The sequence below is a fragment of the Falco peregrinus genome, chromosome Z (assembly GCF_023634155.1).
Source record: "Falco peregrinus isolate bFalPer1 chromosome Z, bFalPer1.pri, whole genome shotgun sequence".
Lineage (NCBI taxonomy): Eukaryota > Metazoa > Chordata > Aves > Falconiformes > Falconidae > Falco > Falco peregrinus.
Window position 1 is genome coordinate 29,233,326 of NC_073739.1, and position 104,134 is coordinate 29,337,459.

At 39.7% G+C, this 104,134-nt stretch overlaps 1 protein-coding gene across 3 annotated transcripts; it reads right to left on the reverse strand.

Moving 5' to 3' along the window:
* Nucleotides 1-14,413: 14,413 nt before the first annotated feature.
* LNPEP (leucyl and cystinyl aminopeptidase) lies at nucleotides 14,414-81,408 on the reverse strand. Of its 3 annotated transcripts, XM_055790865.1 has the most exons (19): nucleotides 81,134-81,247; nucleotides 55,154-55,260; nucleotides 51,471-52,311; nucleotides 47,182-47,320; nucleotides 39,744-39,875; nucleotides 38,066-38,186; nucleotides 37,220-37,374; nucleotides 36,751-36,864; nucleotides 34,518-34,649; nucleotides 31,548-31,679; nucleotides 28,031-28,191; nucleotides 25,404-25,492; nucleotides 23,336-23,516; nucleotides 22,433-22,589; nucleotides 20,848-21,032; nucleotides 19,980-20,141; nucleotides 18,999-19,139; nucleotides 17,914-17,995; nucleotides 14,414-16,947 (listed from the first exon to the last, which is right to left on the reverse strand). In XM_055790865.1, the coding sequence occupies exons 3-19, from the start codon at nucleotides 52,286-52,288 to the stop codon at nucleotides 16,816-16,818; spliced, it is 3,033 nt and encodes a 1,010-aa protein (XP_055646840.1). In that variant the 5' UTR covers nucleotides 52,289-52,311; nucleotides 55,154-55,260; nucleotides 81,134-81,247; the 3' UTR covers nucleotides 14,414-16,815. The 3 variants fall into 3 exon arrangements, with proteins under 3 accessions (XP_055646840.1, XP_055646838.1, XP_055646839.1); XM_055790863.1 differs by lacking the exon at nucleotides 55,154-55,260 and having other exon boundaries at nucleotides 81,134-81,408; XM_055790864.1 differs by lacking the exons at nucleotides 55,154-55,260; nucleotides 81,134-81,247 and adding an exon at nucleotides 78,817-78,947.
* Between the last annotated feature and the right edge of the window lie 22,726 nt (nucleotides 81,409-104,134).

Genomic DNA, 104,134 nt, shown 5'->3' on the forward strand with positions numbered 1-104,134 from the left:
GTTCTGCACAAAGACGCTACATTTTCTTTGTTAAAGATGTAAAAATTATGGTCTGAACCTATAGACTGTTAGCAATAGAAGACAAAGAAATGGCCTACTGGAGCATCTCTAATTTCAGACTCCCTCACAGCAACTGTGTTTCCTCCTGGCAGTACTAGAAATTGCAATTGCTGAAGTTCATTTAGTCTGTTATTCAAGGGTGGCAAGAGTCTCCCAAGCAAAAAAGCTGCGACATACAACTAGTACTCCAACTAGTACTTCTTTCAATCTCTGTTCAAGTCAACAAGACATTATCAATTTGTAAGGACATAAAGACTAGCTAAAATTATTAGATTGACCATGCTTTGCAGAAATTAGATACTTGAGCTTAGTTTGCTTGAAAAGTAAATAATTAAGAGTTTGTCACTTTTAATTCTTCATAAATTATTTCATATGCTATATAGTCATCAACAGCAGCATTTATAGCAATATGCAGATAACAATCTCCTACCTTAATTTTGTCAAACATTTGTTTACAGTAAAGTTTCATTCAGGCTCCTGTTACAATTTTCCTGTTCTTAACATCTGCTGCTGAAGCAGTTAATATTACACATTTGTGCTCTTTCAGTGTAACTACTAGCAGATATTCCCTCTACACTTATTAACCTTCCCTGTTGAATATTAATCAACTCCACTCCACCACATTATGTTCCTGCCAGGAAGTGTGTCAGTCTTCCGATACGTAAGTGCGTAGGATTAAGAAACACCTGCAGAAGATAGCTGGTGTCCTGAGATCTATAGCGAGAAAGCTGCCCACAGCAAAAATGGAAAGGTTTTCTGCCTGGAAACAGCCAGCAACATGGAGGAAGCTTCTACTGGAACGCTGTGGCATAATTAAGCAGAAAAGGAACATTGTCTATCTTATGATACCCTGTTATCAAGTCTGGATGAGCAGCATGTATGGTGCTGTGTTTCAGATTTGTGATTAAAACAATGCTAACAATACACTGTTTCAGCTACTGCTGAACAGTTTGCACACCATCAGGGCCTCTTCTCTTTCTCCTTCTGCCCAGGCAGTGAATAGATTGTGGGTACACAAGAGGGAATGAACACAATCAGGCAGATGACCTGAACAGACTAAAGAGATATGCCTTGTCCGGTAAAGTCATGCTCAGCAATAAAACAGAGAGGATGAGTGTTCAGGTGGCTTAGGTATCTTTTATTCAGGAGCTAACTGGGCATCAGTGAATGTGTGAAGGTGGTGGGTGATTGCCTTTGTATCACTTGTTTAGTTTTGTTTACTTTATTTTCTGTTCACTTCTCCTTCACTTACTAAACTATTTTTATCTTTACCCATGAGATTTCTTATTTTGTCTTCCTTTCCTTTTGCCCTGCCATGCTGGAGAGGTGCAGATGGGGGTGGTGTGAGTGACCAGCCATGTGGTGCTGAGCTGCCTAATGGGTTAACACATAACATGTTCTGAAAATGTGATTTTCTAAAAAACACACAAATCAATATAGATGTTGTCCCACTTTCTAAGCGGTCAAGACTACATGTGACTGATCAACAAACCCCTAAAACAGAAGACGACACAGAGGTGATGGGCCCAGACAATGTCATCGTGAGGCTTAAGGAAGAATACCAGGAGTGATCACAGCTGTTGTAAAGGAAGTTGAACCTAACACCAAGGGGACTGGAGGGTGGCCTTTCTTTTAGATAAACATCTGCTGCACTTGTGTGGATCAACCGGTTGTATAAATGGTCTTCCCTCAATGAATAAAAAAAATGTGAATATCTTCCTAAGGCAGCCAGGCCAGCATGGCAGAAAAGTATTCATTGCTCAGCCCAACACGGAGTATAAACACCAAGCAATCAACAAATACAATTGACTTGACTTAGCTTTGACCTACATATTTCTTCCTGGTGACTGTGAACTGGTGCCACGATGGCAAGCATATAGACAACAGCAATGGGAATCACGTTTATGTTGTGATCCAGCAGTACATTACTATATTGTGCTTAAATTATCACTTCATGATGTATCATTCTGCTAAATCAAATTCCCATGTAAAAGCAAATATAATAATAATAAAAAATTGTATTAAAACACAAGCCAAATTTGTGCAGAATAACTAAAAGAACCAGGTTAGAGAAATTGGACTCTGACAGTACAGCAAAATTTGTATTATCCAGGGTGACAATACATTGGGGTATTGTATAACTCATGATGTCCTGGAGGTTTTTAACAGACCTGCAGGGAGGTGACCAACAGTCTTTGAATCATACTGACAATTTCACTGGCAAAGACTCTAGAACTCAGTGTCCTGCACATTGTTCTCATTAGGAGAAGCAGTCTACATAGCTGTCAGCTTTTCTTCAGTGCCGTTTTGGTTCTTCACAAACAACATCCATAATCCTGAATCCATTAGTAACACCAAGAAAATTCCAGGATATTCTTATACTTCCTTTTATTCAAGTGTCCATTCAAAATGCTTGCTTTCCTTAGCTTTCTGTCCGGAACAGATCTGTAAATGTCCCTGTCCAGACAGTTTTTTAGTATCTCCAGGGAGGGAAACTACACAAAAACCCTGGGCAATCTGTGCCAGCACTCAGTCACCCTCACAGTAAAGAAGTGTTTCCTGATGGCCCTTCTTGGCAAAGCTGCTTTCTGGCCACCTGGCCCCCAGCATGTACTGATGCCCAGAGTTATTTCTTGACAGAAGCAGGAGTCTGCATTTCCCCTTGTTGAACTTACTGAGATTCCTCGCTTCCCAGTTCAGAGCCTGTTGAAGTCCCTCTGAGTTGGAGCACAACCCTGTGGTTTGTCAGCCACATTTCTCAGCTTTTTTTTATGTCTAAAGGATTATACATGTACAATCAGTCACTTAGCTAAGGTTACAAAGTTTAGCATGCTATTAATTACTTTCTGAGGATCTGTTGTGGCAAGGAATGTCTCAGCCTTGAAGAGTAACCCTGAGAGGTGTCCCTACTCAAGGGGAGATCCTGGCAGCCTGCTGCCATGCTCAGCAGGCCCTGGGCTGTCCACTATTTATAAAGTAAGATCATAACCTTATAGTAATATTTGTATATTGTTATCGTGCAGGCAGGCTTGTTATCTGGTGCACAGTGCCAATTCACACACTGAGCTGAGATATTCCTTATTTCTTCATTCTTATTTGCACAAAGCAGGGAGCTAGGTGGTAACCCACAAATGCTTAGCTCCCTGATTCTCAAAATTTTACACTATTTATACAGTTCATCATACAAGGATACCAGCCTTTAATGGTTACAAGTTACTTAACTCCTTCATTACTTAGTGCTCGGTGTCCTATTTGTCAAATAGTTTTCTTGCTTCTCATGTTTGGTTTGCATGCTCAATCTCAACTACTTTTTGGGGCTGGGGGATTTCTTGAATCAGTGAACAATGAGTCGATGGCCGCGATCTCCCCCTGCCAGAATTACCTTTCCCCTAGTTTTTGCTGAACTCATTCCTCATGGTGAACTTCCAGTCAGCTCATCTGTCTTGTGGGGGTGCTTTCTTTTGAAGTTGTTCTTCTGGACAAAGGATTTATTGGTGCTTAACAAAATGCTTAGCAGGATTCGAATTAACTATTAAAAACTCCTTTGTTTAAAATACACAAAATTATTTATATCTTGAATTAACTGTTAACAACTCCTTTGTTTCAATTGTCCTAAAGTCAAACTTCTAACAATACATTTGTTCTTATCAAACATTCCCCTAATCATTTGATGTCAGTACCAGCAAGTCATCTGGTTTACCGCTGTTCCAGAGCCCTTGGTTATCACGTTGCCATCCATCCCCCAAAATCCACAGCAAGTTGGATGCAACCACCAAAAACCCCACGGGTTTTTATGGCATAAGCAGGGGGTCAGAGGGACCACACTACCCCAGAGGGCTAGGCTGTAGAGCAAAAGCACAGCCCTAGTGTTGGTGGGGCTGTGATGGGGTAGCTGAAAGAATATGAGGACAAGCAACAACTTTCACTTCTAGCCAGATCCCAGTGGGAGAAACAGCTTGCAGCTGTCTACTCAAACTACTCTTTGGATAAGAGTAAGCATGGCAGAGCGTGTGCATATGTCATAGAGGAAGTGCAGAGCATTGATCTTGCTGGAGCTCTTAAGCAGATGCCAAGGAAAGCTTAAGGCCACCTGTAGCTTTCAGCCCTGGCACTGTCAGTGCGACGTCCCTTCTGGTGCCTCTCCATTTAGAAGCAGGTCTCTTACAAGGGCAAGGGCTGGGCAGTACAGCAAAAGCATAGTCCCAGTGTTGGTGGGGCTGTGAAAGGTCTACAAAGGGAATATCAGGGCCAGCAACAGGTTTCAGTCCTGGCTACTTCTGTGTGAGAGCCTTCATATGGAAGTTTTTCTCTTTTTGACCTAGCCCTTGGTTAGAGTGAGAGAGTACTTGAGCCTGTAGGAAAAGCACAGAATGCCAGTGTTAGAGAGGTTGTGAAGGGGCTGCAAAGGAAAGATGTGAGCTACCAATAGCTTTCAGTCCTCCTGTACTGGTTTTCAGTGGGTTATAGCTAAATTTCTTCATAGTAGCTTGTACAGGGCTACGTTTGGATTTGTGTTGAAAATAGCGTTGATAACACTCTGATGTTTTGTTTACTTTTGAGCAATGCTTACATAGTGTCAAGGCCTTTTCTACTCCTCACACTGCCCCACCAGCAAGCAGGTTGCAAATGCAAAAAAATGTTGTGAGGGACAGCTGATCCCAAATTGCCATGACTATGTTATGTTATATTCAGCAATAAAACTGTGGGAGGTTGGGTGGGCTAGCTGGGCTTCATTCAGTTGGTGGTGAGCCACTGTTTTCATTTGCATCACTTGTCTTTCTTGGGTTTTATCTTCCTCTCTCTCTGTTATATTTATTCTTTTCTCCTTATAATTTTGTAAAATTATTATTTCTTTTTAGTTATTAAACTGTTTTTATTTCAACCCATGAGTTTCTTTCTTGCTTTTACCATTCCTGTTCTTCCCCATCCCACAAGTGGGGAGTGAGTGAGCAGCTGTGTTGTCCGTAGTTTCCAGGTAGGGTTAAACCATGACAGTCTTTCAAAGCTTAACTTGTGTCTTGAAGAGTTTGAGATTAGAACAGATATGACCAGCTCATATCAGAAGGGATTGATATCTATTAACAGTTGTTGCTCATGATAATTCATCTGTTCATAATTCATCTGTTCTCAATATTAATTTACCTGTTATGTGCTATGCTCCATTTTTTACAGTACATGTTAAAAACTGGCTTTTGCTTTTGCAGTTTACTGTGCTCTGTAGCACTCAGTGATGTTTTCCCTGGGAGATTTATTATTAAAACACTGGCATTGAGCTTAATCTGATATTTGGGCTTTGTACTGAAGCCATTACTGTACTTCGGGTGCCATGTCATGGAGCCAATTAACACTTACGTTTCTTCCTCTGAGAGGTTTGGTGGTTTTTTTTAAGAGGAAATACAAAGTGGCATCTTCACTACCTGCTTCTGTGATGTTCTCTCCCTCCTTGTAATAACACTTCAATATCTTGAACATCCCTGTGTAGTTAAAATACTTTTATTGGTATTTCTTAGCATTATTGCTTTGTTTTTTTCTAAAGTTAACAAGCTATTCAGAAATATGACTCAGCCCCGGTGGCAGTGTGATGATGGGTGGCATGGCATGTGGGAGAACAAGGGCAGGTGTCTAGAAAGCTTCTTACCTCCAGTGGTCTGAAACTTCACTCCTGAACCAGTGCAGGTTCTTGATGAAGTGCTAGACTGTTTGGAAAAAAGATGCCCTGGCCATGCCAAGGAGACACAACTTATTGCACTGTGCTGGGGCTGGCCTGCAGCTATCAAATTCTGCTGAATGCTATTCAGCACCCTCAAGGCAAAGAGAAGTTCTCTGGCTCTGAAGACATACCAAGAGACACCATGGCTAAACCAGAGACCCAGCCCTCCACTATATCAGTTGCCCCTGTAATTGAAACAATGCAAATGGAAGTCAACTTTTTTAGTAAGGTATGAAGAAGCTTTTCCTAAGAAGGAGCAGAGGAATCAAAAAAGGCAGTCTGTTCTGCAGCAGAGCAGTCACAAGAACATGAGGAGGAAGACATTGAAATGGTAAATGAGACAGAAACTACACAAACCCTATCCCTAAGTGATCTGCGAGAGAAGCAAAAAGATTTCAGTTATCAACCAGGTAAGACAATTCTCATCTGATTACTCCAGTGCTTGGATACTGGGGCCAATAGTCAGGAACGAGAGGGAAAGGAAACCCAGCAGCTGTGATCCCTTGCCAAGGCTAAGGCAATTGATAAAAGTATTGGAAAAGAGGCAGGAGTCCATAGTCTTTGGTGGTAACTCCTGTTGAGTGTGAAGGACAGTTAAAGACCACCATTGAGGGAGATAAGCCAATATCTGAGGGAATTAGCTATGGTGGAGGTGATCTATAACATTATGGATGGTGATCAGGTATCCGAAGACCCAAAGGAAATCCAGTGCATGCAGTCTATGTGACAAAAGTTTATGTTGATACCATATACCAACCCCCTGGCAGTGGCCTGGACAGACATGGACACACCACCTATGGGTGGATTAGCCAGACTATACCAAGAATATAAAGATAATCTCACTTCCTCCCTATAGGCCTGCATCTTGGCTGTGAGGAAACTGTCCCAGAAATTGTCCCAGCAATCCAAAGACAGGCCTTCCTCACCCACACCAACCAATGTCTCAGCTACTGAACAGTCAGCCTTTTTGTGTTCAAGGGAAAGGGTACCAGTGGCACACACCTCTTGCAATCCCATGTTTTTACCTGGGTGACCAGGCAGAGGACATGAGGAAGTAGGATGGTGAACCTACCTGGAAAACAGAAGCTCAAGTGCAGGAACTGCAAGGCAAAAGAAAAAAAGAAAAAAAAAAAAAAAAAAAAACCAGCCAGAAAGAAAAATTACTGCTCCAGTGTCTGGCAGAGGAAAAGGGATGATCATACTTTACTTTTGACCCTAATGAAGGGACTTCTATATTGCAGTTACAAAAAATCAAGTAATGAATACTTGGACCGGGAAGAGAGGGGTCCTGTCTTTGGCCAGGCAGTGTAAAAGGATAACAGGTTTTACTGGACTGTGTGGATTCACTGCTCTGGCACATCAGCCCCATGGGAGTATAGAGTTCTAGTGGACACTGGTGCAGAGTGTACTTTAACGCCATCAGACATAAGGGGGCAGCATCCATCTGTACTTCTGGAGTGATGGGGGGATCCCAAAACTGTCTTGTGTTGGAGACTGGGTTATGCCTGGGTGGCAAAAGCATCCTATTTTGACTGGCCCAGAAGCTTCATATATCCTTAGCACAGGCTGCCTCAGGAGGGGGTACTTCAGGGATCTAACAGGGTACTGGTGGGCTTTTGGTATAGCTGCCTTGAGTATGGAGAAGAGTAAATAGCTGCCTAGCTTGCCTGATCTCTCAGAGGATCCTTCTGTTGTGGGATTGCCATGTGTTATAGAACAGCAGGTGCCAGTTGCTACCATGACAATGCATTGGCAATGATATCCCATGAATCAAGACTTTCTGGTTCCCCTCCATAAACTGATTTGGTGACTGGAGAGTCAGGGCGTGATCAGTAGGGCTCATTCACCTTTTAACAGTCCCATATGGCTGGTGCAAAAACCTAACAGAGTGGAGGCTAACAGTGGACTGTCATGGCCTCAGTGGTCACACTGCTGCTGAGTGCTGTCACACCAGTCATGCTAGAACTCCAACAGAAATTGGAGTCAAAGGTCACCAAATGGTATGCAACAATTGATACCATCAATGCATTTTTCTTGATCCCTCTGGCAGCAGAGTGCAGGTCACAGTTTGCTTTCACATGGAGCGGTGTCCAGTACACCTAGGATCCACTGCCCCAGGGGATGAAACACAGCCCTACCGTTTGTCACGGATCAATACAGACTGCACTGGAACAAGGTGAAGCTCCTGAATACCTGCAATGTATTGACAATATCATTATGTGGAGCAACACAGTGGAGGAAGTGTTTGAGAAAAGTAGAATAATCCAGATTGTTTTGAAAGCTGGTTTTGCCGTAAAAGTGAAAGGACCTGCAAAGGAGATCCAGTTTTTAGGAAAAAAATGACAAGATGAGTGTCATCCATATCCTAATGGATGTGATCAACAAAATAACAGCTAGGTCTCCACCAACTAGCAGAAAAGAAACACAAGCTTTTTTTAAGTGTCATTTTTTTTGGAGAATGCATATTCCAAGTTACAGTCTGACTGTAAGCCCTCTCTGTCAAGCAACCTGGAAGAAGAATGATTTTGAACTTGCTTGCTGAACAGCAGCAAGTCTTTGGACAAATTCAATGGGAGGTAGTTCATGCAGTAGCCCTTGGACCAGTCTGCACAGGACAAGACGTGAAAAATGTGCTTTAGACTGCAGTCATGGATCACAGCCGCACTTGGAGCCTCTGGCAGAAAGCACCTGGAGACACTTGAGGGTGACCTGTGGGGTTTGGAGCTGGGGGTATACAGGAGCTGAAATCCGTTGCACTCCAACAGGAAAAGGAATATTAGCAGCATATGAAGGAGTTTGAACTGCTTCAGCAGTTCAGTAGTTGGTACTGAAGCACAGCTCCTTTTGGCATCCAGACTGCCAGCGTTGGGCTAGATGTTGAACGAGAGGATCCCCTTTAAGCACCTGCAACTGAAGCTACACAGACTAAGTGGTCACACTGGTAACACAACAGGCTTGCATGAGGAATCTCAAACACTCAGGAATCCTGGAATTGATCATGAACAGGCTGGAGGGCCAAATCTTTGATGTGTCACACCCAGAGAAGGTGACTCTTGCTGAAGAGGGCCCTCTGTATAATAAATCACCAGAAAATAAAGAGCAATATGCCCTGTTTACATGTGGATCCTGTTGTGTTGTATAACACTGAAGGTGGAAAGATGGTGTATGGAATTCTATGTGGTAAGTCACAGAAACTGCTGAAGGAAAAGGTGAATTGAGTTAGTCTGCAGATGTGAAAGTCATCCAGCTGGCTTTAGGTAGTCCTGAATGAGAAAAATGGCCAGTACTTTACACTGATTCTTAAATGACAGCAAATGCTCTGTGGGGCTGGCTACAGCAATGGAAGCAGATCGGCTGGCAGTGCAGAGGCAAACCCATATGGGCTGCTGAATTGTGGCAAGATATGGCTGTCCAGGCAGAGAACCTGGTTGTAAAATTATGTCATGAGATGCTCACATACTCGAGAGTCAGGCTACTGAAGAATATCAAAAAAACCAGCAGTTGGACCAGGCTGCTACAATTGAAATGGCCTAGGTGGATTTGGACTGGGAACCTAAGGGTGGGCTGTTTATAGTTCAATGGGCCCATGACACATCAGGACATCTAGGAAGGGCTACACCATACAAATGGGATCATGACCAAGGGGTGGACTTGACCATTGATGCCATTGCACACATTACCGATGAATGTCAAACGTGTGCCACAATCAAACAAGTCAGCCCTATAACCTTTTTGGTATAGGGGACAATGAGCTATCAATACAGGGAAGCCTGGCAGACTGATTATATCACAGTATCACAAACCCACCATGCCAAGCACCATGTGCTTACAATGGTGGAACTGACTACTGGATTGTTGGAAACATACTCTGTAAGCCATGCCACTGCTGGGAATATATCTTGGGCTTTAGAAAGCAAGTTTTATGGCAACATGGCACCCCTGAAGGAATGGAGTCAGACAATGCGACTCATTTCCAAAACAATCTCATGAACACCTAGGCCAAGGACAAACACCATGGCACTGACCAGGTGTATCACTTACCTTATCATGCACCAGCCTCTGGGAAGACCAAATGGTACAGTCGGCTGTTAAAAACAGCATTGAGAGCAACGGGTGCTGGGACGTTCAAGCTTTGGGATACAAATTTAGCAGAAGCCACTTAGCTAGTTAACACTAGAGGATCTGCCAGTCCACCTGGCTGTGCCAGATCAAAACTCCCTGGGCACTGTGGAAGGAGAGAAGATCCCCATAGAGCATATAAGGACCTTGCTGGGAAAAACAGTCCCGCGTTATTCCTTCATCAGGAAAGGGCAAACTTATTAACAGGACTGTTTTTGCTCAAGGACCTGGTTGCACTTGGTGGGTACTGCACAAGGATGAGGAAGTCCAACGTGTACCTGAAGATGATTCAGTCCTGGGTGAAAATAATACATGATGTGAGTTGTATATTACTAGTGTTACATGATGCTTCACGTCACCACTGCTGTGGTCACTCTATGTTAAAGGTATTATACCAGGAACCTCTTGCTGCTAGCCAAGCTAGAGGCAAGAGAAGGAATTCATTACAATATTAAACCTTATGGCTTAGTCCAAAGGGACCAGTGGTGCAAAGTGTAATGGACATACCTTTAAGTTGTTGTAATCCATTATTTGAGTTGAATGTTATAGGAAGTACTACTGCAGTAACCATCTGAATGAAGAACAAACCTCACAAGAGTCAATGATAGTGCAGCAATGACCCAACTTGAGCTGGTTTTGTTGCCCAGTAACTCCATGCATTCCACCAGCTCTCCTGTCCTGCGTGAATACCATAACAGAGGAAGCCAAAGTCATAAACTGAAAGATCTCTGTGCACATTTTATGGATATGTATGGACATCTTACAAACATTTTATGGGAGAAGGGGTGGTTAATGAGGATGTATTGTGGTAGTGTGGGACCTGACCATGATATAAATTATATGGAATAAGGGGTAGAGAATGAACTGGCTTCAGGTCAGATAGAGTTAAATTTCTTCATAGTAGCTTGTACAGGGCTACATTTGAGTTTGTGCTGGAAAATAGTGTTGATAACACTCTGATGTTTTAGTGACTGCTGAGCAGTGCTTACACAGTGTCAAGGCCTTTTCTACTACTCACACTGCCCCTCCAGCGAGTAGGCTGCAGGTGCAAAAATAACTGGGAGGGGACACTGTTGGGACAGCTGACCCCAACTGGCCAAAGGGATATTCCATGGCATCATACTCAGTAATAAAACCAGAGGGGGAGGTTGGGGGCGGGGGGGGTGGTTAGGGACTGGCTGGGCTTCATTTGGTTGGTGGTGAGCAACTGTTTTCATTTGCATCACTTGTCTTTCTTGGATTTTAATTTTCCTTTTTCTCTTTGTTATGTTTTTCTCTTCCTTTTACAATTAATTAAAAAAATATTATTTATTTTTAATTCTTAAACTGTTTTTATGTCAATCCATGAGTTTCTTTCTCACTTTTACCCTTGCTATTCACCCCACATCCTACCCAGGGCAGGGGCAGGGAGGGGGGAGTAGAGTGAACTAGAGGTTGTGTGGTGCTTAGTTGCCAGCCAGGACTAAACCATGACACCTGGCCACAACTGTGTGGGAACTTCAGGTGCTGGGTGTCTGTTTTGGAGCTGGGCTTTGGGCGAAACTGGGGAGGTAGGTGGGGGTTATGTGGTAGAACAAGCACAGAGCCACACTGTCAGTGGGCCTGTGAAGTTCCTGACAAGGGTAGGTAAGGGCCACCAACAGCTTTCAGTCCTGACCACCTCTGTGTGGGAGCCCTAAGTGGTGATTGTAGCAAGGCTCTGAGGAGGGTGAGCAGGTAGATGAGGATTAAGTGGTAAAGTGCAGATCTCCAGGGTTCATGGGGCTGCGAAGAGGCTGCCAAGGGAAGGTAAGAGCTGCCAACAGCTTCCAGTCCTGCCTGTTTCGGTGCTGGATCCACACCTGATGAGTGTTTGGAACCTGGGCTCTGGTTATGGGGCTGAGATGGGGCTGCCAGAGGAAGGTTTTGGCTACCAAAAGCTTTCAGTGCATCCTTTTCTGTACAGGAGACATCACTGTTAGCTGCCAGTTTTCATTGGTTCTTGCTAGGATGTAGGTGAGGGTAAGGTGGTAGGGCATGTTCAGAGCTGCAGTGTTTCTGGGATGCAAAGAGGCTAACACGTGATGCTGAGGGCTGCAGACAGCTTTATGTCTGCGAGGCATGACTGCTGGGTGCCTGTCTGGGCACTCAAGCCTGAGACGAGGTCCCAAACAGGCACAGGTGAGTGGAAGGCACAGGTGAGGTTCAGGCAGTCGAGTGAGCACAAAGCCTGTGTCTCTGGGGCTTTGAACTGGCTGCCAAAGGAAGATGACGGCTGTCAAAAGCTTTCAGTCCTGGCCACTTCTGTGTGGGAGTCATAGCTGGTGTGTGTCTGTTTTGCCCTTTGCCTATTGTGAGAGTTCAGGTGAGGGTTTGGTTGCAGAGGAGTTGTAAAGACCCATTGTTCGTGGGGCTGCGAAGGTGCTTCCAACGGAAGGTGAGGGCTACAACAGTTCTCTGTCCTTGCCCCTTTTTGCCTAGGACCCATTGCTGATAAGGCTCTGTTCTGGATGTGAGTTTAAAAGAGGGTGAGGAAAAGAGTTAGGGTTAAGTGCAAGACCAAGTGCAGAGTGGGGAACGAAAAAAACGCTGCTAAGATAAGGTGAGGGCTGCCAAAAGCTTTCAATCGTGGCCACTTCTGTGTGGGAGCCCTGGTCGGCAGGTGTCCATTTTGGGCCTAGGCTACAGCTAGGGTGAGGAGCCCATTATGTTTCTGGTGATTGAGACTGTGCAGAGCCCAAGTGTTTTGGGGCCGCGAGAGGAAGACCATTGGAAGGTACTGGATTCAAAAATCCTCAGTTTTTCCTGGGCGCCATAGCTGTCAGAACTGCATGTTTGACCTGTGCTCCGGCAAGGGTGAGGATCAGGAGAATTAATGTTAGAGTCAGGCAGAGGACAAATATTGGAGCCTCATTGTTTGAGACGATTTGAAGTGGCTGCCAAATGCTTTCATTCCTGGGGACTTTTTCTTGGGCATCATTGCTGGCAAGGCTCCATTTTGGACGTGGGCTTAGGGTAGATTTGGGTATGGAGGCTATAGCAGTGGTCAAGAATGAAAGCTTTTGGCAGCTCTCTGCTTCTCTTGGCAGCCTGTTTGCAGCCCCATCAGCACTAGGGCTCTGTGCTTGCTTTAGCACTTAATCCTACCCCACACCATGACCATAAAACCAGCCAGAGCTGAGCTTCAAAATGGACACCCACCAGCTAGGGCTTTCACACAGAAATGGCCAGGACTGAAAGCTTTTGGCAGCCCTAAAATCCTTTGTTAGCCCCTTCACCACCTCACTAACACTGGGGTTCTGCAGTTACTCTGCTGCCTAACCCCCCCACAACCCCCTCAGCCTCACTCAGAGCCTATCTTCAGAACTGACACCCACCACCTAGGAATGTGAACAGAAGCAGCCGGGACTGAAAGGTATTGGTAGCCCTCACTCTCCCCTGGTAGCCCCTTCACATTCAAACAAACACTGAGGCTCTGCATTTGCACTCGCACGTAACCATCACCTTCACCATGATTACAACCCTAGGCAGAGCACAGGTCCATCACAAGCTCTGCCAGCGATGGCTCCCTAGAAAAGTGGCCAGGTCTGAAAGCCTGGGCAGCCCTCACCTTCCTTTGGCAGCAATGTTGCATCCCCACAAATGCTGGGGCTGTGCTCTCTCTCTTGCACCTGTGGCTAATTCTCGCCCTTGCCCTAACCCTTAACAGATCCCAGCTCCAACAGAGATGCTGCCAGCTACAGTATCCATGAACAAAAAAATGCCCTAGACTAAAAGCTTTGGACTTCCCTCCTGCTCCCTTGGCTGTTCTTTCACAGCCCCACAAACTCTGGGTCTCTGCTTTGTCCTGCACCAATGGGTAAGCTTTGCCATCACACTAACCTGAACCAAAACCTGGGTATAACGGCATACCACACTCTACAGCTCTTAGGCAAAATTAGCCTGAACTGAAAAAGCTTTTGGCAGCCCTCACCTCGGCAGCTTCTTTACAGCCTCGCTAACACCGGGGCTCTGCTCCTTGGCTTCCACCTAACCCCTTTTCCTGATCCTCACCCCACCCTAAGCCCATGCCCAAAACAGAACCTTGCCAGCAACAGCCCCCAGGAAAAAGCAGCCAGGAGTGAAATCTCTGGCAGCCCACCCCTTCCCTCGGCAGCCTTCACAGCCCTACAGACAACGGGGCTCTGCTCTTTGTCTTGCTCCTATGTCTAAGCCTCACCCCAACGCTAACCCTAGCCAGACCCCAGGGACAACAGGGATGCTGTGACCTGTGGCTCCCTGGGAAAAGTGCCCAGGACTGAAAGCTTTTAGTAGCCCTCACCTTCCCTTGGCAGCCAGACTTTTCATGGTTCCGCTAGCACTGGAGCTATACACTTTGTCTTGCACCAAATGCTAACCCTTTTCCTGACCCTCACCCTCCTCTCAGCCCATACCCCAAACGTAGCCTTGTCAGCAATGGCTGGCTGTCCCGCACCAGTTCTCGTCTTCATTAGTTCCCAGCACACAAAAAAAGGGAGGAGTATATTTAAGCATTTCTCACGGAAGAAGGATTCCAGCACAATTTTTAATAGGGTCAGAGACTCCATTACAGAAAAATAATTTTAAAAACTCTACAACTAATATAGCAAAAGTACGTATATGTAACAAATAGTAAAACAAAAATTATTCAATAATCCCTCCTCAACCTCCCCAGCTTTTCAGATTTTCTTGGTACAGTCTGTTGTCTAAAACTCAGCTCCATGCTATTTCCTCATAATAATCATTAAAGCATTTGAATAAAATAGTAAATTTTTTAAATTCCACAGAGGAAATCAGAAGGAAGATGGGATCTTCCTCTATAGCTTCCATTTTGAATTTTATATACCTCAATACTGCAGTCAGGGATGAGTTCAAACACATGTGAGGGGACAGAAGGGATAGAAAAGTGAAAGTTTACTACTGACTTCTCATTTAATATGAAGTGGCTAGAAAGAAAAAGAGATGATATGAATATATACACACACATAAATATGCAAAGATGGAACTAATATTTCTGTAGATTCCAAAAAGGAGGGAAATGAAGTCATAACACACGGCAGTACAAAAATTCCAAGAACATACTTAATTACAATTCTAATTCCATAAACTTTAAGGGGGGATGATTTATTTTCAATGCTTATACTGCCAGTTCCTTCTTCAGTGCAGGTAAAAATTATTCATTTCTGGGCCTTCTGGGCAAACAAATGTTTGCACACTCTTAAGGTATAACATTCTTTTTTGGTAATTTCAAGGTTAAAAATAACAGCTGCAATACTAATGTGAGCTGGAAAATAAGGAATTTCTTTTTGAGGAGTTTTCACAGATATTCTGAAAATGTGGTACGGCTTAAGCAATCATAGCTTACAATTTCTGCTAACCAAATAAAAAGCCAGTGTTGCAGTTTCATAAATTAAAGCATTCAATTTGAATTACTCTGTGACAAATATTTAAGTCCATTAATTTAACTCTGATTCAAACTATTATCTTTTTCAGAATTTACTGTAGCTAAAATTAAATCAGCTTAATTAAAATAGTACAAATTTTAATTGTTAGTGCTTTCATTGTAGTTTATAACTAATCACATAACTCAACGATAAGACAACAGGTCTGAATCTGCTTTCATACATGTACAAAAGGCGCATCGGTAGTGAAGAAAATAAAACAGATGTCAGGTAAAAAGGTACATTTACTCTTTCATGTGTTGTATTTACATTTTATCCCTCAAAAATGGCCTTTTTCACTGCTTTTGAAAGAGATGCAGATTGCACAGTAGGTATTTCAACTTTCTAATGTAGCACATTGGGGTTTTACATCCTCTTCTTTAAAAGACTTTGAAGATCTGTCTCACTAGGTTTTCACAATGGTAGAAGAACTCATCATCAAAGTCTAAATGAGAAGGTGTCCTAAAGCTTACATCATAAAGAGCCAGCAACGTTCCCAAATTATACTGTGATATGCAAGTCATCAGGCAAGGAAAGAACCCAGAACTTTACCCAAATGAAGTAGCTGCAGTATCTATTCATTGCAGACCCTCTGCAACAGGTGCTGAAATAAAAATCAGTAGTCAAGAGGGCACAAATCAGTAGTCAGTCTAACAGGTGAACGAACCTGGAAAAGTGCAATTTTATGCAGTTGCTCAGAGATCAATACAGAAATATCAGTTAAAGTTCCATGACTAATGATGAGATTCTCAAAAATGCCTAAAAAATTCAGAGTAAAAGTTCCAAGGTCACATCAGTGTTTATGGAAATCCCATCTCTAAAACACTTGTGTTTGCTACCTGGTTTTACTTTTCTATACTACTACATATCCCCTTTATTCATTGAAGTATACATTAACATAAGATATCATTCCTAAACAATACTGTGAAAATAAAAAATTCAAACTTAAAACAAAATTGGAATCTTATTTATTTCACATCAAACTGGTGTATTTTATAAGATCCACTACTAGTAATGTACCTGAAGTATGATTCTGTTTCACAACAGCTTCTGTGTCTACAAATGTGGAAACCATCTACAGTTTTGCATTAAAAAATCTACTGCCCAAGGAGCAGTCTGCAAAGAACTAACAGTTCGTTCTGGGTCTTTCTGACCGTAACTGTCAATATTAACCCACTGCTAAGAAACTGCAATACAGCTCCAAATGAAAGGGCATAATTTTCAAATACAAAATTATATTTAATCATTTGTGCAGATGTTTGGTCTATAGATGAAAACAGTTTCAGAATAAATACTTACATCTTGCTCATAAATGCTCCAAGGAAAATAAAATATTATCTGAGACATGCCCTGAGCTATCTAGACTCCTTAAAAATAGTGCAAACAATGTTGCAGTGATGCCTGGTTTCACTCTGGCTTTTGCAAAAGAAACACAGCAACTGCCCACAGAGCTCCTAAATGGCTGACACACCGCAGCATTTACGCACACTACAGCAGATGTTGTAGCTTTGCCAAGTTCCTCTCCATCCACTGGATATTGAGCTGAATTGTGTCAATTGCCTCTTTTACACAACGCAGTTGAGAACTCTCCTCCGATTTTGACTCAAAAAATGACTTTACCTGCATAGCAAGAGAAAAGAAAGAAAAAGATTTAATTAAAATAAACACTGGCCACACAAATAGGTTCAGAAGCAAAGGCTACACATATGTTGCAGGAAACCCATTCCTGAGAATCATTTGCATCTATGCAGTAAGCAAACCTCTCAAAGGAGTTCCCAAAATGCAAGAAAAGCATTTTTCATGGGAACTGCAGTAAAACCTCATCCAGTTTCAATAAATTATTTCACTAATAAACAGACATTCACTTATCATACTCATCCCAGAGCAATCACAGAGCACTCAAAGTTCTGGAAAAGGAGTCTCCTTCTATGACAAGGAACTGATTGTTATAAGCAATCCTCTTCAGCACTCTGGAATGACACCCACTTAGCATTATAACTGTCCATGCTAACACTTAAAATACTCTAAATCAAACCATAAACAACTATCTCTACCAAATTACTGGAATGAAAATGTTAGATTAAACCATAAACATTCTTGACACATTAACTTCCAGGCCTGGTTAGGGAAGACAACAGAGATTTCTAGTGGCTATTAACTGGCTCTTAACTGATACTCAACTTTCACAACAGCTCCTTGGGATGACCAACAGCAAAAAAAACATAAAGCAATTTTTATGGCACTCCATCACATTCCAGAGTCACAGAAAGTATAGCTTGTTTGCAAAATCTACACCAAAATTCTATCTAGAACAAATCATTATTTTGGGAGACAGTGTGTTTCAGAGAACAGGAAAACAGATAACTGGGTTCAACTCTATATGTTACTCTGCCACAGACTCAGTATGTAATCTTCCAAATGTTTATGAATCTGTCTGCCATGTGAGAAATAGGGAAAGCAATAGATGTATATCCTTGCAAAACGGCCTTAAGGACAGAAATAACTTGTGTTTTTCTTGTCCCTTAATTACATGAAGACAGCATTGGCACTAGAAAATATCCCTCTCTGGTACATTAAGACACCAACCTCAAGGAGATGTGCCTTTGTTGCAAACTGAGAAGTTGACCAGCTAATGATATTCTGGATAGTATATGAGCCTAGGTGAAACCTGAAATACAAACAAAAAAGTTATTTTTAACTAGGAGCGACTTTAAGATGCAGGTTCAGTGTACGTACACAACCTTTATTTGTTTTAGTAGCTGGGTTTTTGGGTTTTGTTTTAGTAGTTGGAAATGGTTAAAAGCACTTAAGTTCAAGATTATAAATCTTATTTTTCAAAAGAGATAAAAGATTTTAGAAGTCCAAGCCTCTAGTTCCCTACTACTCTAAAAATTGAACTTCAGAGCAAAAGAAATGGAAAATTTTCAAACTTCTATCACAGCTGAAATAGTAAAGAACTGAGGACCCCCCATACTGAATACTAAGACCTGTATCTGTGCTATGTATTCCAAAATGCTACAGTAATTGAATTTGCAACCAGGTTTCATTTCAAGCAAAGAAATTTTGTAGTTCTGGTTATTGAGAGCTTGTTAGAGCAGAAAGTTTCATCCAGAAGAAGGTTTTTAGCAATGTGAAACAGTTCCAAATCAAAACTGGGATTTAGAAATACAGTTTTCCACGTATTGTTAGCTTCCTGAAGACTTGCAGGCTAGTTCTCCTGTTGGGTACCCTTCAAAGCCACATAAGGAGAACATGTATATCTGAAGCAAGTGAGATTTTTTGGTTATTTTAGTTTGGGATTGCTGTAAAAAGGCAGAACAAATAAATGCTAAATGAATTCCCTGGGTCTACTTTTGAATGCATTTGATCCACATAAATATCCTGCATCCGCAGCAATCATCCTAGAGACAGGATGCTTTCAACAGAAATTCAAATCTAGATTTTTTAGAATTGCTGTGAATCTCTAGGAGACTCCAATGTCCCATCAGCAGTTGGAGACTTCAAAGTTTATGATCCAAGTTATTTTGTAAAATAAGATTTTAAAACAGGCTTTACAATTTAGTACACATCTTCTTACAGTAATCCAACTATTTATTATCTTGTGTTTGAAAGAAACAAACAGGTGCTTTGCCACTGTGAGTGTGAAGTTTCAGCTACATCAAAAGACTTACTTTCGTGTAAGTTTTTCCCAGTTCTCTTTGACAAAGTCCCAGGCCAGCAAATACCCAGGCAAACTCTGGCTAACAGTTGCTATGATATGTGAAAACTCCTGTGTCCTGATGATTTCTCCTTCAAGGCTGTTCTGCATTAACCTAAAATAGTTATGAAAAAAAAGCATATGAAGAGAGACAGGAAAAAGCTTCTGTTCATATCTTCACATGATTCTTCTGATACTCCTGAATTAGATGGAAAAGTTTCTATAATAGGTCAAATAGCAAGCAGCTTCTGACATCTGGAACACACTGATGCTCCATTTTACAGCCACTGTGCTTATCTACCTTCAGTTTCCAAGTACCACAGTGACCTTAGCTCTAAACCAAGTACCTGAATTTTCATTGTCATTGGAAAAGAGGAAGCAAATTCTAAGGACTTGTAAAAGAAAACATTATACATTGAAATGTTTAGAAAGGAAAGCTGTAACAAGAATCACACATAGCCAGACAACCTTGGTGTCCTTCATGCAGTACTGCGGTTTGGTCTATGGAGAGGTGTTGGAGCATAATGTAAGGTCAGAATTTCACAGAGAAAGAAGAGAGGAAAAGAGGGAGAAAGACAGAACTCAAAACAAATCAAAACCTAACTAGTTATCTTGGTTATAAAGATATACCAATCTTTTAAGACTCCATAGAACAACCTGCAATTTTGTTACTTTTACCAAAAATCTCTAATTTTGCATTCCCAAACTTTTTCAATTTTTTCCTCTTTATGCATATTCAGAATTTGGCCTTTTGAGCTACTCTGTTCTGCAAATTATTTTAAAGTGAAAAATACCAGGTTCTATATTTGTATGGAAGCTTATACAAAACATGTGGATAGATTTTCTTTAGCAATCAGAAATTTTTTCAATAATATAAAAAAGGAAATACATTTTTCCAAAGAAGATTTTAACACTTTTCATTTACAGAGCATACAGCTTTCTGGCTCCTTCATACCAGATTAGCTTTCTGACATCTTCTGTGCTGGCCAAGGCTTCAATCATTTTGCTCTTCTCTGCTTCAGAAAGTGTAGAGGAGTACAACTTCAGAAGGAATTCCCAGCCATCACTAGATTTGGCTCCAGCTGTAAATATGGCTTTCATAACATCACTAGGCAGACTACAGGGGAAAACAAAATCAACAATGAAACAAAACAACAAATAAAAACCAACAACAACAAAAAAAAACACCCACAAAAAACCAAAAGAGAGGCATGAAAATGCTCATCTGAGAAAATAAGTAAGTCACAAAATTAAAGATTAGCTCGAAAGAAATGGCTGTCTTTTGAGCAATTTAATTCTGTAGCAATTGTAAGTTTGTGCTGGATTGAATTAATGCCAATCTAGTACTTCAAGTTTCTGGGAAAAAACAAATCATATTAGTCACGTGAAAGCAGGGTAAATTATACAAAAATCTAAGTAATTTTCTGTGGCTCAAAATGCAAGGAATCCAGAACAGAATGAGTTCTGCAAGATAAAAAAAGTATGCTTTGACATTGCTAAGTAATCCTCCTTGAGCATGCACCTTAGGAAATGCAGATGGAAGCAATCTGTGGCTGGTTTCGCAGTCACACTTAATGAAACTGCAGATAAAGTCTTAAATTCTAGGACAGTTCTCCCTTTCATCTGAAAACAGCAATTACTTCTACATGAGGAACAGTCGAAGACAGAATGAAGTGGTTTATCAATATTCAGTTGGTGGTGGTGGTGTGGGGGTTGTTTTGTTTGATTGTTTTGTTTGTTGGGTTTTTTTCTCCCAAACTATGGTGGCAAGGTAACAGGGAAACAGGTAAATAAAAGAAGTGAAAGCCCAGTTTTTGTGGTACCTCATTGTTCCATTAGACTTCATCCACTTCTCAAACATCTCAGTGGCAGTAGTTCTACACTTCCTAATATTGTGGGTGCAGGCAAAAGTTAGCAGTGTCGACCGGAGCTCTCGTTCAGACAGGGTCCCATCATCTGTCCAACGCTGTTGATCAATTTTATCTCCAAGCAGATGCTCTATTCTATACTATAGGAGGGAAAATTATTAGTAATAGCTAATTTTCTCTAAGAGGATTTTTTATATGCAAAACTGGTCTTAAAAAAAGAAAACAAAAGTAAAGTTTTAAAACCATGGAAGTTAAAACATAGTAGTTCTCCATCTACCTATCCCAATTTACATAAACCATTTCTTATCTGGATGAATAAGTATCAGATACCACACAGCTCTGAAAGATGGGCCAAGTGTACATCTGAAATTGCACATGCAAACAGAAGACTACTCCAAGTTACAGTTCAGACTTGCACGCAGTCAGCTTACTGTCTCAACTAACTACATCTCCTGTATGTTTAACTACTTTTAACTCCATCAAGTAACAGTTACTACATTTCACTTGAGCACAAACAAACTGACTTTTACCTGTAGACTGAACACCCTTACATGTTGGTAGTTTTGTCATGGTCCAAAACCACAGTTAGGTAGGTGCCTGACCAGCTCCCACACCCCAGCTGAAACACTTGAACTTAAACATAGACACTCCATTGCAAACTGTAGTTTGGACTGTGTATCACATCAGATCTGTAAAACCTTTGAATAAATACTAAATAAGGAAATTTCTTATGGTAGTGGGGGTTTTTGTTTCTTATAAATTTCCTTAAGCACTGACTAATTACCCTTACCTAGTATGAAGAAAAAACCTGCTATTTTATCTATCGTTTAATAATTTTCTTTCTAAATTAAATCCCTTTGCTGACATTCTATAAGGTAAAGCAGCAAGGGTAATTTTAAACCCATAGATGAACATGGAGAGGAGGCTTCATACTAAGAAGGTAAACAGAGAAATGAAAGACATTTCCTCAGCAAGAACTAAGGCTACATTGTGGATTTCATTGCTAAGTCTATAGCACTGTATGTTGTTAATCTATCGCACAGCTGGATGGGACAATGACAACCATTCATGTGTTCCTGTTTTTACAGAAAATATTTTTCCCACTACCTTTAGACAAAGTAATTAGATCTATGATCTCCAGCCACTCCAATAATTTTGGGAATAAATTTTCTGTACTAGAAAAATGTCATGGACTCTGTTTAATTACATACCTGTACTACATTGACCTTTACAGCCAGTATAGCAAATCCCCAGACACCACTGTGTTCCCACTGCATTACACTCCCTATAAAACATTGAGGGACTGGGGAGGGGGCAGGGCACAAGAGGAAGTAGATCCCAAAAATTTTGCATTTCAGTAAGAGGTCATTGCTACTTCACAAAAGCAGGCAAGGCTGGCAACTGTCTAGAATCCTCATCCAATGTAAGTACTGAAATTACTGAATATGTTCAACAGTCAACACTTAAAAATTATAAAGAACATTAAGGCTAATTATTTCAAATTAAAATTTACAGAAAACTACATAAAACTAAACCATACCATGACTCGTGCTGCCAGTAGTTGTTCACCCTTTTTCTCTAAAAGGCTGTATATAAGGCTCAGCTGAAACAGAGCTTGAGTGAGTGGTGCAGTGCTGTTCTCCTTGTTAAGGTAATCAATCAGTTCAAAGGCCTTTTCCAGAGACACTTTTCCTAGACTATAGGTCAATGAATACAAACATTAAAATGGCTTCCAAAACAAAAACACTCTCTGAAACAAGATCAGAAGTGATGTTCTCCATTACATTAACAGAGGGATAGGTGAATAGAGGGAGGAACTAAGAAACACTTTAGATGTAGAGATTTTTATATTATTAGTAAGACAGTAACAAACCAACAATGGCCACTACCATGCCTTCAATTCATAAAAATGAAGATAGATAAGGAAGTGTGACAATGATGTCTGCAAATATTTATCATAACTAAGGGTACTCAGATAGGAAGCAGCTGTCAAAGAGGCCATCCAGACCGCTCAGCCTCACCTGCTCTGATGGCTGTGGTGAAAGGAAAGAGGGAGCCAGTAAAACTTTGAGAAGAAAATAGCTTCTTCTTTAAAGTGAGGCATACTCATCAACAGAGTACAGGAAAATAGTCTGCTAGGCAGACTATCAGACACTAAAGAAAACAGTATTTTCCAGAAATGGAAGCTGTCATGTGGCTCTTTGTGATGAAAATAAATGGATGTTGCTATAAAGAACAGAGAAACAACATATAGCAACAATATGGAAGAATCAGTGAAATAACTTTAAAAAAAAAAGTGAATGCTGAAGAGTTTCAATAGGCTAATAGACTGAATTAAAACTTCTCTGAAGCAGCCTCCTCTAGAATTCAAGTCTGATCTTCTTTTACTTGGAAAAAAACTTTAAACACATATAAACTATGTTTTCCAATACAAAAGTCTTACCCTGCAAGGTTGAAGATATTGTTGATCAAATTGGCTCTGTCTTTAGGACTCAAAGCTGTGTGGTTTTTTTTCAGCAAATCAATCAGTGTTTTCCAGTCTTCAGTATAGTGTACCATGTAATAGCCATTCATGTCCACATTGAATTTTATCCATTCCACCTCTTCTGGAAGTTCAATGACAGCTAATGGAAGACAAACAGTTAGCAGTAGAAACAAACATTTAGCAACATTTCATTCAAATCCAAACCTATAAAGCAGACCAGTTCCAGAGAGTCAATAAATCCTTTTCCACCCACTAGATCCCCCTGCTGTGAAGAAGGAATAGCCAGTACAAAGGTTCCATGAGAACGCTCCAAAATTCCAGGTTGTACTTCCTCCTTCCTCCTATATCTGATTGAATGAATAGTATCACAATCTGCCTTGAGTTGTATCCATACGTACGTTACTTAGTGCAGTTATTTTTCTCTTCTGTCCAGTTCTCCTCTCAAACAACCCCATCTCCTCTCTGCCCACTTTCATATATATAAAAAAAGCAGTTACACACTTCATATAAAGAAATAGAGAAATGGAGACAGCATTAAAGAGGTAGGAGGCCACACTCTAGTTTCAAAGTCAACTAGATACAAGAAGAGAGGTTTGGGGGAAAAGTTCTTCCTTTCAACTGATTCTATAACTACTGCCAAAAATGTCAATTTACTTAGCTTCTACAATGCCTTTGAAATTTAGTAACTATACTACTAGAAATTCTCTTGTACATCTCTCCTACTCCTATCTTCCACATCCAAGTTTCTACAGTCAGTGAGGAATTGGTTTGATCAACATAAGACCACTAACAAGGCGATTTAAGATGAAATAAAAATGATACAATCAGGCTACTTACCTATTAGTTTTAGTAAGATCAAGAACACATTCAATTAAACAGCTTTGTTCTTCCATTCTGATAAGTCATAATATTTTTTTTTTAACTCTATCTCAAATGAAAAAGGCCAGGAATACCATGAAGGCTTTGTAAAACCAATGTCAGAATGACATAAACCAAAATTATCTCCTTTAATTACAGTACTTCAAAAGTCACTTTAGAGGGGTGGCAGTTCACAAAAATCAGTGAACAGTAAAATTTCAAGATCAGCTCTAAGAACTCGATTTAAAATTTGTACAGCTTTATTTCCAAAAGCAGAGGTGCAAGATAAGTTTATGAATTAAAAATAATTGCCAGTTAAATGCTCTTTAACAGGGGTGAAAAAAAAATTCATCAGCAGACATAAGATGATGAGTCAGACCTGCTTCAATAAAATGCAAAAACCTATTCAAGTCAGTGGAGAGGTAGCCAAAGTGATTGTAGCACAATACAACATAAGAGTGGAGCCCAGGGGTCCTCACACTTTAACCAGGGGCCGGCGCGGATGCAGTGGCAGGCAGCCATCTGCGGCTGCTTGGTTTCACCCCCCAAGCCCCGGCAGGGGGGGGCAGGGGGTCTGTAAATACCGGGGGCCGGATTGAGGACCCTGGGGGGCCGTATCCAGCCCACGGGCCATAGCTTGAAGACCCCTGGTGTATAGTAACTATCCACCTGGCAAGGAAAAAAACAGAGCTGAATAAACAAAACCCCATAGACTAGCAATTTAAGATTCAAACTAGCCGCTGCAGCAAAACCAAAAGAGTTTATGTGAAAAGATCTAAGCATTTCAAGTTCTACAACAGCATTCTCAAAAACTTAATCATTTCAGTTGCAATAAATCATATTTCCGTGGAAAGTGACCTTCTCACATTTCAGTACACTGGCAAAGCAACTCTCCCATTACTCACTCTCTAAAGGACGTGTACTGGGATGAAGAGAGTATGGGGTTTTACAAATTCCAGGCCTGTGCTTCTGCCCCAGTTGCTGCCATTTATTTGTACATATAATGCTATAGGGAACCAACCTCTTAATGATTGCTTGTCTCCATATCTCTGTAATTTTTTTGTATTATGTATGCCTTCATCATCACGTCTTACACAAGTGTGCACTCAGAAACATCAGTAAACTGTAACACATAAGTAACTTGCTACTAAAGTTTTGAGTCACATACCTGACTTTTGGTCCAGTAAATATGCATTAGTACAATGGGTAAAGTTGCAGCTACTAGTTATGTAGGTGAGAGGGATATGCCACAGATAACTGCAAAGGAAACAAATATTTACTGACACACTACACACACATTTTTTGTCTTGATGGGTTTGTTTCTTTGTTTTGGGTGGGTTTTTTTAACTTTTAAGTATTTTGATATATTATTAGTATTAGAACCACTGCACAATGTGTAAAATGATAAAGTATAAATCTGACACATATCATCAGAATAGATAAAATAATACATATACAGCATATACAGTAATTATTTTTTTATTCCCACTGTGTTGAGAAGTGGGAAAATTTCACAGAATCATGGAATGGTTTGGGTTGGAAGGAACATTTAAATGTTATCTACTCTACCCCGCCTGCAGTGAGCAGGGAGATTTTCAACTCGATCAGGTTGCTCAGAGCCTCGTCAACCTGACCTTGAATGCTGCCAGTGATGGGGTATCTACCACCTCTCTGGACAGCCTGTTGCAGCGTTTCACCACTCCCATCATAAACAATCCCTTCCTTATATCTAGTCTGAATCTATCCTTCTTTAGCTTAAAACCATTTCCCCTCATCCTATCACTACGGGTCCTATTAAAATGTCTGCCCAGGCTAAACAATGCCAACTCTCAGCCTTTCCTCATACAGGAGAGGTGTTCCATCCCTCTGACCACTTTTGTGGCATTCCTTTGGACCCACTCCAACAGGTCCATGTCTTTCTGGTGCTGAGGATTTCAGAGCTGGATGCAGTACTCCAGGTGAGGTCTCACCAGAGTGGAATAGAAGGGCAGAATCACCTACCTTGACCTGCTGGCCACACTTCTTTTGATGCAGCCTAGGAAACTGTTGGCTTTCTGGGTTGCCAGTGCACATTGCCATCTCATGTCTAGTTTTTCACCCACCAGCACCCTCAAGTCCTTCCCCGCAGGGCTGCTCTCAATCTCTTCATCCCCCAGCCTGTATTGATACTGAGGGTTACCCTGACCCAGGAGCAGGACATTGCACTTGGCCTTGTTGAACCTCATGAGGTTCACATGGGTCCACTTCTTGAGCTTCTCCAAGTCCCTCTGAAGGGCAACCTGTCCCTCAGGCATGTCAACCACACCACACAGCTTGGTGTCTATGTCACTGATGAAGACATTAAACAGGGCCAGTCCCAATATGGAACTCTGAGGGACACCACATTTCCTAGTACTTCTTCCTCAGTTTCATCAAGCTAAGTAGCTTGTCCAAAGTCATATGGACAGGAAATCTCTGGCTGCATCAGACATTCAGCCAGTATTATTTTCACCTCAGTCCAATGTTCTGTCTTCATGAAATTTTACAAGTTGATTGTTTTTTTTAAAAAAAACAATTTATGTTAATTCACATACAAGACTCAAAATCCAAATCATAGTAATAAAAACCATAATTGTTTGCATACCACAAAGACTGTCTCAAGTGAACTGCAAGCTGGAAGAATAAATGCTAAGGTGGCTCATCATGATGATAAGGACTTGACTATTTAGAGAAAATACAACTTTGAATGAGGTGGAACAAGCTGCACATACGCATTCCAGTTTTGACAGGGACCCCTTCTGCACATGACTCACACAGAGCACCCTTCTTCAAGAGCTTTTAATGCACTCCTCAAATTGACATTGACTAGAAAAAAAAGAATAATTAAGCCTAACAATCCTTCCTTTCTTCTTTACCTTTCAACGACACATTGTTTTCCTTCATCCACATAATAAATATAAAACAAAGCCCTGTAAATCCCAACATTTCAAGAGATAAATTCTTTTCACAGGCCTGATTCTGCAAGATGATGTAAAGGACTCAGTTCCTGTTAAGGCTTCAAATAACTGAAAAAACTACCAAAAGCTCAAAAGGATTCAAACATGTATTTGGTTTGTTACAAAATACAGTAAGGTTTATAATATAAGACATATTTGCATTAAATTAATTTTTACAATTAGCAACTGCTACAACTTTGCTTCTTCGGTAATTGCATAGGTACTTTGTTTTAGTTTTTGGTACAATGGATATTGCCTCTCTTATATTTTCAGCCATTAGCTGTCATGCATCAGTGTCATCTTAAAATTTTTACCCAAGAAAGCTTCTCTAATTTTCTCTAACAAAGCCCAAAATGTACACTGAATTTCGGCAGTAAAGAGCAGAGGTTCTAAAGCAAGACACCTGTAACTTCTGCAGCCCACCTTTTTTCAGCTTCTTATTAACCACACAAAACTTTCTGAAATAAAAGAAAACTTCACCTGTGAGATCTGCCTTTTGGTATTAAAAAAATGGAAGAATTCATTCTACTATTTACCGCAACTCATCATCTTAAGCACAAAAGCTTCAGGAAAGGATGCAAATAAGAAACTCAGCTTACAAAGGATGCCACAAATTTTTACCAGTTGCTTGGCTGGAAATAGACATGGATCTTCAGGCAGATACTAGATGTACAAATTTCTGTGCCAAATTCTCTACTACTATCTGCTTTCAAAGAAAATACTAGAACCCCTGAATACAAGTGAGAAAGATGTACAAGATACAAAAAAGACATCTGCAGGTAAATTTTAATGGATTAAAAAGTATTAAGAAGGGAATAACCTTGCATCTGATGTCCAGTTTTCTGGTTCCACACGATACAAATATTTCTCTTGTTGTACAGAAATAATCTTTCCCTTTCGGACAACAGTGACTAAAGGGAATCCTTTTTGCAGAATCCAAGTTTTCATCAACTTTTTTACATCTAGTGTCCCATTGGTAATCTGTAATAAAAAAATCATAATGGAACAAGCAAAAAGCAAATTAAGAACATTTTTAAACCTTCATCCTTAATTTACCAAGTAAGTAGTAGCACGATTCTGCATCTGTAAACAATCACTTTGACATTGAGCTTGTAAATTTTATAAGCAACAACTCAGGGGAGCAAGCAGGTTTTGTTTTCTTAAGCTGAGGGAGTCCTAGCCAAGCAGTGGAAAGACAAACTGGAAACATCAGGTAGATTGAACTGGTACATCATGAAACTGGAGAAAAGAATGTTACAGAAAAGAAGGTTACAGTAAGATCCCAGGCTCCCCTCTACCCTTTCTCCTTCCTTATTGGTATTCTGATGTTAAGTGGGTGTTTCGGGTTAAAGACCTACTTTACTTCTGAAATTAATACTAGGAATTGGATTAAAGCCAAGGTGTTTGTACAACAAAACCAACATATACCTCATCTCTTCTTTTTTTTTTTTTTTTTTTTTCTTTTTTTTCAGTTCTTCCCACTTACCAGCTATTGCATAGCTTAAACTCCAACTTCTAATCTTTCAGGAACTGTTTGTACTATAACATCCCACCAAGGGACAAGTACTTTACAATGCCTATATATGACTGTCTCTTTATTAGCAGAGATGATCATCCAACCTGAAAAAAACAGTATGTCACCTAACTTGAAAAAATATGTTTTAGGAGCTATCAGGAACATAAGGAAATTAATACATCATTACTCAAGTTACAGTTACCTTTGAGCAATCCATACCATTGTCTTTCTCTAGTTTACCTCATCAGCATCTTACTGCACTCTGTTCGTTGTTCAAGCCAACAATAACATATCCAGTTTAACCTCATGGGAAAATACTACATTATTTATGTAGAGAACTAGCATAAACTTTAAGTAGAAATTTCAATTCCAGGGAAGAAATTCTCTATCACAGGCTTGAAATTTATAGAAATTGGAGTCTACATGGGTTTTAATTTTTTACATACTCCCAAACCCCACTATTAAATCCTCTTCTTCCATCTTGCTATCATAAGCTATCATTGTTACTACAATGTTACATTATGAAATCTCTTCATAAATTGCCCAAGATCGGACAAATTCATGCTCTCGCTCTCTTTTGCCACTATCTATTATTTCCTTCCTGTCACACTTTGAAATCATCAAGAAATTTGTAAGACCAATGCCAGCCAGCCAAAAAAATCCAAACAAAAAAACCCCAAACCCAAGATGAGAGGAATGTGAAGAGATCAGAAAACCAATTAAGTCCATTACTTGCACCTTGTCAGCTTGCCTGTTTTGCATCTAAGTCTTTCTCTGCTAACATTGTGAGCCACCTAAGGACTGGCAGAAAGATTTGTGTCAATCTGTACAGAGACAGGAGTACATTTTAAATTTGCTCCACTGGAATACTTTTATTCCAAAATAGAACTCTCCCCAATAACCTGAAATTAAAACCAATTTATTAGAAGTTATAGGTTCATTGTTTCATAATAGCAAAAAATTATTGACATTAATTGATTTTATTGACATATCTTCTTTGAACAGGAGCTCCTAACTCCAATGAAAGTGAAACATGAAAATTACTTTATCCTTCCTCCTTCTTGGCAAGCTATACAACAAGTTTGCTTGCTGTGTTACAGATTTTTCTTTTACTTCACATGCAGTTTTCTCATCTTCACTCTGATTGTCAGTTTCCACAGTGAAGGTTAAGACTTAAGAAATGATTGTGCATTTTGCTGTGTGGACAGCAAAAATTCATGATCAAAGAAAAGGCCACTTTTACAGTTGGAATTTTCAAACACATTCAGCCTAGGCATAATTAATGTGAGCAAAACAAAAAAAAGCCAGTCAATTTCTTGAATATAACAGATTTGCTTTTACTATTACTAGAAATATGGGAAACAACCAAAAAGGATATCAAAGATCTCAATACATGATAATACTAATGGTTTAATTGTCATAAGGAAGACAGTGAAATAATTTGCATCTAAAATGGAGAAGAATCAGCAAGTCAGACAGAGACATGGCTTTTTGTATTATGAAGCAAAACTCTGAAAGAAACTTTTAACAGATCTGGTATCTCACTGGCTAAAGTCCAAGGGCCCTAATAATGGTATCAGTCAACTCAAAGATCAGATAGGTACACAATATTTTGTATAAGCTCAGATTCATCTAGTTCAATAATTTTAATTATTCAGACACCTACTGCATGAAGATATTATTGATCAAAGACTTTCCATCAAGTCCCTAGAATGGATGAAGTTTTGATACCAAGGGCAGAGAAAATAATCAGAGATGCAGCCTGTCTAGATTTGACTGTTAAACAACAGAGTCTGGCTAAGAATCTGAATGTGAAAGACTATCAGAAAGCAAGAGAAACTAAGAATTCAAGACATAAAAAGAAAATTATGACAGAAAGAATACTAAAACAAAGGGACAGTAGATTTCAGTAAATTCTGAGAGACAACAGGTGAAAATCAGAAAAAGAAAGTACTGCAGAAAATTTGATACCTTCTCAGAGAAGTAAAATAATAAAAGCACAAATGTAAACTAAATAATTGTAATTCCAGTCCGGTCCTGCTAGACCATGAGTCTTTGGAAAAAGAGACTATGAAAGCATGCAAAAGTGTAGGCTATGTGAAAACACAAAATTAACAGCAATAACGCTTACGTGCAAGAAAATCTCAAAACAAACCAAACACTCAGGCACAAAATGAGATGCAGCCAGCAATGCCCGCTGCTGCCTTCCCCAGCTTCCACAGCTTGTTGACTTTCCCCCTTGCTCTCCCTACTCTCTCACAAAGTGCCCTTGCTTTTTTCGCTCCCTAACTCTCTCCTGCCAGCTCACTTTAATCAGAACCAGCCCTATGCTTGCCTTACCATTGGAGAGCTGTTGAACCAAATTGTCCCCTACAATCTGTTTTTTCTGCAATTCCAGCACCACTTGTTGAAACAGAAGCTATCACTGAAACAGTTACACTACTAGAGAGTATCCCAAGACCTCTACAGAGGCTGGATTCAGCTATTCATGGAAAGTAAAGTTTTGTCCTGCATTTAAGATGACTATTTTTATTCTGGTCTTAAACACTAACAATGCAACTCCAGAGAGGCTACATATACACTGACATGTCCACATGTGTAGATACGCATAGTAGGGCATACCCACTTCCAGTGCTTTTTTGGGATGATACTCAGTGCAGTCCCAGAAGCTACAGGAATCTCCATATCTATATGACAGAACTTTGGATTATGATGAGCAAGAACTTCAGAGTACTTAACTTAAGCCTATTATCAAGGAAATAAATCAAAATTGACAACACAGAGAAGTCAAAAAACAAGAACAACGTATCAAAGATGATACCTCATTCATGCTGTCCCACAAGTCATCACTCTGGGCAGATCCATAGTTGTGATTATGCAAATATACCTCAATGCCAGCTTGGAAAACATCCTTAGTGAGGAAGTGTTTCAGCATCATAAGAAGTGAAGCCCCCTTTAGGAAAAAAAAAAAAAAAAAAAGAAAAAGGATTGGTAAATTAAAGTTACAGAACTTGTTGAAGCATAGGCATGTTACAGCTCTTTCACACTACAAGAATAGCTCATAACCTGGCAGATTTTATCCCAAATGATCTCATCTGGATAATTACCTTAACACTCAGCTGCCTTGGAAAAATATTTCTTTCAGTATTTCATAAACTTCAAATAAAGTTACAAAAAAGGCTAGTACAGCTTGAAAGTTTTTCCCAGATGATTTGGGAAAAAAAAATTTTAATATTTCAAAGGCTCAGAATAGCTAAAAAACAGGCTAAGAGAGCTTGACATTTTTTCCAATTAACATCTTCTCAAAAAATATTGCCTTCTTACAGATAAGTGTCTGCTGGTTGCTGTATTTCATCAGCAATACTCTTCTGTATAGCACAGGACTATATTTGTGAGACAGTATTTAACACTCATGGTTTGCAGCTGTATCAAAAAACTAAAAACATAGGAAAAAGATGAGATGCACTTAGTAGGCTGCAATTGACTGTAGAAGGCCAAGTGTATTTTGACACTGTTTAAATATAGCCATGCTTTGTTAAGAAAAGCAGTAAATGAGTAGTTCTATTATCAAAGTGGCCACAAATGTGTAAACATAAAGGTGGTGGGTTTTGTTTTTTTTAAACACAACTGAAAGCCATTTTCTTTCCATAGAAATAATTCTGTAACACCCACTAATAAATAAATTGCCTGAGGACTTGCATATTGTACAAGTGAATGCAGACAAGCAGCCACAGCTTATGAAATGTTTAAAGGTGCGCTTTATATTTTTGGTACTACTTCTGAGAAAGGATCAAGAAAAAATTAAAAGGCAGATTTAATGAAAGCATGTATGGTTCTTACACATTCCAAATTCAAGTTTTGGAATTTAAGTAATATCTTGCCTGAAACTGAAGGCTGCCTGGTTAATCTAATTATTCATGAAACTGCAGGAATACCCTTTACTATAGTTTTTAATAATGTCATAATTTCCTCTCTGCCATGTATCTGTACTTAACCTATAGCTCTATTAGTTTCTTCTTCTTACGTCATATCCTCCCAAACACTGTTATTGCAGGTGGATTGTTGTCCCACCTTTAAGTGTTAAGTTTACAGATAGTCTGCAAAACAACCAGGCTAAAAATAATTTTGTACAATAATTCCTATTCCAGACAGTAAAATGTAGAGGCCACCTACTAATCTGTGTCAGTTGGTAGTATAGTAAAATAAAGCAAGCTGTACAATTCAGTAACAGACCACCCTTACCTGCTTAGGGACTGTGTTGCAAGTGTCTTCCCACACAAATTGCCATGAATGCTAGCTAAGATAAAGGGCCAAGAGTAGCGGAATACAAAGACTGCATGCATGAATAAAGAGCTAGGCAATGAAAGCCTCTGAAACATAGAAAGCATCCATGAAAAACCTTGTTTCTGGACAATGCAAGGGCAAAACATCTGTTCGTTAACTGCTAAACTCAAAGATGTAGGTTGCTATCTTTTTATTCAGAAGATGCAAATACTTATTATTAGCAATAAAGTAACACTCCAAATGTAATGCTTTACTAATTGACTGAAACTCCAGCCCAATCGCTTATGGAGTATTTCCATTAAAATTATGAGGAGTGTTGATCAGGCAAACAGTGACAGAATTATTACCTCTAAAGTTAATTGCCTACAGAGATGATCATGCATCATGCATAGCTTCCAGAAGCTCACCAAAAAGGGAATTACTTGAGACAGCAACTCTGAAGCATGAAACAACAGCCATGCCTTTTGAGATACTGCTTAGGGGGAGAAACCAAATCCATCTCACAGCCAAGGGAAGCTGAAAATTACACATCTCTGTTCTTGTAGTTCAGAAAACAAGAGACCAAAATAAATGGAAGCACATCATTATTGTAGGTCCGTTTGGCACCTCAGACTACTGAAGGATGCCAGACAACATGTGTTGAACAGTTGAGACTTGCAAAAGAAATCACAGGGACAAGCCAAGACAGCTGTGGGAAATGCATTCCACTGAGCAGAGAAAGATGTAGTATTTGACTATCTTCTAGTAAGCACTAGCTGTTCCCATGGTTTCTAATTAGATGAAAGTACAAGCATACACAGACAGTGGGAGGAAAAATTACAGCTAATCCAAAAGATATAAAAGGCTTTCCTTCAATTCTGCCAAAATCACAGGACAAACTACCTAATCTCAAGACATCAGTGAAAATGTGTCAAATAGAGATACTCGCTCTCATGCATTTTCCAGTGAGGCACTGTGAAGTTTTTAAGAAAAACATAAACCTCATACACAACCCTCACTAGACATCATAATTAAGTTACAGACAACCAGAATATGCAGTGAAATGATTTTACATTCCAGGTGCAAGCCACTAGTTCAGGAAGTCTAAAATACTGGGGTTTTGAAGTAGAGAGAATATAAAAAGGAGGGCTTGCTTCAGTAAGTGCCTTGCTGTTACTCTTTTCTTAAGCAGTTGTTACAGTCTGCTATCAGAAAAAGAATGTATGTCTAACTGGTTATTTTGTTTCACCTACTAGTCCCCTCTTAACATCTTCACAAGTATTTTACTTCACCCTGAAAGTGTGCACCAAGCAGAAGGGTATTATGTAAGGACACAAATACACATACATATTGTTTTCCTAATTAAAAGCTATGTAGATGCTCAGAAACACTATTGAGAGATCGTGCATTGTATGTGCTAGGTGTAAGCTACCCCCAAACAACTGTCAGTACATGCTTACTTACCCAGGATTCCACATTCATGTTTTCAATGGCTAATATATAATTTTCCAAATATTTTTAAAGTTACCTTGATATAAGAAAGTGCATCAAACATTTCTTCAATTTGCTCTGAAGACTGAACAGCAGAAGAAACTGGATGTGAAGAATTCAATGAATCCTTCATCATAGCCTTGAAAATTAAATTAAGGAAATCTTCATCCTAAAAGAGAAACATCTATAAGTGTCTAAGACACTAAAACATACACGGTAAGCAGAATAATAAAAGTTGTCTCTGCTTTCCTCTTCCATTGGTCTAACACGCCATTGCTTGCCTTCCTGCCAATGGAGGCAGCAAAAACGTTGTCAGGGTAGCATTTGTAAAATCTACTTTTTCCCTGCCGCATTTTAGCAGTGGAACTTCACTCCTGAGTTTCCATCACTGTCCAGATCCCTAAGGTCCTCTCTCAGGAAACTTCATCATTAGCACTAGGGTAAATAAATGTACCTACTAAATAAGTATGTACCAAATTTCAGATTTTGCTCATCAATGTTTTCAGATAATTTACAGGAGGCAGGGAATACAAAAGCATGGCTTCTTTCATATGCTTTAATATTAAAGCATGAAGTCCTGGGAAATTACTCACTATAGTGATGTTTGTATGAATGTAAACACCACCTTATCTAGTGATCCTAGTACCAAAGTATCTTCGTTGTTTTCTTCTAGAATGAAGATACATGAATTTAATACATTGTTACCAGAACAAGACAACACCAAACACTGAAAAGCAGCTGATTGTACTGGTATTTATCCGTTTCATTTCATGAAGACTTGAGCAAACAATTCTGCGTACAGTTTCCTCTATACAGCACAGTTCAAAAAGAAAATAAAAAGGTAAGATCTGTGTATGGTACAACGAAGACACCCTTTAAAACTAAAAATTTTAAAGCTATTCTTCTTGAATGCAGAAGTCCTGAGTGATTTTTTTTTTTTTTTTTTTTTTTTTAACCAAAACACATTTTGGCATCACCACGTGGTGAAATGAGATGCTGGTGAAGGCACCTTGACAGGCACCTTTCAGAATTAAGTATACAGGTGTTAGATATGTCCTTGTCAAAACACTAGACTAGTTTTGTGTCCTCCCTTCACTACATACACACTCAACAAGCAGAATAGCTATACAAATACACTTTCAGTGGCCATCAAACCCAACAACCAAGCTAGGCCAAATTAAAAACTTTTTAAACACCCATCTCCAAGAAAGAATTCTACCGAACAAAGTTAGCAACCCAAGTTTCTTAATGCAGTAACAAGGGTGAATGAAGAACTCAAAACCTGCTGTCACAATGCTGAGAAAAACGCAATCCAGCAAGCAGGAAACAGTCAGTATATGTCAGGTTTTTAATTCCACGACTGATGCAAATCACAAACACTCCTCGAAGGTGGTTCCAGAGCCCAGGTATCTCCTCTCCTAGGAAATACCCTTACCCAGGATGCAAAATTAGTCTGTTCACTGCCCCCTCCATTTAGTTCCACCTTTCTTTGTTTCATTGCCTGTATTCAGTGACAGGGATGCTTTACAGCAGTAGCTCCTATCCCTTTCTTGGAAAGATCAAGCTTGAATCCTTCATGTTTTCCAGAGTTTGAAAAACTAGGTCACTCAGTACCTCAGTGAACTTTAAATGACCACTAGCTTATTATACCAAATATATTCCATCCTTCAGCCATATGTGTAAAGAGAAGTACGGAGCTGCGGTTTGTACTATCAGAGTAACTCAGTGCTATCAGAGTCCATTGGGTGCAACCATATGATACTTATATATCAGGTCCCCTGATTTGTGAATCCCAAACAGATCCAAGCACAAGCAAATACCACGATAATGGAAAGAATGGAGTTACTCCAGGCATATTTAGTAGCCTAAAGCTCTGATGATTCCTAAGTCTACTAGAAGCACACAAACTTGGTCAATGTGCCTGGACTTTCTGTATAAAGATTTTAAGTTATTTGATATATAGACATCTACACCTTTTAACAACTGCTGTTTTGCACAGAATGCTTTAACCTACACAAACCACAAAGACTGCATGTAGACTACTAGAAAATAAAAATAAAAGATCCACAAAAGCAAGCACCCTCCCCAAAGCCCCCCCCAAAACCACTTCCAGCATAATGGAAGTCCCAAAGTAGAGGAGATACAGTATAATCCTAATGGTGCCCAAAGTGAATTTCAATGTAAGTTTATAAGTATCAGTCCTTTATGGGCAGTATTAAAAATTAGAACTTAGCAAAGGTACAGTAAGTGTAGTTACATAAAATACTTACCGAATGTAGTTCTGGAAAAATCTCCTCCATAGCAAAGTACTCCATGAAAGTGGCAAATCCCTCATTCAGCCAGAGATCATTCCACCATTCCATAGTTACTAGATTGCCAAACCACTACAAAAGGCCAAAACCATCATTCTTTTTCAGATATAAAATCAAATTAGTACAGTAACACTCCATCCATCTTCAGCTTTATCACATGACAAGATCAAGTTCAGTCCAAACCAGGGTAATGCTATTGCATGAACAATTCCCTAAGTACATCAATGACAGAGTTGCACTCTGCCTGTCGTACTGGAGAAAATATACCTGCAGGTATTCTGAACAGATACAATGCACTACCCAGTCATAGTGAGAGCACAGGTGAATTTAAAGACAGAATTACGTTTAAAAAAAACCCAAAGACAACTAACCCCAAACAAACAAAAACCCCCACCACATTTAAACAATGACCTCCCCGGTGTAGTACCTGATGGGCAAGCTCATGTGCTATCACTGCAGTTATTGACCTTTTATCCCTTGCTGAAGAAGTATTACTGTCAAACAAGAGTGCTGTTTCTCGAAAGGTGATCAAACCCCAGTTTTCCATTGCACCGGACTGAAAATCAGGAATTGCTACCAGATCTGGAAAAAATTCCAAAGAAGCTTTTGAAAACTAGTTAAAGCAATTCTGTATTTCAAATCTACTTATTCTATTATATATAATCCCTAAACCCCCCATTATTTAAATCCTGTGGTGTGAACACATGCTCACATCTCGGGCACAGAAGCTCCATAGATTTATAGCCATGTTTCTCTAGCAGCACTGTTACACAAACAACTTAAATCACTACACAGACACTGCACGTATATCTTGCATGCACAAAAGTGACAAGCAAATGGGGCTGCCTCTACAAGAAATAGTGTCTTAGAAGACTGCATTTCATTGTATTTCCATACTAATACATGCAGAGAACTCAGACTGCAGATTCTGCACTGGTGAACATGGCTTACAGACTGAGAATTCTGTATCTCTCTACCAAGGCCCATCATGTTAAATTTATACTAACCATGTCTTTAATATTATGTACAAGTACAAGCAATCTGGTGTCAAAAGCTCAGAAAAGCTTTCCAGCTTGGGAATCACTTAATTCTCATACCCAGTCAAACATTTAATGATTATTTTTTCAATAATTTTTGCAGAACATTATTTCACATGGTTTATGCTGTCTTTTTTTTTTTTTAAGCACATCTTTTCAGAATGAAAGTTCCTCTGCATTTCTCAGAATTGAATAGGGCTTCTTCTTCTGTTTAAAAAAAGATCAATAGAACTTACCTAATTTTTCCAGAGGGTAGTTTATTAAAAAGTATCTTTGATAAAATTCCAGAAGTTTCACAGCTGTGTTTAAGGCATACCCAGCTTGGTTTAGATGCTCTGGTACGGCATACACAGACACCTAGTCCAAAGAGAGAAAAAAAAAATTTAAAACATCTAGCTACAAAAGCTTTAGAAGTGAAAGAGGAGCTGGCAGAAGTTTCTGAAACAGATAGGGCATGGTTTTGGTATTAGCTGCAAATTTTAAGCTCAAAACCAAAACATAAAAGCACCACAGGATCTTCTGGCATTGAGAAAAATCTCATTGCATTATGAACCCAAAGCAATTTTACTTCAACTGTAAACTATTTTATAACATTAATGACAATAAACTTACTATGTGTGAACTCAGCTCAAATTCTTTGAATCTTCCAGTCACTAATTGCCAGAAGCATTCTGAGAATGTATTTTGTGGAAAATGTCATTATATGCCTCCTTCTTACAGTCTCCCTTGGCCTACCAGACACTGTTGGCAACAGAAAGCCCACTAGCTGGACTCTGGCCTTACTTGGTATGGCCGTTCTTATGGTTTCTCTCTTTAAGCTGGCAATTACTCATACATTGCTAGATCCCTTGTGCGTGGTGCTTTCTAAAGGTCTGCTGGACTTCCCTAGCTTAGCCAAATCTTGCTTGGTGGTCAGAATAAAGGGGAAGCACAGTAAGAACAACTTCCCTTAGAATATGTCACTTGGACTTTTCCTCCTCTCTTACATGCCTCTGCTATGAAGTACTTCTGAAGTACTGACAACCCATGCAAGTTAGTTTCACTGTTACAAACAAAGCGAAGCACACCACATAGATAGTTGCTTCCATCTCTCTGCAAACATGAAACATTTAGTATACTGATCAGGTTTCAACCTGGTAAAGACCTTGCCACATGTTTTTACCAGAATACAGTTCAAATATAGATGTGAATAGTAGCCACAGGGGAAAAAATAAAAAAAGGAAGTAGTGGTCTGTCCTTGTTTTGGCTGGGACAGAGTTAATTTTCTTCCTAGTAGCTGGTATAGTGTTGTGGTTTGGATTTAGTTGTTGCTAAGCAGTGATCATACTAAGTCAAAGACTTTTTGCCAGCGAGGAGGCTGGAGAAGCACAAGAAGTTGGGAGGGGACAAGGCCAGGACAGCTGATCCAAACCGGCCAAAGGGATATTCCACACCATATAACATCATGCTCTGTCTACAAACTGTCGGAAAGCTGGTCAAGGGCTGCTGATTGGGAACTGGCTGGGCATCAGTTAGCTAGTGGTGAGCAATTGCATTGTGCATCACTTTTTTTATATATTCTTATTCTTATCATAATCATTATTATTGTTGTTGTTGTTGTTATTGTTGTTGTTATTATTATTATTATTATCATCCTTTTCTGTCCCATTAAAATGTCCTTACCTCAGCCCACAAGTTTTCTCACTTTTACTCTTCCAGTTCTCTCACCCACCCCACTGGGGGTGGGGGGAGTAAGCAAGTGACTGTATGATGTGTGATGCTTAGTTGCTGGCGGGGCTTAAACCATGCCGTGGTCTAACTTTTCAGGTTAGACCAAACAGTCTGTCCTATTCAGCTATAACTAGTAATACTTGTCCACATCAAGCTGGTTGGCTTGGGAGGGGTGAAGAAAAACTTAAAATGGAACAAACATACCAGACTCCCAGTAGTTTCCTTACTGATGTTTTTCAAGTCTGCAACAACAAAGGCTACTAGGTAGGTGCTCATCTTCAAACTCACAAAAAACTCATCCTGAACAATTCCTTTTGTTACAGGAGTAGTGGCTTTCTGCAGGTAAAAGGAAAACATTGTTATTAATGCAGACAAAAGAACACTAAGACATGCAAGGAATCAATGTTAAATCAAAGAATCACTTCACACTAAGAACAGTTTATAAGCAAGCTTGCAGAACATCTTTATATTTTGGTTATGTTTCAGTGGTATAGAAGATATTCACAAGCTGCTCATGGTGTAACAAAACTTAAGGAGACACGGGTCATTTATGCCTACATACCTAAAAGCTATTTATCAAGATTTAATTTACCAGACAACTGCATTGTTGGAGAAACCATCAATCTAATATAGTTCACACTTAAACCTCCAGTATAATCCAAAGTCAACATACAGATTAGCATTAATTCAAGACAGCTTTAGGCTATTTCAGAGACACAGTTCAGCATAACCTACTAAAAATACTGGTATTGCATAAGCTAAACATTTGCGTCTTCCCAGAAGGCTCCTCAAAACTAGGTGTCCAGGCATACTCATTATTTTAGAAGAACAGAACGAAAAACTCCTTACACCCTTATAAAACAAAAGAGATTGCATTTCAAAAAGCAAAGAGAACCTAAGGTTTCAGTTAGTTCAAAGTAAAAACCTGCCCAGCTCACACAGACTGCCAAAGTAACTGTCTGCTCAGTCTTCTGACATGAGATACCATGGTGTATCTTAAATTAGTTTTAGTGCGCAAGTTTTTACTTAGTATAGTCCTGGAAAAGGCATGTGTATAGTCTTTCACAAACATAAATTATACAAAGAACACAGCAAAATGGTTAAAAGCGCTCTAGTACAGAATAGTAAAGGTCTGAAGACAGGGATTGCAGTTCATGTGCCTTGCAAAACTTCATTAAATACATTTGTTTCCAGAAACCATTAACACTTAAAGAACAACAATAACTCCAGTTTTAGACAAGATCATTTCAAAACAAAAAATGCTTTAACATTTAACTGCCACTGAAAATTTAACTGTCAGTGTTAAAGAGGAATACAGTTTTAAGCCTGAAGAGATAATCAATATAACCATCTGATCTGACCACTGTATATGAACAGAATGCCATCACTGAATTTCCCTTTAATATGAGCTTCATCTTCATAAAGAGGTGACGTATTTCAGAAAACCTACTGTGGCTGCAGATAAAACGGTTCAAAAATCAGTTATCCTAAATTAAAAAAACAAAAACAAAAAACAACAAACAAAACTACAAAAGAAAACACCACAGGCCTAACACACACACAGTTTATTTCTAGCCTTCTGTGTCAGCTACTATATATTGGCATATTAGCAATGTACATGCTAGTTGAGAAGGCCTGTTTCTGAGACCTCTTGCTCATGTAGGTATTTATAGAAAATGACGACGTTCAGATTTAACCTTCTGATATATAAACTGAAAAGTCTCTCTATTCAACACAGCTTGTTTCCAAGACCTAGTTATTACAGAAGAATCTGCTCTGCTTGCTTTCCTAACAGGGATTTAAGTGTTTATTTTCAGAAGCAAGTGTACCCTAGTAATGAACTCACCAATGCAAATACACTTCTATACAACATGATCCCCTTACTCATTTTTCATCTTTCTTTCTTTAGGTGTATAAGAATCAACGCACTGGCCTGTACGTACTGCACTGGGGACTCACACCACCTAACAGAATACCTAACCCAGGCTAAGTCTAAAGTGTAACAACTCAGCATGTGCGAGAACACTTGTAAGATTAAGGACAATAAATCTTAAATAAATCCCAAAAACATGCCAATTAAAAGAAGCTTTGCATATAAAAATGGGTACCATTACAAAAGAACTCACTGATACAAAAAATGCTGTTAAAGTAGAATATTTTTTCACCGAAACTCTTGTGTGTATTTGTACAGTCACAAAAATAAGGATTTTATTGTAATTCATATGTGCAATTTATATTGACAAACTACAAAACCCAAAGGAACTGCTGCTAAGCCCATTAACAGACTGCATGTTCGAATCTCCTACAACAACAAAAGAGGAATTACACAGTATCAGATTATCAGGGTATAACATTGGAGGACAAAACAAAAGAAAATTATATTATTTGCAGTATAAACACATATAAATAACTATCTTGGAAGTACTTCCCATTAGCAAAACTTGCTTTGTATGTTCTTATGCCTTCTTAATAAATTCTAAATAAACCTGACCTGTTGTTTTGACACAAGAACATGCATTTGATCCCAAGCACTAAACATACGACCTCAATGCTTTCAATGTCTTTTTTTGTATTATCTTTATTCCACATATGGAAGTTTTCTCAAATCTGTATCAATCATACAGATGAAGTAACAGCCAATTTTTAAAAGAGAGATGGAAACAACAAAAAATGCAGATGAAATTAAAATGCTTTTAGACACATTGTCACTATAACAAGCTCAGTAAGCGTTACAAAGAGAAAAAGAGTGGACAAACAGTAAGTTCAGTGAAAAGGGTCAGATACCAAGAATAAACGCAGCAAGACAGAGAAGGTGGGTTAAAAAGCAGAGAACCAGGTGATGGAAAAGCCTGAGCAGATAGGGAGGAAGGAAAATTCTCAGCCTGAAGGAAGCAGGACCTTCTTCTGTCTATGGCATCTATAGGTAACTGAGCAGAAGACATGTAGTATGCAAGGCAGCAGTGGAAGAAGCAGATCTGCAAGTAATTCAAGTGGTATGACAAGCAGCAGGAATTTAAACACCAAAAATAGATACAAGAGAGGCATCACATCATTTTAAAGGGAATTCACTATGCTGGAGTGTATGAGTCATTAGAAGAACAATTCTGTGTAGAGAAAGATGGGTAGGAGAAAGATGTTTTTTTCTATGCAGTACAGGAGCAGCCAAACAGTATATCTCTAATGTGACAATCAGGGAAAATTCATAGCACCGATGTTTAAGGTGATACCAATGTGCAATACCAACTCATTTTTCACTGCAAATAGAATGGGTACAAGGTCACATCTCACAAATGTTCATTTCTCAAATGGCTTCCTATCTCCTTGGAAAATGAGCAATACAGCAAATGCTGCTCTGCAGCAAGAAAGGCTAGAAACTTAAATGTAAATGGGTCCTAAAGTAATGAGGAAGAAAGAGATGCATTAATGACCTTATAGTAAAGGCAGCTCATCACTGTTTTCTCCATGTGGATGATTCCTCATTGTGCATACACGTCAAGTACACAACATTAGTGTCCACAGAGCACCAAAAGATCTACCAGATGCTTTGCAACATCACTTGGAGCTGAGCAGGGCCAGATGGGATGGGGAGCAGCTCCTTCCTAAGCACAGAACCCCACACGCTCTGAAGGTCTGCCAATGCAAGGCAGAAGTTAGGGGAAGATCCAAGACTAAGGCAAGTAACAATCTGCCTTTTGCAGATTTAATTTACACGTCCTGAGGTGTGAGTGTCAGCTATTTCCAGACTAATTACAGGAAGATTGTCTAGCAACAAATAATAAGTTGTTAAACAAGAAATACAGAGTTGCCCGTTCAGGCATGTTGGCTGGACCAGTTAAGTCACAATTCTTGACAACACAGAGCTTGAGCTCTAGCTAGTTTCTCTACAGATTCTCTCAGGAAAGCTGAAAAGCCTGCTCTTACCTACCGACACTCACTGTCCACTGCATCAAGTGAACCACTTGCATAATTTGCCAGAAGACACAATGTGAAATCTCAGTCTTGCCCAATGACACAAACACGTGGCAGTTTCCCAAATGTCTCCTTCCTGTCCATGCAAAGTTGCATAAACATCTTGCACAAAAGACATGAAATCTGAGTGAAATCACAGAAAAAAGTAAGGAAGGTGATGGAGGAGCTAGATTAAATGGCTCAACAAAGCAGTTACTGAAGAAGGCAGCTTGGAGATGCTGTACAACCACATATGGCAGGGGAAAACAAAGGAAGTAGATATGCCTGCCTGCTACTGTGAGGGCTCTAGCTTATTCTTCTGGAGAAGTCTATCACCACAATGGTAATAATAAAGACATAATAAAGGAAAGTAGGCAGGTATTGCTACCAAAATAGTAGCACCTAGCACCCAGGAAACACCCTTCTTGCTCTTGAATTGTCCTTACCATTTTCCTTCAATAGCCAGCCACAAATGACAGTGAAAAAGCGTTGATCATTATTTTGCCGTCACTCTGCCAATTGTTATCTGCCAAGCTGGCAACCAAGATGCTAGATACCAGAGGTATACCAGTTAATTCTTTCTCAACTAACACAGATGAAAATTATCAAAGAAAATCCTTTCTCATCTTCTTTATAATGATGTCATCAGAGATGAGCAAAAGAACATACAGGCTACATCAGCATTACAGTAGCAGTAAACAGTCTATAGTAGTGTGTGCAAGAGGAAGAGCTGAAAACAAAAATACTCTTAGTCTCTCTGAGAACCAACCAGCGTCCTTCAGAGTACCCATCATCTATGGAAGGTACATGGAAGAACAGAATAGACTTCTAGCAACTATGTGCTATTAGTTCAGCAATGTCTGCTGTACATATGCAGCAATGGTAAACCATAGTTTACTTTTTCTACTTGAAGAACTATGGAAGCTGTTGAAAGTTGCCTTAGCCACTTGTCTAACTCCTATCAGAGGAAAGTGAGTGAGCACTATTTCTTGTTTACATAAAACAGGAGAGTTGTCCAGCAGTCTGTTTCTTAATTCAGTGAAGAAAAGAGCAGCAAATAAAGTGCTCTTAGGCCTGGACATAAACTAAAGTGCTGCAACCCTGTTAAAAGTAATGGTTGAGAATTACCACAAATACAGGAACATAAACACTCATGCACTGTGAAAAAGATATTTCACAAGGTTGCAGTTATGAGCCTGGTTTTGAAAAACAAGGTAGCTACATCAGTACCTGAGCTTTTGACAACACCTGGAACCCAAACTGCACAGTTTACATGTGTCCCCCCTTTTTTCATTATTAGTTAAATCAATGTCAGTATTAATAAGTTTCTGTTGGGTGACAAATGGTGGTAATGTTTTGATGAAAGAGGACCTAGTTCAGACAGACTAGGCAGTAAATTAGTCTTGCTGGTCTGCCTAAATGAATTAGGCTTCTATAAAGGTTTCTCCAAAGGCTTACTGACATAAAGCATCACCACAAAATTCAGATATGCTCTTACAAGATTTTGTCTGAAAAGATCCATGTGAAGGAACTTCAGATTCCTCATTCATATTCTGGGGTTGCCTCTGTATTCATAGAATCATAAAATCACTTAGGTTGGAAAAGACCTTTAATATCATCAAGTCCAACCATTAACCCAGGACTGCCAAGTCCATCACTAAACTATGTCCCTAAGCATTCCACCACCTCCTTCAGCAGCCTGTTCCAATGATTGACCACCCTTTCAGTGAGGAAATTTTTCCTAATATCTGATCTAAAGCTCCTCTGGCATAACTTGAGGCTGCTTCCTCTTGTCCTGTTGTTTGTTGCCTGGGAGAAGAGACCTAACCCCACCTGCCTGCAGCCTCCTCTCAGGCAGCTGTAGAGAGCAGTAAGGTCCCCCCTCAGCCTCCTTTTCTCCAAACTAAATAGCCTCAGTTCCCTCAGTTGCTCCTCACAAGACTTGTGCTCCAGACCCTTCACCAGCTTCATTGCCCTTCTCAGGACACACTCCAGCACCTCTACATCCCTCTTGAACTGAGGGGCCCAAATGTGAACACAGCATTCGAGGTGCAGCCTCACCAGTGCCAAGTACAGGGGGACAATCACTTCCCCTGTCCTGCTGGCCACACCATTTCTGATACAAGCCAGGATGCTGTTGGCCTTCTTGGCCACCTGGGCACACTGCTGGCTCATGTTCAGCTGGCTGCCAACCAGCACCCCCAGGCCCTTTTCTGCCAGGCACTTTCCAGCCGCTCTGCCCCAGACTGTAGCGCTGTGTGGGGCTGGTGTGACCCAGGCGGAGGACCCAGCACTGAGCCTGATTGAACCTCAGCCCATTGGTCTAACCTGTCCAGCTCCCTCTGCAGAGCCTTCCTGCCCTCCAGCAGATGAATACTCCCCACCAACTTGGTGCTGTCTGCAAACTGACTGAGGGTGCGCTAGATCCCCTTGTTCAGATCATCAGTAAAGATATTAAATAAGACCGGCCCCAGTACTGAGCCCTGGGGAACACTGTTTATGAGCGGTCACCAGCTGGATGTAACCCCATTACTACCACTCTTTAGGCTCCACCATCCAGTTAGCTTTTTATCCACTGTAAAGCAGGTGTCCAAACCATGAGCAGTCAGTTTATGCAGGAGGATGCTGTGGGAGGTGCTGCCAAAACTTTACTAAGGTCCGGGTAGACAACATACACAGTCCTTCCCTCATCCACTAGGTGGGTCATCTTGTCATAGAAGGAGATCAGATTCATCAAGCGGAACCTGCTTTTCATAAACCCATGCTGGCTGGCCCTTGGTTGCCCTGTATGTCCTGCATGATGACACTCAGAATGATCTGCTCCATAACCCTCAGGATGATCTGCTCCAAAATACTCCCTGGCACCGAGTCCGACTGACAGGCCTGTAGTTCCCCAGATCCTCCTTCCTGCCCTCCTTGTAGACGGGTGTCACACTGGGTAACCTCCAGTCTTCTGGGACCTCCCCAGTTAGCCAGGACCATTGATAAATGATGGACAGTGGCCTGGTGAGGTCCTCCACCAGCTCCCTCAGTACCCTCAGGTGGATCACACCTGCTCCCATAGATTTGTGCATGTCTAAGTGGAGCAGCAGGTCACTGACGGCTTCCTCCTGGACTGTGGGGACTTCATTCTGCTCCTTCTCATCCCCATCTTCCAGCTCAGAGGGCTGAGTACCCAGAGGGAAGGTGCTCTTACTATTAAAGACTGAGACAAAGAAACAGCCTAAAAATTCACACACCTTTGTTTAGGCTCAAAAGGACATCCTTCAAGATCAGGCATATCTTTCACAGAGACTGCTGCTAGTTACACAAGACTAATGATAAAGATATTCCAGTAGCCCACACGTGTGCAGTATCAACAAACAGAAAAGAAAAAGTAAATCTTATGCCAACAACAAAACTCCTGCAAAATAATGCTTCATTTACATTCAACAGGAACCCCTCCCACAGCCATTCAACTGGCCCTACAATAATATACTACACTGTGTAGTGCATTGGACAGGTGTTTTCTCTATGAAGTTACATAGTTCAAGTCTTTGAGGAAGAGACAGTTATGTTATAAAGTCATACAGTTCATAGCTTATGTGCTCAAGTCAATTCCCTGGACATTAATGCAACAAAAACACAATGCAAAGCACTGAAGCAGATTACCTAGGCAGCAGCTCTACTAAAATTCCTCTACAAAAGCAGGTACCTTTGGCATATTTGACAGAGTGGAAAGTTTCTCATCTCTTTTGATCTTGATTAAAAAAGTAGCTTTAAATGCTGGTTCATCAAAGCATGGAAAAGCAGACCTTGCTGCCAGAGGTTCAAACTGAGTTGCTGCAAACCACCTAATGGGAAGAGTAGAAAAAAGCAAATTAAGAATTACGAAAAAGATAAACCTCAGTTTATTTATAATAGAACAGTTATTCTACCCCCAAACCTTGTCACAGCCTGTTATGGGACTAGCTTTCTGCATGGTAGATGACAGCATTTGTGCAGTTAGAATAAATGTGTACAGGATTGAAGCTGAGTTAATTAACATCGATAATATTCAGCTGTGGGCTGGTTTCAGGGGCGGCAGGTTGGCTGACGTGGATAAGGTGCAGCTGTGGCTGGTTCCTGCTGAGTGGTTAAATAGCTCTAAGGGGCATGGAAGGGGAGCAGCCAATGAAGAGAGACCTGGAAGAAGCAAAGGGGGAGAGGAAGAGAGACCTGGATGAGGAGAGACAAAGAGAAGGCAGTAAAGGGACTGACATGAAGAGTATGAAGAAACAGCATGAAGAGTAGATGGACCTTTGAGACCTTGTGGGGGATTGGTGGCTGTGCCAGGGCAAGGTGTGCTAGCTACTTATTGAAGTTAACCTGGTACGTGATGGTAAAAGACCTTGTTACAGCTGGCTAGTTTTGAGAGTGCTGTGACATAAATGTTTCATTAACTAAAGGGGGTTTTAACCCCCCAAAAATGTATGTATTTGAGGACTAATCTGCTTGACTGGTTTTTGTCTTCTTAACAAAGAAGAATACACCTGGAATAATACAGATAGAGAACAACCACCAAAATATAAGCCAGCAAGAGGGAAAACAAAAACAAGATTAAATTACATTTGTCAGCATGACCACTGAATAAGAGTTTTGAAACCTCTGCAGCAAATGGAAAAAAGCTTCCTTGTAGTCCTATCTCATTGACATGCCTCCTCCTGCAGATGCTCCCACAGTTCATCTAACCGCACACTTCTCCCTTTGCCTGCTAGTAGATGGATTCTGTGGAAGTTCATGCACCATCTTGTCTCTAATTCAACAGCTAGGACTTCTCAGAGATGTATGCTTCTTCTCCAGTATTCTGATACTAGCTAGCCACAGAAATTACATCTTTTTCTAGAGGGCACCTCTGACTTATATTCTGCTCCTGCAAGACAACCCTGGGAGCTCAACAAGAAGTCTGCCAATTTAAGTCTTATATTTACTGGAGCTAATCAGTGGAGAGAACAGTGGTTCACAGTTTTGTTTGTTTTGGATTTTGGGGTTTATTTTTGTTAACCTACTGCCAAGCTTTCCACTAGTTTTGGGGATTTTTCTTTTCTTTTGTACTTTTTTTGGTCCTACAACTTTTCTAAGGAGGCACAGTGCTGACAATTTATAAGATTAACCTCCATGCCTGCTTTCATCTTATTATTCTTCTCTTCCCCCTGACGGACAATCTTGAAGATGGTGCAGTAAGTTTCTTTTTCTTTTTTTCTTCACTCCAAGATTTTACAGAAGAAAAACAAAGAACAATTCTGCATAAAAATACAAAAAAGGCCCACGGTTTTTTGTTGGGGTTTTTTTTGTTTGTTTTTTAAATTTGCACCTGGCAACAGTGAGTTATTTTGCTGTTTGGTGATTTTTATGTTTTTGTGGCAATATAAAACATTTTCAAAAGAAAATAAATTTTCTTGCAAAAGCAGCTTGATAGTTTGAGTGTTATACAGAAAATGCAATAACAACAGAGGTTGTTGAAGTAGCCCGCATTTGTAAAACGGCTGACATTAAGCATACAGAGGCAAAGCCCCTGGACATAGAAGAGTCAGGGAAGGCAATGGAAATGATGATATCAGCATGGAGTTATCTGAAAAAGATTTACTGAAAAGCATACATGTTAAGGCATGTGCTACATCCTGTTCCTGAACAAAATCAGGTAACACTGGACTGAAGGGGGACGAAAACTCAAGAACTTACTGACAGATCATCTCTTTCCTCTTTGAATACTTATACGTTCTCTTTCTACTACAGTAAATAGAAGAAGAAAACAAAGCTTCAGCTACATAAGGAGAGGAAAAAACATGGAAATTCAAAAAGGGGCTGATCATTCAAGTGATTTTTGCCTTCTAAATTTACTACATTCTTATTCCCATTTATTAGATGGTAAAGCATGTCTTTAATGTCTGTGATAAGCTACTTAGCTCTATTTCATCTTGTGGTCATGTTCTTCTGATGTAATCTACAACCTTTGTGATTCTTCATTATCCAAAGCATTCCACAACAGAGACAAATTACAGGGTTTTTGCTATGACGATTGAATTCTGAAGCTTATCAGCAGTTTCCCAAGTGGCAATAGATTCTCTCCAATGATAATGCAAACACTGAAACATTTTAGTATAAGCTCAGGAACAACCCTTTCAAAAAAGGTTTATCAACAGCACTTTACCTGGGTGATCTGAACAGTCATCTATCTACATTTGCACCCTAGTAAAATACACACACCTTCATCAGAGATGCAGGCCAACTGAAACAGATCAGCAATCCTTTAACCCAAATTTATTTCTTAGAATTCTTGATCACTTTAAGAAAGCCCCTTGGACTACTTCACATGAAGACCAACAGGAACACATGGGAGTAAAGAGGAGAAAGGTCAGTTGCTGACCAATTCATGAACACACTAAGTGTTCTGCAGTTCATCTGAATGTGCCAGGTTTTGCATATATTTGAAAACAACTATTGCAGCTAACTTGTTTTCTTGTACACTTCAGCACTACATCATAGACCCACTGGGATCTAGATAAAGAGAGCTTCAAAGCCAAATTGTGAGCAAACTTTAGAAAAATAAACGAGTTTTGGTTTAGTTGTCTGTTGTTAACACTTAGAGAGGCCTGCTAAATCTGAAACAAAATATTCTAAGTTTTTGTTTAAAGAATAGAACAGAAATACATCTTTCTTATGGTACACAGCTCTCTGTCTATGAAATCATCTTTACACTAAGCATCTTGTTTTGTTTAATTTTTTTTAAAGATGAGCAATAATTGAGGAACTTAATATTAGCAGTGTGTAGATACCATAGCTCACTGCAGAGAGAAAAATTATGACCAAGTTTGCCACGCTTCTGTTTTATTCTTCAAGGAGTCTCACTGAAAAAGTTTGCAACAGCTCAATGAAGGGTCTGGTTTTAAGTAACTGAAATTAAATACCATCTCAGCATGATCCTCTTCTCAGAGAATACTTTCAAGTCTATGTTGTCTATTTTGGTGGTGCAAATTCTAAGTCCTGCCGTCCCCTTTCAGGAAACAAAATCTGCTTATTAATATTTTGGGAATTTATATAAAAACTCTCTGTTGCAAAGATTTGTAACACTGATAACACTGATTTTTCTTGCTTTTTCCTTTACATCTCATTTCAGGGTTTTTTTTTTCAATCTTTAGATCTTAGCAGTTCTTCACACAAGCTGTAAGTGTTTTATGCCTTTACTGTATTTAGCAGTTGTTTTGTGGGTCTTTCAAATGTCAGCTGGTCCTGGACTGACCCATACTGCTTTTCCTGTCTTTTGTTTATTACAGTGCTCTGTTTCTAGAAAACCTGCATGGATAATTACATGTTCAACAAAGGCATGAACACTCTTAAGTACATGACCAGCATAAGGTCCAATTGAACCAGGTGGTGGTGGGTGGTAATTTCATTAATTTTCTTGGTAAAAAGCACTGATTTACCCTTTTTAAAAATGAGTGTGATATTTCCCTTTTCTCCAGTCACTGGGGACTTCTGACTGTCATGACTTTACAATTGAAAGAAGCTTGCCAACTACATCTGTTGGTTCCCTTAAGACTGTGGGGTGCATCTCACTGGATTTCATGGACTTCTGTATGTTCAGGTTCCTCAGATGACGTTAAACATGATCTTCTCTTACAATAGTGGGACTTTGTTCCCCCTGTCCCTGCCTTGAGACTCAAGAGATGTGGGAAGAATTTCCAAAGAGAGAAAGTAAACATTAAAAAACCAAAAACGGACACTGTAACTACCTACAACCACTATACTGCACTACATTTAACTGATGGAAAGGCTGTCATCACTTAATGAGCTCATCCGTGAAAGACATTTTTCAGGTAGGTTAATTGTGAAACTAAAGGTCAATTTCACTCAATAAGAATCAGTTGCACAAAACATCCAATAGAAGAAGAAACCCCTGTTATTTCTATAATCAAAGCACAATCTAGAAGTAAAAGAAGAGAGAAGCTGCATTTGTGGGCATACCTTTGCTCAGAATTCTCATCCTTGTAAGAAATTTTGTAAAAACCATAATAAGTATCTGATAAATTAGATGAATATTCTATGTTGATAGTATAATTCTGTCCTACAAGGAGAGCCTCAGGAGCCATGACAGAAATCTGGTCATACAGTGGATACTCCAGGAATTCAACTGGCTTTGCTTGGTGCCCTGCTGCTGAAGTAATGGTTGCCTTGGTGATATTAAGTCCTGAGCTGTGAAGTACAATCTTCCAAGTTACCTGAACGATGTTAACCACTATCTTTACAGAGCCTGCAAATTTCAGAGTAGTTAGGTTTGGCTGCAAGACAAGATCATAATGCAGCGGTACAACATCAGTAGGAAGTCTAATATTTGCCCATGGGAATAGTTTTCCATTGGTTGCCAAAGGGTATATTAGTTCCATTGTATGATTTTTTTTATGGCAGCCTTCTTTGGTAAAGGTACATTTGGGAAGAAGATATATCACCATTATTAATGAAATTGCAATCACAAGAACAACTGTGCAAACCACCATGGTCCTCGTAGAGGGCACCAAACATGATCCATTTGGATTTTGTCTATAGACAGACATGTTATTCCGGAGACCCGAGCTTCTGTTCATGAAGGACATCCCCAGCAATTTTGCTGATGACTCATAATCCTCTTCATCATCGTCCATTTCATGTTCTCCAAGGCCACGCACCAAGAGCCGGGAGCTCCTTGGTTCATATTCCACTTCATCAGGCTCCAGGGGATGTAAACAAGGCTCTTTTGCCAAGTCAACCACATCAGGCTCTTCTTCAAACATACTGTTTTCAATCATATTCCTGGGCAACTGAATTCGATCTGAAAAAGAAAAGATCATATGTTACATGATAAACAAAAGGCATGATTATAATACCTCAAAGATAGTTTACTGAATTACAGAATGGGAAACACTTTTAAGCACATACAATCAAGAGCCCTTCAACATTCTCTCTCAGGTTTGTTTCCAGAAAACATTTCTGTGCTTTTCTGCCTACTCTAATTTTTCGTTCAATATCTTCAAAAGGATGCTTCCATTGCACATGCTCAATCCTATGTCTTGCACTGTAACTGGGGATCAGCAATATCACTGCGTAGTGCTCCCAGTTCATTGATTTCAGTGTCTTGGCTATATTTCCTCTACCCCAGTAAACTACATTTGTACTCAACTACATTAGTTAAGACAGAATATCCTTTATGTTTCAGGGTAAACCACAGGCAGCCAATACAGTCCTAGAGGTGTTTCTGAATATTCTAGTTACTGAGCTCTTTAATAGGGGAGAAAATATGCCAATGTGCTGGCAGCTACACAAATAAAATATCCATTTGACATTTTCAAACTTGATTTTTCACACACACCCCAAAAAAGATAAAAAAATATTTCTCATATAATAATAATGGCAGTATAAAAAATATCATTCCAATTGACATATTTATTTAAGAGCTAACCCATGTTTCAAGCAACCCTTGAAACATTCCATGCAGGTAAGAAGTTAAATCACTGCCAGTCAAGACTCTTTGTCTCCATAAAATCTGTCCTTAATAGATCACTGAACATAAAAGAACTGAAATTCATGCCAACTTTAAAAAGCATCAAATACTCTCATATTCTACATGCAGTTACATTTTAATCAAAACTTCTGGTCATGTCTGTAAGTGTTTATGTAAAAGGTTGTCTTTCAGGTAACTGGCTCAGTGGAAAGTGGACAAAAATAAAACTTTTCAAAAGAGGTATATACATGGAACGGGACATGGATACCCAAAAGTAGCTGACTTAGAAGCAAGGAGCTTTTTTTCACACTGTATTTAATCCAAAGCACCATAAAAAAACATAGGAAGGATGTCAACTGGCTTTTGTTAGGACACCACACAGCTGTCTAGAAAACAAAACAATTCAAATGGAAAAGCCATCTATATGGAGATCTCTCTCCCCAAGAGATCCTATTACCAAATTTTTAGGGCCTTTAAATTACAGTTAATTTCAATAGTCCCCTGTCACAGCTTCTGTCTAAGAGACAAGTCAAAACTTCTGCCCAGCTGCAACACTTCAGAAATGAAACTAATCTCTTTCAGACGTGAAGGTCTACTGCTAACTGATCAATAATCACATCATGCCTCTACCCTCCACATTCTATGTGTTCAGAACGAGGAAGATACGTTTTTATTTGGATCTAAATGTACCGAAAAGTAGGTTGACTTTTATTAAAGTTCTGACAAGAATGTACATTTTGCCAATCTATGTACAGCCTAGAATATCAGTGTTCATATAACACATTACTGATTTTATCTATATTGCTAAGGTTCCATCCAAGAACTGAGGATAATATTATACAGAAATAAATTATATAAATAATTTCAGGAATATAACTATATATCGTGGCTTGATAGGACTTAAAATGCTAAAACAGATTAATGGAAGATTAATTACTGTGAGGGTAAGGATGTATGGTTTCGTATTAGCCTCTTTTTTCCATGTTTTTTTTTTTTTTAATGTCAGGTTTCTATATGGCTGAACTTCTCAAAGGTGAAAGTAAAACTTCATAAAGGAAAGATGGCAAGAATCTTTTCAAGTCAGATACACCAACCTCAACATTTACTCCAAAATGTATCAAGACTTCCTGTTTCAAGGCCACAAACTCAGGTATCTAGTGTCAGCAGCTGTACCACTGAAAAGGATGGAGCAAGAATCCTTATTGTAGCCCACATTCTATTATGCTTTTCTCTTTGTGTGGTATCTGTGTTTTAAACCTCTAATGATACTTGTCTGCCACTTATTTCAAAGTTACACTGACAGACTATTCAGATACCTTCCAAACAAATAATAGCTTCATAAATCAGCACCTTGCATCTCCAACAAAAAAATACTGCATTACTTTAAAACAGATCAATCTTGAACATTTCTCTGCAAAGGTCTAAAAATAAGAAAAAAGAAAATAAAAAATCCTACCCCACAAAAATAAGCCAGGAAGAGGAAGGTGCACTGGTCAATCTCAACAAGCAATATGGAGATGGATGAAAGCAGGGAGTTTGCTGGAATTTGGATGTACCTGCTCACCCTTTGTCCCATTGTAAACATCCTGCTCTGACTAGTAATAGGATCATAGGGTCATAAGACCTGAGGTTGGAAGTGACTTCAGGAGGTCACCTACTCCAACCTTCAGACAAAAGCACCTTCTAAAGCTGTCCTTACGGCATTTCCCAGCACGGTGCTCTTGTTCCAGCCTTCAGGCTGTGGCTGCAATTCAACGGTCCAGCACTATGGTCTCTACATTAGAGCATGTGCACTCATACATCAGGTTGGAGGTTTCACACAGTAAAGAAAGAGGATAGAAAGCTAAGTTGCAAGTGAAAACATACAGGCAAATTAGTGGAGAAAAAAACGGAAAGACAAAGTACTGTGCAACAGAAGCTCTTTTGTAATTTCTCCACCCAAGAATAGTTTATCAAGAACTCACTAAACTACTTCTAGCAGAGATTCTTGCTGATTACTCCCTCAGCTTGTTGCTTTCTAAATCTGCTTGCTAGCTTTAAGCAGATTGGTAAACAGACTAAAGACCAAATTTCTTCAAGTCCCAACACAATCCCACCCCAAAACAACCAGCGGCTGGTGGAAGATACCCAAATCAATATCTGCTATGTAGAAAAGGCAGGTATTCAGACTCACATCTTAACCACTCCAAAAGGTAGCAGCCATTCAGTACACAGCTCCAACCCCAGCCATGGCATGTGCTGCTGCATGGCCAGCAAAAGAGGTAGAAGACAGGGGAGGCACTGTAGAGGGAAGGAGGAGAAAGATAAAGAGCATAAATCTAGCAGAAAGTAGGCTTCATCAGCTCTGCTGCTTATAGAACAGTCTGCTTTTTGAAGAGCTTATTCTCTAGCAAGTTTCTTCTAAAGCCAACTATCTTAAATTTTTCAAAATTACATGCAGGCACTAATAACTCTTCTAGTCAAAAAGAATTCTACAAAAAAATCTCAGACTGAAACTAAGACAGAAAATCTAAACCAGAAGTTAATTTCAAAGCAATTCACAGTTTTAACACCTAAGAGACATTAATTTCTAGGAAGACAACAGTTAAAACGAATTTCTGCAAAGGTATTTGTGAAAATTGGAAGCAATCAAAGTCTTGATTGTTCTGCAGTGCTGAAAATCTGTAAGATCAGAACTTTACTGAAGGTCAAGGGCATCACCAGGCTACTATTCACCACTGGAAAGCACACAAAGCATCAAAAGGTTACTGGAGTTATATATGCTGACATATGCATTCACAAAAGCATAAAGTCAGGCTACTTTTGGAGAGGAACCATGGCAAACATGTTTAAAGCTTTTACACTCAGGTAAACTCTGGACTATTTGCTTCATGCTGGTTCACTGCAATTTGTAACAGGATAGTGCGAGTCATCAATCATATGAATTGAACTCATATGACCTTTCATTTTTTAACCCATAAGCTGCTACATAAAGTATGATCTAAAAAACCCATAGGATGAACAGAAAAAGGTATTCTCAAACTGAAACAAGCCATAAGGAATAAGCAGCAGCCTGAGGAACATGACTGCAAACATCACATTTCACTGTCATCTTTCACATCAAGTATGGCAAAGAGGCAAACATTCCCATTATAAAACATACTAAAAGCACGTGAATTTCAGATATTCAAACAGATTAATTCAGGTTCCAAATATGATGCAGGAAAAATCAGCATAAATTCAAGACTAGGGAACTTTAACCTGTAAAGAAGCTGCATGCTTCCAGTGAACTACCACTGCCATGCCTGAGGCTGCAGGTACATGACAGGCGTTTGTGGTCAGACTAGTCCACAGTTAAGGAAGTACTGATCTGAGCTGCTAAAATGCACTATAAAAATGATCTGTCATCAGACATGGAAATTTAAATCTAAATCTTTACTAAATATAAGCTTAGTGTGACAGTGGCAAGAAGGTAAAAAAAACGTCATGGGGCTGAGTCTTGTTGCTCCCTAATTAGCACTAATGAAATGACATTAAACTCTTAAAGCTTAAACACACCCAAGTAAAAGTGATTTTACACAATTTTATCACAAATTTTTAACTGAAAATTAGAGATTTTCAATGTCTTCTTCAATATGTGATCTATTACCACATCTAGCAGAGAACAATGAGAATACTCACAGTCTAGAAACAATCCTGAGAAGAGATTTCAGGTTAAAAACTGAAAGTGCTAGACTAATCCAGAAATCCAATCCTCCTAATACTGCAAAGCTGAAGGAAGGCAGACATTTTGTCAATGTTGTAGTTTTTGAAGAAGTTTCTTTACGGCTGCCTCCTGCAATGCAGATGCCCAAAAAACTCATCACAGTATTCAGAGCCATAACAAACCCAGTCTGCTGTTTTCTGGAAAGAGGACAGAATGCTTAGACATGAAATTCAAATGCAGTTTAGAACAGTACAGAACCATGCTGTAGGTACTGCATCCTTTGCTAATGTGAACAGCATAGTCATACCCAGGTGGTAAAAAGTGGCATGACTTAAGGGCACCAAGCTAAACAGAAGAAGGTCCCTTACCTTGTTCCTACAAGACATACATCTTGCACTTCTCCACCCTTTCACAAATCAGTTCTTTAACTTACAAAGCAACTTTACTACAATACTCAAGTTCAGTATAAAACATGATCATGCAGGGACAATCAGGGGCTGCAGTAAAACTGTCTAGAATTTGCTCCAAGTATTTGTTTTGTCTGAAGAGCTCCATTCCCATTAACGAGAATGTAAGCTTTCTCCTGAAGTGTAAACGCCTCAGGCAACACCATGTACTGAATATCAGTATATCCAGCAATTAAGTATCTTACGATGTTTTGGTTTTGGAAGCCATCACAAATATTCTGTAGAATAAAGAAAGTCATTATTCCTGTATTTTTCAGAGTCAGCATCTTCCTGTAATGCTGTTGATACCTCTTTATAATGTTAAAAGTATGTACTTTTCCCTTGCACAAAAAATCAGTCATCTCTTGGCTCTGAGGACTCATGTCTGGGTATTCTATCTCAGAACTGAAATCTTAACACTCAAAATTATTATATGAATCTTAGCCATTCCTCAAGTTCATTCTTTTTTAAAATATATCCAGAAAATGCCCAAAGGCAACTGTTCTATTTTCAACTTTCCGTATTCTAATTAGGAGGTTACAATTAAAAACCTGAATAATTTTAACCAAATGAATCCTGTTGGTAGGGTCACACAGACTGTTGCCACTTTCTGAGGCTGAAGATCAGCACATTCTCATCTTTAAATAATGATCAGGTATCACACAGTATTTTAACTGAAAAAAATGTTAAAAGAATTACAGCAACACATCCCATTTTGTAGCAACCGAACCCCTACTGCTGAGATAAGCACAGGAAACTTTCTGTTACCCTGGAATAACCCAGAAACTAAACAACTATTGGGTTGCATATTGTCACAGACCAGCAGATGCAGCAAAACCCAAGGCCAGAACAAACAGCCCTGCATAAAGCGTGCCTACTAGCTGGAGTGAAAAATGATTCCTCCAGAACGTAAATTATTTCGGCTGCATTTAAGTAATGGGGTAGAGCGTGCAGAGTTACTGCTACCCAAAAATAAACATTTACTAATGTGTTGACGTGTTTTGTGCCTGGTCTGTCAGGATAGAACACAGAAAAACTATGAACAAAGTACTTGTTTTGCTACTTGACTTGCTACCAAGCAACTCACGGATACTATGTCAAAGAATAATTCTGTCCAATGATTTCAGGAGTAGCTACAGGTGTTTAATAATGGTGTTACTTATTCAGAGCCATAATAGTGGTTTACATACCTAACTTTTATGGCCGAATTTGAAACCATTGCCCTTTCCTTAGCAAAAGCAGCTAAGACTGACCAAACAGCAAATTCCACAGAAAAACTGCATGGATTTTGTTCCTACTAAAGACTGGTTGCATTTGCTAAAACAAATCAACAGATTAAAAAGCAACTTCAAGTGTGGTTTTTTTTCCTCTTAAAGAGCTATTTTGTGTTCATGTACCTGTCTAAATGCCACCTTTTCTAGAAGTAGTGGTGAAACGCAAGATTTCAGCACAGATAGTAAGCTTAGAACATGGGATTTCTAATACATGAATAAAACTGCTACCATGATGGTAAAGTGAGTTTGAGAAAAAGATGCCATCAGGAGAAAATTCAGTGCCACACAGTATAACATCAAAACAGCAAAGGCTCCACTACTCCTTAAGCCTCAGAAAACTAGTCTTACTCTCATAAGTTTTAGTGAACAGCATAAAGCTATTTGTTTACAGGACTCCAAGAAAAGATTTGAAGTATTTACAAGTGCTTGCAAATACACTGTGTGGCAGGTAAGCACACTTCAAGTGGGCAGATGTATTGTCATAAAAATAGTAAGATTGGTTATAGTACATGGAATCTGATCTTCTCTCCGTTATTTGGACTTTGGCACTAGTAACAAATGAAAGGAATGTGATAGTGAAAGCTAAAGCAGGTCACTGACATATAGCCACGGATACAAAGACTGAACAAACGCTACTGCGCTCTAAGTTATTTAATCCTTGTCAGCAACTAACATTATGTCATATGAAAGAACCGATTAAGAAACTTTGCAGAAGTAATGACACATGTGAAGTCACTGCACTGTCATATCAAAAGTAGTATATTCAGTATAACCACATTCCCAGGAGAAAAAAAGTTGAAAATTATGTATCAGAAGAATTTTTGCATTAAAAATTAAAATTTGTATTTTGCTCAGTGAAGTAAGTTTCTCGTTGTACCTGAAAAATATAATAATAATTGGAAGCACACCACAATTTCAAAAGAACCCATTATAGCCAAGACAAATTGTCATGGTTTAACCCCAGCTGGCAACTAAGTACCACATAGCCACTCACGCACTGCCTGCCTGCCCCCTCTTCACCCCCAAGGAATGGGGAGGAGAATTGGGAAAAAGGTAAAACTTAAGGGTTGAGATTAGAACAATTTAATAATTGAAATAAAATAAATAATAACAACAACGACAACAACAATTTAATGAAAAGGAGGGAGAAAGGGAGAGGAATAAAATCATAAAATCCAGAGGGAAGGACGAAAAAAAACAAACAAGTGCTGCACAATACAGTTGCTCACCACCTGCTGACCGATGCCCAGCCAGTCCCCGAGCAGCGGTCAGCAGGGCCCTGCCAACTCCCCCCAGTTTATATACTCAGCACCATCCCATGGTATGGAATATCCCTTTGGCCAGTTTGGGTCAGCTGTCCTGGCTGCCTGGCTGTGTCCCCTCCCAATTTCTTGTGCCCCTCCAGCCCTCTCACTGTCAGAGCCTGAGAAACTGAGAAGTCCTTGACTGAGGACACCAACATCACCCAGCAACAACTGAGCGTGTTATCAACATTGTTCTCACACCAAATCCAAAGCACTGCACCAGCTACTAAGAAGAAAATTAACTCCATCGCAGCTGAAGCCAGGACGCAAATGTATAAAATATTTCTGCTACACTTGCAGTGTCTTCGAAGAGGTAATATGACCTGTGCAGCAGCCAATGCAGACACGGCACTAGAAATTTTGTGAGTAATAGGTGTACTTGCTATAGAATCTGTTCTTTTAAGAAAAGGATGGACAAGTTACTTGGTACAGTATTCATCTGTACTTATGAGAGAGGAAAACAACAATTTACCTACTTAAGTGTACACTGTGGAATTTCTCACACATATCTTATGTCATCACTCCTTCCAGACTAGAGACAAGAACGACATTAAATATGAGAGCAAATAAAAAAACCAGAGGAACTTGTGCTGTACAGTTTGAGTGCAAGAAGGAGGAAAACAAGCTATAGGAAGACATCATAAGTTATATCCAACAAGCTTTCAGAAACGTTATGGGTTTGTTAAGATTAAACCAACATATAAACAAATACTATTTTATTTTATTTTAAATTTAAAACAAGTCTACATTTTAAGTGTACAAACCAATAAGCTTGTCGTTAGAAAAAAACTATTCTTAATACATGGCAGGAAAGAAAGTCTAGACTTGACTGTAGAAACAAGAATGTCAGTTTTCATAGGAAATAGTTACCTAAAATGTGTATAAGGGTATTTGAGACACTGAGGATTTAGAAACACTATTAAAGGGTTACACATCTTGTCCTGCGCTGTCTGTCCCAAAATCTGCATCTTCAGCTTCAAATAAAAGGAGTGTACAGAGAGAGAAATGTTCTCATAATACTCCAAATATCTCCAGGTTAAAATTTTGGAAATGCTACTATGAAAAAGCAACATAGTATGTGGTTTTCAATCACCCTTTTCTAAGTTTCTTAAATCAATTTTGCATAGACCCATCTTCCACATTTACCTAATCAAAGCCATAAATCTATTACTTTATGCTGAGTTACTTAGTAAAAATATAATTTTAACAAAATTGTAAAAATTAAAACTATATACCCAGGTTCTGCTCCTACTAATGTTAGTTTACCAGTTCTGCCTAACAGGAGACAAATCAATCTCCACAATTCCAAACTGCAAAACATCAAATTTTTCATAAAAGAAAGAGGGAAACATTCATTCTTATCTGTGGACCCCATGCTGGACTCATTGCTTGAGTCTTGCTCCAAATCTCAATCTTATTCTCAGCCAAAACTATTGTTGCAGTTGGCTTGGCTTGGCTGAGGGGAAAGAAGGGAGACAGGTAGCCCAAAGATGAGTTCCAAAACACAGATTCATTTTGACAGATATGGAAACTGGCATACAGAGGCATTTTAAAGAAAACTGAGATTCTAAATACTACACTGGGAACCCAAAAAGGGAGCAGTATTTCAGAAAGTGCAACCACTTCCTCAGTGGAGGCTGCCAATTAAAAATCACTAGTTCCAAAGTGATTTTCTAACCAGCGGTAAAGACTTTTTATCCCTGTAAATAAGCATTAGAGTTTAAGTCAACAGAAATAAGGATACCCAGTATAGATAAAGACAACTTGCTAGCCAATATTTTTTTCCAACAGATGAGGAATAAAATGGCCTTGGCTTGCAAAGAAGTAGAGGTTTAACTGACAACAAAACATCTGAATTAGTAGCCTTCAAAAATGCACACTTAAAACTTCCACTGTTAACATTTTCTTAGAAAGAAACTTGTTATTTTTCTAAATTTAAAGATAAAATAAGGCTAGAAACCTTAGCTGAGGCTATTTATGAACTGCATAATCTAGTAAGGCAGAAAGGAGTTTCAAAAAATCCAGCAGACAAGGAAGTGACTCGAAAGTTATTACACTCCACCCTACCTAACCACTTCAGCAAATGAAGCAAGGCAAAAAAATCAAGAAACAGAAGTGACAACTTGGAAAGTCTACAATATTTTATATCAATAGTTTAATGAAAGATGAATAAATAAAGATTTCAAAGAATAAAATCCTAAAAAGATATAAATACTGAGGCAATGTGCTTTTGCTTTTTCATAATCCCCCTGCCATTTTTACTTAGGCATCATTCAAATCTATATTGTATTTGCTGTTTTATATGCTGTATCTTAAGATCTTTGGCACAGGATTTGAACACATAGATGACATTATCTCACCATTAGGTGACATTCAACTTTTCCCAACAAAATCCTCAAATACCAAATAGTTACTACTGATAATTCCTGGCTGCATATGCCAGTAACTGCTCAGTCTACAAGTGCTTAAAAGTAAAAAAGCTCTTCTTATCTTAAGCCTTCTTTAGGCTCTTCCTGAATGTTTGGATACAGCTTCAGAATTGTTTTCTGTGTTATTGACATTTCAAAACCTGCTGGTCAAATCAGATATAATCTCAGTTCTGTAAAAAAACCAGAACATGATCCCTTAGATAAAATTATTGATCTCAGCCAATATGCACATGAGAAATGCCCTCAATGCTCAACTGCATAGTAGCCTGTAGCAAAAATTGCATATAGATGAACTGGCAGTAGTTAAATCTCTGCACATCTCCCACCTTGCATCTGGTTGCTTGCTTAGGCCAGTCATTTTCATTTCATGATCTGAACAAGGGATTATACAAGAGACAATTAAATCAACTGACTAAAAGCAACTGGTAGTTAACTTTTACTTCAAACTGTAGTTCCCTGTTGATGCAGCACCAGTAGCTATGAAAGGAAAGCCACACTTTCTGAGCATGGAGCATACATACCAAGCAGAGCCTAACTTTTAAACTGTTAACTACAGCAAACAAATAAATGGACCCACTCATGTGCAGAACTGCTTGTCATTCTAATGTTTAGTCCCGAAGAATGGGATGGAGCCTCTCCACCCACTTGAACACTGAGTACATAGTAGCTTCACCACCTTTTGACACACTTGAAAGGATACCACCTCCAAAGTTACCTGTGAAGCAGAATTCCCTTTCATCTCTGTTGAATCAGAGAACTAAACAGTGGGAATACAGTACATTCAAGCCAGTGGAGCTACACAGTCCAGTTCTTGCTGTCACACACAACCAAAACAACTGATGATCAATCCAGGCAGACTTTACGTGCAATTCTATTCTCAAAAAATATCTGCAGAAATATGAACCTGAAGCCAACTCATTTACCTTACCTTAGCACTGCCTTCAATTTCCCTGTTTACTCACTACCTCAAGGAAGTCTTCAGTATAAAAAAAAACCAAAAAACAAAAAACCAAAAAAACCCCAGTCAGTGCAGAGGAAATGAAATACTTATTCAGTAATGCAAAAATACACTCTTTGAAAGTTTCTGTAGTTGATTTGATAGCAATGTTCCACGCTTAGCATGGAATTATTCCCAGAACTGCAGGTTTCCTACTACTACTTAGTAACCATCCTTTAAGAATTCAATGTGCCATTTGTATTGAACTGTTGATTGCTGTGGTCTAGTGTCTTGTATTTTCTTGATGGACTGTATACATTAGAACAGTTAAAAACAGTACACTGTGGTTGCTGCAGATTGTTGTATAAATAATCAAAATTAAAAAAAAAAGTAGAAACTGGGGGGAAAAAAGACAGCAATTTTATAATATTTAGCAAAAAATGGTAATAAAAGCAGTTGATTGGACTAGTGCTTACCAATTGCTAGGAGAAATGTTATATGATTCCATCTGAGAGGTATTTGTTTTTGTAACTACATTATTTAAAATTGTTCATTCACTGCTTGCTGATAAGCTTTTCTTGGCAGTGCTAGGTGAACAGCATTCTTAAATCTGTGTCCAAGTGTCCAAAAGTATAAAATTTTGGAAAAGAATTCTGCCCCGTTTAAAAAAAAAGCTATTTCACATGGTTTACAGACTCTAATCTATTTATTCAGGAATGAGAACATTCCTTTAAAGACATTTGCTCTTGTTTTAGAAGCATAAATTGCTCCAAGGGAACCCTTGGCCTAAAGGGGAATGTAGGCTGCAGTGAAAGTAGACCCCTTTGGTGACAGCTGTAGTCAGAAGCAATATTTTAAGGTTTGAGCAAAAGTTAACAGAACGCAAGAGGCTTCTAGTGGCTAACCAGCTCCTAAAGTTGTAGAGTAAGTATAAAATTGTTTCTACTCAAGTGTCTACTCTCTGATCCTGAAATTGATGGTGCAGGCAACAGTAAAACAAAATCAAAGGCTGTGATTATCAACACCTGTCTTGTTACTAGTTCTGTTAAAAATACATGCCTCTCTCATCTTCTGTAAAATAGACATTTAAAAAAGAGATAAGGCCGTTACTTGACAGTTTACCAACAATGTTTTCTGAGATGAAGTATTTTAAATCTCAGCAGGCCAAGTAAAACCAGTGTCGCATTTACACACACTGCTCTCTATGCAGCAGATATTTGCAATGCCCTCAAAATCTCTTCTGAAACAGCAATGCAGTGTCTTGTGTTCATTGATCCTTTTTCTCTGTCCCATACTGTCAGGGTTTTTTACTTTCATGATATGCAAATTCCAACCAAGGCAGACCAACAAAAGTACTCAGAAGACTATTTGTTACTGACTTTTCCACTGTTCAGTTTTGGAGCCGTTAAATTCGAAACTTGCATGAAAATACCCAGGGCTTGTTCATAAATATTTCTGCATTTATCAGTTCAAATATGTCAAATATGGGAAAAGACTGGGTTATGTTAGAAAAGAAAGAAAGAAGGAAACAGATGTCTGAAATTTCTTCGTTGACGAAAAACAAAAGCCACAACTTGGAGTCTTGACAGGCAACTTTGTCATTTGTGTGCCAATACCTAGCTCTTGGAAAGTCTAAGTTACTATATGGGTTTAAGGTGAAAACATCCGAACAAGTGTAACTTACACGTTCAGTTATACTCATGAAATCTTTTCTGGAAAAAAACTAATTATCAGTAAGCATTTTCTCTTTATAGGAATTACCACAAAGAGTTACTTTGGTTCCAGTTACTACCTGAGGAAAAAAACCTCAAAAGAAAATAACCACTAAATAAGAAAGAAAATTTCCAAGTTATTTAATAAGTGAAGAACCGGAGGTGCAAAGAGGTTGGAGGTGATGGCTGCTGGAAACAATGAACTCTTCTTTTTTTAGTGAGGGACAGAAATCAAACTTTCTGAGCAAAAGAATTTAATAATTTTCTAATTATATGAATATTAAAGATATTTTTCTATAACTAAAAGACAATTATATTAAATATAATTATAAAAATATAATAATAGATTGAATTAATCACAAGTTGTTCTCATGCTAGACTGAGTCACAAAAAAGTTAGTTTTAAACCAAAATCTCAGTTTAAATACATTATTATATTTCAGTTGTCCCTCTACTGGTTTGTTAGATAACGAAAACTATCAAAACATAAGATACTGGAAGCATGTCCTGCTAATTACCAGGATCTGGTAGGGGTGACAAAGATCACAAGCATGTTGATTCCTCTGAATGATTTCCATGATGTAGAGTTGCAAACTGCACAGCACTGTGTCTTCAGAGGATGCAGTGTAATAAAACCTCATCCTTGCGCAAAGGCAGTGTCCAGGTGCAGCTGGTGGGCAGTAGTGGTTTTATGGAGAAATATGGTCTGTCTTTAGCTGAACTTTATAGCTCCTGCTGGCTTCATAATCAAGGAAGAAAGAGTTAATAACCTGCTACAGCACTTAGACACACAGAAGTCTATGGGGCCAGATGGGATCCACCCAAGGGTATTAAGGGAGCTGGCAGAAATGCTCATCAGGCCACTTTTAATAATTTACCAGCAGTCCTGGCTAACTGGGGAGGTCCCAGTTGGCTGGAGATTAGTCTATGTGATGCCCATCTACAAGAACAGTTGAAAGAAGATTCTGGACAACTACGGGCTGTCGGTCTGACTATGGTGCCAGGGAAGGTTATAGAGCAGATCATCTAGAGTGCCATCACATGGCATGTACAGGGCAACCAGGTCATCAGATCCAGTTAGAACAGGTTTATGAAAGGCAGGTCCCGCTTGACAAACCTGATCTTCTTCTATAACAAGATGACCTGCCTAGTAGATGAGGGAAAGCCTGTGGTTGTTGTTTACCTGGACCTTAGCAAAGCCTTTGACATCATTTCCCCAGCTTTCTTCTGGAGAAAATGGCTGCTCATGGCTTGGATTCTTCACTGGGTAGAAAAACTGTCTTGATGGTTGGGCCCAAATAATTGTGGAGTCAAATCCAGTTAGTGATCAGATACAAGTGATGTTCCCCAAGGCTCAGTACTGAGCCAGTTCTATTTAATAGCTTTACCAATTATATGGATGACAGGATTGAGTGCATGCTCAGTAAATTTGCAGATGACACCAAGTTGGGGGGGAGTTTTGAACTGCTTGAAGGTATGAAGGATCTGCAGAGGGATATGGACAGGTTGGATCAATGGACCAAGGCCAACTGTATAAGATTCAACCAGGCTAAGAGCTGAGTCCAGCACATGAGTCGTAACAACCCCATGCAAAGCTACAGGCCTGGGGAAGAACGACTGAAAAGCTGCCTGTCAGAAAAGGACCTGAGATGCTGGTTGGCAGCCACTGAACGTGAGCCAGCAGTGTGCTCAGGTGACCAAGAAGGCCAGTAGCATCCTGGGTTGTACCAGAAATAGCGTGGGCAGCAGGACAAGGGAAGTGATTGTCCCCCTGTACACAGCACTGGTGAATACTGTGTTCAGTTTTGGGCCCCACACTACAAGAAAGGTATTGAGGTGTTGGAGCACATCAAAAGAATATCAAAAAAGCTAGTGAAGGTCTAAAGAATGAATCTTATGAGGAGCAGCTAAGGGAACTGGGTTGTTTAGTCTGGAGAAAAGGAGGATGATGGCAGACCTTACTGCGCTCTACAACTACCTGAAAGGAAGTTGTAGCAAGGAGGATATCAGTCTCTTTTCCCAAGTCACAAGACAGAGGATGAGAGGAAACAGCCTCAAGATGCACCAGGGGTGGTTTAGATCAGCTATTAGGACAATTTTTTTCACCAAAAGGGTTGTCAAGTATTGGAACAGGCTGCCCAGGGAAGCAGTTGAGTCATGATCCCTGGAGGTATTTAAAAGATGTGTATATGCAGTGCCTAGGGACGTGATTTAGTGGTGGACTTGGTAGTGTTAATGGTTGGACTTGATGATCTTAGGGGTCTTTTACATCCTAAATGATTCCATGATTCTGTACATTAATTGCTTACCATTAGGATTTTTAACATCAGGTGTAAGTCTAATAAAAGCGATTTAAGCAAATTGCTTAATTTGCACAAACTTTCTGAATTTATTTCCTGATGGCATACTGTATTCCCAGCTATTAAAACAGGTAGAACAGCACATAGTGAACATCATTGTGCCTATTCCCTCTCCTAACTCACCATCTTCACCTCTAACAAAAAGGTACATCATCCTGTTACCACATCCCACCATGCCTTCCTAGACACCTGCGTCCAAGGTAACACAAATAGTTCTGTTTTCTATCCCCTTTTTTGTTCCTCTGTTCCTGTCAGAGTAGCAGCTCTTGGGCTTCCTACTGCTGCTACCCAGTAGATGAAATTATTAAAAACATGGGCAGGCTTTTCCTACTAGTCCTCTGAGCACTACACCAATAGGTTCACTACAAGGACTGTACACCTATTTCCATCGGAAGTTAAGACAGGAATTAACTTGTGGTTCATTACTTTGGAGCCTGAGATGGTCACAAACCATTAACTAGCTCTTGCCTTACTTTAGTTTCTAAGCAAGGACATAGGACATGTACCTAGGACAAAGACACTTTACCTCTGATTCATCCCTGCTCTAAATGCCAGCTCTCCCTCTCTGTCACAGTATGTCTTGCTTTGTCATAGCTTGGAAATAAGTGCCTCAGAACTTTGGAGAAAGAATAAAAAAATGTTAAGTGGAAAAAAGGTATTTAAATAACAAACATTAATTTTAAAAGTTGCTTTGTTGTTCTAAAATACCACAAAATGGAAGTTATATAGGATTTCTTAAATTTTACACACAAACAAATGATTTACAGCATAGTAAATAATCCCTGTTGTTATTTTCATGTGCAGTACATAGTACACAGCTCTCTGGGGCACAGAAAGTCACTTTCAGAGAGAGTAGAAGGGCATTGGCACAGACTCTTGATGATCACATGCAAAACACCTGAATATACTGGGAAACCTGGACAAAATCCTAACAAAACCCTCTTGTTTTGGTGAGTCAGGCAAGCAGTAATGTTTCTGGTTTCTCCCCCAAAAAGGAAAGGGAGTGGAAGGGGGAATCTCCAAAAAAAAAAAAAAAAAAAGTTATATTTATTCATAGTCTACATGAAAGCAAATTACTCATCTTAAGGGATTTCTGGCCCTGAAGCTTACAGAAAAACTCTGTGCAGTAATACACTGCACGGATCCTATAGAAGACAAGCATAAATTCTTAAATTAAAGACATGCTCAAATCTCTAAGTGCACACATTTACAGGGGAAAAAAAAGAAACTGAAAACTAACTTATGAAATCTGACTTTTGGAAGATACTAAACTTCATTAGTGGAACACTAAGTGAAAAGCACATCTCCCTGTTTTCAAAACCCTTGCTGCAAAAGTGCATGTTGCTGGAGCAGTAATTACGGTCACTCTTTATCACCACTTCAGTATTGTATTACACTATTTCTCCTTGTGGTTAAGTATAAACAGGTATATCAAATATTAAAAATTACAGAATTCAACAAAGCAGTGGTTTTCTAAAAGGCAGGGTTTTAATTTTAAAATCTTTTCAGATTGCTCTAAACCAGGTACTTCTTGGTTTATGATCATTATTTCTTGCCATACAAATTCAGTTACGCTTTGGGCTGCTTCCAATTACACCATTAAAAAAACCCAAAACTATTACTTGCTGGGGCAGGGGAAGTAATTTTTTCTAACAAGCTTGTTCAGCAAACAAAGCCTATAACAGCAAACATGCTAATTATGCTAGGATTCTGACTAAAGTTTTCCTTCTTTCCTACTGTGTCTCCCTAATCATTCCATGCATTTCAAATTCCTTCTGATCAAGAAAATAAGTCAATTATATACAGAAAAGTTCTTTGCTGTTACTAAAGAAGGAGCATACACAATGCCATTCATGTCATTTAAAATCAGCATCTATCCACAGTAAGAAAACATACATTTATAACCTTCACTCAGCTTAGAAACAAGGACACAACTAGCCAGCGGAATTTCAAGGAATCAGAAGTCCTACTTGAAAGCATTTTGCCTTCATTTCACCATGACTTCATCTGCCACCTTGAAGCTGGGGCACAGGGATGGCTGAGGGAATTAAAGTCTCCATAACAAAAATCAAGTGAAGTACCGAGACTTTGGAATCCACAACATCATAGAAACTTCAGTCTGCCAACAAACTGGCAACTCCCAGCACTATTAGTTGTACATGCAAAAAGATGCAGTCAGAGGTTCCAAATGCACTCACATGCAACAAGGTGGTTGAAGACCCGTTTCTATGACATTTCCACAGGCACCACTAAAGGTTCAGCGGCTGTAGCTGAAGCACCCCTCTCCAGAAAAGCAAGATACAACAAGTAAAACTACATTTCCTTTATAAAGGGCTAGCAAAACCCTAACAAATTTCCCAGCTCTGTGGCTCTTTCATTATTGCTTCATTTGAACACAGGATCATGCCCACATCATCCACCACAGAAGGAAAATCATGAACAGAATCTTCTAAGAATTATGCTTTTTACCTAGACAGAAATATGATCAGAATTAGAGCTGTGCACTAGACTGCATGGCAGTATGTCAGTATTTACTTTAGGTTGTACCTACACAGAGTCCATGAATTCAGTACTCCATGTCAGTAGGGAGTACATTGATCACTGCTAAGGTGCATAAAGTGTATTCATCTCTATACAATAATTAGCCCTTGTTTACATCAAAAAGTCTCTTTATAGTCCACTGTTTTGAAGTAAATTTCACCTTTCAGCAGTGTACTCCTTTTGGCTTAGATGGAGTTAGCTTTCTTTGCAGTAACTCCTATAGGGCTATGCTTTGGATTTGCAAACAAAACAGTGTTGATAACACAACCGTTTTTTACCTATTGCTGAGCAGTACTTACACAGTGTCAAGGACTTCTTCACTTCTCACACTGTCCTGCACAAAAGCTCGGGAGGGAACACAACTGGGACAGCTGAACCCAGCTGACCAAAGGGACATCCCATACCATATGGTGTCATGCTCAGCAATAAAAGCTGAAAGAAGAAGGAAGGGGGGACATTTGGAGTTAGGCATTTGCTTACCCAAGTAACCACAACACATGATGGAGGCCTGCTTTCCTGTTGATGGCTGAACACTTGCCTGCTGATTGGAAGCAGTGAATGAATCCCTTATTCAGTAGTGAATTAATTGCTTTGCCTGTGCATGCGCAGCTTTTGCTTTCTTTATTAAACTGCCTTTATCTCAACCCACAAGTTTTCTCATTTTCACCCTTCCAATTCTCTCTCCCACCCCACTGGGTGGGAGTCAGCAAGTGGCTGCATGGGGCTTGGGGCTTAGCCGCATGATAGGGTTAACCTACAACATGAAAGTTTAAGCAGAATTTTTATTTAGTGGTATAGCCAGTGTATAGCCACAATATATAGTCACTTACAGGAAACCACAAATTCTTGAATTTAGAAATAAAAGCTTTGATGCTTGCAGCTATTTTAAATGTATTAAATTGCACTTTTATAATGTTTACATGATAAAAACATATCTACAAAAAAAGTTTGGCTGCTAAAGGACAGGTGTCACCACTTTCGCTCTTAAATCATTGAATTCAGAAGACAGAACAGAATAATCCAATATAAAAAAGCACCACCAAGAAATATTAGGAAACATGAAGTATAATTACAAAAATCTCTGTACCATCCATGTGCCTTCCCTGCTTTTTAGAGACAGAACAGAATAGTTGGGCTAACAGCATGTCCTCAATTCCCATCTTGCTGCAAGATTACATGTGCACATTTTTAATAGAGCAAAACCACAGACATATACTTTTAAATGCTGAATGCAATCATCTATAAAAGAAACAGAAACATTAAAGCCACTTGTGCTTCCTGTTGATAAAGACCCTAAACCAGCATTCTCTAGTCCTCTTAATATTACTTAAGCACAAAACCACAGAGAATGGCACACATTGACTCAGAACAAACCAAAAAGCTTTACATTAAATAACAACCTCACTGAACTCAAGTAGTTTTTCTTGTTTAGCTAGGGCATCACCATCCTTCACTGATAGAGGTAACAGCATTTCCATTTGGTGCAGTAGTAAAAACCAAGACAAGCTCTGTTGCTTTTTGCCGTGTCAATACTTACATGTAAACATATATAATGACTCTCTGTAAATTTTACTGTAAGCTCTTACCAAAAAGGCAGGCACTACACGAAGTCTGTCCATGATTTAAAGTGCATCCTAGTGACAAATACCACTTTGCAAGGGCTTGGTTTCAGAAGAAAAGTAAGGCTATAAGGCTAAATGAAATCTAACTGGATGAAGTTTACAAAAGTCTGTCTAATTAACCACATATCATGGTTTCCACCCACTAACTAACCCACCATCAATGGACTAAAAAAGCACAAAACAGATGCTGGTTTGGGAAAAAAAAAAATCTCAATTTTTGTACCATCCTAACTTGAAAATGAATAGTTTTTCCTGTATTGCAAAGGAGGACAAATGCTGCTTTCCAATCCAAAATAAGCAAAGGAACAGAAGTTCCAAGCCATACAAGGTCACCCTCTACTCTCTCTCCCTCAGCCTGTACTGGAAGGTCTATTTTTCCTGTTTGCTTGTGGGTTTGGGTTTTTTTTTAATGAATGTGAGATCAAATATTTCAATAACAAGCTTCTGCACATACACTGGAGGAAAATTCTGCCAACTGGCCTGTACAATGGAAATTAAAACAAAACATGATTACATATTCTAAGACCATTTCTTAAGTTGCCACTGAGAAACAAGCTAAAAGAAAAGTGCAATCTCATGTAAGTCACTGTTTATTATTCTTGGGTGCTTCCAAAAGGGTTTCTGAAAGTCTGAAAGTCTGGGAAAGCACAATTGCATTTTATTTGGCAGGACCTCAGGCTGAAGAACCACATGGATCAATTACATTTCAACATTTACCAATTAAAATAATAAGTAGATAGCCAGACTACTATTGCTATGTCCTTTCAATCCATTACTTTCATGTCATCAACAAAAAGAAAACATTATGGAAGGGGAAAAAAGAAGCATGGTTCATTTACTGAACACTGTACCTATTCAACTGGTAAAAAATGTAAGTTACTTTTTTCATCACTATTTCTCTGGAGGTCAGTGGAGATAACTGGAGAATTTAAGGTTAATCAATACAAGCTTAGTCTGGGCTTTGATATCCAACACACATATATCCTGTCTATTCACACTTTGCAAGCAAATATTTTCTAACTTCAATCTGATACAAGTTAAGTTTCCACAGTGAAAAGAGAGGGAAGTGGAGGGAAAAGGAGGAGGGTGTTTTAAATTACACTTTGCTCCTTGGGCACTACTAAGAGAGAAAACCTCATCCAAGTCCCAACAACACTAAGCCAGTATCCCAGCCACTGGCTGAACAAAATAGGGTAGGAAAGAGGGCTCTGAACTTTTATTTTAGAGCATGGGGTTTTAGTTTCCTGTTTCAAATCTGACCAAGGGTATGTTTTGCAATTAAAATCATAGAAGTTGGTTAACTACAGGGGTCTAATGAAGAGGCCCTTAGTCTCGGAGGCACACAGGAAATTGTGTCTCAAATTTCTGGAGCTACTGAACACCCGTATTTGGGACTGCTGACTACTTCTTCACTGTATCTGTACATCAGTTTCATGGCTGATACATATCAGGCTCATCACAGCTGAAGTTACAAAAGATTTCCCTGTCAGTATCAGTCATTCCAAGGAAAAAAATTTTGAGATCACAAAACATCTAACAGACTGTTAAGGCACACAATCTGACCAACTGCATACAATGTGATGCTTAGTTGTCTCTTTTCCTTTTTTTTTTTTTAACCAATAAATTTGAACTAGCATGCCCTCTGATCTTGAACAATTTCTTAAGAAACAACTCAGTGTGACTTTCAGATTACTATTGTTACTTAATACACAATTGACAACTCCAGCGACAATTGGACACAAACCCGTTTGTAGGTCACAAGCAAGTATTGCATGTTCACTGCTTCATAACTGGTATTTTAGCTCACAGAAGCAGTAACGTCTAAAGGTTATTGTCTGTGACTCACAATGCAGTAGATTTTATATGGTATTAACAGAGCAACAACACATCTCCCCAAGTTCCTGTCAGTCTCATTACATACCAAGACAAAGCACTTTGACAGAGAAAGAAGTGACAGTGTGCCTGCATGGTAGCTCAAGAAATACTGAGATCTAAATTGCTTCAAAACCCTGCCCAGGTATCACATATCAGCTTTGAAACCAGCTCCATTACAACCACCACCACGGGGGTGGGGGCAGCTCAGATACCACGCACAGATATCAGAAGGTACCCCGGGGCCATCTCTTTTACTCATTCTTGCCATGCAAAAAGCAGGTGGGAGAACTGCAGACTGCACAGACTGCCAGACCGATCTGTACAGCAGATGAACATGCCCCGCGGGGTTTGTAAAAGGTTTCTGCAGAAATACCAGCAGGGTCACTCTAGAGCCAACCCTGAGGGTGCTCCAATCAACAAACTGTGTATACAGGCAGCTATTTTGGTCTTGTGAGTACTCTGGGTTGCTTTGCCCAGCAATGTCCTTGGCCACATCACCGTTATTAGAATGTATATACGTTTCAGAACACATATGCTGCTACCAGAAAAAGAAAGAAAACAGCGAAATGAGAGAAAAAGATACAACAGAAATAAAAAAAAGACCAAAACAACCCTTGGTTCCTTTCTAGACAAAGCATATTTTTATTTAGAACAGAAGAATTTCTGTAGATCATAGCCCTGCCAATGATACCTCTCATAACAGTTCTGTTCTGCTCCACACGAGGGGATTTTGCCTTCACTGATGTTAATCCCACAAACATCATATTTACAGATTAAAAATTACCACAATTTAGCCTACTCTTTCTGTATAAAGCACCCAAGTTTGGCAAAGTCAAGATTTACAGTCTACATGTTGTTCTTCTAGATACTCCACACGAATGGCTTTCACTGCTTTCTGTATACATAGGGCAGGGGAAACAATCACAGAAAACTTTTAAATATAAAGGATATTGACCTTATTGCATTTTAAAATTTAGCACAGCCTCTTCTATTCCAGGCACTATCCTTCAGCACATCACTAGCCTGAACTTTTGCCAAATCAATCAACAGAGTTGCCAACAAGTCAGTTGGTGTGATGGAGCTTGCTAGATTAATCAGTGTACACAATGCAGGACATGCACAGCATTCCTACCACTGCAATGCAGACCACCGTCACAGTAGCATCACAGTATTATAATTGCAGAAAACAGATATGAAGATTTACCCTGCTTCCTTGGGGTTTGTTTTACATTTGTTCGAAGTTTAACAGGTTGCATACTTTCAAACGTTATTAGTTCTTACTTTCTTCTCATTTGTGTTTTTAATTGCTAAAGTACATATTTTGTAATGGCTCCTTTATTTATGTTCCAGTTGTTTACATACAAATACTCACACTTGTGAATACTCAGATGTACCAAAGGAGACACTGAGGCCTCATTAATATCTCCACCAATGATAAAAAGCATAAATTAGGACAACAATACTGACATACATGCTGTATTCAGAATTCCATTTTCTGAAAACCTGTCCTTTGTCTTTCCCTTACAACGATTTACAGCTCAGAAGTAATGAGGCTTCTAAACTATTCTGAAGATTTTTGGATTCCCACAAATACAAGCCTGGCTGTTTCCAGAAAGATTGGATTACATGCATAAAACCCAGGTACCAGTGATTCTACTTTGTTATTACTGCAGAATAAATTGTCAGATTTTATAAAAAAACAGAGGCTTAAAAAAAAAAACAGTGTTAGGCCCCAAAGCAGTATATAAATCAGGAACACTCTTAGTTTTAAACATAACTGGTTCTCCATAAAAGTCAATGGCATGACAGATGTATTGTTACACAAGAACTCCAGTGTTTGCAGAATAGATTCCTTCAGAGTGATTGCAACTCAAGAAAAGCTCCCTGCACTCAGCTGCGCTTACTAAAGCACAAAGAAACAGACTCCTCCAAACAGCTTGGTGGGAGCTTTGGCTGAAAAAAACGTCCCAAAAATCAAATCCCACCTTGTCTCCACATGAAGAAACAAAACACCAAAGTTGTCTCACAGTCCAGTGGAATCGGGTTTCCTCTCTCTCACTCTTCAGTAGCTGTAGTAAAGATCAACACTGCTGCAGTGCACCAGTACACACCCTAAATAACTGGGGCAATGAGAACTTCTTTGAATGTCTTTTGTGAGATAATGCTCATGATGGAATGAAACACCAGCTGTGCCCCAGTGAGGCAAACAGCAGAACCCAACACACCATATTACCCTGAAATTCCTGTACCTTTGATCAACTCGATGAGTTTTCTAGAGCTTTTCCCTCCCCTTCTCCCTCCACATTTTCTTCAAGAGTCTCCATCTGTTCTGTCTCTTTCTTCCTGGGTACAAGGTATGTAATTTTTTTTGTGATTCTTACAATTTAAAACTAATATACTTCCACCATTTAAAACAGTATAAAGAATAGTCAACACAGCTATTAGAAGGTACATATGTACTCTAAAACACTTACAGGCAACTAAAATCCAGATCACAAAAAACGGTAGTGTATTTTAAAAGTTAATTTGATGTTAATTTAAGGTAATGTTGGACAGAATTCTAAGCAGTAGCTGCCATGCATACACATTTCTCTGATAAACGAAGGAATATTGTTCTTACTCATAATGAAATCTTAATGATTTTGGTCTTCTACACAGTCTTTGGGTTTGTACAAAACGAAAAAAAAATACTGTCCAGCAGAGCTGGAAATCTACTGAACTTCCTCGACTCAAATCACTGAGTGAAGGAGAAAAAGGAAAACTTGAATTCTCTGAATGCAGCTGAAATCATCACTACTGAAATCAAAGACAGGTAAATTCAGCTTATTCATAGGTGATTATTATACCAGTGCCCATCAAACATGAAAAAAAAAAAAAAAAAATCAGTTAAATAAACAGAAGTTGTTTTCTCCTAGCTTTTATTAGCTTTCAACATTTTCTTCGGCAGTCATTATGGAGCTTTACCTAGCCATGTGCACACAGCCTCACAAATGTCAAACACAGCTGCTGGACTTTGCATCATCTTCCCCCCCAAAAATGACAAGACAGTCCTGGAATACTTTTACAGGTGGATAATGAGGTCAACATAAGCTTTCACCATTTTTGACTCATGAGATATGCAGTTACTCAGTGGCTTCATTCATTCTGCAAGTGGAATACCACCTTCTTAGTGGAAACATACTAACAAACCATACTCTGACCTTCAGTCATTGTTTTAACAGGGAAAGAGATTTTCAAACACGGTGTTTGGTCTTGCCAAAAGAAAATATTTCAAGCGGATTAAGTTCTTTCTCTCTTCATGTGTTCACCTACTTCCCTCATTATTCTGATCATCAAATTGCTTCTCAGTTTGTAACTGGTGCTGAAGTACTCTGTTCCAGATCTGTTGCTAACAGATCCCAGTTTGTACTGTAAAGTGCCAGCAAAAGAAAGCATGTAAGTCTTAGCCTGTGTATTACACATGAATGGAGCCCAGAGAGGGATGATTGCTCTCTCAGCTACACAGATCACATCTGAATTAATTTCTGAGCATCCATTGCTAGATAGGGAGTTCACAGAAATGTAGTGAAAGAAAATACATATTCAATTCATTGAGAAAACTAGCTCCTGTTTAGCTTAGCTGACCCAGGACACAAGATACAGATGCTACAAGAGGGATTTGTGGAAAAGTACTATCCAGCAACACGAACTTGAACAACATAAAACTCACATTTAGAAACAGATGCAATTAGCATTTTTTTTTCTGTCAGTAATACTTGGCTAAAGTAAAATGCTAGGATATGCAAAACATGGCAGGAGAAAAAAAGACACTGAGAACAGATCTCAAGATTCTTTTATGTACCATCTTACCAAACAGATTACTCAGCCTGTTGTTTAGGACTATAATAATAAGTTTAAAACCAAACAAACAAAAAAAAGGAACCCTTCTGCTCCATGACACAACAGTATACAATATTGACAGTTAAGGGTATGTTTGTCCCCAGTAGGCTTAGGCTATGCACACAGAACATGATCCTGCAATCTCTGATACATTTATATACTGAACAAAACTAACACAGAGAGAAAACATTTGGGAATTGACAGGAACCAGCTGAAATAACTAGATTTCGCAAAATACATTTTTCATTTTGTAAATGATATTACCTAACTTGGTTTATTGCTACCTTCTACAACAACAACAACAAAAAAACCACACTTCTTCCCATGAGAACATTTTCATTTTGTTCCTCTGTTTGGTTATGTAATAATTAATTTCAACATTTCCACTTACTGTGTAAAAAAAAATAAGGATAAAAATAAATCAAGAATGTCAGTGAAAGTGAATGTTATTTGCATTTCAACAGATCAAGACAAGTTACCCCTTCTGCAGTTACTTGTTTATGCATGTCACCTGTCTTAAGTGAGAAACATTCTAACAGCTCACTTCTACTTTTTCCTTTCATCTCAAATGGAAAAGTCCCATGTTTAATATATTAAACAGGAAATGGTGAAACGATCTGTCAGAAACACACACAAACTAAAAATAAAAGCAAAATGTTTGCAAAATATTTTGCAATGTTGTCCAAAAAACAGATGTCCCAAATTACATGACATAGCCCCTTCAGTTAGTATTTCACTTTGTATTTTTCAGTGAAACTGTTTAGGTAACAAATGACTACTCAGAATTAATAAATTCTGCTCATTAATTTGCAGTTCCAATTTAGAGGAATTTGAGATCATAGAACTTACCAAAAAAATATTATGTGCAACAGCAAGGAAGTCTTGCATGCACTCTTAATTACACTTTGATTATTCATATTTCTGGAAAGGTCTCAATTTAAAAACAGTCATAGAAAATAGAAGACTTTGTCTCAAAAAAAGCAAAATCTTACCAGCAACCTTTTCTAAAACATTTACTAATTTGCAACATTTGTAACACTTCAGGGGACATTCAGATTGGTCATTAGGAAAAGGTTCTTCACTGAGAGGATGGACAGTCACTGGAACAGGCTCCCCAGAAAAGCGGTCAAGGCACCAAGCCTGTCAGAGTTCAAGGAGCATCTGAACAATGCTCTTAGTGATACGGTTTAGTTTTAGGTAGTCCTGCAAGAAGCAGGGAGTTGGACTTCATGATCCTTAAGGGTCCCCTCCAACTTGAGACACTCTAGGATTCCATGACTAACTCATCTATCTATTCCAGGCCCTAAAAACAGATCTGCAATTAACTGTTCTCCCACAGCGACAAACCACATACATTATCTCTGACTAAACTCCTGGGCAGGAGGGAAGGCATAGCAGAATGTCTTCAAAAAGGGTTGGACCTAAGTTTCCAGTACAGGGGTGGGGGTTAAAGTCAAAAAAGAAATCTTAACTGCTTTTATTTAGTCTATCTGAGCATTGCCACTGGAGGAACTATTCAAACAAAAACTTCAGCACTCCCACTAGCATTTCAAGGAAAGGATAAGGGTTTCTTTGACTTTTGAAATTAATTATGGCCGTGTTTTTGTTTTTATTTAAAGAAAAGAAAAGAAAAAAAAAAATACTGAATTAGAAAAACAGTGATCTCCAATGTCCACTTTAGTGCATATGCTGCCTTAAAGACTATTTTAAGATACAAATCCATTCTGACACAGCTCTACACCCATAAAGTAAACCAAGAAACTGTCTTCTTACCAGCTTGACAAACGAGCATTGGAGTTCTGAATCCAACTGAAATGCTTTTGGAAAAGAAGATTCAACCTGTTCACTCTGGTTTACAAGGCAGAAGATGCAAAGAACTCAAAGAGCTACAAACATAATACTGTAAGCTTCCTGTGACAGCCATCTTTTCCTCTGAATTTACACAGCACTTTGCACAGGAAATCAACATACCAACTAACAAGCAGGACTTATTAGTACTGTACAAGACAAAAAAAAAACCTTTCAGTTACCATGAAGCACAGTTTATTTGAAAGATTTGATGCCCACAAAAGCTTCCAGACCACTAGCCATGGAAATGAAAACTCTATTCAGAAAGCAAATAGTGTTAGCATCCTGTTCATTTCAGATTTTAGCAACTATGAGTACCAAACATGCCTCAAGATCATAAAAACAAAGAGCAGCACCTCTGCTCTAATATTTGTACGTTCTCTTTAACGTCCCTTCCAGCAGAGCCAGCTTTCTGGGGGAATTTTATTGACTGGCTTCAGCTACAGATTTTCTTTCAAACAGTATCACCATCATCTCTAGGCTTTTCACTTCAGGGAACAAAATTAGGAAGCTCTGTGCGTGAACACTGCTTCTCAGCAGTAGCACAAAGTACCTTGGAGCTGCATGCCCAGGCTCACATTGCCATTTCTTCTAGTTGCATGGATAAAGAGCAGAATTTTTTAAATGTTTTGTTGCAAAATGCAGTAACAGTATTACATCAAACAGACTTTTAAAGTGATGGCAACATGATGGCACCCTCTCTCAAAGGAAATAGACTTTGCAAGATGACTCTTAAAAAAATTCTCCCCAGAACTGCATTACTACTAAAGACAAGGTCTTTTTACCATGTACACAGGAATGTAAACTCCAACCCTGAGGCTCTAATAAACTGTAGTTGAAAGTTCTTCTACTATGGCCAGTGTAGAGTACAAAACCAAAACTTCAAGTGCTCGTAGAAACTGTAATTTTAATATGCCCAAAAAAAAAAAAACCCAACCAAACCCCAATCCTCCATAGAAGTGTAATTAAAAAAAAAAAAAAAAAAGTAGAAGGAATAGGTCCATCCTGCTAGTTAAACCAACAAAATATGCTCAGAGCTCATAACCTTCAGATTTTAAACAGCAGCACATAAAGGACAGGGAATTTTTAGTGTATTTGAGAAAAGTGAAACACGAGGCAATGACAATGTATTTCTCAAGTGAAACAGAAAATTTACTTTTTACAGCATGGGGGTTTTGAAATTGGCAGAAGTTTTGGACTCCAATTTGGCAGGTCACTGAGGAATTAAAACATAATGCAGCAAACTACCTAGGGCTCCAGCTATGGCTACCCTGCATGCTTGTCATCTAACAGACCGAATCCCACCTACAACAGAAGTGCTGTGTTTTCAACAGGAAGGCTGCTGCTTTACCCAGTGCCCTGTCCTAATGCCATATTTGGCTATGGTCTCGAGTCTTACCAAACACGCTTTACTTTCAGTTTGATCTGAAAGCTTCATTTCCTCCTCTGTGGAGGAGGAGCGAGATGTGTTACTAATACAGAGGCAGCAAACATGGGCTTCACACGGCTTCGCTTCAGTCAGCAGCGCAGGATGCACACACGCTGCTGTGCCGCCTTGCCACCAAACGCTCCGGCATGCACACCTCGAAGCTGCAACCACACCGTTAGGCCAGGCACTTCTGCCAGCGCACGGACAGTTCCGAAAGCTTTCTGGCTTGCAGGAACACCCTGAAACATTGCTTCAGACACCCTAGATCCTCCCGTACTTTACCTCTCCTTTCCCTCGCTGGGAGGAGATACTCTCAAGAGTGCCTCAGTGAGAAAACAGCATAAACAGGGGGTCTGGTTCCTCCCTCCTGTCACAGCGGCAACGGCTTTGGTGCTCCGGGCGCACGTAAGGCTCTTTCCTCGGAGCGATACACAGCGAGAGCACACCTTGGTGTAGAAGTTGCTCCGGCTTCGTAGTGTCCGTTATCTGCCACCGTGAGACTAGGGCCGGCCGATAAAAAGCGCAACAGTACCGAAAGAGAGATGGAGCCTCCTCTCACCTTCCCGGTTACAGGCGTGTGTGCCTAATTAACCCCAATAAAACCAGATCGGAGGTAACTGCCAAGCCGCGGAGCGTGGGGGCGGCACGACTAAGCGGCTTGCCCCGCTCCCCTGGGCCAACAGCCCCCTCCGGGCGCACCGGCCGCCCCCGGGCCCGCCCCGGCCGGCAGGCAGGGCAGGCCTGCCGCGGGGAGGCCGCGCGTCCCCGTCCCGGGCTGCGCCGCCGGCGGCGTGGCGGCGCCGCGGTACTCACCGCTGGGAAACGGCTCCATGTTCCTCCCGGAGTCCGCCCTCAGCCCGCGGCAGCGCAGCCCTGGCGAGGCGGGAGAAACGGCGCGGAGGCGCAGCCGCGACTCCTCACTCCGCCTCCTGCCGCCGCATGCTCACGGGGCAGGCGCTGCCTCGGGCTCGCCGGGGCTGCTGCGGCCCCCTCACGCCGCGGTCGCTGCCCGATGATCCGCTGCCGCAGCTCCAGCGGCCGGGGGCGCGGCAGGCACAGTCCGCGGCTCCCTGCGCAGCAGCGTTCCAGGGGAGCAGGCGCGCACAAACCGCACTCTGCCCGGACCTCAGCGCCCGCCTGTCTCCCGCCCCGCTGCTGGGCCGCGCCGCACCGCCTATTCCTCACGCAGACCCGCCCTCCCCGCCCGCTTCACGCCCGCGGCGCAGCGCCCTGCCTGGCTCTCCGAAGCCCGGGGGAGCGGGTGTCGGGAGGCCGGTGCCCTGGCCCTCCGCGCCTGCAGGGCTACGGCGGGCACGTCAGCCGAACGCCGGCCGCTGCACGGCCGCTGCGGGGCGGCATGACCGGGCCGCGGCGGGGCCGGGCGGTGCCTCGCAGGCCTCCGTGCGGCGCCCCGGCACGCTGCGCCGAGCCCCGCGGGCGCCTGCGGCCGGGGCCGGGCCGGGCCGAGGCAGCGTCCCTGCGCCTCGCCGCCGAGCTCTGCTTAGCGCCCTTTGACTGTAATTATTATTTTTAGCCTTAACGCTGCCTCACCTACTCCCTCCACCCTGACCTCCACAGTTCTGCTATCGTTACCTAAATACCATTTTTTCATTAATACGAGAACTCCGTAAGCGCTGGTTGTTGGAAAAGAAGATAGTGGGAGTTGATTACTCCTGACAAACTCAATATCTGAAGGCCCTGTATTTGTTTTGCCAAAAAGAGGAAGAAATCTAAATTTAACTGTTCCTTGGGGGAGGGAGGGAGGGGATGAGGGCCAGAGGCCCCCAAGAGCTCAGGCCTCATTCCCAGGTGCGTACTTGTCCTGTTTCATGAGCCTAGAATGTGCTTTTTCACACCTTGCCGCAGTGTCTCACAGGCCTGGTTACAGTGACAGCCCTGCAGCGTGAACTAGGCCGTGGTTGCGTTCTGCGCCACTGCGGTTTCACCCGACTGGCACCTGGGCCCCATGCAGCCGCTCACTCGCTGCCCACAGTGGTGGGGGAGAGGATCGGGGAACGGGGGAGGCGGGGGGAGGTGTGAAAGTGAGAAAACTCCTGGGCTGAGATAAAGGTGTTCAACAGGTAAAGCAAAAGCCACGCACACAAGCAAAGCAAGGAATTCTTTCACTGCTTCCCATGGGCAGGCAGGTGTTCAGCCATCCCCAGCAAAGCAGGGCTCCATCACACGTAACACTTACTAGGGCAAACAAACTCCATACACTAAATGTCCCCCCCTTCCTTTTCTCAGCTTATACATACTCAGCATGACGTCATATGGCATGGAATATCCCTTCAGCTAGTTCTGGTCACCTGCCCTGGCTGCACCAGCTGCTGACAGGAAAATTAACTCTATCCTAGCTGAAACCAAGACAACTGTAAGTCCTTGGAGTTTAATACTAGCCCTAATGCTGGACACAGAGCTACAAGAGTTTCAATGATCTGCTTACCAACATGGTCTCAGACACTCCTTAACATATAACAACAACCCATCCTCAAAAATTATTAAGTAAGCAAAGCATTTATTTTAATAGCATGAGGTGTCCTGAGAACTTTCTTTTCTAAGCACTGACCCTGCCTGACACATATTTAAATATATTAAAGAAACATTAATAGCCATGTAGCTGACTTTGTAGTGCTGGGATTCTACACAGTGTCACACAGAGACTGCAGAGAGGCCTGAATAACTTCTTCTGAGCTCCTCATCACTTGATTTGACCATTCTTCATTTTTGCCAATCCCAAATGCTTACTCAGCATGACACACCTCTGTGAAGCAGAAGAGCTAAAAGAACATACTCCATTCCATGTGCAGAAATTTCCATATCTGGATTTTCCTATTAAAATCAAGTTGTAAGAATACAGTGGGAACTATTCATACAGAGATCATTTCACAGTCGCACCTATTTACATCTGTTCAATAGAAGAATAAAGGTTTCAGTGTAATTTTGGATTACTTCATTCAGAACAGAACTGAAGGTCCAGCTTTGCTGGAGCTGTTCAAAACCTAGAATTTCTACAATTTGATAAAAAAATTCTGTGTCCAAAAGTTGCAGATGCTTTTCACTGTAAAATATAGTTTATTGTATTTTTTCGTTATAGTTTAGTAGTATGAATGACTGATAAAAGTTAAGAATGTTAAGCTGGTTCTTTTTTGAGGCCTTAAGTCAACTATTACCACAGTGTTGGTTGGTTGTTTTTTCTTAAATGCAGAATAAAACATTTCTTTAATTACACAAAGCCCTAAATATATCCTTAAAGCATCTGCAGTGACTTCTATTTCATCTTTATTTGGCAGCCTCCTTCATCAATATCTTAACTGAGCCTTTTCCATGGGCTAAAATATGATTGCTAGCAACCTTGCCTCTTTCTCCTCTTTGAAGACTTGCTTTCCCTAAAGAATTGCTTTAAATATTTCAGCTTTTAAACAGCAGGAAGCCATAACATTTTTGTCATGCGAAAAATTCTCTCAACCCTAGGTGTTTGATCTGTCTATTAGTGCCCCAGCAAAGCCAAGACCCTTGTGCCCGACCAGTCTGCCAGTGTCCCCTTACAGGGACACTTCACTGAACAGTCCCGCTGGATCAGAGGGCAATTTGACTGACTTGTTCAGGGAAACACGCCCACAGCATCAGAGGGATCCCTCAACAGGTCTGCCCACTTTGTTTGAATGTGCGACCCACTGCCAGTGACTGCTAGCACCCATGAAGGACTAACACCAACTATTTATGGAATAACACTCTTCATTAATATGAAATCTGACAAGGTTCATGATCGCCAGTGATAATGACTGTCTGCAAAAACAAACTTGAAGTGATATAGAACCAAACTATATACAACCAAAACCTAAATTACTAATGAAAGCTAGAATAAGTTAGTTATTTAGCATGCATAAGACAAAGTTCTTACCCAATAGGCGTCCATATGGGGGAGAAGACAGGTTCAGCCCATTGACTGATCCCAGAAGTTACGATGGAGTCTCCATTAACTTCTCCCCTCATCTGCCCGCTTTTTGTAGTTCATAGTACATTGCATATTCATTCATCATACACAGGACTGGTTACAAGTTTCTTGCTTCTGATGCAAATTGATACACATCCTCAGACAACACTGCTGAAGCTCTCTACTAACTACGCATGCTCCTCAAGTGGGGTTTTGCCCTCTGTCAGGGGAGCTATTTGAGTTGAAGGTCGTGATCTCCCACTACCACAGTTGTCTTTGTCTTATTTTCAACTGATTTTCTATTGATGTCAATGGATTGCAACACCTCATCATCCTGTTTCCTCTCATAGCCAGAACTTTCCTCACCTGAAGGATTCTTTCTGTGTAACTTAGATAACAGTCTTGTTTTCACTATCTGCTCTTTGTTTCTCTTCCTTCTCAAGGCTGACTGCCTTGATTAGAAGTCCCTTCATTTGTACCAACTTTAGAGTGTGAGTCAGCTTGGCCTAGCTTTGTGAACACTGAGTCAGAGTTGGGTAATCCAGGAGTTTAGACAACAATTCCCCCCCTTTGGACTTATTTCAGTCCAGGACCAGTCCATTTCCATCACATTTAGGTGGAGCTTGAGCGACTCTAGTCATGCATATTGTTGTTACTAACTGGTATTGTGTGGCCAGTGAAGTGTCGTAGTACCTTGGAAGCAGATAACTTTGAGATGGAGATGTGTGTTAGTATTACATTGAGATTATTTCATCTGAGGAAAGTAATTTTGCCACAATGGTTGGCTCAGCCACAGACATCTCATGGATTCTTCAACTGGTACGCAGCTTATCAGCTGTGTGGTGCCATCAAGTTCCCACTCCTGCAGGGAGCACAGCAGAGCCTGGCCACGAGGTCTCCACTCTGCTCCAGCCTCTGTCACTCCCATCAGGGTGCTGAGCTGGCAGGGTGTGTTGCTTGGGGAGCTGTGGGGGTGTAGATTCTGTGCAAGTCAACCATCCTGAAATTGATAGCTGTAGTTTACCTTAAAAAAGCTTTATGTAATACTATGCTTCTGTTAGGACCCAATTTTCTCTAATTCCCCTCCCTTAAGGTGATTTGCCCACACATTTGTTACCGTTTATTTCTCTGTTGAGAGGAACAGAGATTTGGCCACACTAATGTTACTAGTGTTAGGTGGACACTTGGGTGCCTTTGATATAATGGAAAATTTTCAGTTGTTTTCAGCCAGATCTGCTCATAAGGAGCCACACTGTGACAGGATGTAAAGCTTTGTAGTTGAAAAGGACTCCAGGGGTTTGAAGACCAGGAATTTACTTCATCAGTCTTTATAAACATGTCAGATGTAGCTTGGAATCAGGTGTGGGACTGGTGAACCTTTTGGCTGACAACCTTAGAAGGAGACAAAAAAATTGCCCCAACAAATACTTATGCCTAAAGCCTGAGTAGAGATAAGGAATGTGGAAGGTCTCTTTATCCCTTGACTGAAGTACCTAATACTGCTGATTATTGTCTTAGTTTCCTCCTTAATGTAAGGTTTTGTATTTAAAGATGAAATTGTTTCATTGCAATGCACACTACTCTACTCTGCATAAATCTGGCACTCTCATCCCCTGCCAGCAGGAACTACAGCTGCTGGTAACCACTGTCTGTTCAGCGTACCATCCCACACAATCCATAGCACTGTGTTTACAAAATAAATATCCTTATCTATCTATCTATTTCTACAGGTCAATTCATACCTAGAAGAAGCAGCTGTTTCTACAGGAGAGTCATTGCATTTTTATTCTTTTATGCAATATTTTAATTGCACCAATTTTTTAAAACATTTCTGGCAGCCCCCAATTTTCAAGACTCTGTACACTATATATTGAGGAAATGGCCTCCAGTTGAACCAGGGGAGGCTTAGATTGAATATTAGGAAAATTTTTTCACTGAAAGGGTTGCCAAGCATTGGACCGGGCTGCCCAGGGAAGTGGTGGAGTCACCATCCCCGGAGGTATTTAAAAGACATGTAGATGTGGTGCTTGGGGACATGGTTGAGTGGTGGACTTGGCAATGCTAGGTTAATGGTTGGACCTGATGGTCTAATGGTCTTTTCCAACCTAAGCAATTCTATGATTCCAAGATTCTATGGTTGTTTTAATCAGTCAGACGGCTGATATCAATAGGTAGACTGACATAGCTCTACTGAACTTTAGTAGTTTTACAATGAGTTACAAAAACTAAGGATTTAACTCCATAGTTTCTGGACTGAAGACTAGTTTTCCCATAGACTGGTATGGAGAAATCAAAAAATTGCTGTCTTGCCTGGAAATTAAACTGTGGAAATGATACACACTTACCTGCACACTAATTGCAAGAATATGTTCAGTTCTCACACTGGTTATTTCTGTCCAAGGGTAGAATCATCACCATTGTGATGCAATAAAATCTCTCCAGCACATATGACAGTTGCCAGCTAGATAGAAGAGAAACGGATGTCTGCATTTCACAGTAATTTTAATTGTTATGATTTGGTGAACTAGGATATCCACTGCAACAGTACATTTCCGACTCAGTTTCCAGAAAGAGAGGGATAAAAAATATATATTCTCCAGAATAACCAACTGCAAGTATGGATATACAATTACTAGCCTGCTGTTGCAACATCCTAGCTAGCTTCCCACAATACCCATAGCATGGCTGGCACTTATCAGTCCTCGTCATAATTAAAATGCCATTCTTTCCATCCTACTCTTCCATCCATAATATTCCCATTAGTGTAAGAAACCTAGGCAGAGAACATAAGGCATAGTTCAGAAACCTTGAACTGAGCTCCTGAGAATGGTGGTAGAAAACAGCTCACACAGCTTTGAACTTTTCACACTAACCTCTAATTTTCTTCAGTGACACATCAGCAACAACCAAATAATGTGATGCCAGAGGCATTATAGTTACTTCAACACTCTCAGGAAATGCATATGTGTTGAAAATAAAATATAACATTATAAATAACATCTAAGTGTCTTATTGTCCTCTTTCTGAGGAATTTACATGACATCAGTTGTGTGTTGTGTGCAGAAGTCTGTTTATACTCACTGTTATGAGAACTTTAGCACTCAGCAGTGCTACCTTGGCTGGGCATTGAAAAATGGCACTGCCTTGAGAAGTATAGGCTAAAAGAAGGCTGATAAGACTACACCCTAAATGAAACTTTGGAAGTACTTTTCATGTCTGGAGGGAATCTTACAAAATACTTAATGAATACCACCAGATGTACACAATATTGGAACAGAGCAATACTTGCTAGGGTGTCTGGCTGGAATGCCGAGTACATATGGTGAAGTATCAGTGTGCTGTGAGGTGATATAATACTATGAATATGTAACATAATCACCACATAACAATGTCGGGGTAGCCAACTGCGCATTTAACAGCTGCCCCAGATCACATAGTACTGACACACAGCGGCATGTTTCAAGCATAGATAATGCTTTAAGACTGGCAAATGAGAAGATGAACTACAAATAACACCCAGTCACACTAATATGAGAAGGCTACTAAACGAAAATACCACATCACCATAGGCAGTAGAAAAGGCATCACTTCCATATTTTAACAAAAAATTGCGTGAGATGAGTATGTGCCTGAAAGACGCTGGTATCTAATAAGAGCATTGCCTCGCACTGGCTTGCTCTGTGGTAAAGGCTTCTGGGCACACCCACATAGAGCAAAGTATTTACATGCAGAGAAGTCTGAGCTGATCATAAACAAGTCAGGCTGGGGCTGGGAAGTAGTGGGAGCATACTGCCTCATCAGGACAGTCAGCCCATGGCACCAGTGTGGCATCCGAACTGCATTAAGCACTTGAGCTAAATTACTTAGAAGACACTAGAGTCTTCTGCAAAGGAACTTCCTTGTCAAATCCAAGTGAAAAAGAAATCAGGTAGAAAGATGACAAGTACTTAGGCACATAGGAAGGTCTAAACTCTCTGTGCATGTTTTGATGGTTTACAAAATGTAGATTGGTTTGAGACTGGAATGCACTTAGCTTTATCTATCTTTGCTTCAACTGCTGTTCCTATAAGCATCAGAAAATACCACCTTACCAAAGCAAACAAAAAAAGTTGCCAAGCTAAGGAAAAGGGCTTTTCTGTTCACCCAGTTATGGTAAGATACTAGCAAAAAATAATTAAAAAAAACATTAATACCTGTGTTCACACCAGCAAGATGAGACAATGTCATGTCAGGTTTATTTTAAGACTCCCCTTGAAATATCAGCCAGTGAATCACACGCCAGGAACACAATATCCTCAGAACAAACCTACCATGTATCTGATAATATTGAAATAGTGTTACTTGCCTAACTACCTTTGAGATCCAGTTATTGTTATGTATATTTCATCAGCTTACGGATGATGTATTTAAGCTATAGAACATATGTAGACTTCAGCTATTAGGAAACTGGAGTCTTGTACATTTATGCTTGGAACTGCTGATAGTGATAAGTAGTAAAAACTTACAAGAAAACTCAGGCACTTACTAGAACCAGATGAGAGTTTTTAAAGTAAACTGTACATTTTTGGAAAAATATTACTTGCCAAACTGCATTTTTCCTTCAGGAATGTGTTACTGCCAATTCACATCAGACGTGGAATTCCCAGTTGAATCTTAGGGAGATTAATCTAGCTAATTACTTGGCAGTTACAGTAGTCATCTATAATGCAGGTGTCTTAGAATATGCCTGCATTTGTTATTTAACTCTGCCTTGAAGAAGGCAATCCTTACCTGTCCTGACTAAGAAGACCTAATGGTTTCTTGTGCTGTCTACATTAGGCTCTCTGCTCTGGCCTCCACTCTGGTCTTATCACTATAGACAGCAAGATTACTGGAGACAAAGGATTGCAGAACTTGCAGGGGCTCTGTCCTCTGACTTGGTGTGTGCCTGCAAAATGCACAAAAAAGAGAGCTGATCCTAGATCTAAAACAATCAGCTGATCTGCCAAGGTGTTACTGAGCAATAGTAATGGTCAACTATATGATTGTCCTTATGTGCTGGTGTGAACTTGAAGATAGCAAACACTCAATTTTAGAGTTTTGTGTCCTAGTTAACACACTAATTCTCTGTTTTATAAACAGTATGTATTACAGATAAGACTGTTTTAAGGTCAAAATCTTTCTCTGGTAGGTGAGTTATTAAGGTCACTAGTGAGACAGATATGATTCTGCAGTCTTGAGATTTTGTCATCTAGTTGCATTTGTCATCTCTGAGTCAGGTAAAACAAAGACTGTAATCTGAGTAACCAAGCCCTAGGTAAGTGTCCTGATTACCTGTAACTGAACAATACAAAACTGTCTTGTTTTTATCTGCAGGGGGAAAAAAGCTTTTAACATTCCTAAATTCCTTCTTCTATAAACCCCAGTATTGTTTCTGGTTTTCAGAGAAGTTGTCATTCAAAGTTCTTTCCTTCCAGTCCTGACATTACACATTAAGCAAAAAACCTTATTAGCTTATTGGCTAGAGTGTGGATGGGAAAATGTCACCGGTAGTAAAGCCAAGCAATCAGAAGTGTTACCACAGCATAACAACCTACATTCAAGGTAGATTCACTTAATATATTTTATTTATCAGACTCCATGCCTGCACATAATCATTTGTCATGTCCCTGATGATTCAGCAGTAGCTCATTATATCATTTTAAGCTGATCTCTGGCTTGATCTCTTCTCTTTAAGACTTCAGAGTAGGCAGGTGTATTATTGTCAAAGTATTTTCTTTCGAAATTAATTTCACCATCTTGAAATACATTACCCTACAGTCACTTACTGCAAAATTACATAACATGAGGAAAACATGGAGGATATAATGGAATAAAGAAACTATAGAAAATGGAGGAAAATTAACCAATGGTAATGACTGGCCATTGCCAATAGCAAACCCTCTGATTCTGAATGAATATCGTTTGGCAATGATATTCATTGGCAGACCAAACTGGCAATGGCCAAGTGGAAAGAACAGCTGTCAACAGGCCAATTTGTTCAGACAGTGGTTTTAACTGTCTGATAACGAGATAACGTATTTTCTCATCCTCCCAGAGAGGACTATTAGGGGTATCAGGAGCTTTAACCGGTTGTAAAATTTTCATCTTATTATATGTAAAGAAAAATATTACTGTATACGGTAGTATTTCTCTAACTCTTGGACCACAAACCTCATAGGAAGTGCAAGGTGTCAGACACTGTTGGGGAGAAGCTCTTCACTTCTCCTCATTAGCAGTTTGCTTTCTCCAGGGCGTACAAGTGAGAACTGGCTGTAACGACTCGCTGTAAGTTTCCACACTAGCTACCTACCTTTACTTGCTAGTGGCAGAGCACTTCTGCAGCAGACAGAGTGACTACGACCACATGCAGCTACTGAACAACAGCTGATTGTCACCTCTTTCCAGCCAATCCTGGAAATGATAGGTAAGCTAAAAGCAGATGAACTTGCAAAACATTTAAAGAACACTGTCTCTGTGTCGGATGTGGCAAACCCAAGATCTTAAAGAAGGAAAGCATTTAGTCAAAGCTTATGTGGAAGATGAACCATACATAAAGATGTAAAAAACAGCTGCAGATAACAGTGTGATCAGGTGACAGATACAGCATCTCATAGTTCTCAGAAACCCTCATGGTGCTCATGATTTGAGCAAAAGGATATTTTGAGTTGGGCACCCAGACTGAAGTATGTAAACCCCTTAGATATTTTGAAAACCTAGCTGCACAGTCTTAGCATTCCATTGTGTGAGGCAGCTTTATGCTTCATGAGAGTGTGTTTTCAGAGGAATAAATCAATTTTTTTCTATCAAAAGCCTCAATATATTAATTTGTAGCAATCTTAAAAGTAGGAGTCTAAGCATTGTAACTCCTGACAAACCTGAATGGCTTATATAAGGTATTTTGTTGACAAAATGTCTTTAAGGCAACATACCAATGAAAGCACTCTAGAATGCTGTGCTATGGGTTCTTAAAGGAGCCAGCTGTCTTTTTGTGCTTTTACATACTGCTCACTGATCTGAGGGACATAGGAGTCAGGGGAAACAAGGAATGATACTGCACAGCTTATCTTACTTATTAGTGCTTTAACAATGCAGAAAATTCTAAATTAACAACATGAGAAACACACTGTACTTTCAGCCAGGGGAGAAGCTGAATTCTGAACCTGTCATATAGGCAGTATACTCTTCTCCAGGGTTTCTGACATAATTCATTCTAGCGAATTTTTCAGGTTGCTGCTGAAGAGGGAAGTCCATTTTAGACCACTGTTGCATGTGAACCTTTCAAGAAAAAGTTTACATAGATTGTGAGATGTTCTCCACAGAAGGAGATGGGGGGCCTTGGGGAGAGTCAAATGAAGAAATTATTTGACCAAAAGTCATATAGTTGGTCAACGACAGAGCCAAAAGTAGAATTAAGATCCTTTGACCCATGGTCATGTGGTTTCTACTGTGGTACTTCTTGGTAGAGAGTCACTTCTCTATGGAAGCACCTCTTTTTCATCTACTTTTTATATTCTTTGTCCTTCTAATTGAGACAATTCAGCCTGCACCCAAAAACTTTCAGCAACATCATATTCATTTTCTTCCATTACCAAAACCATAAAAGCTAGAAATCAATTAATTTGAGCAATGGAACAAAAGGAAATAGGAAAAAATATGTACTCCATTTCCTACAGCTATGCTGTAAACAAAGTACATTCCCTGGCCAATATTTAAAGCATTGTATTGTGACAAGACTTTAACCTGTTCATGGTCTTTTTTGCAGCAGATCCTCTTTCCAAACTTACTTGCCAGTTTTGAACCAAGAAAAAATTCTCAAGTTTCCATTAGGTTTGTACATGTATATTAGCTCTTGCCAGCTTCATCAGATTTGACTATTTGTCCTGAAATTTTCTTTCTGAATAAACTCTCTGCTGAGATCATGGCCACCAGCAGAAAAAGGAAACACTTAATGACAAGCTTTCTCATTTGGGTTACATATATTGAACATCATACCACTCACTTTTCAGCCTGGATTCAGCAGCCAGTTTCTGAGACTGTTGAGATTCTTCACCAGCCATCTGGTGCTCCTAGTGATGATATCTGACACAATCCCACTGGTTTCCAGCCATGATCCGTGCTTCTCCAGAGGCTTACAGACAACCTTAACCTAAAAAACTGAAATGTTAATCAATACCTGATCTATGTCCGCTTTAGTCAAGCACCTCTGCCAGAGAAACTGTTTCTATCAAATACAGTAGGCAAGGTAAAGAGTGTGTTTAAAATATGTAACCATATTAGTCAGTTGTGAACTTTCTTTATCCCAACATCTAAGGCACTGTACATGGAAAGAGGCTTGCATCTTCATAAGGCACCTGTATGCTCCATGATGTGAAAATTCTGAAGATCTCAGGAGTGAGCTCAGTTTGGTTTTCTGTAAAGCAGTGATTCAGCCCACTATGACTCTAGTTTTAGGTTTTTAGTAAGTTCTGCTCTTTTGACTGCATTTTGCTTGAGATTGTCTTTTTACTGAGGAACAGAGGTCATCCTGTCCTACAATGGAGCAACCACTGAATTTTGTATACCACTTTAATAATGATTAAAACAAACTCATTTTAGGCAGCTTTCCCAATAAGAAATTCACTTTGATGTTAAAAAAATTTAACAGTGTAAGAACTACATTTGGTATAAAACCTTCTGACCCAGCACATGGTCTTTAATGGTAGCCCATTGCCAAAGGTTAATAAATAAAGAACAAAGGAGCAATAGATATAGACATATGTACAGAGACATATAGAAACTTACCTTTTCAGCTTCCAGGAAACTTGTGCGACACAGTGATTTTTTGATCAGATGCATGTCTATTTTGTGAACTGCATATGTTTTCCAAAGGTAAGCCACCACACAAACACAGTTATCAGAAGAGTAGATCTCCTTAGATTAGATCTGTGTAAATTGAAAAGGGTTACACATATTATGGTAAGAAACATTGATCAATGCATTTGGAAGACACTAGCTTACATCATACTATCTAGATAAAGACCTGACTAACACAGAAATTGGATAAACTCTTACCAAATGATCAGATAACTATCCAAACGTTGCTTCACCTTCTTTCCTTTTATAATCCAGTCATGCCTCAATACTGAAAGACAAAAAATTAATGAGAGTAATTGTGGTATTCTATCCTTTCAGTTTGTTTGTTGGTATGTCTAAACATCTTCTAGCTCATGTCCAGAGAAGAAGTAAGATAGATGCCCAGAATGATTAGTTCTAATGGAGAAAAAAAGGTAATTCAAAACTGTGATTTGAATATTAATATTTTTCAGCAGTAATGTAGAATAGTGGAACTGTATCTTCACATTATTTCTCACAATTTAGTATATTCTTCTTTTCCTTTTACTTTAGGCAACATAATTCCAACTAAAAGCATATGTCTTTACCCTGACAGCCAAAAAGAGTGACTTGTTAAACAGAATTTTTGTAAATCTGATTTATTTCTTGCTATGATAAGAATCACTCTATGTTATTTCAGTTTCCTGCTGTTACGTAAATTAAGTTGAAACTGTTGCCTTTTATTTAATTCTGTTTACTTCCTACAAGGATGTATAGGTTGAATGGTGAAAGCAATTGATAAATGTTTCCTCTGCAAATGCAGCAGATAATCACCCATATTTTCTTCTTACTCTGAAGAAAATTAACTCTATCCCAGCCAAAACCAGCACACTGTATTAGAATTGCTTTACTATAAAAAGATGTCAGAGAGACATATTCTACAGTTTTTCTGTCAAATGACAAACTTAAAAAAAAATGAAGGAGAACCTGTAGATGAAGAAGACAGCTAATGTGATGCCCAATTCTGTGTCTTCTTATATTATACAGGTAGGACTGGAAGTTGATTAATACTTCCCTTCTCCCCTTCCCCCCCCCCCCCCCCCCCTCCCCACCCCCCACCATGTTGCTTCTTTCCTGTTTGTAAGATAACCTGGATTTGGATGATAACTCATTTTAAAAGAAAAAAAAAAAAAAGAAGTGTCTCTCTACCACAAAGCAAAACAAGCAAAACAGAAATTTCCTGGAACTTGTCTGTGATATGGAGAGGACTGATAGTCTGTAAGCTAAGTATTAACTTAAGCTTGTTGTCTACATTCTTTGTGTAGACACTAAATCTTATCTATCTGAGATTCCAACATTATAATGAAGCAAATCTGTCTCTGGAGATGCCTCTCTAATTAAGTATATAAAAAGCTTAGATAAACAAATGCTAAATATTTAAATGGCTGAAATTAGCCAAAATAAATCCCACTTTCCCTGTTGAAACAGTCATAATGGTGTAAGCCATGTGGATGGTTTTGTAATTATGTACCTAGGGATGAGATAGAGAAATACATGTAATTGCACTGAAATATTTCATAGTGGTTTTTAAACATTCTGGTCTTGCTAATCTTCTAATATTCACATAGAAGTTGAACGGTAGCTTTATACTGTCTGTGGATAGTAGTCTTAATCTACATAAACTTACTTTTTTTAAAAAAAAAAAAAACAACACTACCTCTGTCTGCATGCTGTACTTCATGATGCAGTATATAAGATGATACTTACTCATACTCTATATGAGTAAGAGAGCGATTTGAACTTTTTCATAGCTCCTAGAAACCTTGAGACATGATTAGAGTAAGCATTGCTTAGTGATAAATATAGTGGATCAGAACCCAAAAGATTTGTCTTCAGCTTTTGGTTCAACTTCTGACTTTGTTTGAATGCCTTCACTCACCTGCAAAAGGTATAATGATAATACCAGTGTGTGTAAAATGACCCTGAGAATCTTGAATGGAAGGCATAGCTGACGTGCTGTTGAGCATTAGCCTTCTGGTACTGAACTATGTATTGGGCCATAATTCAGCACTAAGCGTCACCTAAATGTATGTATATGCATATAGGTGTCTATTTGCCCAGTAGCTATTCAACTTCAATTATTATTACTTTCAGTGGACATTCAGTCAGTACATTTGCTGACTTTTAACGGCTGTGGACTGTTAACAGCAGCTCAGACACCAAATCCTGAATCACTTCTGGAAAGGCAAGTCTAGTATCAGTTGAAATTCTGTAGAATATTTTACTTACTCTCCAGTTGGAGATGCAGAAGAATGAGGTCCTGTGCCCTAGGCCAGTTCTGTGAGGATGTCTGCGTAGATATCCTGTGGAGTTCCTGAATCTCATGTGCCAGTCTTCTGTGGGTATATAAGTTACTGTAGAGCAGCTGAATCACACTTGTCTTGAACCTCTAGATGCTTGAAGACATCTGAATTTATGTATGTTGAAATGAATCTTCTCAAACTGTTAGGAATTTGACATTTATTTAGTAAGCTAAAGGAACTCTTCAGTGTGTTTCAGATAGTTTTTCTTTGCCCCTTCCAATAGGGACATCTATCCTCAAATTTATAGACCTTTTTCTGTGAGTGAAATATTTTTTGCATCGGAGTCTGACATGAAGACCTGCAGGAACAGAGTTTTGCACCTAAATCCTGCAGACATTTCTGTATGATTAACTTCACACACAGAGCAGCGCAATGGTAGCAAGTGCATATGTGTATAAGTGCATATGCTTGCAAGATCAGGCCTTTGTCTTCTGAAGAATTGTTTGGAATTTGCTGTTCTATGGATCTCTTATGCAGGTTGTAAGAAGAGTCATCTGTGTTTTAATACTGTCTCTTAATTTTTACAGTTTAGAATTTTAATATCACCAGCTGAGACACACTTTACATTAAGAAAAAAATTAAATTACAGGGGGCTATCTTCTACATCACCAATTTAAAAAATGTTAAAGAAACAAGTAAAAAATTGCCCATCTACCTTGCACAATTCAATATGTAAACTCTGAATGAGTGGTTATATGATCTTTGTTCTTTATTGGCACTTACTTCCTCACTTCCTATTAATCTTGGTGGATACATTTGCAAATTAATCTGTTGACTTATCTAGTTGCTGCTGGATGTTATCATTTTTACTTTAGGTGTTGGTGCTGATTAATTCTTTTTGTAATTTTCTAATTAACTATTTCTATTTCTGCATAATCAGCAGACATACTGTGAAATATAATTGCACTTGACAGAAAATTGCAGTCTTATGAAGTGACTAAGTCTGATGCTAAATTACATTAAATAATGTAATAATATTCACATACCCAAGCAAGATGACATACTCATCCTTTGTTGTGGTTTGACGACCTTTACAAAAACCACAGAATCATTTTAGAAACAGTCAAATGTATTTCAGGACAGAACATGTGAAAGAAATATGTGAAGAATCCTAAATAAGTCCTAAATAGTCTAATGGGAAATGCACACATTTCACCTTCTTAAATTAAAAGTATCAACCTTGATCTCAGTTCAGCATAATGTAAAATCATGTAAGTTGGCAAAAGCTCTTAAAGAAAATACATTTGCTGCTAAAGATAATTACTTGACTTTATGAGAAATAAGCTTGCAGCCTGCCATTCATATCAACATGGATAAGACTTCAGTACAATTAACATGAAATAGATACTGCTCATACACACAAAACCCAAATCCCTTTTCACCTGCATTTTCTGTAATGATAAACCCCAGGTTTTAGCTGTACCTTTATATAATGCAGTAATCTAAGCTTTTCTCTCTTGACACACAAACATGATTTAGGACCATCCCATGCATCCGAAGATTAAAAAGTGTCCAGTAGTATTACTTTTTAACTGTAGATGAGAAGAGCCCTGGCTTTGTACCTAAGCATGTACTTATGCAGACCTAAAGAGAGAAGTTGGTCTTGAGCAGGGCCTGTATTTTTAATACTTGCATATCGTTCTGAGTATGTAAAGAGTTGTGAACTTCTGGACCTTTATGTTCAAAGGGCCATTCCAAGTTAAGAATAAAGTTTGCAATGTTGAATCGTGCTCTTCACAAATGGGTAGCAAGGTCTGGAAAAAAGGTGTGACCTTAGGGCAATGACCTACTTTGCTATAGTGGTCAGCTGCTCTTACGTACAAGAACTATTAGTGAAGTAGTTTCTTTCCCTAAATTATACTTCTTATCAAAAGTTACCCTGCTGTCCATGCCCTGTAGAGAGTTGCTACTATGTCTGTCTACAGAGGTAAACAGACACAAATTGTTCACTGGGGTTTATCCACCCTTTTTCTATAGTGAAAAAAAGGAAGACTTTTTTTTTTGAGGAAAACTTCCCTAGAAGATAATTACAGTGAAACAAATACCTACCACGCATTCTCCTTGCTTAAAGTCTGTAGAGGGGAAATACAGGTCAGAAGTGGGTAACTGACAGATAAAAAAACAGAGTTACCATATTACTTGGAAGTATAGAGTAGTCAAAATGGTTTGCATTTACATTGAAAGAAGTATTTTTTGTTGGGATGTCATCCCAAGGCATTGTCAGTATAAAACAGTGAAATTCATTTATTTTAGGTGTCTGTTTTTAAAGACTTTGATTCCTGAGAATTCAGAAACTTGCTGCGTGATTCTAAGGAAGCCCTAACCACTGATGAGTGGAAAGAAGACATATGGGGCACACTTGTCAGTTTTTACCTGAGGCAAAAAACCATAAAAAACAGGCAGACTCTGCTGTCTTAAAATTTGTGTCTGTTGCCTCTTGTACTCAGTGTGACTGGAAGAGTCTGGCTCTGCTTTTAACACACACACACACCCCCTCTCTCCCATTAGATATTTATACATATTAATGAGATCCCCTTGAGCCTTCTTTTCTCTAGGCTGAACAGTCCCAGCTTGCTCAGCCTCTCCTTGTATGACACATACTCAAAACAGTTAATCATGTTCATGGCCCTGAACAAAACCATTGAGGAAAAAGCAGTATAAATAACATAGCTGGAGAACAGTGAACAAGCAATCATTCTATGTAATTTCTGGATAATAATTGCTAGTTTTGGTGATAAGAAGATCGTCGCCACATACACAGAGGAACAGTGGCAGGTGGCAGAGTGTGACTAGCATCGTGACACAGCTCCTCCAAGTGCCATCACAGCAGAGCAATGAGCCCATAAAAGGCTCATGTTCACACACAGGGAAGAGCACAGAGGCACAATGGCATGTGAGGGAACCCCAGTAACCCTGTCAGGAGAAGAAACCCCCAACCTGGCACCTCCCAGGGGTGTCAAAGGAGGGCAATTATGCCTGTGGGCTGGGAGTGAGACCCATCATCAGTAGAAGCCACTCTGGTTCATCTTTTGGACTTGGGGTAAGAGAAGAGGTGGTGTTGCCTAGAATGGGACACATGATGGGATGCAGGCTGAAAGCATTTCAGGATTGCACAAGACTTACCATGGGATGTTTAAAGGAAGGATAAAGGTGGTTTGGGGAGGAACAAATACAGAAAAATCATGGGATAAACCATTAAAATGAACTGGAAGCACATAAACAAGATGCTGGTCAGTATGCTTGTCCGGCCATGTCCTGTGCCTGATCAGTGCAGGCTGCCCTGTCTTCTCGTTAAACTCCATTTCAGACTATTTTTCTGGGTAAGGAGCTCTGCTCAGTGTGCACGTGTCTGTATGAGGTCTGAGCCTTCAGCAGCTGGAGCGGGGCCGTGGGTCAGGGAGCTGGTGTGTCAGTGGTGGCACCTGGGCTGGCATCTGCGTGACAGAGTGTGAGCAAAGACCCAGCCGGATCAGTCAGCAAGCAGGTGCAGTGTCCTGGGACAAAATGGCAGTGTGCATGTGTCTAGGGGCAGGCTGGCACATTTCCACACACACTTTCTATCAGCTGAACTCAGTTTTAATCAGGGCTGTAGCTCATTTGGCATTTCAGCTTTTATTGTTCTAAGGTTCCCGGGGAGCAGAGGGCACCCTGTGGTGGGCCTAGCCAGAAGTGGCAGTGCCCTGTTACCCTAGCAGTCAAAAATGCGTCAGTAGCCACTTGTCTGCTTCTTGGAGAAGGAAGGCAGTGTCTTTTGCTGGTGGGGCAGAGAGGAGAGGGAGAATGGGTAATGTAAAGAAACACCAAGCACTCCGCGCGACATCCGCAGGTGACTGCACCATGACACAGCCAAGGATGAAAGGCAAGGGCCTGGGCTGACACGTGTCACCCAGGCGAAGTCTCCCAGACTCTGGGCCCTCCGCCAGGCTCGCCACAGCCCGCGGCTCCGTCAGGGCCACAGCATTAAACCTACACAATTCGTGCCCTGCAGGGTGAAGTAACGGAGGTGTTCAGGGCACACAGAGGGAAAAACGAAAGGTGGTAAAAGGAAAAATGGGTTAAGAAAGAGGAGGAGAAACATCAGCGCTGGAGGCGTTGGGCATTCTATAGAGACATCACTAATGAGCTGATGATTTATGAGCTTATTTATGATGTTTCTGCATGTAAGAAGATTCTCTGCTGTGTGATCTCTGCTTCCCCTTTGGAAACACACTGTCTAAAAGCAAAAAAAATTTAGAATAGCTTGACATTTCTGCCAGATACTACTTTTTTAATATCAAATGGAATTACCTTTTAGCTTATGGAAATGTGCTTATATGTTTATATGGGAAATATTGTCTATATAAAACATTATTAATGAATACTTCAAAAATATAATAATTATATAATTAATTAATATGTACTGGCTTGGTCTTATTGATTTATTGGTAAAATCAATAATTAGTGTTAAGTGTTAATTTCAAAAAATAAATAATGTGATTAAAATAAAGATAGTTCTAGTTTTATAAGTTATTCAACAATTATTTTATAAATACAAACATCATGTTTATAATCACATAATAATCTGTATTGATTATTCATAATTAATAAAATATAGAATAAATGATAACTACTCAAATAATTATTAGATCTTGAAAATGTTGCCTGTGTGGAAAATAAAGACATTGCTCTTTCTGCAAGGACACATTCATCACAAAAGAGAAACTAAGTGGGTAAGTGTTAAGGCTTTGCCGGTACAAATTTGCCTCTTTGCTGCTATAGGAACACAGGTAAAGTATGTCTGCTGGTCGAGGAGCATAGACAGCTGAGAGAGGAAGGAACATCTGATCTTGCAGGGTGACACAGCAGCTCAACCAGCCAAAGAAATTCTTGCCTCTGGTGAAAGACTCTACTTCTGAGATGATGTCGAAGGCAGCTGGCTGGATACACAGCTTTTGTGTAAAGAGGAGATCTACAACCTGCCAGACACAGGAATGAGAAACATTCATACTCTCTTAGTGTTAGCCTGAACAAAGAAGGCAAAGATTCCAAACCAACGCTTCTAGACAATCCAAGAACAGCTCCAAACTGTCAAACAAACTTCATTTGGGGAATCTGGAGGTAAAAAGAGGTAATTGTCATAAAGAAAGCAAGGAAAGACACAAACATATAATGATAATAAAAGAAGTAAGTTAATTCTAAGTCTCAAGGAGCAGTTTCCTCTTTCAAGCAGCATTCAGCTGATAGATTTCACATTGTGTGCTGGTTTAAGAAGGACCTTCAGTAGTTTTTTCCACACATTCTGGACTGTTCCAAATATCCATTGGAAACATAAAGGCAATGATCAGTCCCTAAGATGTGCAAGTGACACTTCACATAGTGCTCTGGTGGTCAGAAAAGACATTACAAGCATGAAGAAATGCAGGCGTGTCAAGGAAAACAAACACACATCTGGCTGGGATGGAATTAATTTTCTTCATAGTGGTGTGTGGTACTGTGTTTTAGATTTGTGACCAAAACAGTATTCATAACACCCTGATGTTTTAGTTATTGACAAACAGGGCTTGCACAGCATGGAGGCCTTCTCTGTTTCTCACTCTGCCCAGAGAGTAGGCCAGGGGTGGGCAAGAGGTTGGAAGGGGACAGAGCCAGTACAGTTGACCCCAAGTGATGAGAGAGATATTCCATATGATATCATGCTTAGCAATAAAACTGGGGGGTAGTTTTTCCAAGGCAGCTTTTTCTGTGAGACTGGCAGAGCATTAGTCTGCTGGTGGGAGGTGGTAAGTGGTTGCTTTTGCATCACTTCAGATTTGGAGGTTTTCTTCCTTCACTTATTAACTTATTAAACTTATTAAACATATTAACTTATTAAACTGTCCTTATCTTGACTCATGAGGCTTTTTTCTCCCTTTTGCCTTTCCTACTCTCTTCCCCCATTGTCCCATTTGCTGGGGGGTGGGGAGTGAGTTACTGGGTGGCAGTTTAGCTACTGGCTGGGGACAACCCACCACATAGCAATTCTGGAAATTAGGCTTTAATGGTTTCTGCAGTGGTGTCTGCTGCCATGGTGGTCTTTTTTGCTAGAGACCACGAGTAGAAAAACAGAAAGGTTACAATATGCAGAGTTTTTTACTTCTAAAGAAAGTTCTCATGTAACATGCCAAAGAGATCATATCTTGTCTGATAGGCTTGACCGTGAAAAATCTACTCAGCATGATGAGGGTTTCCAGACTGAATAAGAATCTGGTCAATGCAGGAAGCCAAAAAACCTACTGAAACCTTGGATGAAATTATGAAATGCCTAGTTCAGGCTTTATCAGTCATTAAAGGCAATCCAGATTTCAAAGTGTAGTATTTACTGAACCTAAAGTTATTTTTCAATCAGACTTCAAATGTCACGATGTTGTGGTTTAATCTTAGCCAGCAGCTAAGACCCATGCCACCAGCTGCTTGCTGACACTTGCTCCCCAGTGCGATGGGGAAGAGAATTAGAAGGGTACAAGTGAGAAAACTTGTGGGTTGAGAGAAAGACAGTTTAACAGGTAAAGCAAAAGCCACGCACACAAACAAACCAAAAAAAAAAAATTCATTCACTGCTTCCCATCAGCAGGCAGATGTTCAGCCAGGAACAGGAAGGCAGAGCTTCATCATATGTAACCGTTACTTGGGAAGACAAACACCATAACTATGAATGTTTCTCATCCCTTCTTCTTCCCCCAGCTCTTATTGTTGACCATGGTATGTGATACTTATGTGTACAAACTGGGTGACAAGAAGCTGAAGAGCGGCCCTGTGGAAAGAGATCTGGGGGTTAGCATTGGTGGTGAGTTGAATATGAGTCAACAGTGTGCCCGGCAGCCAAAAGGGCCATCTGTGTCCTGGGGTGCATCAAGCACAGCACAGCTGGCTGGCTGACTGAGGTGACTGTACCACTCTGTGCCGCACTGGTGTGGCCTCATCTCGAGTACTGTGTGTAGTTTTATGTGCCTCAGTATAAGGACATCACACTACTAGAGTGTGTCCAGAGGAGGGCGACCAAGATGGTAATGGATGGGTAGGTGCTGACCTCCTGTTTCTGGTGACCGGTAATAGAACAGGAGTAAATGGAATGAAGCTGCACCATGGTAAGTTCAGACTGGACATTAGGAAAAGGTTCTTCACTGAGAGGGTGGTCAATCACTGGAACAGGCTCCCCAGTGAAGCGGTCACAACACCAAGCCTGTTAGAGTTCAAGGAGTGTCTGGCCAATGCTGTTAGTCATATCATTTAATTTTAGGTAGTCCTGTGAGGAGCAGGAAGTTGGACTTAATGATTCTTATGGAACCCTTCCAAGATGAGATATTCTATGATTTTATAATTCTTCACCAAGAGTGAAGTGTTCCATAGCAAATTCTATAATGTAATTCAGTAATTTTTACATCCGTGCAATTACTGCCAGCAGCTTGGAATAAAAAGGTCAGAAGAATGTACTTTCTGCAATTAGCAAGTTATCAAAACAGCTCCCAGTAAATTCCAAAATGGATATTTGGAGTTACATCCTTTTCTGTCTTCTTAGGAACATTAAAATATCTTGCATATTTCCAAGCAGTGCTGTACTGTGTGAAGGGGACTGAAAAACCTGAATAAATGGACAAAGGAATTGTGTTGATTGCAGTGAGCTCTGCTTAAATTATTACTTCTTTAGTTATATTTTAACACAGAATTCAATATTGATAGCCACATATTCAGCTGGTATAAGTCACTGAACTGAACATAGTAGTACATTGTTAGTTTATACAGTATATATATATGTTTTGTAAATGTGAAATAAATGCATGAACCAAGACTGAATTTAATAATTCACTCAGAGTGATCAGTTTCTTCATGAATTAGAAGTCTTTTTTTTTTTCTTTTCTGAATTCAGTACAAGGAAAATTGGGTGAAATTTTGGGGTATTTGATATGCAAGTGATCAGATTATAAAATTGTTAGGTACTATTTCAGTTTAAGCTCTGTAAACCTAGAAGACTATGTCCAAATTCTAAATGGTCCAAACATAAAAATAACTATACCTTGATAAAAATACAATTACCATATTTCAGTTGAATGGTTCTGTGATTTACATTTGCAGGGACAAAGTGGTAATCAGTACCTGCAGTTTCACTCTTTTATTTCCACAGGGTAAAGAAAGTCGGGGCAGCTGAAAGGAGAACAAGTGTAAGTCAAAGGCTTATCACAGTGCTAAGCTTCTCAGCCACAAGTGAATCCATGCTGGAAGTTCAAAAATGCTACACTTCCAAATGCATTTACTATGGAAATAATAGTAATAAAAATATCAGATATAATACTGATTGCATTTTAGAGTCTTTTATGCATACATCTATAGATATGCATATGTACATACATACATAAATATGATAATTTTTATGGTGTAGGTTGATGTTGTCCATGACAAGATTTTTAATGTCTTAGTTGGTATCGATACATTTAGGGCTTTCTGGCCTCTCTCCTCCACAATTGCTTTTAATTTCACCTTCAACTGCCCAACATCAGCACTGCGGGAGATGAATAACTACTTCCAAGTTTTCACCTGTGTAAATAGGTGTCTGTGTACATATTTGTACACATACGAATGTGCACATACAGATATATATGTCCTTATGTATACATACAACTGGAGGAGAATGTTAAGTATCCTGCAATAAAAAGAAGTGCTATTACCATG

Excerpts from the sequence above, each read along its gene's own strand:
- LNPEP (XM_055790863.1), bottom strand. Across the intron at positions 39,876-47,181 it reads CTCTGTCAAATATGCCAAAG|AAAGCCACTACTCCTGTAAC; the intron begins GTACCTGCTTTT and ends TTTTACCTGCAG. Across the intron at positions 16,948-17,913 it reads CAAAGGCACATCTCCTTGAG|GTAAAGTCATTTTTTGAGTC; the intron begins GTTGGTGTCTTA and ends CTTGCTATGCAG.